Source organism: Bos indicus x Bos taurus, chromosome 6 (assembly GCF_003369695.1).
Source record: "Bos indicus x Bos taurus breed Angus x Brahman F1 hybrid chromosome 6, Bos_hybrid_MaternalHap_v2.0, whole genome shotgun sequence".
NCBI lineage: Eukaryota > Metazoa > Chordata > Mammalia > Artiodactyla > Bovidae > Bos > Bos indicus x Bos taurus.
Genome location: NC_040081.1, coordinates 59342540 through 59486718, shown reverse-complemented (window position 1 = coordinate 59486718; position 144179 = coordinate 59342540). Strand labels below are relative to the sequence as shown.

At 41.7% G+C, this 144179-nt stretch overlaps 1 protein-coding gene and 1 non-coding gene across 3 annotated transcripts; one reads left to right on the top strand and one right to left on the bottom strand.

The window, feature by feature from the left end:
- Positions 1-45615: 45615 nt before the first annotated feature.
- Positions 45616-45686, top strand: TRNAG-GCC. The gene has a single exon. It is a non-coding gene; the product is annotated as a tRNA-Gly (tRNA).
- A 21102-nt stretch (positions 45687-66788) lies between these two features.
- RHOH (ras homolog family member H) lies at positions 66789-108926 on the bottom strand. Of its 2 annotated transcripts, none has more exons than XM_027544316.1 (3): positions 108475-108926; positions 69238-69364; positions 66789-68938 (listed from the first exon to the last, which is right to left on the bottom strand). In XM_027544316.1, exon 3 carries the CDS (start codon positions 68717-68719, stop codon positions 68144-68146), a length of 576 nt encoding a protein of 191 aa, XP_027400117.1. In that variant the 5' UTR covers positions 68720-68938; positions 69238-69364; positions 108475-108926; the 3' UTR covers positions 66789-68143. The 2 variants fall into 2 exon arrangements, with proteins under 2 accessions (XP_027400117.1, XP_027400119.1); XM_027544318.1 differs by lacking the exon at positions 108475-108926 and adding an exon at positions 90869-90995.
- Between the last annotated feature and the right edge of the window lie 35253 nt (positions 108927-144179).

Genomic DNA, 144179 nt, shown 5'->3' with positions numbered 1-144179 from the left:
TCTTTGGCTGCAAAGAATATAATCAATCTGATTTCGGTGTTTACCATCTGGTGATGTCCATGTATAGAGTCTTCTCTTGTGTTCTTGGAAGAGGGTGTTTGTTATGACCAGTGCATTTTCTTGGCAAAACTCTATTAGTCTTTGCCCTGCTTCATTCCGTATTCCAAGGCCAAATTTGCCTGTTACTCCAGGTGTTTCTTGACTTCCTACTTACTGGAGAAGGGAATGGCAAACCACTTTAGTATTCTTGCCTTGAGAACCCCATGAACAGTATGAAAAGGCAAAATGATAGGATACTGAAAGAGAAACTCCCCAGGTCAGTAGGTGCCCAATATGCTATTGGAGATCAGTGGAGAAATAACTCCAGAAAGAATGAAGGGATGGAGCCAAAGCAAAAAGAATACCCAGCTGTGGATGTGACTGGTGATAGAAGTAGGGTCCGATGCTATAAAGAGCAATATTGCATAGGAACCTGGAATGTCAGGTCCATGAATCAAGGGAAATTGGAAGTGGTCAACAAGAGATGGCAAGAATGAATGTCGACATTCTAGGAATCAGCAAACTGAAATGGACTGGAATGGGTGAATTTAACTCAGATGACCATTACATCTACTACTGCGGGCAGGAATCCCTCAGAAGAAATGGAGTAACCATCATGGTCAACAAAAGAGTCCGAAATGCAGTACTTGGATGCAATCTCAAAAACGACAGAATGATCTCTGTTCGTTTCCAAGGCAAACCATTCAATATCACAGTAATCCAAGTCTATGCCCCAACCAGTAACGCTGAAGAAGCTGAAGTTGAACGGTTCTATGAAGACCTACAAGACCTTTTAGAGCTAACACCCAAAAAAGATGTCCTTTTCATTTCAGAGTTACTATGAGCCAAATCCTCTTCTATGGACAAATTTCAGGGGACTTGTCTGTTCCCAAAATATAATGTTAGGATATTAGCCCTAAATAAAAATCAAGGGTCTCCAGTTCTTCCTCAAGGGCTAAAGATAATATCCTGAGCCGTATCCTTGAGTTGTTTTGTAGGTACTAAGACCACCACCAGGTAGAAGACATTAACTGCATGCTGACCACCATCACAGAGATCCCAGATGTGAGACAGAAGGCTGATATTGTTGACTTCTGAACTACTGTTCTATTAGCTCACCATCAGCCAATCATAAGAATGTGCTCAAGCACCCCAGAACTCTCACCTCTAATGATGTTTTTAAAAGTCCTTCCCTGAAAGCCACTGGGGAATTTAGGTCTTTGTGCATTATCCACCCATTCTCCTTGTTTGACACTTTGAAATGAATGCTGCCCTTTTCTTCAGCACAACCTGGTGTCAGAAGATTGGCTCTGCTTTGAGTCGGGTGAGAGGACCCAAATTTGACTTGGTAACACCCTGATAACAGTGCTTAACTATAAAAAGTACTAAACAAGTGACGATGAAAGGGGAAAAATGCAACCCCAGCATTTTTTAAAAACTGAACATATAAACTATAGCCACAATTTACCTATCATCTACTCATTTCTCTCCCCTCTCCCTGCCCCCTGCCCTTCTTCCTCTTTCTCTCTCTTCCAGGTTCTTGACAGCCCTGATTAGAGAATTATTATTTTATCTGCACTATGAATGGGAGAATGTGAGTGCTCCCATTGTCTTCTTTCCTCCTTTTTCATTGCAGTATTAGTACTATTGTCAATCCACTGTGGATTTCATTATTTACATATTTTTGTAACAGTCTTTTTAACTCTTTTTAAGGATTTATTTATTCATTCATTGTTATTTATTTTATTTTTGGTTGCACGGGGTCTTTGCTGCTGTGCACGAGCTCTCTCTAGTCTCGGTAAGCAGGGGCTGCTCTTCATTGAGGTTCTTGGGCTTCTCCTTGCAGGGGTTTCCTCTTGTTGTCGCTCCCAGGCTCTAGAGCGCTGGCTCAGTAGTTGTGGCACATCGGGTTCATTGTCCCAAGGCGTGCGGTATCTTCCTGGACCAGGAATAGAATCTATGTCCCCTGCATTAGCAGGCAGATTCTTTACCACTGAGCCACCAGGGAAGCCCTTACTCTTCTTTTCTGCTCTGTGAGAGTTAGCAGATCTAAATCTATCACTGAGGTTGGCAGTCTCTTTAGATAAAGGGCCAGATAGTAAATATTTTCAGCTTTGCAGGCCATATGGTCTCTCTAGCAACGACTCCTCTCTGCTATTATGTTGTAAAAGCAGCCAAAGGCAATATGTGAATGAATGGGCATGGCTTTGTTCCAATAAAACTTTATTTACAAAAATAGGTGGCTGGTCAGAGTTTGCTGGCTCTTAATATATCTCATCAAACCCTTAAATCCACTTAACCAGGCTCAAACAAACTGCAGTAGGGATCAGCATTCCAGATGAAGATGGATCATAGCCTGAAGGGAAAAGAGAGTCACAAGGCACAAGCATGATTGTAGGCCGATGCCTGGTGAGTCTGGAGCTGACACTGAGTTCAGCTCAGCCAGTTCCATTAGATCCCACCTGTCTTCCAGTGCAGGCTCCCAGGCGTCCTGTACCAGATTCCGAGAGAGAGGGAGCTCTCCACGTAAAAGGAGACTTTCCACTGAACAGAAACACATGGAAACAGGAGAGCCCACATCCGTCCTGTTTGATGTCTGGAGGCTTGACAGTTGTCCTCACTCCCACATAGTGACCACAGAAGTACTCTGGCAGGGAATCAGAGTCCCCAGATATGGGTGACATACACAGTGGTGACAGAACCTGTGGCAACAGCCAGGCTAGGAGCTGAGAGCAGTGAGCATCAGAGGAAAGTTTCAGAAGTACACGTGAGACCCTCTCGGGTCCCCAGGAAGGAGACAGAGAGACCCTGGAGGCAGGACTCCAGCAGCATCACTGAGTAGCAACCCAGATCCCTACTCTATTTCTAGGATGGTGACCCCACCGCCCCTCAATTGTGCCCACATCCATTTGGCTTGGGGAAATGCAGGTGAAATCAGAACAAAAGGGATTCCAGAGGGAAGAAAAGAGGACCTCCAAGAACACAGGCAGAGGGGGCTGCTTATGTCCACATGGTGCTGACACCCTACGCCAGTGAGCATTGTAAAGTGTCCATCTGACCATGCCACCCCTCCACTCAGCTCTCCCCAGTAGATTCTTGTTTTGCTCAGAGTAAAAGCCCAAATCCTTACTAGCAACTACAAGGCCCTGACTTTCTACTTCTAACACTCTCCCTTCACTGACTGCACTCCAGCCAGGCTGGTCTTGGCCGTCCCACAAACAGGCTTTTTCCTCCTGTTCCTTCTGCCTGCAAGACCCTTGGTGATATCTTCTTGGCTCCCTCTCTCTCTTCCCTCTTGGTTCAGTTAGAATGCCACCTTATTAGAAGGCCCTTCCCAGATGACCTTACCTAAAGCGACACTCCACTCACGTCTGCCCATCTTCCCTGCTTCAGTTTCATCCCGCTTATGCCTAGCTGAAGTATGTGCCTGTCTCTGTGTGCTTGCTTGCTTATTGTCTGTCTTCCTACAGGAAATTAAGTTCCCTGAGAGTAGGGACTTGGCCTTGTTCTGTGCTGTACTCTTAGACCCAGAGAAGATATCTATTGATTGAATAAATGAGTAATATCTAGGCTGAGAAAAGAAATCCAAGGAATTAGAAAGCAGGGAAAAGGCCAGCTTTCAGACAAAGGACACTGGATATATTTCCTATGATTCATAAGCTTGCCAGAATCTCGTTAGCACTCAAGGTTGGAGTATTATTTATGGCCTTATATTGCTAGTCTACAGCTGCATTATATTTTAACCTGTGTCAAAGCAAACTCCTTGATAACATGGATCATAATTTCCACTTCTTTACATGTAGACTGTGCCTTGTATACAGTCCTAGATCGAAGGGAACAACCACAAACATCATTAGCAGTGTCTGCCATGGATGCAGGAGGAGGGTGGGGAGCCGTCTCCCTATGTTTCTGCTGACCTAATGCAACAGAAAGAACATAAAGACAGAGTAGGAGTCCTGTGGCCCAGGTTCAAATCCTGGAACCATCATTTACTACTTACGTGAGCATGAGCATGTCATATAATTTCTTTGTGTCTCAGAGATCTGAGTTCGATCCCTGGGTTGGGAAGATCCCCTGGAGAAGGGAAAGGCTACCCACTCCAGTATTCTGGCCTAGAGAATTCCATGGATTGTATAGTCCATGGGGTCGCAAAGAGTCAGACACGACTGAGCGACTTTCACTTCACTCACTCTGTCATTTTGTAAAAATGATAATTATAAGATTTACTTAAAAGGCTTATTGTGATGATTAAAGAGAAAACAGATAAAGCGCCAAACATAGACTTGTGTATAGCAGGCTGTGGATAAATGTCAGTATGTCCCCTGCTGACCACATGGGTTCCAGCAGTCAGCAAAACCTCTACTGGTAAAAAGAGACCCATTATATTGCCGAGAGAGGAGCCAGGTTCATGAAGAGCCACAAGCAGGTGATAAGGGATGTGCAGTTTTCTGGGTCAGGAGAACAGCTGATACGTGATCTAGGGTATCCGATGTGTCCCGGTGAGTGATCTGGGGACTGGGGCCGGCTCTGATGTCTGTGCTTTGTCAGAGGGCTCATGAGCTTCTTCCTGAAATCCCCAGGGGTATTATACTGGAAAGCCATAACGCCTTACACAGTTGTATAGCGTGAGTACCTCTTGGCTTCCTCTTATTTGTGGCGTTTGTCTTTACTATGTGTTGAGCAGCCCCATCCATGAGACTCTTTGGGCCTCCTTGTCAAGGTCACTTGCTTCTCAGGGCTTTTTTGAAATTCTTCTTTGTTCTTGAGTTTCTGATCCTTTTTCACCCCAGTAAGTTCTCAACCCACCGGCTTTACTTCCTCTTTTCACAGCGGCTTCTGTGGTTCCAATTGCACAATCTTTTCCTGCTATTTGCAGTCACCATCAGTCTGATTACCAGGCAGAGTTAGGTGAAAGGCAGATGAGGAGAATGCAGGAGGGGAACCCTCTCCTCTTGTGAACCCAGCAGGCTACTTCCGTATTGCCAGTTCTCGCGAAGAGGAATGAGGAAACGTGGGAACTGAACTCCCACCCTTCCAGGCCACTTGAGATAGACTAGCTTCCACGTCTCCCACAGACACACACCCCAGAGAACCAGCACGGCCTGAGGTCCCAGACTCTCACCTCTCCCTCCCCCACGCCCTGCCCTGGTCCTGGCCACAGGAGAACAAAGCGAGCGTGTTAAAGCAGAAAAGAAGCAAGAAGGGACTTTCTCACTGGAACAATGCCCTCCTCTACCTCAGGTCCACTCAGCAGACAGCAGCTAGGTGTGAATGAGTGACTCAGGCCCTGTTCCTGAGAAGCAGGTTTGGGAAGAACATGGAGGAAGGAGGGTGCTGTAAAGGAAAACAGGAGAAATGGAAGATTCCATTCCCTATTTTTCCCCCAGGGCCACCTTTAAGTTTTCTGTTCTCTATTTTTTCTTCTTCTCGTTCACTGCCCTTGACCTAGGCTCCTTACCCTTGACCAGAATGAGAGGACATGGGAAGAGACACAGGAGGGACAAGGAAACCATGGGTGGAGGTGGGGTGGTTGCCACGCATTCCCTGAACATGCGTGGACCCGGTGAGGGGCTAGGCCATCGAGTTTGTTGGGTTTTCAGTGCCTTTGGAGCCATATTGGAACCTGAGATAAAAAAGGGAAAATCAGTAATAATGATTCCTGTATTTAAAATTGTACTATTTTTATTTATAATGAATTTTTTGCATTAATTTTGACTTTTTAAATTAATTGCATTAGAATGTGATCTATATTCATTACTGATGTTTTTTGCACCTCCTTAAATTTGCATTTGCCTCGGCCTAGTCTTGGTTTTCCTAGCCTAGCTATGGTGCTAGCCAATCCACCTGATTGATGGTTTCTTTAGGAAAGAAAGGCTGAAGGATATAAAAATAATCTAAAAGAATAAAAGCCTATTTTTTAAACATGTAACTGCAATTCTTCAAAAAAGAACTGGAATGAAGAATTCTCTATCAAAAACCAAATTTTAGACACAATTCAAATCCTTTCTTTTCTAACAAAGCCGGGGTACTTTACCTTATCAGCCACCAGGTGTCGCTGTCAACTCCCTGCACGTCCCCACACAGAGTATTAAAGATAACGTCACAAGTGAAATCTGGTTTTCAGCCAACTTTAAAGAGATGGCGGGCGCGCACGCGCACACACACACACACACACACACACACACACACACACACACAGCTTGAAATGCAACAGCATCAGATACAAAAGCTACAGAGATCCATCGGTTTATCTAGGATTTCTGGCTAATAGCTAAATGCTTATGATAATACAATCTACCAACAGATTTAAGCTATGAAATAGATTATTACTAGAGTTAGTGTGTCCTAATCAACATACTTTCTAGAATGTTCCTGGGTTATTCTGTCCTCATTCCTTACCCAGATTAATTTCTAACAGAGCACTCTCAGGTCTCAGGGAAACTGACTCTTCATCAGATTTGTAGGACTAGATCTCTCATTTCTTTGGGGCAGGAAATTTTGAAAACAGTATTCAAGGTCAGGGTCCAGATTACAAAGTGGTGGGAAAGTTGTGCCATTCTGCACAAGTCAGTGTACTTAGATGTGTTATCATCTTCTTCCTTTACACCACTTATCCTGCCCTCAAAAAGAAATGTAAACACATCAGTGAACAGACTATTTCCTCTGACCTTAAATTTTTTCCTGAGTTTATTCTACAAATCAGCTCTTCTTCACTCAATACCCTGGAGGGATCATAAATCCTTTCTCAAAGGATCCAGGAATATTACTCTTATGAGAAATCTCTGTACTGATGCTTCTTGGGTTTCCCTAGCTTGTTCAACACAGCATCTGTTCTTCATTTTTTAATTACTACTATTAATAATTACAGGAACAACGGCTGATGTTTCTGGAGGACTTACTATGTGCTCATCAATGTGACAGGAGAACCTGACTAGAGAGCCTTGAAGGGTCTCTGCTTTGGGTTTCCATGACTGTCACACTCTCCTGTTTTTTTCCTAGATTTCTGGACAACTCGACCTCATCTACTCCTTCCAGTACTGGATTCCTCGGATTCAGTCCCAGGCCTGCTTCTCTTGGCCAATGTAGCAGAAAATCTTAGCAGTTAAAATGAAAGCTCAAACTAAGAAAAGAGGGGGAGCGATAGTGGCTGCCAAGAGGATAAATGAATTGCATGACCAGAAGAGGAGTGCCAGCTGCAGATGACCTGTCATCTCCAAGCAGATGAGTTCTTTATATTCGTGCTTCTCAGTGTTAAAGTGCAATCAAATCATAGGGTAGATTGGTATCTTATTATAATGCAGGTTGTGAGTCTGCTGGTCTGAAGTGAGATTCTTTGTCCACATGATGCTGATGCTGCTGGTCCGTGGACCACACTTTGAGTAGTGAGGTTCTAGATGACACTACCATTATAATGAGGTATTAATAAAGCACATGCAAGTTGCCAATTAGTAACAGATCAGATCAATATATTATGATGGTTGAATTGTGGGACATTTTTTAAAATTTATTTTTAATTGGAGGATAATTGCTTTATGTTGGCTTCTGCCTTACAGGAATGTGAGTCAGCCATAAGTATACATATGCCCATCCCATCACCCACCCCATCCCACCCCTCTGAGTTGTCATAGCACACCAGGTTGCACTCCCTGTTATACAGGAACTTCCCATTAGCTATTTTACATATGGCAACATATATGTTTCAACACTACTCTTTCAGTTCATCCCATCCTCTCCTTCCCCCACTGTGTACCAGACTGTGAACATTTTAAAGAACCCATGCTTCTTTTGGTTTTCAAAACTCAAAATCTATTAGAACTTAAAAGGGACGTTAAAGTTCTGTGGCATCAAAAATGAGACTTGATTGTTTTTAAATGTTTCAACCTAAAGACTAATTGTGCAGGTTTGAATTGCTAGGTATGGTTTCCTCACTAAGAACCAACTATTTGATAATTCAAAATCTGCAACTTTGGCTGGACTTTAATTTTTTGGCATGGTGGGGGTGATGTGTATGATTATTGTTGCTATAAACTAATAAAGAAATAGAAATTCCAGGAAGGTATAAAATTAAAATTAAAATATGGCTAACAAGGGATAGGATGAACAACCAACTTAAATCCATGAGAGTAGCAATTTAAAAATACATTTTGCATGATAATTTCTGTAACCACTACAATTTTAGTGTGCATCTTGTCAGTTTTTTAAGATTTCTGATGCATTTATGAAAATCCAGTGTGCTCACATTGTGGTTTTAATTAAATGGATGAAAGAACTTATTAATTTAGGCTCACAATCAGCATTCAAATGTTTGAGGGAAATTATTTTCTTAAAATCATGAGTTTTGCTTTATTAGTCATATACATCCTATAGAGAGAGAAATGCTGACTGTTGAAGACTTAATAGAATGCTAATTGCTAAATAAATTTACAAGACGGTCTCCTGTTGATTCTTTTAGTGTTTCAGCCACTCTGAGTTCCCTCCCAAAGCAAGACTTCTGCAGTTCCTCTTTCCTAGAATGAGTTTTCCCCGTTTAACACATCTGTTTGTGTCTTAGTGCCCTTAATGACTCTTACCCTGGATCATGAAGTCTGTACCACTTTCTGTAACCCTCATGACTCTATGCAGTTAATTAATACCATCCCATGAACACATGAGGAAGCAGGCTTGAAGAGTTTTAAGTAATACCGCCAGGCAGAGTCAGGATGGAACCAAAGTCTCCCTGACTCAGGAGCCCATGATCATTATAATTGTTGTTGTTATTTAGTCATTCAGTCATGCTGGACTCTTTGCAACCCCATGGACTATAGCCTGCCAGGCTCCTCTGTCCATGGGGTTTCCCAGGCAAAGAATACTGGAGTGGGTTGGCATTCCCTTCTCCAGGGGATCTTCCCGACCCAGGGATCGAACTCAGGTCTCCTGTATCTCCTGCATCAGCAGGCAGATTCTTTACCACGGAGTCATCTGGAAAGCCCTCAGTAAGATTACACTGAATTTAACAGATCTCTTACTGAATGGTAATGCTGCTCAGGGAGCCTGCTATGGTCTGCAAATACAAAGTCACACAATTATAGGAACTCCCATAGCTTTTCGTGGAAAGAAGATCTGGAACAAATTGTTGAACACTGCTTCCTTGAAGGATCAATTATGGGAGAACACAGTGAAAATGTCCACCTGTGATTTAGGCCTTAATGTAAATTAGGTGATTTTCTCTTTACCAAATCCATGCAGTGATAAACTGAAAGCTCAAAGTGATGTTTCCTTTATTTTTACTTTTTTACATGGAAAGGCAGCATAACACAGTAGTTAAGCGCCTCTTTTTAAAAGGATTCTGGGGCTTCCCAGGTGACACTACTTGGGCCAGACTGTCTGGATTCAAATATTGGAAATGCCACTTTTTAGCTGAGTGGCCTTGGATAAATCACTTAAACTCTCTGTGTTCAGTTTACTAGTTTCCAAAGGAAGCTTAATAAAGGACATACTGTGAGGTTTTTCTGAAGTTTGAAGGAGCTTAAAACTGTGACTGTATCTCTACAAGTAGTTATCAAACCTCTATTGCACATCTGATAATCTATTACAGACACCTAACCAATTAGTTGAGGAATCAATACTTGAACCCAGAATATTAGACTCTAAACTCTGGCACCAAGTCAGACCCCTACCTTTCCACTGTGGCTGGACTTTGCTACCATTTGTACCCTGTAAACAAGATGTCTCTGCCCCGCTTCCTCGCTTCCACTGCTGCATTTCTTTTCACTGTGCAATTGAAAACCCCAACTGCAGAAGAAGGTCTATTTATAGCTGGAAAAAATTAGTGTTATTTAGCCTGAGCGTTTCTGCAACCATCAGTCCATTACTGTAAGAGCATCCACATTTACATTGCAACATCATTCTATTTTCCCAGTGCCCTGTAATCATTAATTAGCTTCTCAAAACAATGTTTATTGAATGTCTGCAGAAACAGAAGTCCAATCCAGCCTCTACCATCAGAAACCAGCCTCTTCCAGGAGCTTGGATTCCCAAACACCAACCACTTACTAGGCAGCTCTGCTTGGAGGTCCCACATGCAATTTAGATGTGGTCAAAATGTAACTCACCCACTGCCCTGACCTTCTTCCCTGACCTCCACCATGTGTTCCTGATTTTGGTGAAAGGGGCCACCATTCCCATCTCCCCATGCCAAGACTGGGCATGTCCTAGACTCCCCCCACAAACCACCACAGCCCATCTGTCACTAGCCAGGCTTCCTCAGTCCCATCAGCTAAGGCCACAGTGCCCCTCTTATCTCTCCTGACACAGACAGCGTGGTGTGGCCTGGCCGCCTGTGATCACTGGTCCCTCTACTTCAGGCTCTGCCTCCTCTAGCCCCACCGTCACGTGGCCATTGAAAGTGAACGTGTTAGAGGCCAAGTCCTGTCCCACTCTTCACAACCCTGAGGACCGTAGCCCACCTTGCTCCTCTGTCCATGGAATTCTCCAGGCAAGAATACTGGAGTGGGTTGCCGTTCCCTTCTCCAGAGGGCTCTTCCCAACCCAGGGGTTGAACCCAGGTCTTCCGCATGGCAGGCAGATTCCTTACTGTCTGAGCCACCAGGGAAACCCTCATTGTCATTACATAGATATTTTGAAATCTATGTTACAGCTCCTCCCCATTTGAAATCCTTCCACATTCTCCCATCATCCAGAGCATGGAGACCCAACTTAAGTCGAAGAGGACCTTCATATTCTCATCTTGGGTCATCCCACCCAGTGTTAGTAACGAGGCACCTTCCCTACATCCCTTCTCGCCTCTATGCTGCTGTGCGTGCTGTTCCTCAGCCTGGAGCCCTCAGCCTGCCTCAACCAAACAAAACAACTTCTCCTTCAAGACATTTTGAGAATCACCTAATTAGTGAAGGTTTTCCCAGCCTCCTGGGGCAGAATTCTGTACTATTCCCTCTGTGTTCTTGAGGTTTCTCACGCTTCTTTCTCTCTCTTTTTTTCTTTTCTTTTTTTTTTTTTTACAGTTCCAGTATATATTACAATCATTTTTTAAGTAGATAAATTAAGATTCTTAGTTGGAGTTTCAAAATCAAACTCTCAAAAAGTAATGAATATACAGAAAAGTAGAAGGATATGATAGACCTGAAGAGCATCATGAACCAATTCAACATAACTAAGATTTATACAACTTTCACACAACAGTAGGATACAAATTCTAATCAAGTTTCCATAGACTATAAGCTAGGAGACACCAGAACATATCCAGGGACATAAAACAGGGTGCAAAAATTATGATCTAAAGGTTATGATCTAAAGGTATTGAAATTTCACAGTCTGCTCTCTTATCACTGTCTCACACACACTTCTAACGTGTATCCAATTGTATGTTTACAATGGATACGTGTTAGACTAGCACCTCTCAAATGCCCTTTTGTCACTGTATCCCCACTGTCTGGCAAACAAGAAGTGTCCAATAAATGTTCATGAAATATACGATTGGAGAGGCCAGAGCCTGTCAGGATGCCAGCTGACACCCTCCCACACCACACTTGCCCCTGGTGGTCTTGGCCTGCTTCCCCTGAGGACTGGTGCTGTCTGATGTCCACTGTGGGAGGATGTTGGGGGCTGAGCGCTTTGGATCTTAACCTGACTATGTGTGTACCTGTGCCAGGCTTGGCTCCCTGGAGGGCAGCCGTAAGAAGAAGGCAAAACAAATCTGGATATAAATGCATCTAGCCGGGAAGCCAGCTACTTGTTCCCGGGTCCACCCGCGTCGCAGCTTGTTGGAGCAGAATCCTATATCTGGCCTGGGAACCAACAGATTCCAGTTAGAATGGAAGAGGTGAATTTGAATTTAGATTTCACCTTTGACCCAAATCCAGTGTTGGAACAGCCCAGCTACACGTGTGCTCAAGATGCTAAGTTCCTAGAAAAAGAGATCTGGATTTCACTTATCTTAAGTAGTTAACCCCTCAGTGTGTGTGTGTGGGGGGGGGGGGCAGTAAAAAAGTCATTTAATTAGATGTTTTTGATGAGAATGTTTTCAGATAAAAATTAAAATTGTTTGCTGGTTTCCTAGTACCAATGAGCCCTGGGAAGTTATGTTTTGACCAGAATTCTGCTGCTAAAATCATTCTTCCTGCAGATATTTACTGAATGCTGGGCACAGTTTAGTGAAAAATGAATAAATTACTCTTTCCTTCAAGATGCTTATGGATTTCTTGGAGAAAAAGACAAACCTCTAGGGAAAGCTGAATAATAGTAACAGAGTTGAACAAGTGATATAAGAAGAATATGCCTTGAAGGGGTGACTCACGTTAGATGAGAAGTTCAGACAAGGAGGAAGATGTGGGCCTCCAGGCTGGACTGACTCAGAGGACAGAGACAGTGGGGTTTCCACCTGACAGCTTGGACCAGCCAGAGGGCATGAGGTGGCAGGAGGGGGCATCATGGTAGAAAGGAAAGAACAGATCCTTTGGAACCTGTAGTTTGAGTTCCTATTCTGCCATTTATGAGCTACATAGCTTGGGCATTTTTGAACTTCTCTGCACTTGGAGAAGGCAATGGCACCCCACTCCAGTACTCTTGCCTGGAGAATCCCATGGATGGAGGAGCCTGGTAGGCTGCAATCCATGGGGTCACTAAGAGTCGGACACGACTGAGCAACTTCACTTTCATTTTCACTTTCATGCATTGGAGAAGGAAATGACAACCCACTCCAGTGTTCTTGCCTGGAGAATCCCAGGGACGGGGGAGCCTGGTGGGCTGCTGTCTATGGGGTCGCACAGAGTCGGACACGACTGATGCAACTTAGCAGCAGCAGCACTTCAGTTTCTGGAAAAACAGGGGTAATGTTATCTACCTCATGGGTTCCATACATCACTCAAGACTACAAACATTTTGCACAAACACAGGTGCTAAGTCCTGGAGTACAAAGATGGAAAGAGAAGGGTCTTGCCCTTAAAGCCTATCACACGAGGTGTGTGGTCATATGCTCAGCTGTGTCCGATTCTTTGCGACTGACTCCTCTGTCCATGGGACTCTCCTGGCAAGAGCTGCAGCAGGTTGCCATGCCCTCCTCCAGCAGGTCTTCCAGACCCAGGGATGGAACCCACATCTCTAGCGGCTCCTGCATTGGCAGGCAGATTCTCTATCACTGAGCATCTCTTGTGTCTCCTGCATTGCAGGTGGATTCTTTACCACTAGCACCACCTGGGAAGCCCACGTGAGGAAGGGTAGAAAAATATTAGTCCCCCTTTTCCTTTACCCTCTAGGCATCTGCCACTTTAAAGGACAGGTGGCCAGATCCAGTGGCCCATGACTAGGGGGAATTCAGGACATGAGTTCACAAGTTTGGAGACAGAATAGGCTCTTTACTTCACATCCTCTGTGGAGGATTCCTGCCCTCCGGTTCCACCTTCTATTAGGAATTGGATCTGTAGCTCCTGAGGCCAGATCTCCTGATCTGAAGCTTCCCCCTTGAGCTCTGATGAGGTCTAGAGGGAGCCAAGGTCAGAGGCAGTAATCCTTAGTCAACTGCTATCATTGCTCCAAATGCTTTTTGTGCTGTGTGCTCAGTCGTGTCTGATTCCTTGAGACCCCATGGACTGTAGCCCTCCAGGCTCCTCTAGGGAAATCCTAGGATTTCCCAGAAAAGAATACTAGAGTGGGTTGCCATTTCCTTTTCCAAGGGATCTTTCCCACCCAGGGATGGAACCTGTGTCTCCTGTGTATCCTGCATGGTCAGGGAGATTCTGTATCATTGAACCACCTGGGAAGCCCTGCCTGCTGTTTACTTCCTTACTTAATTTTTGTAATTACAACAGACTACCACCAGGGGGTGTAGGAGCAAGTAGCTGAGGTCTGACCCCATTTACCAAGCAGAATGCTTTTTGTTTTCTTGCTGAAAAAATGTAGTTGAGATCCACAAGCATACCTTGTGGGTTGAGAACACCACCTTCTGCACCTTGTACAAACCCTTTGTAAAGAACACGGCTCCCCTGAGGCTCAAAATCATTTTTGACTCAGCCCATCCTCCACAGCCCATCAGGCTGGGCCAAGGGTTTCTAGGCTCCGATTCCAGTTTTCAGTGTTTCTTCCTGATTAAAAGCCCTTTGGCTCAGCAGGATTGTCTATAATGATAGTAAATGGCTCACATGATGATGAGGCAGGCTTGTCACATCTTGAGCTGCAATCTGTCTTGTAAAGACTCACCACTATCTGAATCCACAGCCCTGGATTCTCAGGAAAGCCATCTACCTGGGTTATTGGTTTTGGCCCCTGTTCCCTTCCCCCACCCCAATTTCCCACCACTTGCAAAGACTTGAATAGCTGTCCTACTCTACCTCCCTATGGCGATCCTCATTAAAATCAAGCACTCATTGGCCAGGAAAAAAAAAAAAAATACCACAGGGTCCCTGTGTGTCTCTGGGGTCACAGAAACTCAAGCCTCCGTGACAAAGCTTGTTTTTTCCTCACAGGAGTCTGCTTTCGCAAGGGTTCATCTTTGAGGTCCATTTTCTTAGAGACACTCACGCACACTCCAGCAACAATGGAAAGGAACATGATTTCCCAAACAGGTTGCCTAGAAACCACTCCTGTTTTTCTGAAACTAATTTAAACATAAAAATTCAGCTCCTGACTCATGCCAAGAATGCATGTAATGGTTTTCTCAGTATTTTACTTTCCTTTTCTCTCACATTACAAAATAATGCCTACTCATTGCACAAAAAATTGAAAAGAATGTGAAAATACAAAGGTCCAGAAAGAAAAAAATCCCCCATAATCTTACTATCAGAGGCAACCACTACTGTCATTTGGGAATGTTTTCTTCTAGGCTATTTTTCTCCCGATGCATTTTTTACCTCATTGATATTAATATTGATTTCACATGGAGCTTGCTTTTTCCATTGGTAGAGTGTCAGCATTTCCCCATCTGGCTAAAATTTTCAGAAAATTGATTCTGTAGATGACTGCATTATCAGTTGAGTTCAGTCACTTAGTCGTGTCCGACTCTTTGCGACCCCATGAACTGCAGCATTCCAGGCCTCCCTGTCCATCACTAACTCCCAGAGTTTACTCAAACTCATATCCATTAAGTCGGTGATGCCATCCAACCATCTCATCTTCTATCATCCCCTTCTCCTCCTGCCTTCAATCTTTCCCAGCATCAGGGTCTTTACCAATGAGTCAGTTCTTCGCATCAGGTGGCCAAAGTATTGGAGTTTCAGCTTCAGCATCAGTCCTTTCAATGAATATTCAGGACTGATTTCCTTTAGGATGGACTGGTTGGATCTCCTTGCAGTCCAAGGGACTCTCAAGAGTCTTAGTCCTTTTTCCATTATTTACTTAACCATTCTCTTCATGCTAGACATTTAGGTTATTTCCAGTTTTATAGCATAATAATAAATGCTGTCATGATCATGTTGGTACAAACATTTACTATATATTTTCTCAGGATAAAAATTCATAAAAAGGATTTCAAAGTCCTGATCATTTAAAAATCTTTTTTTTTTTTAAATATTGAACTATTTATGATTTGGGGGAGGCGGGGTGTGTTGTACAGCTTGTGGGGCCTCAGCCCCCTGGACCAGAGATTGAACCCAGGCCCTCAGCCATGAAAGCACCAAGTCCCAGCCACTTGACTGCCAGGCAATTCCCTGTTCATGTAATATTTAAACGGGACATTAAAAAGTAAATTTCCCTCTCTTGTCTATCTAGTACCACTTCCTAGAGTAACCACTGCTATCAGAAATTTTCTATGAATATAGAAGTATATGTATATATTAGTTTATTTGACATTATACATTGTACTATGACTTGTTTTACTTACTGTATCTTAGACATCTTTCTACATCAACCTAAATTGATCTATTCTTTGTAGAAGTTGCATAATATTCCATTTGGTGACATACCATCACTTATTTGCATGGACAGAACTTCTTAGTGCACTCGCAGCATATTGAGTGAGCTGGGCTCCCAGCAGTGGGTCTGAGTCTACACTGCTCCACTCATACCGCACTTTCACTGGGAGAGGGAACAGTTGGTGACAGAAAGCACCAGCTTTACCCCTGGAATTAGTATTGTGGTCTATGGAAGTCTCCGGGCTTCTCCTCTCCTGTTTTCTTTTTGTTTTAAACCTAAGGTCGATACTTCTACTAGTCCCTCCCCTATTCCCCTACTCCACAGCGCCTGGCCACCGCAATTCGAGCCTCTGTTTCTGAACTCAACTTTATTTATTTGATCCATATATAAATGATACCACGTGGTATGTGTCTTTGTCTGGCTTATTTCACTTAGCATAATACCTTCCAGATTCATCCACATGAATCTGAAATAGCAAGATTTTCTTCTTTTCAAAGGTTGAATAATATAATAATCCATACATACACATGCATACATACATACACACAGGACTTCCTAGGTTGTTCAGTGGTAAAGAATCCACCTGCCTGCCAATGCAGGAGACACAGGAGATGCAGGTTCAATCCCTGGGTCAGGAAGATGCCCTGGAGGAGGAAATGGCGATCCACTCCAGTGTTCTTGCCTGGAAAATTCCATGGACAGAAGAGCCTGGGGGCTGCAGTCCATGGGGTTGCAAAGGGTCAGATATGACTGTGCACACACCTGATATATATACATATATATCACATTTTCTTTATCCACTCATCCATCAATGGACACTTGGTTGTCTCCATAATTTGGCTATTGCTAATTAAAAGACAGTTACTTCTTGGTAGGAAAGTTATGACCAACCTAGATAGCATATTCAAAAGCAGAGACATTATTTTGCCAACAAAGGTCCATCTAGTCAAGGCTATGGTTTTTCCGATGGTCAGGTATGGATGTGAAAGTTGGACTGTGAAGAAAGCTGAACGCCGAAGAATTGATTCTTTTGAACTGTGGTGTTGGAGAAGACTCTGGAGAGTTCCTTGGACTGCAAAGAGATCCAACCAGTCCATTCTGAAGGAAATCAGCCCTGGGATTTCTTTGGAAGGAATGATGCTAAAGCTGAAACTCCAATACTTTGGCCACCTCATGTGAAGAGTTGACTCATTGGAAAAGACTCTGATGCTGGGAGGGATTGGGGGCACGAAGAGAAGGGGACGACAGAGGATGAGATGGCTGGATGGCATCACCGACTCGATGGACATGAGTTTGGGTGAACTCCGGGAGTTGGTGATGGACAGGGAGGCCTGGCGTGCTGCGATTCATGGGGTCGAAAAGAGTCAGACATGACTGAGCGACTGAACTGAACTGAACTGAATAATACTGCAATGAACATGGGAGTTCAGCTATCTCTTTGGGGTTATGATGTCATTTCCTTTGGATATATACCCAGAAGTAGGATTGCTAAATCATACATAGTCGTATTTTGAATTTTTTGAGGAACCTCCATGCTGTTTTCCATAGTGACTGTACCAGTTTATATTCCCACCAACAAGGCAAAAGGGTTCCCTTTTCTCCATATCCACTCCAGTATTTATCTATTGTCTTTTTGAAATAACATTCTGACAGGTGTGTAATGATATCGCGCTGTGGGCTTTGATTTGCATTTCCCTGATATGTGATGCTGAGCACATTTTCATGTAGCTGCTGGCCATTTGTAAGTCTTCTTTAGAAAAATGTCTATTCAGGTCTTTTGTCCATTTTTAAATTGGATTGTTTCTTTGCTGTTGAGTTGTATGAGTTTTTGGTATATTTTGTATGTTAACCCATATCAGATATGTGGTTCCTATTCTATAATTTTAATTTTGTTAATGATTTCCTTCACTGTACAGAAGTTTCTAAGTTTTATGCAGCCTCATCTCCAAACTTTTCTGATTTATACTCCTGTTGATTAAAATTTTGAACATATACCCCTGTCATTTATGAATTTTTATTTATTTATAGCTATGCTTTTGAACTGTGGTGTTGGAGAAGACTCTTGGGAGTCCCTTGGACTGCAAGGAGATCCAACCAGTCCATTCTGAAGGAGATCAGCCCTGGGATTTCTTTGGAAGAAATGATGCTAAAGTTGAAACTCCAGTACTTTGGCCACCTCATGTGAAGAGTTGACTCATTGGAAAAGACTCTGATGCTGGGAGGGATTGGGGGCAGGAGGAGAAGGGGATGACAGAGGGTGAGATGGCTGGATGGCATCACCGTCTCGATGGACGTGAGTCTGAGTGAACTCCGGGAGTTGGTGATGGACAGGGAGGCCTGGCGTGCTGCGATTCATGGGGTTGCAAAGAGTCGGACACAACTGAGCGACTGAACTGAACTGATATACATACATACTTTATTAATACATTATTATTTACATGATAGAACATACAGTCACATGGACTTCTAATGCGGGTAAGTTAAACTTATTTATTTCTATAATGTTAAAATTATATATTGTTTTTCAGTTATTAAGTCATGTCCAACTCTTTGCAACCACAGGCTCCTCTGGACTATAGCACCCAAGGCTCCTCTGTCCTCCACTATCTCCCAGAGTTTGCTCAAATTCATGCCCATTGAATTGGTGATGCTATCCAATCATTTCATCCTCTGCCATACCCTTCTCCTTTTGCCTTCAATCCTTCCCAGCATTAGTCTTTTTCCAATGAGTCAACTCTTCGAATCAGGTGGCCAAAGTATCAGAGCTCCAGCTTCAGCAACAGTCCTTCCAATGAATATTCAGGGTTGATTTCCTTTAGGATTGACTGGTTGGATCTCCTTGCTGTCCAAGGGACTCTCAAGAGTCTTCTCCAGCACCACAGTTCAAAACCATCAATTCTTTGGTGCTCAGCTTTTTTCATGGTCCAACTCTCACATCTGTACCAGACTACTGGAAAAGCCATAGCTTTGACTGGGCAGACCTTTGTTGGCAAAGTGATCGTTTTCACTCTTCCGATAAGAGCAGTCTGATTGACTATGCTTCATTATATTAAAAAAATATTAGTTTAACATCTTCTATTACAATTTTTCTGGGGTTCAGCTTATTTCAGTGGTTGCTTTAAAGGGCTGTCATTGCAAGAAGAGACCCCCCCCACCACCACCGCCACCAAGCTATGTAGATCCAAATGGAAGAAGCGTGTTTCCGGCCCCACTTAGAGTCCTTCCAACCCAAAATGCAAGGTTGCCTCCCTGACTCTGAGGAGTTATTGTAGTCAAAAGGAAAATACTATTCCAGATGCCACACATGGGAGTTCCCATCCTCCTCGTGAGGCCTGCCAGTCTCTGGGGAGTGTCTCTCCAGTCAGGAGCAAGACTTGCTGCGACTGAGAGCCTGACAGGCCTGTGGACCGGAGACTCATTTTCTGGTTGGATGTCCAGTTTTGTTCTCTTTCTGTTACCATCCTTGGCTCATCCGCTATGTCACCCAGAGCTAGAAAAGTAGTTATCTCATAGCCCTGATGACTAACGAATGAACAGGTCCACTCTCTGTCCCCAAGAAGCAGACAAGGTGGTGTTTTTGTTTGCAGATTAGCCACGTATTAAGGCACAGATGCTGGTGTTGGTTGATTATTTGTAAGGGAGTTAAGCAATGACAGCTTTCGTTTTTCTCCCTCTAGGTGGGGGAGGAGGTGTTTTTTCAAACATAGTGTGTCTTAGCAACTGAAAGGAACCCTAAAAGGGCCCCTTTCTGGTCTGTGGCTAATCCAGGTGCCTTGGGATCCCCATTTCCTCGAGATTAGCATGCTCACAGCACAGCACTGTACCCTCTTTATCAATTGGCTGCAAATACTTCCTGTCCCAGCGGTTTGAGATGGGCGATTGCAGCCGCTACTACCGGATATAAACAGAAACTTTACAACCGTGAGGTTCCTTCTTGGTCACTTTAGCCCTCTTGCTTCCAAATCTCAATGGGAAAATAAAGTGGGCCTCCTGGCCACCAACCCCATTTCTAGCCAGTTCCAGCAGGAAGGAGTCCTGTGGTAGGCTGGCAAGGTTAAAAGGATACCTGGGGGCCAGGGACTGGTAATCTATGTTTAATTACCCGCAGCATTTAATGGCCACAGAGAGAAGGAAAAAGCATATTTATTTTCTATTTAACTGCTTGATCTTACAGACGCCAAGACAGTTACATAAAGTCATAATGTTAGAGCAGGAAGGGACCCTGGAGATCAAATTATGTAACCTTATTTTAGAAACACTGAGGTCCTGGAATGTTACACTTCTCTCTCAAGGCAGTGACACTGGCTAGCGGCAAAGCTGGAACTAGACCCTGAGCATCCTGGCTGTGATCTAAAGCCTTATCCCAGCACAAGCAGCGTTTTCACAATGGCAGAAAAAAGTATGAGAGCCTGATTTTAGTCCTGGATTCCTACTTGCATCTGAACATTTCTCACAATCCCAGGAATAGGCTTGTGGAAGAGAAGTAATTGCCTCCAAAACCCATTCTCCCATTCTTCAGTAATAAAATATCAAATGTTAGCAGGGCACAGGCTACTCAGGGGGGAAAAATGTCACATTTCCTAGTATGCTTTACAATGAATTCACTTCCAAGTCCTGGCCAGAAGATTTAAAGGAAGGTGGTGAGTGCTTTAAAGGACTAGAGAGTACCCTTCTTGGGACCTGACTTCCTGACCAGTAACTGGAATGCTGACCCAAGGTCTGGAGCTGGAGCAGCCGTCTTGAGCCACAAGGTGGAAGCCAAACATTGAAGAAAGTGAAAAAACAAGATAGAAGGAAACTATACCAGTCCTGTCATGAGAGAGAAATATTTTTAAATCTTTTGTTGTTGTTGTTGTTGTTCAATTGCTCAGTCAAGTCCAACTCTTTGTGACCCCATGGACTGCAGCATGCTAGGCTTCCCTGTCTCCTTCACTGTCTCCCAGACCTTGCCTAAACTCATGTCCATTGAGTCAGTGATGCCATCAAAAATCTTTTCTAAGCCATTGCTATTTTGGGTTTTTAATCTCAAGCAAAATATTGTAATTCTAACACCAGCAGTAAAACTATTTTGAAAGTTTGTGGCACAATTTCCTTGAAAGAAATAAAAAGATTTTACTTCTTGGATCTAGATGCCTACTTAAAGAGAAGGTATGTTTCATAAAGAAAGGTGAGAGCCAAAGAAAGATCCCCATCATGGTGATACAGCCACTGTACTTCCTGCCAATTTGACTTTATTTGGGAAGGCAATGGCACCCCACTCCAGTACTCTTGCTGTGAAAATCCCATGGACGGAGGAGCTGGAAGGCTGCAGTCCATGGGGTCGCTGAGGGTCGGACACGAGTGAGCGACTTCACTTTCACTTTTCACTTTCCTGCACTGGAGAAGGAAATGGCAACCCACTCCAGTGTTCTTGCCTGGAGAATCCCAGGGACTGGAGAGCCTGGTGGGCTGCCGTCTACGGGGTCACACAGAGTGGGACACGACTAAAGTGACTTAGCAGCAGCAGTTCCTCTTTTAAAACGAATGTCCCCTAGGAAAGGTAAGCCACCCTTGGTGGTGCACCCCTGAGAATCAGATGTCCTCCGATGATTTATAAGGAATCTTGGGAAGGGCAGTTGCTGTGAGTAGGTTGGAGGAGTAAGTGACGCCTCGGGAAGGGTGGGCCTGGGCCGGGTGGGACTGATGGGGGTTGGGGAGTTCCAGAGGCAGGGTGAGGAGAGGTGAGAAATGGGGCAGAAAGGGAGGTGTGGGGTGCTGGGTGTCGACTTTGACTTGTATTCAGGACTCTGGGGCCAGCCCTTACCATGGGAGGGCAGCAGCAGGAGGCGACATTCCAGGGACTCCACAGCTCAGGTCCTCCACAACTCCAGGACCCCAGTGTAACTCAGCTTTCCTGTCCAGCCTGAGTCTTCCAGCTTTTCTTTGTCCAAAGATGCCTTCCTTAACCAAGACTAGTGGGAGAGGAGTCGCTTCCTGAAGGGAGGAGGCTGGACCAGCAGCTTGCATACTGGCTCAGAGTTCCCTCCCTACATACTTTTTTCGATGTCTATATCACACATTCAACCTTGTATCAAAAGAGATTTTAAATTGGATTGTTAAAACAAAAAATTAAAATAAAAAAAATTAATTGGATTGTTTTATTTTTAATAGAAATAGACTTTAAATTGGATTTTTTTTTTTAGCCTTGCCCTAAGTAATATAACCTATGAAATGACAGGTTAGCATGCTAGTTATCTATATGTGGCTTAATTATTACATTAAAAAAATGTATCATCAGAAAACCATATAAATATTTTCCTTGGAGAAACATTGCATTATTTCATTCAGTTCCCCCAATGATCCAACAAAAAAGATACTAATATTAGTCCATTTTATAGACGAGAAAACTGAGGTTAAATAGCTTTCACACGAGTTTTCACCAGAGGTGAGATTTGATCTGTTAAGAAACAAAATTCAACTGAGTAAATTTGAATTTCAAAATGTCTTTACCCAGCCACTCCAGTACTCTTGCCTGGAAAATCCCATGGACGGAGGAGCCTGGTAGGCTGCAATCCACGGGGTCGCTAAGAGCCGGACACGACTGAGCGACTTTACTTTCACTTTTCACTTTCATGCATTGGAGAAGGAAATGGCAACCCACTCCAGTGTTCTTGCTTGGAGAATCCCAGGGACGGCGGGGCCTGGTGGGCTGCCGTCTATGGGGTCGCACAGAGTCAGACACGACTGAAGTGACTTAGCAGCAGCAGCAGCAGCAATTCATGAATCAGACAGCACCACATCTAGCATATAAAAGGACCTCCAAGGAGCTGTACAGAATGGAAGACTTTTGCAGGCAAGATGGGGAAGGGATAAGAGAAGAGCAATTGCCTTATCTTCCTCTGGGGGATGAAAAAGGATCTACGTGGTAGATTCCTTCATTGGTGCTCACCAGAAATTTTCAAACAGGAATTAAGATGACATTCCTGGTGGATATAAAAACTACAATTAGGTTAGTTTTAAGTTTTGATTTGGTGACATGGGCTTGGCACAAGTGACTCCATTTGAGGCCCATTGTCTCTTTTTTCACAGAACGATCTATTTGACTTAAAAGTTGGTGGTGCTTCCTCTCTCCCAGGTGAAGGAAGGCAGAGAACCCTAAAGTTAAAGAGGAGGAGCAAGAAGAAGAGCCAGTACTCCTGATCCTACATGAACATTCTCCCTTTGACTCTCCCCTACTTCCTCCCTTTTCTTCGTCTTCCATTTCTAAGAATGTCTCCTCCTCACCAAACCAGAACATTCCACAATGCATTCCTTATGAAAAAAGGCTACCAACTCCATGTCAGTAATAAAATTCTCTTTGGGAATTTTATCACTTCTAAAGTTATCATTATGGAATTCACTTGCCCTTTGTTCTGGATGCATGGGGAGAGGAAGAACTGAATTTCTGGGGAGCCTCACAACACACCCGTGGGAAGCAGAATAACAGCTGCTTATCACATGGAGCCCAGAGGGCTGCTGGGAATAGAAACCTTCACGTGTATCTGAAGCGACTGTTACTACGTGAGAGTCACGGTGATCAGTGTGGTAGAAAGAGAAAACCCCAGACTCTGCCACTTACCGGCTGAGTGACTGAGGGCAAGCCACATAACCCTCTCTAAGCTGCAATTTCCCCATCCACAGGAGAGGAGAACAATCCCTGTCTCAGAGGGTTATCATAGCATTAAACAAGGCACCTATAACTCAGGGCTCTTCCATTATTATTATTTTAAATTACTGCCAGAGTAAAGAGGGCCTTAATGTTCAGAACCCAATCGGTGTAAATTGTAGCACTTGGCAAAAATTGCCTTTTCTACTTGAAACTTCACTTTAAAAATAAAAGAAAGAAAAGGTAAGGTGAAAAAGCAAAAGGAAATGGTTATATTTTGAATGATCCCTGACCCCAAAGTCCTGCTTTAGACACTGTTTCCTCTTTCCTAATATTCTAGCTCAACATGCAAAACCCTTTGCTTTTACGCCAGGGCCCCCACAGGAAGAATGGACAGGACAGACAGAACATGTCTTTGCCCAAATTAATTTCATTTCCTCCCCACTAGGCCAGGGTCACAGCGATGGAGAACTATTGTCCATGGCGCTGAAAGCCGCATTTCCGTTTTTATCAGTTCGAGGCCGGCAAGAGAATTAAGTCAAAGAGCTTGGTGAGTCAATGTACTTTCCAGTTCCTAACTACAGACAGTCCTGGACTCACAATGGTTCAAGTTATGATTTTTCAACTTAATAATGTTGCAAAGTGATATACATCCAGCAGAAACTGTAATTTTTGATATTTTCCAGGCTAGCAATATGCAGCATCACCGACACGATGGTCATGAGTTTGAGTAGGCTCCAGGAGTTGGTGATGGATAGGGAAGCCTGGCGTGCTGCAATCCATGGGGTCACAAGGAATCGGACAGGACTGAGCGACTGAACTGAACTGATCATGCGATTCAACCCTCCCTCAGGATGCTGGGCTTGGGCAGTGAGCCTCAGCTCCCATCAGCCCCTCAATTTCTAGGATAAACAACTGACGCACTTACAACCATTCTGTAACCAGGCAACCATCCCATTTTTCACCTTCAGTACAGTATTCAGTCAATTACATGAGATATTCAATACTTTATTATAAAATAGGCTTTGTGTTACACGAGTTTTCCCCAACTGCAGGCTTATCTAAGTGTTCTGAACACGTTTAGGGCAGGCTAGGCTAAGATAAGATGTTTGGTAGTTTTGTGTGTGCACGTGTGTGCTCAGTCACGTCCAGCTCTTTTTTAACCCTTTGGACGGTAGCTTGCCAGACTCCTCTGTCACGAGATTTTTCAGGCAAGAATACTGGATCGGGTTGTCAAATTTCATCCTCCAGGGATCCAGGGATTGAACCTGTGTCTCCCGAGTCTCCCTGCATTGCAGGCGGATTCTTTCCCTGCTGAGCCATGGGGGAAGCTGGTTTGTTAGGTTAGGAGTATTAAATGCATTTTTCATCTTAATGTTTCAATTTTATATCCTTCCCTGCTCCTGTCTGGAGAATGGTATTCAGTCACCTGAGACTCATTCTGTAAAAAGAGCTTGATTGACCCAGGTTAGAGGACATCATCAGAGAAGGCAATGGCATCCCACTCCAGTACTCTTGCCTGGAAAATCCCATGGACAGAGGAGCCTAGTAGGCTGCAGTTCATGGGGTCATGAAGAGTCAGACATGACTGAGCGACTTCACTTTTACTTTCCACATGCATTGGAGAAGGAAATGGCAACCCACTCCAGTGTTCTTGCCTGGAGAATCCCAGGGACAGGGGAGCCTGTTGGGCTTCCGTCTGTGGGGTCGCACAGAGTCGGACACGACTGACACGACTTAGCAGCAGCAGCAGCAGAGGACATCATTCTCCTTATAGCCTGAATGTAGACATCGGTGACCCCAGCTTGTCTCCCCACCATCCCTGAAATGTAAATAGCTACATCTTAAAGGCAGTGTCTCCACTTCTGAGAATTTTATCCATCTAATTGACTTAATGTTTAGGGAGCTTGGAACCATCAGATACCCATCAGTGGCTGAGAGATAAAGAAATATATTAGATCTGTTAGAGTTACTTTGTGCCAGACAGAACTGGCATGTGTTTTATGTCTAAAAAACTGGTTGTTGACTTTGAATGGAGTTTTGCTGATGTGGTTAGAAAATCCTTTATCACGAAATGAAAATAAAGATGAACTGTTTCTCTGAAGAGGCAGAAGGTAAGAGATGATTAAAGAAGGAAAAAAATGATGCAATTTTGTTTGATGTTTGATAGCTTTACTTGTCCCAGAACATTGCTTTGGGAATTATTTTCCCTTTTGGTCTTGAGGAAGAGTGTGAATGGACATAGAAGCATCTATATAAAAGAAGAAGGGGGATACATATGTCAATCAAAAGAATTTGCCAGGAATGGGAAAAGCACATAATTAAATAAGCAGAAACTGACTGGCTAACTATTACGTTGTAATTCCTTCCCTACATACCAACCAATTATTCAGCAAGATCCTTCAATATAAGGAGCATAGAAAATATTCTTTTTCAGGTTTTTCTCCTCTTGCTTCCAGGTAATCCATCACCACATGTTTCTTCCCGCTTCCTCTTCAGAACCCCTTCTCCTTTGGGGAGCAGACAGTTGCACTCATCTTGGTCTTGTGTACTGTGGGGACCTTAGGATGGTCTGATGCAGGTATACAGTCTCTCCAACTTGTCTCTCTCTTGCTTTCTTGTTTGCATGCCTCCATTCCAGGCTACACTCCTCACCCAGATACTTACATCCCCATCAGTTTTGTCTGTGATCACGCTTGACTCTTCCTCCTGATCAGGCCAGCCTCAGAGCATCCATGAGGCTATATGATATGGAATGAACATAGGTCAAAAAATGTCAAAATTCTGGTTGTTTTATGTCCTGACTATATGATCTTTGACAAGTTACCTTTTCTTAGCATTTCTGCTTTGAAGAAACAAAATAGTTATACTACCCCATAGGATTTATGAGAATTAAATGAGAAAATGTATGTAATATTCATGGCACATTAAGTTTTTTCTTCCCGTCTTTGTTGCCCAAAATAATCCCAGTCTGGACACTTATGGGCAATCTAAGTAGCTCAGACAGTAAATAATCTGCTTGCAATGCAGGACACCCAGGTTCAAGCCCTGGGTCATGAAGATCCCCAGGAGAAGGGAATGACTAACCACTCCAGTATTCTTGCTTGGAGAATTCCATGGATAGAGGAGCCTGGTGGGCTACAGTCCTTGGAGGTCACAAAGAGTCAGACACAACTGATTGATTAACAACAAACTAAGTTGTTCAGCATTATTATTATCCAAAGTTCACTCAATACTTTCATTCATTATTCGAAAGAACACATGTCATTTTTGGCTCCTACTTCTGGGGAGGCAGTAAGTTCTTTTTTTTTTTTTTGGTCATAGATCATTTTTATCACTAGTCCTTTACCCTCACGTAATACAGCAGGGTCTGCTCAAATCGAAACTGTGAGAATCCTCAATGGTTTTGTGTTTAGCACTAGGAAGCCTCTCTTGGACCCCTGAGAGCCAGAATAGTACCAACCAAGAAATTTCTACTCTCTTCCACTCAAGAGCTGTGCCGAGAAAAGGTGGGAGGGCTGCTTGCTCAAGTGTGGCCTTCAAAGACACGGTAGAGATGAAGAAGAGATGAGAATGTAGCCTGTGGACCTGAGATGTGTAGCTGTGGATATAAAAGCCCCTGAGGAGCCATGTGGACAAATCATTCACAGCCAGAAAGTGGCACCACCTGCAAACAGAGCCTGTGAGACGTGGCCAGGGTTTTCCAATATTGATTTAACCATAAAGCAATGTTATGCCTCATCTCAGCCTTCAGTGCAACCTGATGCTGGCCACATAGGTCCCATTTATAAGGAAAAACAATCTGCCAACTCATACATTTTCTTTTCTTTTAGACCTCAATTCCAATTATGCCACAGACTCAATTGCAAACACAGTTGTGTTAATTAAGATACAGATGATGCTGCTGTGAAAAAGGGGATACAAAACAGAAGTTAATTTTTCTGATATAACAGTCTGAGCATAAGTTTTCCAGAGCCGATATGTAACTCCTTGATGTTGGAGACCCAGTTTCTTCCTATTTCCTGTTAATCCTCAATACACGTAGCTTCCATCTTGTGATATGAGATGGTTGCTCCAGCTCCCACCATCACATTCACTTTGCAGCTTGTAAGAAAAAGAAGAGACTTTTCTGTAAAAAGCAGTCTGGAAGTTTCAAATGTCAATTCCATTTTCATACTACTGGCCAGAACTTAGTCACATGACCACACCTAGCTGCAAGGGATACTGGGAAGTGTAGTCCTAGATGGGCAGTCATGCCTGCAGCTATAACTTCACTATAGAAGAAGGGGAGACTGTAATTTTGAGGCAAAGTTAGCACTCTCTGCACAAAAGGATCAGATATGACTATAAATCAGTGAAGCCTGCTGGGTATAAGGGCATATGCATATTTTATGTGAGTAGTAGGTCTTGAAGCAAACAAGTTCAGTTCAGTTACTCAGTTGTGTCCAACTCTTTGTGACCCCATGGACTGCACCATTCCAGGCTTCCCTGTCCATCACCAACTTCCAGAGTTTACTCAAACTCATGTCCATTGAGTTGGTGATGCCATCCAACCATCTCATCCTCTGTCATCCCCTTCTCCTCCCTGCTTCAATCTTTCCCAGCATCAGGGTCTTTTCCAATGAGTCAGTTCTTCACATCAGGTGGCCAAAATATTGGAGCTTCAGCTTCAGCATCAGTCCTTCCAATGAATATTCAGGACTAATTTCCTTTAGGATTGACTGGTTGGATCTCCTTGCAGTCCAAGGGACTCTCAAGAGTCTTTTCCAACACCAAACTTCAAAAGCATCAATTCTCAGCTCAGCTCTCTTTATAGTCCAACTCTCACATCCATACATGACTACTGGGAAAACCGTAGCCTTGACTAGACAGACCTTTGTTGGCAAAGTAACATCTCTGCTTTTTAATAGCAAACAAGAGAGCCCCACTTTAGCAGCAGCTACTTTCATCCTAGATACTACTGTCATGCACAAATGTAGGCTCAGTGTTCCAGATCTGTGGTTTTCAAGAGAAGCCTGCTAACAACATTAAAAAAAAATGTTATCTCCCGCTTTTAAAATGTTGACCCCAAAATTTTTTTTAAACACTGTATGAGCCAAATACAGTGTTTAAATACTGACATTTGAGACCCTTTATTAGATGCAATTTGCGTGAAGGTGTCAACTGTGTTTCACTCTCTGCCTGAAATGCAAAACTTTTGAAATCCAAAATTAGAGCTATAAGACAAAAGGTTAATAAAGAGCTGTGATCATGATAAATGCTTTAAAGTAAATAATGTGTTTGGTTTGTTAGCTGAGTGCTGAGACAAGAAAATCATTAGTCGAATATTATATTTCAATTTTTGGACTTCCCTTGTGGCTCAGAGGGTAAAGTGTCTGCCTACAATGCAGGATTGACCTGGGTTCAATCCCTGGGTTGGGAAGATTCCCTGGAGAAGGAAATGGCAACTCACTCCAGTACTCTTGCCTGGAAAATCCCATGGATGGAGGAGTCTGGTAGGCTACAGTCCATGGGGTGGTAAAGAGACATGAATGAGTGACTTCACTTCACTTCATATTTTAATTTTAGGTGTAAAATAATCTTAATCTCTCTGTTGGTTGCAATGACCTGGTGTTAGTTAACCAGATAAACGAATTAGAGAAAATGCTCAGGCCCCCTTTTTATGAGTAAGATGAAGATGATCTGCATGACAGTCACAAAAAGTGCTGCTCAGGTCTCCTGCTGGGGTCGGGGGAGGGAGCAGCAGGGAACATAACTGACCCAGATGCTGCTATGGTCACATGAAGACCATACTTCCATGAGTTGTTGTTACTGTTGTTCAGTCACTAAATCATGTCTGACTCTTTGTGGCCCCATGGACTGTAGCACACCAAGTTCTTCTATCTTCCACTAATCTCCCAGAGTTTGCTCAAATTCATGTCTATTGAGTTGGTAGTGTTATCTAACCATCTCATCCTCTGCCACCCCCTTCTCCTTTTACCTTCAATCCTTCCCAGCATCAGAGTCTTTTCCAATGAGTCAGCTCTTTGCATCAGGTGGCCAAAATATCAGAGTTTCAGCTTGAGCAGCAGTCCTTCCAATGAATATTCAGGGTTGATTTCGTTTAGGGTTGACTGGTTTGATCTCCTTGCTGTCCAAGGGAGTCTCCAGCACCACAATTTGAAACCATTAATTCTTCGGTGCTCAGCCTTCTTTATGGTCCAACTCTCACATCTGTACTCAATTACTGGAAAAGCCCATAGCTTTGACTATATGGCCCTTTGTTGGCAAAATGATATCTCTACTTTTTAATATGCTGTCTAAGTTTGTCATAGTTTTCCCTCCAAGGCACAAGCATCTTTTAACTTCATGGCTGCAGTCACTGACCGTAGTGATTTTTGCAGCCCAAAAGAATAATATCTGTCACTGCTTCCACCTTTCCCCCTTGTATTTGCCATGAAGTCATGGGACTAGAAGCCATGATCTTAGTATTTTTAATATTGTGTTTCAAGCTTTTTAACTCTCCTCTTTCACCCTCTTCAAGAGGCTCTTTAGTTCCTCTTCACTTCTTGCCATTACAATGATATTATCTGCATATCTGAGGTTGTTGATAGTTCTCCCAGCAATCTTGATTCCAGCTTATAATTAATCCAGCCTGGCATTTCACATGATGTACTCTGCATATAAGTCCTGTGAGATGCTCCCAACCAATGACTGAGCACAGAAGGGAGACTTCTCCAGGAGTCAACTTTGACTCCAGAACTCATCATCCACCTGGCCAAACCTTTCTCGTAACTGCGCTGAAGTCTGAGACTCCTTCAGCCCATGCCACGTACTTTTCACAAAACTTCTGTCTTCACTTCCTCCTGCTCCTTTCTCCCTCATCCTGCACAGGCCTTCCCCCCTATAAATCCCTTACACACCTAATCCCATATGGACCCCTGCTTCGAAGCAGACACAAACTAACACATGATGCTAATGATAAAAACAGCAATGATGGGAACAGTTACACTTTTCTGTGTGCTATGTGCCAGGCACTGCTTACACAAGCATAGTTTCCTGGCAATAATAATAATAACGGCTGACTTTCTTGAGTATGTTCCAGGACCATGCATTTCATACACTGTCTTCACAAAACCTAAAGTGAGTAATAAACTGCCATTCTCATGATTTTGCAAATTAATTGGTCATACGTCAGATACTTGTGTACTCCCCAATTTCTAGCACATCCAAACACCACCACAAACTATCCTCATGACTTACACTATTTATGAATAGCACATGTACAATTATTTACTTACCATTTTTCTTTAACTGATTTTTAAAACTTGAATATACTTATTTTTAAAAGAAACATAATATCCCTAAAATAAATGGTAAATTGCTATCCATTGCCATAAATTAAAGACAATCTTAAAAAATTAAAAATATAATACTAGAAATAATCACAGCAAAATTATTATCAAATTTTATCTAGACAATATTATAGTAGATATTATAATACATCTAATTAAAGACTCTAAATCTGAGGTCTGTACTCATTTTGTGTATATGTGTTTTTAAAGGGAGATGAACAAGTGTTAGATGTTAAAGAAATTCAAGCTTCAAGTGAAAAATTTTTTCCTGACAAAATCAGGAAGATTGAAAAAAAATAAATAGAAAGGGACTAAGTTTCTCAGTCTGTGACTCAATGCTCTTTTATGCTGCATCCATGTATCCCAAATCCCTAAATTCCTCTTGGTGTGCCTTGGGAAATACCAACCAACAGGAAAGTGGAGAATGTTCATTTAGATGGAAAAACAGTTTTGTACAATTGTCCCTTGGCCCCCGAAGAAAAGAAAAGCAATTTCATTGCTTTTCAGCCTCCAAAGGTTCTCAGTGCACACAATGGTTTATCTGGAGGGTGCAATCTTTCAAAAGTAAAACAAACCAGAGCCTGAAGCATGAGGGAACGCTGCTTTTGGGGCAGGTGTATCCGGTAGAGAAACAAAACACCTCTCTCTGTGGTTAGGCCGCCTAGTGTTCTAGAGTTCAGCACATTCACAAATCAGCCTGCCAAGGAGGGGGCTGTGCCACACTCATCGACAGCCTGGGGCCGGTGTAAGAACCTCCTAGCCTCTCTGGGTTGGGTAGGCCACAATAATAGGGAGCTGAGCAACACTGATGGGAGAGGGAGGCCCACACCACACTCCAGGCTCTGCATTGGGCCCTTTCCAGCCAGAGCCTCCAAGTTACTCATATAGACAGCAGAAGAAATCCTACTGCAACAGATTACAGCTTTCCTGCAGTTTAAACACATTTTAGAAAATCATACCCCTACTCTTCAGACTTTAACCCAAAGAGAAGAGACCAGAATCTGACCACTTGGGAATGGAAAGTGCTTGAAACCCAGAAAGGAGGTGGAGAGGGTTTGTCCCCAGCCCTCCTTTCTGATCCTGAGCTCCTGAATCAATTTCCATTATGCATAATTTGCATTTGGTTTAGTACCTGGTTTGCAAACTTAATTCGATCTGGAAATAGAGATGGCTTGGAATGCCATAGTGGAGAAACCTGGGAGGCCTCCATTTATCATCACAAAGTCTCAGTATTCTGCCCACTTTGCAGATGGAACATGGAGTCACAACTGAAATTTCAGAACTGAAATGAGGTCTGATAGTGGGTCAAAGGCTGATTCCTTATTCTGTACTTCCGGAGACCTCTGGATCTTTAGCATACTATGCTTTTGAATAAGTTACCATCCAAGTAGAGGTAAATAATAGAGGAGGAGGAGGAATAATTAACATTTTTGAGTGCTAAACACCTTATATACCTCATCCCATTTAATGCTAAAACCTCTGTGAGATGAATACATATATATATTTATATTTTTTATATATATTTATATTTTTCATCCCCTATCTGCCAACAAGAAAATTGAAACACAAAGAGATTAATGGTCAAGATCACCCAAAATGAGGTTTCAAGCCCAAGCATTAGGGCTCTGAGCCCGGTGGTCACACTCACAACCACTATACTGCCTTTTGAGTCAGACATAACTGAGTTCAAATTCAGGCTCTATCTGATAGTAGCTGTGCAGATTTGGGGAAGTCACTCAACCGTTCTGACCAATGTTTTCTTTTCTGTAAAGTGAGGATTAAAATAGTGCCTATCACTTAAAGCTGATGAGAAGAGTAGTTAAATGAGGTAATGCAGGCACCATGCATGGTGCCCAGAACACAGGAAGAGCTCAATAAATGCTCAGTATTATTAGCAACGAAATTGTGGTCCAAAAAAGGGTTGATCCACTTCCTATTTACTTCTCTGATGGCTGCCCTCCTTACAGTTGCTACCTGCTGCTGACTTAAGCATAGCCTTCCATTTTACCTCAGTCACCCCATGCAGCTTTCTGGGGAGGGAAAGTCCACCAGAGAGAGGAACACTCGTCCAGCCTCCGCAGACAGCCTTTCCCCTTTGACGCCGTGTGCAGAGAATCATGGTGGACCCCAGAACGCACTTTCAGAACCATCAAGGGTTTTTAAAGGCAGTGACAAAAACCAGGAGATAGATGGCACCATAGAGCTGTTTGTCCTAAAAGGTAATACACCTAGTATGGGGGCCTCTGAGAATAGGTGGATGTGTGCTAAAGCTCTGTGTGTGCCCCAGGATGTTCAGAGAATGAGCCCACTGTAAGAGTCAACAGAGGAATGATCGTTCTCTGATGAAAACCATAAAGTTTGCAGAGTTACTACATATGATGGTTTTAGAAGATACAGATGTAGAAAATGGACTTGTGAACACAGTCGGGGAAGGAGAGGACAAGAGAATGAAGAAAGTAGCATCAACATATATACATCATGAGGTGTAAGGTGGATGGCCGGTGAGAAGTTCCTGTATAGCACAGGGAGCCCAGTCTGGTGCTCTGTGATGACCTGGAGGGATGGGATGGGGGAGGGGAGGGAGGCAAGGGAGGGAGGGAGGGAATGTGTGTATAATTATGGCTGATTCGCATTGTTGTATGGCAGAAACCAACGCAACATTGTGAAAGTTAAAAAAAAATTCTTTAAAATGAAAAAAAAAAAATGTCTGTGTATTCTTTGGCACTCCTCACATAAAGAGTTAGAATCTAATTACCGTACCCTCGAATATGGGCTGTACTTAAGGACACTGTGTGATTTCTGAGGCTAGTTTATAAGAGGTGTTTTAGCTTGGTTCTCTCTCTTGAGGTGCTTCTCTTCAAGCTCAGTGCCATGTTTTGAGGCAGCCCAGGTGGCAATGGAGAGGCCAAGAATAGACCTTCCCTTCCTCAGCTTCAGTTGAAGCCCTAGACAACAGACAGCCTTTGAGATGCCTCCAACCCCAGTCACCATCCAACTTCAAGTTCACGAGAGGCCTCAGGTGAAAACCAGCTCCTAAGCCCAGTATACTGAATTAAATAATGGAAACGCTACAGTATAGTTCAGAAAACTTTAACTGAGGGTCATGGTTAGCTACCACGAGCTTTACTTCTTCTTTCTTAGAAACTATTAGTTTAGCACTTACTCTCATAACGCATAATAATTAATTTTTGTTGGATATTTATCGAGTATTTTTATGACCCACAGTAATTATTTTTATCAATTTTTTAAAATCTAATAAGAACTGGATACATTAGTCACATCATGTAAGTTCTCCTGAGAGAAGTGCAGCTAGGTAGGCATTCCTCAGAATAAACCTGAGGACTATTCTTTAGCTCCCTATGCCATCAAAAATGGGGAAGCTTTAGGGTTAACTGACCCTTGAAGTCCTCTTTGAAGCAGAACTGAAGCCAGCTGATGAGCAGAAACTTGATCCTTTGACAGCCCCAGCATGTCAGGGTGTGAAATAACGATGCAGAAGCTGTCTGCAAACCATCAGCCAACTGTCAAGTGTTTTCTAGGAGCTAACTTGGTCTTAACTCTTGTGCATGTAAAACTTCCAGCTCTCAGAATCTACCAAAAAAAAAAAAAAAAAAAGATATCTCTATAAATGTTAATACACACAATGCTTTTTTTTTTTACACACAGTGTTTTAAACCCCACCTACACAAGGTACTGAGGGAATAAGAAACAATACCTGTTTTCAAGAATATATTGCCTAATAGGGAAAGTATTAGCTGTTCTAATACTAGAATAGATACTCATGCAGGCTTCAGTGGGAACACAGGCAAAGCACATTAGCCCACCCTGCGATTTAGATCAGCTTCTTGGAAGTGGAGTTTCTTGAGCTAAAGCTTGAGGAAAGTCTTAGTTAACTCAGGATACTATAACAAAATACCAGATTTGGGGTGACTTCAACAGCAGACTTGTATGTCTTATAGTTCTGTAAACTGCAAAGTCCGAGACGAAGGTGCCTGCAGATTCAACGTCTGGTGAAAGCCCCACTTCCTGGCTCGCACAAGGCTGCCTTCTCAGGGTGTCTTCACACGGTGCAGGGTGGGAGGCGCTCTCCTCTGTCCCTTCTTATAAGAGCGCTATTCCCAGCACAGGGCTCCATCTTCTGGAGTTCCTAAAGCCTAATTGCTTCCCAAAGGCCCCACTTCACTGAATACCATCACACTGGAGAGTATGGCTTCAACGTATGATTTTAGGGGGAACACAAACATTCTGTCCATAGCAAGGGAAGTGTGCATCCAGGCAGAGCAAGATGGGCATTCCGAGGGGCAGGAGCAGCATAAACAAAGAAGCAGAAGTGTGAAATGACATGCAGGATGCAGTCAACTCTGAGCAGTCTGGTGTTATCAAACGCGCCAAACCCTCCCTCCCCCACCACACACAGAATCCTTTCTTCAAACAAAAAAATTGCATGTGGGAACCCAGCAGATAAAACAGATACAATCAGGGGCTGTAGGGGATACCTCCCCAGAGGGGGCTGATAGGGCACGTCTCACAGGGCCTAAGACTCCACAGGCAGGCGAAGGGGGGTGGGCGGTGGTGGTGGAGGCAGGCGCTAGAGTAGATCTAGAGATCTGTAGCACAGCGGCCAGGGCTTGGATGGCCTAACATACTCAGCCTTGTGGGAATGCGGTGGGGCACCACTGAGGAGGTTTTTCTAAGGAGTGTGTGCTCAGATTTGTGCTTGGGAAAAGGGAGTGGCAGCATAAGGAAGAAGTGCCTTAATCTAGAGAAAACGTCATTAAGGCTTGAACTAGGGCAGAGGCCGTGCCAAGAGGGTAGGTCACTGGAGTACTTCACTGATCCTACTTCTCAGAAGACAATTTTCCACTAGTAGGATTTTTTTTTTAAATATTCATTTATTTGGCTGTGTTGGTCATAGTTGTGGCATGCGGGATCTTCGTTGCACATGCAGGGTCTTTCACTGTGGTGTACGGACTCTCTAGTTGTGGCACACAGACTCCAGAGTGTGTGGGCTCAGTAGTTGTAGTATGCGGGCTTAGCTGCTCCACAGCATGTGGGATCTTAGTTTTCTGACTAGGGATCAAATCTTTGTCCCCAGTATTGTGAGGCAGATTCTCAATCACTGGACTACCAGGGAAGTCCCTTCAGTAGTAGGTTTTATAGAGGGAGGCCTGGCTGCCTAAGGAGGATGTCAGCCTCTAGAGCCATGCCATAGCCCTTCATTCCTACCAACTTCTCTCCAGCTGCCACTTACCCATGCAATCCCCATAGTCCAACTGAATTGATGCCTATTTTACAGGTAAAGGTTGTGGCTGGTGTGGTGAATTTTATGTGTCAAGGTGGCCAGGCTATCTAGTGGTACCTAGAAATTTGGTCAAGCACTAGTTTGGATGTTGCTATGAAGATATTTTTAGGGTAGATTAACATTTAAATCAGTCTTGGTAGGAGTTCCCTGGTGGCTCAGACAGTAAAGCGTCTGTCTACAATGCAGGAGACCTGGGTTCGATCCTTGGGTTGGGAAGATCCCCTGGAGAAGGAAATGGCAGTCCACTCCAGGACTATTGCCTGGAAAATCCCATGAACAGAGGAGCATTTACATCAATGCACTTGAGTAAAGCAGATTGCTCTTCATAAGGTGATGGGCCTCATGCAATCAATTGAAGACCTTAGCAAAAAAGAAAAAGAATCAATCCCCAGACGAAGCAGGAATCCTCCTTGCAGTCTGCCCCTCTTCCTTTGGTCTCCAGCCTGCCAACCTGTGCTCCATTTCCATTTTCCATTATATGTATACTGCTGCTGTGTCTGACTCTGTGCGACCCCATAGACAGCAGCCCATCAGGCTCCCCCATCCCTGGGATTCTCCAGGCAAGAACACTGGAGTGGATTGCCATTTCCTTCTCCAATGCATGAAAGTGAAAAGTGAAAGTGAAGTCACTCAGTCGTATCTGACTCTTAGCGACTCCATGGACTGCAGGCTACCAGGCTCTTCCGTCCATGGGATTTTCCAGGCAAGAGTACTGGAGTGGGGTGCCATTGCCTTCTCCGTATGTATACTACTATTACTATTATTGGTATATATACTATTGGTTTCTCAGAAGAACCCTGACAATTACAATGGCTTATCCCATCGTCCAATTATCCCATTGTCCAGATAGAGGCTGGAATAAAATGCTGATTTGTAACAACTCATTAATTCAAGGTCATCACAGTTTCTCCCATGAAAGTAAGTTCAAAAGGTGGAGAGGTCCTGCCCTTAACTGGCATTCCTGATAACATCAGCAACCTGCTCAAAATCTTCAGCTATTCTCTGTAGTCTTCCAATAAAGCCCCAATTACATGGTCTAACGTTAGGAGTCTCCATGTCCAGAATTCAGTCTCCATTCCCAATCCTACCTCTCATGACCTGATAAATTGATTATTATGCATTATATCCACCCCCACAAAAATAACACTGTCCATCCACACCCTTTGCCTTATAATTTGTAGTCCCCCCTGTGGGGAGAGTGAGAGATTCCTGATCCACTGATCTGGCGCTTGTCCACATGACTTGCTTTGCCCAGTGAAATGTAATCAGACATGACATACCCATCCTAGCAAAAACTTGAAATGCTTGTGTGGTTTGGCAGAATGGAGGGCAGATGGTCTCTAGGAAGGTGGGGATGGAGAGTATAAAATTCTCTCACAAAGATCATTTTACTTTTCAAGTAACAAAAGTAACAGCTGCCTTTCATGCAACTTTTTCTTGGAAGTCCAGATTTTCTGCTCTGTTGCAGTGTGAAATTGTATCATTTTAAGCAGTAAGCAGCCTCTTTTTCCTGAGGGTTTATTCAGTCACTTAGTATTTGGGATGTTTACCTAACAGGCGAATGGATTTTTTTGGATCTTAACTCAGTTTTTTGGGGAGGATGGGGGAGGGGGATGTCTTTAAATGATGCCTTGTTTTATTTTTACCATGTACCAGGGTAGGAAAAAAATATCTTAACAGCTGGCACCAACTCCCAATTTGCTTTGCATATAAAATACCTTTGCTTAGGACAATAGCTTTATAGGTCCTTTGGGATGGAAAATGAATTTCCCTCAGTCGTGGGAGAACAGGTGAGTGGAAATAAGAGATGGCTAAAATATTCTGCTTTAAAAACAAATAAGAATGAGGGCAGAGCAGGGAGGCAGAGGCAGACAGCTGAAATTAAAGGAAAATGGAAAGAAAGAAAGAAGGGAAAGTTTAAGCAAAGGGCAAGAGGCTTGGTCGAAGCAGAGACCTCCAGTTATCTTCAAAACCCAGTTCCTCCTTTCTGGTATAGTAACAGAATCCCAGCTGGGCTCATGACCACCCTGAGACTACATCTCCCAGGTTCCATTGCAGCCAGTGTGATCACGTGACTACATTCTAACCAATGAAATGAGAATGGAAGTGATGTGAGCATCTACTTGCTCTGGAGGAAATCCTTGGCTTCCGTTCCCTCCTCTTCTGTCTCCCATGGGCTGTTTGTAGCTGTGGTCTGACCTGGCTTTGTCTATACAGAAGAGGATAGAGTCACTCCCAGGGGATGCCAAAGCAACAAGACAGAAGGGACTGTGGTTAGAAGTTCCTTCTTCCAACCACAGTGGGAAGCAAAGCAGACACAGCCTAGACTTGGAGGGAGAGAGAAAGCGGAGTGTTTTTTGGCGGGAGAGTCAGCAGGGCTTGTGGGGGAAGGATCTCGTTTCAGCAGCTTAGCCTAAGTCTTAACTAATACGATGGCAAAATCATTAGGGGACTTTCGAAAAATGGAGCTAGCTATTATTCAGTTTCTTTAAATCTGCATTTTTATGTGCTACAAAACCTCCATCTTTTGACCTTTGGCAAAATATGTTACAATGTGTAAGAGGCTTGGAAGAAATTAGGGAAAGTATCTGGGTCCCGTAGTTGGGCTGACAGAATGCGGACAAGGAAGAGAACACATGCACGATGGCCCAGGGACCAGAAGAATTCCACAGAAGCAGGAGCTCCAAGCCAGATCGCCATGACAGTGCAAGCCCACCTGAATTCCCAGCATCTCGGGGAGGGCCTGGACATCACACAGGGTATGGAATGGAGAGATGATTCAATTCAATCTGGGACCTAGGGGTCAGGATAACTCCTACAATCACCTGGACTGAAACAATAATTAATCCCTAAAGCAGGAATGTGTAGTGATTAACAGTATAGATTCTAGAATCAGACTGAATGAGCTTCAATTTCTCTTCTACCAACTACAACTATGTGACTTTGGGGAAGTAACTTAAAATACTAGCGTCAGTTTCCTTATCTGTAATTTGAGTATAATAAAAACAATCTTTTCATAGGGTTATTATAGAGAATTAAAAGGAATAATGTACATAAAACACTCAACAGAGTGTGCAAGATATGATGAAGGAAATATTGACTGGCCTTTATTAATGTTAATTTCATCACGATATTCATATAAGATCCTAGCTATTAATCAAGGCTTAGAAAACAATCGCTAACTTTGAGACTTCTCTGGCAAAGTCATAAGCTCAAATGTTTCTGACATAACCCAAGGACAGTGGGTGGAGCAGGGCATCACTCTAGCCTGTAAGGTGTCTCAGGACCAAGTGTTTCCCATTGTTCCGCTGAGAAAACAAACAAGTTGAGGAGTGCCTGAGGTAGCAAGTCACTGGCAGAACTAAGACTGAAACTGGGGTCTCACACTATCATTTGCGGTCTAAGGCATTTCAGCAAAGCCAGGCTGAACAAAGGAAGAACACTGTTACCTGCAGCGCTCTGGGACCTGTCCCCACACCTTGCTCCTCCTTACCACGGTGTCCCCACCTCAGTGAGCCACCACCAGCACTCAGGAACTCAGGCAGGAAAGCCACAGTGGTTCTATACTTCCTGTTTTCCCTCACCCCCTACTTCTAATCAGCCCTCGGGTGGTATCTACTTCTGCTCTGAAGTCACTCTCAAATCCATTCACTTTCTCTACCTTCACTTCCAGTGTACCTCAAACCACCTACAGTAGCCTCTTAATTGGCATCTGCCCTTGCTTTCTTCATTTTCCTCTCCTCTTGGAAGTCATAGGGATTTTTTTTTTAACCCAAATATCATTATTCTTGTCCTGCCTAATTCCTTCTGTCAGCCTCCCATTGCCCCGGGGTGAGGTTCAGCCAGCCTACCTTGTTAGTGTCAGTTTAAAACACCCCACCCCCCGCCCTGCTCTCAAAGCCCAAACCACACCAGACAGTTTTTCTGTTTCTAGAACAGAGTACAGAGCCCCCAGCCCTTGAATGCTATTTCCTCTGCTTAGGACACCGTTTCCTTCTCTACTTCCTTTCATCTACTAACTCATTCACTCAAAAACATTTTTTATCACGCTCCTACTATAGGTCAAAGCACTGTTCTCGGCCACAGAGATAAATATTTTTGTGTGTGCCGTGATCTCTATTAGAACTCTGATGACACCTATGGACCATTTTCTCAGGCTAATGCTTTTTTCTTTTTTTAGGATGATGAATTCTGTGTAAATATCACTTTATATCACTGTTTACTTAGTTCACTTGAACCTCACCACTTTGATTAGATAAGGTAGATATTATTGTACTTCCTCTTTTTCCCAACATATTACAAACAGTTGAAAAGATTACAATGAAGGTTGATAGGGGAGGCAGGATAATAACTCCCCTAAAATGTCCATGGAATCTGTGTATATGCTATGTTATATAACAACTAACAACAAAAAACCTTCCAAATGAAATTAAGGACTTTAGGGAGATTATCCCTATAGGGAGGTTATCCCTATAGGGAGAGTGCGTTAGATTATCCAGGTAAGTCCAGTGTAATCAAATGTGCCCTTAAAAGTGGAAAAGGAAGGAAAGTGGAAGAGTTAGAGAAGATGGAAGGAGAAGTAGGAGAGATTTGAGACTTGAGAGGGACTTGACCTGCCATTGAGGGTTTTAAAGATGGAAGAAGAAATCTGTTATGTACGTTGAATTATGTCCCAGGCTGTGCTGTGCTTAGTGGCTCAGTCGTGTCCAATTCTTTGTGACCCCATGGACTGTAGCCCACCAGGTTCCTCTGTCCATGGGGATTTTCCAAGCAAGAATACTGGATTAGGTTGCCATGCCCTCTTCCAGGGGATCTTCCCAACCTAGGGATCAAACCCAGATTACTCGCATTGCAGGCAGATTGTTTGGCATACGAGCCACCAGGAAGGACCAGGCTAATGCTTTTTAAATTCATAGAACAAACAGAAGGGATTATAAAAGAAGCCAAATGTATTAAAATGGTGATTAAACGTTTGAAAATTTTGATACAGTAACGTATAGGTTTCTTTACTATTGCGTTAAATAATAAGATCCAGCAGTGGGTCTAGAAAATGCTTTAACTTGTTAGTGGTCAGCGTAAGTGACATTTCAAGATATCTGTAAAAGGGCAGTGGTTGACAAAGTCTCAAGCACAGTTCAAGGACTGTGGTTTGTTGCATACATTCACAACGAAAGGAAATGCTACATTTCAGTTAGGGGTTAGTGAAAATAAAGGTATAATTTTTGTTTTATTTAAATTCATAGCCTCCAAATGCTAGGCACAGCTTCCAGAGGGTCTCCAAGTTTAGGTTCAACCCAAGGAATATAGTAAGAAAAATAGGAGCTTGCATTCTAATCAGGGGAAATTGATAATAAACACAAAAGTTCAGTTGATGATGAGCTATTTAAAGACGATAAAACCATTCAGACTATAATTAATTTAAAGAAAATAAACAAAGTGACAGAGATTGAGTAAGTAGGGTAGCTGATGTGTGTGTGTGTATGTGTGTGTGCTCAGTCTTGTCTGACTCTCTGCGACTCCCATTAAGGTGATTGGGAAAGGCCTCCCTTGGGCTTCCCTGGTGGCTCAGTGGTAAAGATTCCACCTATCAATGCAGGAGACAAGAGTTCAATCCCTGATCTGGGAAGACCCCACATGCTATTGAGCCTGTGCTCTAGAGCCGGGGAACTACAGCTACTGAGCCCACATGCTGCAACTCCTGAAGTCCATGCACCCTAGAGCTGGTGCTCCTCCGCAAGAGAAGCCACCACAGTAAGAAGCCCCACGCACTCCAGCTAGACAGTAGCCCCTTTACTCCACCGCTAGAGAAAAGTCCATGCAGGAACAAAGACCCAGCACAGCCAAAAATAAATAAATAAATTATATTTTTAAAAAAGAGGAAAGTCCTCTTGAGGAAGTCCTCATGAAAAGCCAGGGTTGAGGATCAAAAAGAGGGGGACAGTAAGAGGCAGGCCAGGCGTGGCAGTGGAGGGAGATGATGTCAAAACAGGCACACATAAGTCTCAAAGGCCAGAGAGGGAGGTCCTTGAGCACCTGCTTCAGTCCTCCTGAAAATTGGGAAGCCATTGACACAGCATCTGGGGTTATTTTAGGAGCTCTTGCGATAACAGGAGTGAAAGACCCTAATGAACAACACTCACTGGAATCTTCTCATGACTCATATATCATTTCGTTTAACTCTTCAAGTGCACACTGTTCAGATGCTTAAAGTCATCAGCTTAAGGTCTCATCGACGGTATACGACAAAGCTGGGATTCTGACAAAGCCCTTTCCCTTGATCACCACCTTTTTCTATCTCTTTTCTACGGAGAAAGCATAAATTCTTTCAAATCAAAGTCACCTCCTTCCCCCATGGCTCCCAGGACATGCCTGTCTGCAATCTTTTCCCGTTTGCAGAACAGTGTCTCCCAGGAGAAGAAGTTAAAAATCTAAATGCAGCAGCTAAAAGCTGCAGGGCCTGGGGGAAGCCACTTAGCCCTAAATTCCTAGATGTTAAAACCAGCATAACCATGGCAACCCACTCCCAGGGCCTTCATTAAAGAATCTGACAGTGAAAATCAGACTAAATCAATGTAAGGAGGAGAATATTCCGTTCTCTCTAAGTGCAGCTGGTTCACACCCTGAGGAACTAAAAGCATTCTCCCCCACCCCGTGCAGCAGGGCAGCCCACCACCCACTAGGGACTCCCCATCTGTAAGACAGAAATTTCAGTGAACAGTCCTGTGCACTCCTGGGCCTGTCCCTTTCCCCAGAGAAGGTTCTCTTGCAGAAGACATGTCCACCTTTCTAAAGAAGCCCCAGTGCAGCCAGGTAGCATCTCCTGCACATTTTCAAGGAAGAGAGAAAAAGAGAGAGAATTGGGCAGAGAGTGAGAGTTCAGTCAAACCTTCTCTATTTTCACTCTCACTCCTGTTTTTCTCAACATTTTTCCACTTCTCCAACTTGACCTCAGAGCCTTCCCTTGATGCCTCTCAGAATCACACTCTGGTTGGTGCTTTGGCCTAAAGTATTTGTAATACAGGTTCTCCCTGCTCCATCCAGTTGTGTTGGGGCAACTGGAGCCCTGCCTCCTCCACCTGTTGTCTCCAGGATGAGAAAAGACATCGGCAGCTCTGTGCCTGGTCAACTCACTAAGACCTGACTGGATTGGGAAATATTCCAACTTCAAGTGGTACTGAAGCATTGGAAGTACATTCTGTGCACTGTGGACAACCTTTGTCAGACCAAGTAGTACATTTTATTACCTCTTTAATTTCTCTGTCACCAGCAAGACTGGGGATACCCCAGGAATGACAGAGGTGAACTTTTTACTGAGTCTCCATATGCCCCACTCACACGCTGAGTACATTACCTCATTTCAATTTAATTACATTATGAGATGGGTATTATCATTATCTTATTCAATAAAAAATTATTATTTTATAGAACCACAATCTGAAATTTTAAAAGTTTGATAACGTCTTTAAAGTCATTTAGGGAGACTTCCCTGGGGGTCCAGAGGTTAAGACTTTGCCCTCTAATGTAGGAGGTGTGGGTTCGATCCCTGGTCAGGGAACTAAGATCCCACATATCTCATGGCCAAAAAACTAAAAGCATGAAACAGGAGCAATACTGTAACAAATTCAATACAGGCTTTGAAAATGGTTCACATATAAAAAGTCTAAAAAAAAAAGGTTTAAAAATAAAGTCGTTTAGGGTTTTAATTAACTCAGGTTGTCTGACTCCATGGTTTTTTTACTTCCCGGGATATTGTCTCCTGGTCAGAGAATGGATCTAGAACATTACAGTACTGATTAAACCAAGTCTACTCTGGGCCCAGAATTGACTTGTCAACATGAGGTGACATGGGAGGTGTTGTGTCATGGGGAGTCTTACGCATATACTGTAAATGGTCACAGATACCTCTGTGAATGGAAAGTATTAACTGCCCCTAAGGTAGCTGCAGGCACCTCATGGAAATGAGGGCTCTGACTGACTCATTCGCACTGCAGATACCTAATGGTGGCAGCAGCCTCCTTTTTTGATGTGGCTTCCTTCTCATGCTTATCTTGCCAAACTGCTAGAGAGACATGAAATTCCTTCTATGGGACTGAGTCCTTCTCATCTTGGCTACAGCACGCTGGGAGGAGGAAGAACAGAGAATGAAGGAGAGTGAGCGGGTGAGCTTCTGGCTGCAGCTGGTAAGGAAGACGGGCTTCCCCAGCCGGCACAACCTGACAGTCTGCAGTCTCTTTTGATAGATGGAAAATATGCAAAGGGTTGGATCAGTTCAGTTCAGTCACTCAGTCGTGTCTGACTCTTTGCAAGCCTATGAACCACAGCACCCCAGGCCTCCCTGTCCATCACCAACTCCCGGAGTTCACTCAAACTCATGTCCATCGAGACAGTGATGCCATCCAGCCATCTCATCCTCTGTCGTCCCCTTCTCCTCCTGCCCCCAATCCCTCCCAGCATCAGAGTCTTTTCCAAAGAGTCAACTCTTCGCATGAGGTGGCCAAACTACTGGAGTTTCAGCTTTAGCATCAGTCCTCAGGGTGTGGCATATATGAAAAGGCAGAGAGAGAGCCAGTTATATTAATCAATCTGTAGCATTTAATCTGTCAGTAAAGAATCTGCCTGCAATGTGGGAGACCTGGGTTCGATACCTGGGTTGGGAAGGTTCCCTGGAGGAGGGCAAGGCAACCCACTCCAGTACTCTTGCCTGGAAATCCCCATGGACAGAGAAGCCTGATGGGCTACAGTCCATGGGCACAAACATTTGAACACGACTGAGTGATAAAGCACAGCCCAGCACAGCATTTAATCACACGAATTAAATGTTTGTTTACATATTGTCTCCCACTTTTGACTGGAAGACCCTTTAGGGAAGGGACTGTGTTTTCTTTATCTTTGTTTTTCAAAGCCTTTACTTGGAAGACATGAAAATTTTGCTGAATGAATATGGGCCTGGAGTCCAGACAGCCCTGGTTCAAATCTCCTTCTCAGCCAAGTACTGTGGAAACAGCAAATTATTTACCTAGAGGTTGCAAACGGCCGACAAACCACATCCAACTCAGACATGATGTGTTTGGCCCACAGAGTGTTGACCCACCACTGTCTTGAAAGTTGTAAATTAGTTGGTAGTACGTAAAACTCAGGAGATTTCATGTATAAAGATCTGGATTTCTAACTTCTGCTGAAAACTTGGAAGACAGCACATGGTCGATTGGTTGCAAAGCTGGCCCCAATTCCTCACCCCTCCCTTTGATCACACAGTTTGCAGTGTCACTTTACAGCACTTCCCATAAACAGTTGACACCTATGTCCCCACATTTTGCCTCTGGATCAAGCCTTGTGACTTGCCTTGGCCAACAGAATATGACAGAAATGAGTTATGGAGACATCTAATCCAAACACTCTGATCTCATGTGGACCCCTGAAATGCAAGATCCTCCCAGTTATTTAATTGAAATATGCCAGTAAGAATTTTGAGGCTTGCATTGGTGGTTCAGTGGTAGAATTCTTGCCTGCCACGTGGGAGGCCTGGGTTCGATTCCCAGCTGATGCATTGCACTGTGTTTTGGGGCTTCTCTGGTGGCTCAGTTGGTAAAGAAACTGCCTGCAGTGCAAGAGACCTCAGTTCAATCCCTGGGTTGGGAAGATCCCCTGGAGAAGGAAATAGCTGCCTACTCCAGTATTCTTGCCTGGAGAATCCCATGGACAGAGGGGCCTGGTGGGCTACAGTCCATGGGGGTGCAAAGAGTCAGACACCACTGAGTAACTACACACACACGAATTTTGAAACAAATATGACCATTTTGCTGGAAATTTGCAGGCATCATTCTCCATAGCTGTGAATGCACATCCTATTTTTAGTAAGGGAAAATGGATCTAAGTATGCCATACCTGAGAATAACAGTCATCACTTATTAATCTTCTCTAGTCCCATGAGAAGGAAACTTCCATTGCAGTGCCAGAGGTCTTGGGCAGTCTAAAGTGTTATTTCCCAGGAATCTCCTGAGGTTCTTTGGCAACAGCTATCTTAAGCTAGCTATGCTTATTCCTTTTTGTAAATCCTAATGGCTCTTGGTTAATAATAAACTATCTTAAAATTGTCTAAAATAATAATATGACAGAAATGAGCATGCCAGTCCTAAGCCTGGACCTAAGACGCCTTGGGCATAGCACTCCCTTTCTTGGAAACATGCCAAGCCCCCTGTGAACAAGCTTAGGCTCACCCACAGGAAAGTAAGAGATCATATCAAACAGACACAAATTATCTCAGTTGTCCCAGCCAAGGCCCAAGACACACAAGAGACCCTATTCAAGATCAGCAAACTGCTCACAGCTGACCCAAAAGATGACCTCACACGCATGAGTGAATCCAGCCAAGACTGAAGAACTACCTACCTGATCCATAGGTTATAGGTAAATAATAAATACTTATTGTTTAAGTCACTGAGTCTGGAGGTAGTTTGTCAGGTAGCAATAGCTAACTGCCATACCTGGCCATGCTGGGCCTGCTGTCCCCCGTGACCATACTTAACTGGGGGGAGCAGAGCCCCCTTGAGAGGAGGCTGGAATGCTGCGACTCCTCACTGCTCCTGCCACTGTACCCTCTTGTCTTTCTGACATAGAAGCTGAGTGAAAGTTGACACTAATTGTCATTCTTTTTTTTGGTTTTTAATGAGTCATATGCTCTTTTATAGATCTATTTTCTCAAAGTACGGAACAACAATGAGAGTCGTGGCATAATAACGGTAGGATTACTAAGTTTTATTGTTGGTAACTGTATATTGTCACCCTGTTTATTTAATTTATATGCAGAGTACTTCATGCGAAATGCTGGGCCGGATGAAGCACAAACTGGAATCAAGATTGCCGGGAGAAACATCAATAACTTCAGTTATGCAGATGATACCATCCTTATGGCAGAAAGTAAAGAGGAACTAAAGAACCTCTTGATGAAGATGAAAGAGGAGAGTGAAAAAGCTTAAAACTCAACATTCAAAAACTAAGATCATGGCATCTTTTCCCACCACTTCATGGGATATAGATGGGGAAACAATGGGAACAGTGAAAAACTATTTTCTTGGGTTCCAAAATCACTGCAGATGGTGACTGCAGCCATGAAATTAAAAGATGTTTGCTCCTTGGAAGAAAAGCTATGACAAACCCAGACAGTGTGTCAAAAAGCAGAGACAACTTTGCTGACAAAGGTCCATATAGTCAAAGCTTTGGTTTTTCCAGTAATCATGTATGGATGTGAGAGTTGGACCATAAAGAAGGCTGAGAATGAAAGAATTGATGCTTTGGAATTGTGGTGTTGGAGAAGGCTCTTGAAAGCCCTGTGGACAGCAAGGAGTTCAAACCAGTCCATCCTAAAGGCAATCAGTCCTGAATGTTCATTGGATGGACTGATGCTGACGCTGAAGCTCCAGTACTTTGGCCACCTGATTTGAAGAGCCAACTCACTGAAAAAGACCCTGATGCTGGGAAAGATAAAAAGCAGAAGGAGAAGGGGATGACAGAGGATGAGATGGTTGGATGGCATTACCGACTCAATGGACATGAGTTTGAGCAAGCTCCAGGAGATGGTGGAAGACAGGGAAGCATAGCATGCTGCAGTCCATAGGTCACAAAGAGTTGGACCCAACCGAGTGACTGAACAACAACAGCATTGTTGGTAACACTGATTGAACAGTTACATGTGCTGTAGTGCATGATATCATTTAATTTCTATACCACACTATGAAGTAGATGTTCTGCTAAGTCGCTTCAGTCGTGTCCGACTCTGTGCAGTCCCATAGACGGCAACCCACCAGGTTCCGCCGTCCCTGGGATTCTCCAGGCAAGAACGCTGGAGTGGGTTGCCATTTCCTTCTCCAATGCATGAAAGTGAAAAGTGAAAGGGAAGTTGTTCAGTCGTGTCCGACTCTTAGCGACCCCATGGACTTCAGCCTACCAGGCTCCTCCGTCCATGGGATTTTCCAGGCAAGAGTACTGGAGTGGGGTGCCATTGCCTTCTCTGGAAGTAGATGTTACTGTTCACATTTTAAAGATGAAGAAACAGAGGTTGAGAGCTTAAGTGACTTAACTATTTGAGTCACAAGCAGGCTTGACAAAGTCATGTCTTAAACATTCCCCTGGCCACATTGTCTTTACCTATGATCTTTAACAAGGATGGTCATCTTAAACTTTAAGTTGTTTGTGTTGACTAATTGAGAGGTCTTAACTCTCACTAGTAACATCTCATTATCATTCTTAAGTGGTTGTTTTCCTCATCATTCGGTTAACAGCAAACCAAGAGTTCTTATAATCTTGACTATCAATACAGATTGAGAGAGCTTTATATTCTAAGCAAAACTAGTGGAGGGAAAAGCATCATCTTACACCCACTCCCTACGAGCACCTTAGTTTGAGCTCTTGATTGAAACCCTGTAGGCTTCAGTTTTCTCTGTAAAATGAGATTAAAAACACAGGCTTTGGGCTTCCCAGGTGACACTAGTGATAAAGAACCCGCTCACCAAAGCAAGAGACATGAGAGAGATGGGTTCGGTTCGATCCCTGGGTCAGGAAGCCCTCCTGTAGAAGGGCATGGCAACCCACTCCAGCGTTCTTGCCTGGAGAATCCCATGGATGGCGGAGCCTGGTAGGTTACAGTCCACGAGGTCGCAAAGGGTCAGACACGACTGAAGTGACTTAGCACGCACACATGCCTTGGTGGATTCTTTAAGAATTAAGTTTAGCAGAACAGACAATGATTTGGTGCATAAATTCTGGAGCTAGGTTGACAAAGTTTAAATCCCAGATTTCCCACTTATTAACTAAATCCATGAATAGTGCCTAGACAGATACAAACTATCTCTAATAGATGTTCAGTGAAATTACTTTAGTCCCTTTCCTCTGAAAGAATTATTTCTAAACTTTACTTGGTTCTGGTAAATTATTATCAATTAAAGCTAATTTTAAAGCAGATTATTTATTTGGAAATATCCTAAGAACTGATAGGGACCAAAATAATGTGAATTTGTTGAGTACTAAATAACTTTGATAAGAATTATAAAATATTTATACCTTCTGATCAAGGTAAAAACACCTTCTGAAGATACTTCAGAAAAATAGCATAGGCGAAAACACTTTAGATATTTACAGCATCTACTCATGCAATGGAATATTTAACCTTAAATATCACTGTGGGAAAACATGAAAATGTGTTCAGAAAATAGTGTTAAATGAAAAATATGCATGCACAAAATAATAAATACACATTAATTGCAATTCTACAAAAATACAGTACACATTGAAAACACTTGGAAGAGGATATTGAATAATATAAATAGTCCTTTCAGTTAAAATTTTAAGAAAATTGTCAAGTATACTCTAATTCTAAAGTATGGAAAATACAGATCATTATGCTACCCCATCATAAAAAGTGTAAGTATTTTAGGCTATTACTCAAAGTGAATAATCACAATATGTTATTTTATTGGTATTTAGCATAAATGTAATTGAATATTGATATGTTTCATTGGGAGACATAAGAAAAAGCTATTATATAAGCAAAATTTTTATTCTCTTAAAACCAGCAATCTGAATGTTTACACTAGGACTCATTCTTTCATTCCTACTCCCAAACCACATTCATTCCTTCTTGTTGTTAAAAACCAAACAGAACAAAGCACAATTTCAACACTTCTAGCTCTCGATCAGACTGTAACAGGGAAATAAAAGGTTCATCCTCACCAGTGACAATATGCTATGTTCAGCCCAGGCGTGTTGCCCGGTGGACTGAACACAGCATAATCCTTGTTCTCTGGGTTCCAAGTTGTCTGATGAAACATTCACACCCAGGGTGTCACAGTCACAGTCAGCTTTCAGCAGGTCCTCCTCTGGTTGCACGTGGAAAGGAAGATCTCCCTCCCCCTGGATGCCACTGAGGAGTAGAAGCCACTCCATCCATCAGACATTCCTCTAAAGGAGGGTTTAGGTGCATGTGCAATGCGGGAGACCTGGATTCGATCCCTGGGTTGGGAAGATCCCCTGGAGAAGGGAAAGGCTCTCCACTCCAGTATTCTGGCCTGGAGAATTTCGTGGACTGCATAGTCCATGGGGTCGCAAAGAGTCGGACACTACTGAGCGACCTTCACTTTCACTTTCACAATGGAGGAAGGGAGCTACTGACTAAAGACAGCTTAATTGATGAGCTGGTGGAACTCAGTTTTCTTCCTGAATCTTGTAGTTTGAGTATGGACTCTGGTTTTCCATGGTGTAAAATGGATGATTCTTTCTGCCCTTTCTTATTTCATAGGTGATAATGATGGTGATGATGCTGGTAAGAGCGGCCAATGAGAGCCTGCTATGTGCCAGACCCTATGCTAAGCTTTTAATCTTCATTTATCTCACTTCATCCCTGCAAAAACCCATGAGAATGGTATTGGTATTATCCCCAATTTTATATTTGAGAAAACAGGAATTTGGAGAAGCTACATAATTTGCCTTTGTTCACACAGCTAACAAATGGCCATGAAAGAACTTAAACTCAGATCCATCTGATAATGCTAAAACCTGGCCTTTGACCTTCCTACCATACGCTCTTGATGTAAATTTATGAAGCATCCTAGGGAAGCATGTTAAATATCCAAAAAGGCTAGAAGAGACATATTAGAAGACTAGTGAAAGGACACTTTATGTTATTATTTTGGGGAGGTAGTATAGGTTCCAAAACAAACTTCATTTCTGAAACACTCTTTCCTACTTGTTGGGAAGAAAAACCAAAAAAAGTTTTGCTTTTTTAAAACATTACTCTTAACTCATAAAACTTACAGTCATGCTATATCAGCTCAGAGCACCAGAAGGGACTTTCAAGGTTACAGGAACCAGTCACCTCCCTTCATAATAGAAGACACTGCAGCTGGCACAACAGACGGTCATGACCACACAACGCTTTAGTCCAAGCTTAATTTTGCGAAGCTTTGGTTAATTCTCTCCTGGCCCCTTCCACAGAGCTTTAGTCTCTGTTCAGATGATTCTTGGAAGCACTGAAAAAGTCACCTGCCCTCTCCCCGTCTCTGTCTCCCTCCCCTCCCCCCCTCCATCCCCCCTCCATCCCCCACCAACCACATCCTCAGTCCCTCGGTCAGGTCATCTGCCAAGCTGTTTGTACTTGCTGGGCGGCCTGCTTTTAGTGCTCCACACACAGGTGCAGGAAGGGCTGCAGGTGAGAGCTTTGATTCGGTGGCGAGAGGCTCCCCCAGACCTCAGCTATTCTCAGCTCACCACATTCCAGGTAGTCTCATCACTCTGCCGCAGACAGCGGGTCTCCGCCACCCTCTGGCCACCAACAATTACAGCTGAGATGTCTGCAGACCTGCATCTCCAAACTTTGCAAGGATTCATGCAGCAGCAAAGGAATGAAATATAACCATACAAAATACAGAGATCTGTAGAAATACAGCTGATGAAGGCCCATTCTTTGACATTTCAGTGAGATCCAATCAAAAAATTCAGTTTGACCCAATTGAACACATTCTAATCAAGCTTTTGCCAATGCTTTTCAGATGAAAGGGCTGTTGATAAGGTTACTATTATGTTAATAAATCCAACAGCCAGTTCTCAGTTCTCTTCCAGTTGAAACCCAGTAGCATCTGACACAGTTGAAGAATGGGTAAGTGACCAGGTAATATTGTCACTTGGCTGAGAGGTTATCAATGCCCCAGTGACAAAGTTTTAGTTAACATCAAAATGGGCCAGTATTCTTTGTAGTTGTTGAACATTTGTTTGTGATGAAGTGGTGTGGACATGCCCCTCTGTGAAATAAGTTCAGTTCTTTTTATTAGTCTTTAGGAAGTACCACATCTTTCAAGTCACATAAATCTCTCAACAGAAATCTGTTAAAGTCTAAGAGGAGGTAATATTAAAACTACCACTCACACACCTGCCATTTGGTGAGAGTCCGCTATGCATCAGGGATTACATAGTCCGGTAGTTAAGATCACAGACTTCCTGGAACCTTCTGAACCCTCACCACCTAGGTTCAAATTCTGGCTCTGAGGCTAACCGGCTTAGGCAACAAGAGAAATATACAACATGTAAGACTACCTCGAGCAGTTGCCTAAGTTGTTCACTGCACAAAAGTACTCAGCCAACAAGTGAGTGGTAGCTACAGTTATACCCACAGTCCTTTCGCCAAGCCCTGTGTCCAGTGTGAGGTTATGTCCACCTGAAGGAGGGGGCTCTGCTTGCAGAAGTGGGGGCCTTTGTATACACAAAGGTGTCAGATGGCCCAGCAGCAACCCTGAAATTGGGTTCTCAAGGCGGCAATTCTGAAACTGGGGCCTCTGTGGTCAATTAATTTCACCGTGGGATAGGTTACATTTAGAGCCTCAGTGCTGAGAATACCACCTGCCGCACAGCACTCAACAACGTTTGCTGAGTGAATTAAACAATTCAGTTAAACAATGAGAATCATCTTCATGAAAAAGCTGGAAAAGTAATGAACAATAATCACTGTAGAAACCTCAAAAAAAAGTCAAAATTATTTTATAATAACACTAAGGACTGACAGACCTATTTCTCTCATTCTCTGCAAGTGTTCAGAGTTCATCCATGTGGTTCAGATTTTACCTTGCAACTCACCTTTAAGAAATCATAACATCAATTTTTGGAGCACTTTCAAAGAAGAAACATCCACAATGATCTAAAAAGCCTATTAAAGTGCATCTCTTTGTTCATGTGAAGCTGAAGCTCTGAAGTTTCTTCATATATCGCATCCAAAACGACACATTGCAAATTGTGCCAGACTGAATGCAGAAGCAGACTGAGACCCAGTGTCATTTATGAAGCTAGACATTAAAGCAAACTGCAAAAATGCAAAACAATGGTATGCTTCTCATTAAAATTGGCGTTTAGGGAAATATTTTTGAATCAAGAACATGTCATTTATGTTAATGATGAATGGATTTATCATTACTTTCAGTTCAGTTCAGTCGCTCAGTCATGTCCGACTCTTTGCGACCCCATGAATCGCAGCACGCCAGGCCTCCCTGTCCATCACCAACACCCAGAGTTCACTCAGACTCACATCCATCAAGTCAGTGATGCCATCCAGCCATCTCACCCTCTGTCGTCCCCTTCTCCTCCTGCCCCCAATCCCTCCCAGCATCAGAGTCTTTTCCAATGAGTCAACTCTTCGCATGAGGTGGCCAAAGTACTGGAGTTTCAGCTTTAGCATCATTCCTTCCAAAGAAATCCCAAAGAAATTTGAAGAAATTTCCAGAGAAATCTGAAGAAATTTCCAAAGAAATCTGAAGGGCTGATCTCCTTCAGAATGGACTGGTTGGATCTCCTTGCAGTCCAAGGGACTCTCAAGAGTCTTCTCCAACACCGCAGTTCAAAAGCATCAATTCTTCAGCACTCAGCTTTCTTCACAGTCCAACTCTCACATCCATACATGATTACTTTAAGTGAATATATAAATATTTTGTCATTTATCCATTGTAATTTTAGTTTGGTTAACAGTAATAACTACAATTTACATCAACAAAAACTCTTTAGATTTTTCAGTGATTTTTAAGAGTGTAAAGTGGTCCCGAGACTAAAAAAGAAAGTTTGAGAATTGCAGATTTAAAACAAACTAGGTTATCAGAATCATCTAGGGAACTTGGTAAAAATATAGAATCTGGGCCCCACCCATCTAGATTCTAATTCAGTAGGGCTAGAACAGAGCTCTGAGAATTTGTATTTTATAAGAACTCTCCTAGTAATTCTGATTATCAGTCACTGGTAAAAACAACAAACATATTGAAGGTTTGAGAAAATACAGCCCCAGTGGAGGCGTGCACTACAATTGTCAGAGAAGGCTTCAGTTATCCAACAAACGTTTACCAAGCACATCCTAACTTCCAGGCAATATTGAGATCGCTGGCCAGACACAAACCACGTCCTGAAGAAACTCACTGACCAATGGGAGAGGTGAAGAGGGAAGGCAAGAGTTCCTGTACACAGTCATGGAGTCTGTGATGGAGGAAATGGGGTGCTGTGGGAACGCAGAAGCAGGGCACGCCACATCAGAGGGCTGGCCTTAAATGATGGGAAGGTTCTGACAAGCTGAGGGGAAAGTGGTAACAAGGACTTAAGATAAAAACCCAGAGGCTGATGGTCATGATATTCATGCGGCAGGCAGTACATTGGCCAATCCAGCTGAATTGGAGGACTAGTTAGAGAACAGAGCAAGATAAGGTCAGGGAGGTTGGGTGGGCCAGACAACGGAGGAGTTTGACACCAATGAGCTGCTTGGAGTTATAATGAAATATACAGAGATATAATGAAAGATACAGTTTAGGATTGTAACTCTGGTGACACATGGAGGATGAGGGGATGAAGAACGGGATTGCCTACTAGTTGGCAATTAGAATAATGTGGTTCTGGGGGCCATCCAAGCCAGGTAAGACATTCAGCAGCAGTGTTCACGCTCAAGGTCTAAAAGAAATTAGATAATCTCCTGAAAATCAGACAGTGTGATAAAATAAATTTAATAAACCCTCCCTGAACTTTCTACATCCTTTTCATTTGGATTCTGTGAATCATTTGATAGCAGCAGCTCTTGAAATTTTAGGATCATAGACTCCTTTGAGAATCTGATGAAAGCTTTAGACACTCTCTCCACGGTGGGGGAGGTGGGGAATGAATTTAAGCAAAAAGTTATGTGTGACTAGACAGGATTTTCTCCAATCTCATGTTCCTTTACCCTCTTATCTTTTTCTTCTTCTCCTTTCTGAAAGAGGTGCTGTTTGGTAAGAAGGGAAAAAAAGATTCTTTCAGCAGAATAAGGCACCAGAGTTTTCCCGTCAGAGGTAGTATTAGTAGCAGAAATGTTGGGGGTAGAAAGTTCACTTTGAAGTCCAGGAAGCCTCTTCCTGGGGAGCCAAAAGAAGCAATATAAAGGGAAAACAGAGACGGAGCCCAGGTTTGGTGAAAGAGGAAGGGGAGAACTCAATTATACAGGGTTTGACTGATGCCTCATGGAGGAAGTAAAGACTGTACAGGATGAGTAGAGGGACTGCCTAGCAGTAAGGCTTTCTTTCGGGAAATGCGCTGTATCTTTACACCCAGCAAACATGGTAGCCGTAACCCAGGGCAGGTTTTACACCTTAAGTCAGTTTCTTGTAAGCCTCATCTTTCACAGCATTTGGGAACCGTTGTCCCCCAGTCAGAGCTGCTGGTCACAGTCGAGTAGGCTGTTCACCAAACAAAACTCTAGGCAGAGGGGACAATGGAGACTGAAGGCCCACACGTGCTGAGTTTGCCAAGCTCGGTGGGGCCGTGAGCACCCAGAGCAGGCGCCATTTTCTAATTCTCACACAGGTGCTCTGCAGGCTGGTTTCGCTGTACCGCCTGCATAACATTCTTTCTCTTCTGCTGCTTCCTCCTCTTCTATGGGGAGAGCGGACTATGGCAGAGAACGGTCTGGGAACACTGGCCAGACTCCTATCTCCCCTCCTCCCATTCCCTGACTCCACCCTTCCATCTCACCCTCATGCCTTTTCCAGAGCCTCTTACACACAGACTCTACTCTCTCAGAAAAAAATAAATCGAGGTTGAAGGAGAAAAATTATTCACTACATGACAAGTGTGCTTCTTCTACCAAGAGCACGAAGAACAAAACAGACCTCCCTCCTCCCCTCAACCCAAACCTCGAGGAGCGAAGAGAAAAGCTGTGAAAAAGGACAGCCCATAAACGGTGCCTGAGTAACAGCCACAGAATTGAAACCACAGGAGACCGCTGCCTTCTCCCACAGCTGTGGGGTGAGTCGGCTTGGCTGGCTTCCAGCTCACACACCTGCTGTAAGTCTTTCAGCCAGAACTGGCCCCAAGCGGATTCGAGCTTAATGCCCTCCCCTTGACCTTAGGGGGAGATTTCAAGGTGTGGGAAATAGAGTGTTACCCCGTCAGTCAGCAAGCCTGGCTGACTTTCCCCACTTTGGGCTGTCCCCTCCTCCCCTGAGGGACTGGGCTTTTGCTGCCCTGGGTAGTTCCTTTGCTGAGGCCCCTGGTGGAGTTTGTGCCTCCAGTCTCGTTCCCACCAGAGCAAGCTAAAACCCAGAGCTTGACTTGGAGCAGAGGAGCAACTTGGCAGCCCAGGCCTTTTGACTTCAAGGAGACCCGGAGTCCACAGTCATCACCTTAACTCATCACTGACCAGGGGGATTTTTGCAGAAACTTATGCCTGTGGCCGGCAATTTGTTATGTAAGTGAATATTGAAACGTCTCCAGTTATCCAGTTAATAATGTTTGGGTAACAAAAGACATATTGATACGTATTAATACGTCTCTGGTCAATAATGTGATAACAATGGTGAACACTTACGGTGTACATGTTACTTACCAAACACTTTCCATCCAATGCCTCACCTAATTCCCACAACCTGAGGTATTATGCTCTCCATTTCATAGATGAAATGAAACTCAGAAATATTACAAAGCTTGCTCAAGGTCACAGGTTCCGGCCAACTCCACCAACCCATCAAAACTGTCTCCTCCTTCCTTAGATACGATCATGTGGCAGACTGCTGTGGGCTTTCTTCAAGGGAAGAAGTCTCTAGAAGTCCATTTCGAAGATTCACGCTTGATAGGAATGGCCAGATAATCAGACTAGAAAAGGGAAGAAAAGAATGTATGGCTAAATGTCAACTACACAGTTGTCTAACGGTCAACAGGGGATGGGAGAAGGAAGTGTGAGGGTGACTGGTTTCCCAGAACAAGTCTCAATCCCATTACAGTCTATCAGAAAGTTGTGTAGGTGTTTTATCAGGGGCATTGATTTTCTCCCCAGTAAGAGGTTTTGAATGACATCACACACAGAAAGAATCTGTCCCAGACCAGGTCTAAGACAATTTTTATTTCCAATGATATTATGATGAACATCACGTTATCTTTATGTATTCCAGGACTATCGAAATTTAATTATGTAAAAATAACATATAATCATGGTGTTACAGTAAACCTGAGAAAGTCAGGATCAACCTGTATGCCCGGCCTGTAACAGGTGCTTAGTAAATGTTTATTGAGAGAATGAATGGGCAAATGAATGAACTTTTCCAAACAGAGAAGGGACAAGTGAACTAGATCAAAGTTACTCAAACTGTGATCCAAAGACCAAGCAGGGCAGGTCTGCAAACTGTTACTGGACCACAGCAAGATGAGCAGAGAAATCAAGAGTATGTATTTAGAAAGTTTTTTAGCAATTTGATAATGTCTATTGAATCTACAAATAAAAACAGGACTTGCATTTTGTCTTTTTTTACTTCATTTTTTCCTATTAAATCTTTGTCTTTTCTTCTTATTCCACAAATTCATTGCACTTTTAAGCAGTATTGGTCTGCAACGACGGGAAATAAAGAAAAAGAAAAGGCCTTTTACCATCGTGATTTAATCAGAAGATCACAGACCCACTGGAAAGGCCAGATGATTTTCTTACATGACAAGTTCCATTCTGAAAACCTGAAAGAGATGAGACTCTGAGTCTGTCCTACACAAACCTCCAGCCAGTCAGCTCTAACAGCAGACTTACCAAAGACTGTCATTCTTTGGAGGGGAGGGAAATAGAGGTGTCCACTCAAGGGTCCTCATCAAACAGCTTCTCAAAGCTCAGAGGTTCAGCGGCTCTCGTGCTCTCCTCCCTACCTCACCCCCAAGCTTCAGAATGAACCAGGGAGAATCAGAGACGTTAGCATCAAAGCGGAGCAAAATCCGAAGCTCTGTGTTGTGGCAGGATGGGGGTTTTCTTCCCCTCTCACTCTCTTTCCTTCCTCCTCAAGATCCCCTCCCAGCCCTTCCTGGGAGGAAGTCTGGTAAAATGGAAGAAAGTGACTGTGAGAGGCTAACATCAAATACTTCTGACAGGTGTCAATAGTAACCAAGGAAAGTTGTGTTTGTTTCATAACTTTCACTCGGAAGGGCTTAAGCCTCCCCTGGAGACCTTCTACATGGAGCCCAAGCCTGCAGGAAGGGCAGAGAAAGTAGAAAAAGATGGGATGACAGGGAAGGGAAAGATGGTCGAGAAGACCAGAGAAAAAAGAGCTGGATGGATGGTCATTAAACTCTGTGATGAACTTACAGGTAGCTTGATAGGAAAGCAAGAACTCTCTGGACTTCATATCTGTCATACTAAGACTTTTCTTTCTAGGATTGGAGTTCCTACAGCACCCCCTCCCCAGTTATGTAACAGGAGCTAGAGTGTGAAACCGAACATGTGGAACCATTCTTGGAAGTGTAGTGTCAGGAGCATAAGCTTGCCCCAGATAGCCTGGAGTGAATCTTGACTCTTATGCAGGCTAGGTGTCTGACCTTGGGTAAGTTTCCTCATCTGTAAAATGGGGATAATAATATTAACTTCATCTTGGGTGCTTACAAGAAAATTAATTAACATACATAAAGCACATAGTGCCAGATAAATCTGTGGTTTTTACTACAGCTTTAAGCAAGGCCACACACACACACACACACATACACACGCTTCCCAAAGTTCAATAGACGCCCAGAGATGCAATTAACAAATATGTGGTTTCAGGTTCCTGGGAAAAATCTGAAGTAGTTACCATGCTGCTTTACATACAACAGCATAGGAGTATGTATATTCATTAATATGCTGGCATTGAAAGCTGTTCCCAATATAGTAATATTTAAAAGGTAGATTGGAAATCAGATTGTACCTTATGATCCCATTTTTGCAAAGATACACACATATATAAGAAAAATTCTGGAGGGGTAAATACAAAAAAAATCATTTAACAGTGATTATCAGTGTTATCAATAATAATTAAAACAGTAATTTTAATTATTGTCTTTTGTTTTGCTTTTTTCTAATTTTTTTAAACAACAGGCATGCAATACTTGTATAATCTGGGAAGATAGGCATAGAAATACATATCTTGGCTTCCCTGGTGGCTCAGTGGTAAAGAATCTGCCTGCCAATACAGGAGACACAGATTACATCCCCAATCCAGGAAGATGCCACATGCCGCGGAAGAGCAAAGTCCATGTGCCACAACTATTGAGCCTGTGCTCTAGAATCCAGGAGCTGAAACTACTGAGCCCACGTGCCACAAATACTGAAGCCCACTCGCCCGAGAGTCCGTGCTCCACAACGAGAGAAGCCACCGCAGTGAGAAGTTGGTGCACCGCACTAGAGAGGAACCCCCACTCGCCACAACTAGAGAAAAGCCCGTGCAGCAACGAAGACCCAGTGCAGTCAAAAATAAATAAAACTTGTATTAAAAAAAAAAAGAAATACATATCTATGTCAAGAATCTCTTTCCTTTATGACTCTTTTAACCTGTCCTGACCAGGCTGGTTTGCTGATTTCCCTTCTGAGCATTTGGGTGGAGGAAGGGAGAGTGTGTCTCTGGTTTCCCCTGAACCCATGAAAGCCCAGCTCTGAGTTGTTCAGGGCTCATAGCTCTGATTGTTGAGCTTGTTAATAGCATGCAAGGCAGCGCTGCTGACTGGCTGCTGTGTCTTACACCTTCCTGCTCCTCTACTGTTTCTGGTTTCACGTGTTGGCCTTTCCCTCTGACATTTTCTTTTTTTTTTTTAATCACCTGCCAATGTCCCTGACATTTTAAGCAAAGAGTAAACCTTTAAAATTCCATCATTGAAACCTGAAACAAATAGACACAGAGCCCAAATCTCAAAGGCAGAGCTTGGGAGGTCTGAGGCCTGAGGGAAGATGGAAGAGCTCCTCAGGGCCAAGACCTGGCCTCTAAGTCTCAGCTTTGCCTGCAGTTCTGTGTCTTGGGCAACTACGAGAGTCAGTTTCTTCATCTGCAAAGTGATAAGCTTGGGCCAAATCCTCCCTGAGATTTCTTCCAACTCCAAAAATGTGAGTCTAGTAATAGCACATTAATAATAATATAATAATTATAATATAATATATAAACAGTGATACTATACAGTAAAATAATTAAAATAGTAAGACAAAAATAATAGAGAACACAAGAAAATGTTCCAACCATGTTGCTTTAGATATTAGACCCTCAACAGAAGCATATACACTAACAGAAGGAGAGAATAAAAAAAGTTAGTGTGAGTTTGCATGCAGTGTACAGAGAATTAGTGCAAATATGGTGTGGACCTGGACAGATAATTTCCTTCTTTCAGACTTTTCAATTTGTTGCTCAGAGGCAAACACATAGAAGTGGGTTCAATTTTTTTAATGTGTTCTGATAATAAAGATGATACTATTAGCGAGCTGGGCTTAGAAGGGACCTCACTTCTGGACAGAAACTGTGCACGGCCTAGACACATCACATCACCTTCCTGGCTCTCATTTCTCTCTCACTTCTTCACAGGGTCATCTTGAGCCTCAGATGAAATCCTGATAGAGTGGAAAAAACAGGAGTTCAGAACCAAGAGATCTAAGCACAATCCTGATTTTGCCAAACATTAGCTAGATGCACATAGATGGGGTCATTTAACCTTCCCCTATAGTCAGAAACCACCACCACCACCATAGTCAAAGCTATGGTTTTTCTAGTATCATGTATGGATGACCGAGTTGGACCATAAAGACGGCTGAGTCCTGAAGAACTGATGCTTTTGAACTGTGATGCTGGAGAAGACTCCTGAAAGTCCCTTGGATTGCGAGGAGATCAAATCAGTCAGTCCTAAAGAAAATCAACCCTGAATATTTACTGGAAGGACTGACACTGAAGCTGAAGTTCCAATACTTTGGCCACGTGATGCGAAGAGTTGACTCATTGGAAAAGACTCTGATGCTGGGAAAGATTGAGGGCAAGAGAAGGGGGCAGCAGAGGATGAGATGGTTAGCTGGCATTACCAACTCAATGGGCATGAATTTGAGCAAACTCCAGGAGATAGTGGATGACAGAGGAGCCTGGTGTGCTGCAATCCATGAGGTTGCAGAGTCAGACACGACTTAGCAACTGAACAACAGTAGCAACCTTCCTGAGTCTTAGCTTCCTGGCCTGTAAAATGGGCCAAATAATAACACACAGCATTATTGTGAGGTTCTGGGAGAAAATGTACACAAAGTTAGAGATTGCTAAGCAAACACTGGCGATTAGTACCATAAGACATGGAAAGGCACTTTGGACACATTTAAAGTGCTCCATGAATGAATGTGTGGGATGGTGATCATGGAGACTGATTCACTCAGGAAATAGAGGTCAGGGTCTACTATTAGCATGGCCCCATTTCAGATGCTGGAGCAACCAGAGATGGGTGACAGGGGTACCTGGCTGCAGAGAGAAATGATGACGAGGAAGAGAAAATGGGGAGAGAGAGATATATTTGAGAAGTACATACGTGCAGTGATTTATTGAAGACTTTCTGAAAACTTAAAAAAAAATAGCTTCAATCAAAATCCTCAGTAAGTCTTTAGTTCCCTGAAATGACGGCTTTACCATCCAACAACTGCCCTTCGGTTAATTCCAGTGACTCACTCGTAAATTACACCCCTGCCTGTTTCCCTCTGCATGAAAGTTCCACAGACAGAAGACAGATTGGGCATCTTGTTATGCTTTATTTAAACAACACGGCCATAAAGGGCAAAGTACTTCAACTGGATCGGTAGATGGGCTCTAGTGTGCTGTAACCTTGCTCTTTCTCAAGCCTGTGCCACCATACACTCACCAACTCTTGAAATAGGTCCACAGAGTACAGCAGGCAAGCTCTTGGCACTCCTTTGTGGCCTATCTCTTCTATGAGTTCTAAGTCATTTCCTTCCTTGTTTTCAGAATCCGTTGGAAACCACTTGCCTGTGTAAGCTCCCAGCATCAACCTGCTTCTGTAAACCATGTCACTTTTCTGAGCCAGTCTGCTAATTCATCTCTTGGAACTGATTCCAACGGGGTTGGAAGTGCCAGATGGGCTGGAATCCCCAGTTAAGTCTGTCACTTCTGGAGGGAACGGTGTTGAACACTGATTACTGTGAAAAGCATGAGTGTCCTTTTTTTGAGGCCAGCAAAGTTAAGTTTGCTCTCTTTTTCAGAGGGGTGGTTCATTTTTAAACAATGCAGTCTGTCTACGTCAGCCAGACTTCTCCTCACTTCAGAGAATAAACTACCAAATGTCCTCTCTCTCTTTTCCTAATTTGTTTCTTTATAGCATTGGTCATACATCCACATTTATCAGATTTGTTTACGTAGTTATTATCTGCACATACGTAGCTATCCCTGCCTAACTAGATCCTAAACTCCACAGAAGCAGTAGCTTTGGCTATTTTCAGTCTTGGTGCTAAGGTCATGGTCCAATGGGGCATGGAAACATAAACACATAATTATAAAATAACATTATAAATCCAGTGATGGAGAAATGCTCAGATCTATATCTCTTTTAGTGATGGAGTTCTCTACTTTCTTTGACTCACCCCTTTTAAAGAACATCAAGGTTTAGTTGCTCGGTCATGTCCAATTATTTGTGACCCCACGGACTGTAGCCTGCCAGGCTCTTCTATCCATGGACTTCTCCAAGCAAGAATACTGGAGTGGGTAGCCATTCTCTTCTCCAGGGGATCTTCCCGACCCAGGAATCAAACTCAGGTCTCCTGCATTGCAGGCAGATTCTTAACTGTCTGAGCCATCAGGGAAGCATAAGGAGCCTAGTAAATGATGAATAAATGAATAAGGGATTGAAGGCTCTGTTGATACCTTCAGTAAGGCACTGAAAGTCATCTGTTTTGTGCTAAGAAAGAGTACTATAAATTACAAAGTACAGGAAACCTGGATTGAAAAGTGAGCTTAGGAAAGTGAACAAGTGAAACAAAACCCCTGTACTCATGAAGCTGAGAGGAAGAGAATCCAAAGGGTGGTAGCGAGAATGAGGTGGACCTTGTCTGCCACAAGCTCATAGAGCTTTGGTACGGTCATTTAACAGTCCAGGATTATAATGTCTTTGTCCACTGAAGAGCAGGATCCTCCCAGCTCTGAGATACACAATACGCCAACTGAATGATACAGCTGCCATTTGTTGGAAACTTACTATGTGCCAGTCATACTGCAGCCTTTACCTATATTCATTCTTTTCTTTAATCCTTGCCACCTTCTGATACTCTTTTTTCCATTTTACAGATGAGGAAATTGATGCACAGAGAGGGGAGTTAACTTGCACAAGGCTGCAAGGCTAGTGAGTGGCAGAGCTGGAACTCAAATTCTGGTAATTTGACTGTACAACCTGAACTTTAAAAAAAAAAAAAAAAAAACTAATCTGTTTAAATTACGAAATACATCAGGCACACAAGAGTGCATAAAACACATAAGAAGAGTTTTGAGTGCTCACTGACTGCCAGCACATACAGATGACCTTGAATATTTGGTGAGTATACCAGCCAAAATCCCATAGGAAACCAAATTTATTCCAGATGGTTCAGATGAAGAGATGTGAATGAAAGCACTACTGGGAGAGGTCTGGATTAAGGCAACATCCCAAGACTAGCACCAGCAGGACCTCCTATAGGACTGAGACAGAGAGAGGAAATACAGTCCAGAGGCCCTGTGGAGACATGGAGAAGCTGCTCAGCATGGGGGGGGGACTCTATGGACAAGCATCACCCAGGCAGGAAAAAAAAGGAAAAAACACCCAACTATTCTCTTATTCTACCCTCTGACTTCCAGACAGAGTCTCCCAGCAGCTGCATCCAAGTGAAAGCCAGCCAGGAAGAGACCCTGGGTGATGCAGTCCAAGGGTTAGCCTCTCAGCCACAGGGGAGGGCAGTCAAGGGTGAAAAATGGAGACGGGGGAGTAGGGACAACCAGCAGAGACCACCACGAGCATGTGATAGGAACAATCTGAGACTTTCTCACAGGAAAAGTGACAAAAGGAAGCTCACGAAGGAAGACTGCCAAACCCTAATCATCCGCATGTAACAAGAGTCATTTTCACCATCTTAGCTAAGGTAGCAAGTGTAATGAGCATTAAATATAATTCACTGTATAATTTTTAACTGGTGGAGTTTAATTACACCAAAATTACACTTTGAAAAGTAAAGATGCAAGGAAAATATCTCTATGTATTAGTCTGAGCCTCGGTTTCTCATCAAAAGAAAGAGAATAATATCTACCTTATGAGTAGTTCTGAGGATTTAATTAGATGGTGTATGTAAAGTTTGGCCTAGCACAAACTTGGAACCAGTAGGAATCAAATATAGTTTGTTGCTATTATCATTATGTGCCATTTTACTCATCTTATTCTATTTAGCCCTGCTACAAACAGCACCTGCTTCTGTGTAATTTCCCATTATGTGGCCCAGTATCAACAAGTCCTAGAATATTCTGATCAGACCTAGATTCTTCAGCCCATGTATCTGCACAGAGATCCACCCAAACCATGAAAACAGCCATGAACCATAGTTCACAGACAGAAAACATTTCCACAGTCACTACTGTATGAATTCTTAGAGAAATCCAGGAATTAGTATCTGTTTTAATTTAGAGAAACTGAGGCTGAAAGACACATGACCCAGACTTTGTGACTCCAAAATCTGTCACAACCATCTGCCTCTTAACTCCCATGTTATGGTGGTCTATCTACCACTAAGGATTAAGTTCTATGTCAGGACATGGACACCTTTGTAAATGATGGTGCTCCATGCCTTAGATGGGTCCCTTTCTTATTGCCAGGAAGAAAAATAAAAAGGCAAGACAAAGATCAGACTTGGAATATTTTATTAAAAATCAGCTTTAAAATACACTTGACTGGTAGAGCTGGGGCCTACAAGGTTATATGAGATCACATGTGGCAAAGACATTCAGTCAGGCTGCTCTCGACACGGCGGTTTTGAGCACAGCTTTGAAGTTCAGCAAACACACTTGAGACTCCTGGTGCTGCTACTCACCTGCTGTGGGGCCTTGGACTCATCAGTCAGTGTGCTGGGCCTCGGTTTCCCCACATAAGATGGTACTCACACCACGTGGTGAGACAACAAACACTCGAGTGTTTAGCACAGGACCTAGCATTTCCAAAGCCCTCAACAAATTATAACTGTTGGAATGCTTTCTCTCTTGTCACTCAGCCTAATTTCATTGCACTAGCTTCTACCAGCCCATTTTGTCAGTATAAAGGAAGAGAAAATAGGATGAGTTATTCAACCACTCAAACCAACTCTTCAATGTAAACAAGAACATATTTAATGTTGCTACGTGGGATGGTTAAGAATCAACAATTTTAAGAATTAATTTAAGAAAAAAATAAAAGTCCTGTAAGTTTTAAAGTGTAAGAAACACATACTGGAGTCCAGGCAGGAGAAACAGATATACAGTCACACAGAACATTCACGCAGAATACACTGCATGAATTCTAACAAAATGACCTATTTCCACTCCTTTCCCTCCCCAACCTTCACCCCCACAGGGTGGGGTTCCTTCCCATAACCACTTTCAACACAAGAGTCCAATTCTTGTCCTTCTCTCCAGTTCAACACGACTGTGTTCAGCTGCAATTCTTTCCCTGAGCTGGGCGCTGGGAACCCTAAGGAGGTGGCTCTGACTTCAAGCACTATCATCTAGCAGGGGAGACAGACACCAGTTGGCCTCAGTTTCTGCCAGGTCCCATCACTGGTGAGGGTTTCCACATATATTCCTATTCTCAGATAAGAGGGTTCCCAGAGGAAGTCCTTGAGTTTGGCCCCAGCCAACAGGCAGGGGACTCATCCATGTGCCCAGGCGAAGGCAAAGTCATTGGACTGTGTCTTTCTGGACTTCCCTTCCTCCACTGCTTCCACTGTGGAATCATTTCCTCTTCCCTCACTTAGAGTCAGTTGCCCTTCCCGTTTTCAGATCCCTACCTCCACCACCCGTCATCCCACAAATCTCCCTTCCAAAAGAAAGAAAGAAAAGCTTGAAAACAGCCAATTTTGTCATTAGAAATTTATTCCTGCTATCACAATAAATGGGGCTTCCCTGGTGGCTCAGAAGACAAAGAATCTGCTTGCAGTGTGGGAAACACAGCTTGGATCCCTGGGTTGGAAGATCCATGGAGAAGGGAACGGTACCCCACTCTAGTATTCTTGCTTGGAGAATTCCATGGACAGAGGAGCCTGGCAGACTACAGTCCATGGGGTTGGAGAGAGTCGGACATGACTGAGCAATACCTCCCACCCTAAAGTCTGGCCCTGAAGGAAAACCTGCATGAGTTAAGACCATTTGCGATTGTTGGAGAAGAGGAGGGATGTCAACAAGCATATCAGGAGGAGATGTGCTCCCATCACTGCCCCTGCCTGGCCAGCTTTGAAGGCCTCCACTCCCTGGATGCCCAACATAGAAAGTTGGATAGAGTAGCTCTCATGTCACGGGAAACAGGTAACACAGAGGTGACGACAAGCCATGGGACTGGAGAGCGAGAGCTGGCGCTGCCGGGTACAGGCAGATGTGTCTGCCCCAGGGAACTGAGGGAACCTCGGACTCAAAGACTCAGACCCCGGGTCTGAGTCTCCTTTCTGGAGGTGGATGAGAGAAGAGGAACGAGAGAAGGCAGTGTAAAGATGAGCACACTTTTGATTTTGACACTGACTAGTGCCATAAAGAACTGACCACATAAGGAAACTAGAAAATTGGTTTGGTCAGGTCAGTGTAAGTCTAATCACAGCCATTTATGCCAGCTGCCTTACCACTGGTGTGTGCTGCACCATAACAATGATGGACTTTAATAAACATGGTTCAGAGGAGTTCTAGGTTTTATTTGAATAAGTAAGTAAATGCAATATGAGGGTTCCAGGCTTTACAATTTCTTAAGTTACATAGTCCTCTGTTTTCACTTAATAGATGGTTAATACTGTTGCTTTTAAGCTATGAGATAGAATGGTGGGGGGATGTTCCTATTGATTCAGTATTTCCCCTGATAACTTTGTATTACAATTGCTATACAGTTTTCCTGTTACCTGTCCTTGGAATTTGTGCTTTTTTTTTTTTTCCACTCAGATGTTTCATACTCAAGAAATAGTAAAAGCTATAAACTCCCTTTTCCCCTTTAAACACATATCATTCATGTAGACACTGCCCCAATTATTCTGATTAGACCCTAAAATTAATGAATTATGTTGCCATGCTAGCTCGGTTTAGAGCTCAAACAACAAATTTATTATGGATAACTTTGAGCCTGCTCTTTCATAAGACCTACAATAAGTTAGGAAGCAGGCAAAGTGCAGCAGATTCTGAAATGAAAGTAAGACTTCCTCGCATCTGTTCCAAGTTCTGCTGCTATCACTTACGGCAGTCTGATTCTCTACCTGATAAGTTTTCCTTCAATCTGTTTCAGTGAATGACAGAATACTTAGTGCATAATTGAAATTCTTTGGGTGAAAGGCAATACCATAAGAAATAGTTTTTTTCAATAATTACAGACATAAAATGATAGTCATTTAAAAATCATTAGGCAGTATTATAGTAACCTTATGTCATTTAACTTTATTTTATATATATAACCTTGAATAACAAATGAGTGGAAAATTAATTGCAAGGATCAGTTTACAGTGATTTTAAAATTGGTTACCTAATAAAATCTAACAGGCAAGTGTGATTTCTACAAAATTAGTACTTCAGGTGAAAATGCTAACATTGTGAACATATGTCAGAGCCCTGTAAGGTCATTTCACTCACACATCAGTTTGTGAGTACGGAGGAAAAGACTTTCCAAGTGTGAAAACTAATTATATACAAATGCTGTTCATTTGTTATTATTTAAATAAACTGTGTCTTTAAATATGGTATTCTTTGGAAAACTCACTTCATTGTCCAAAATTGTGGAGACCACTTTGGTTTTTGAATCAAAGATGAAATAGTCATTACAGTGTCCCAAATAATCTTCTAATTGTACTGGACAAAGAGTTCATTCGTAGAGTACATATTATAAAAAATATCCAGTGGCCAAGTCCCATCACCAACTGTATCCTGTCGTAAAAGCCAGTCAGGCCATGCCCAGAAAGAGCAACAGTCCTTTGCTGGCTTGCCTGCTCTCTCTGTCCCAGCTGGTCTTTGTGGTGAGTAAGTCAATGTGGGATGAAGTCTCTGGAGTTTAGAGGATCTTGCACTCGTTGATAGAGAAGAACCTCCTTCTGTTGCGTCTCCTGGCTTGGTTGACAGCAGTTCGGACGGCACATTCAAATACCTGCTGGACGCCCCGGTTGCTGAGGGCCGAGCACTCCAGGTAGCCTTTGGCTCTCACATCCTGGGCCAGTCTCTTTCCTTCGATGGCATTGACGCAGGAGGCCCGATGGGGCCCCACCTCCCGCTGGTCCGTCTGGGTGGCCACCACCAGCACCGGGGTGCAGGGCAGGTTGCTCCTGACTTCACCGATCCACTTGTTCTTCAGGTTCAGGAAGGAGTTGTGGTTGGCCACGGAGTAGCACATCAGCACCACGTCTGCCTGCTGGTAGGACAGAGGGCGGATGCTCCTGAAGGCATCGTTGCCGGCCGTGTCCCAGAGGCCCAGGCTGATTTGGATCCCGTCCATGAAGACGTCTACACCTGTATTTTCATATACTGTAGGCTTATAAGCCTCAGGAAAGGTTTCCGAGGTGAAACGTACCAGCAGAGACGTTTTCCCCACAGCAGAGTCTCCCACCAACACACACTTGATGGAACTCAGCATCTTCGCGGCCCAGACTCCTAGTTACAAGTTCAGAATCCTGAGGAAGACAGCCCTCAGTGGGCTACTGAGACAGACGCCATTCGACACGAGGGGGAAGGACAACCAGACAGCTTTGTGTTCTCAGGACCTCTGACAGCCGCTTGCAGGATGTTACTTTTTCTGGGCCATCCAAGGGAGACACACAGTCTACTTTGAAAGTATCCAAAGGCTGGTGTTCAACTGGAACAAGGAAGAGAGGTGGAGAAATTGAGTCTTTTCCCCCTTTTTTGATGACAGGGATCTTCCTCATTGGCAAACAGATTAATGAGGGGTCCCATCTCTGTGGAGCCGCCCGACCCCGCTTGTCTAAGCCACTCTTACCCCAGCAGCGAAAGCCTGAATCTGTTATACCCCAGCATTGGAACCCACAACTCCACCCAGTCAAAAAGCAGAAGCTGATTTGATCTCTAAAATCAGCCCAGCGATAAAAATACAAGCAGCCGCTCTGGCAGCAACATGAAAAAGACCTCAGTAGCAACCTGGTGTGAATGAGACGTGTTCAAACAGCTCTCTCTCTCTCTGGCCTTCTGCTCCAAGAAGTGGGGACCACAGCTGACAGAGGTCTCCGCCGCTTCAGTTTCTAATGTATCCCAGCCACTCTGGAAACTGCAAAAGAGAGCAATGTGATGAGCCTCAGATACCATGAGCACTTCCTTTCATTTATTGATTTATCAGCCAGTGTTTGATTTATGAGGGAATTTGTACCGAGGTCAGAGGGAAGAAATCACCAAAACTTTTAAAATTTGCTGTGGTTTTTCCCTTGAGGTGTTTCCAAAAACTGGCTACAAATGTAATGGAAAGGGCACAGTCCTTGGCATTTTCTGCATCTCAAGTCAGACTCCATTACCTGTGCAACGATACGGCTTTGCTTAATCGGTAGACCCAGTTTAGTCATCTGCAAGATTGTGATAAATTTAGGAACAACTTCTCAGAGATCTTGTGGGGATAAAATTGTTTCTCTCTTTTCTGGACAGCTACCTATATATCAGGAACTCTGCTAGGCTTCTGGTTAAACAAAATAACTTGCTTAAAAGCAGCTGTATTCAGTGCCTGTCACTTAAACAAGGCCGCATAAATATGGCGGCATCTAAATTTCATGAAAGGGTCAAATAAATTCTCATTCACTGCAGGTGAAAGGGCTCCAGACGATGAGATCAGCCTGGAGACGGTATCCTGTCTGCTGAAGGACATCATCACAAGGCAGCCCGGCTTCAGATGAGGGAAAGGTCTTTTGGGCCAAACTTCAAAGTAAAGGTTATTAATACAATCTGGGCTTATAACCTCCTCCACTGGCAATCTTCCTGACAGGTCACATGTAGAGTAATGTAAAACAGATCTATAGGATATGTCCACTTCAAAACATAATTTTTAAAAATCACTCCTCTAAATTCAGACATTCCCCTCCAAGACATTTTTATCCTTGTCCACCTACAGTCTCTGTTTAATAAGACATAATAACCTTTACAGTTTTCCCTGGTAGCTTAACTGATAAAGAATCTGCCAACAATGAAGGAGACCCCGGTTTGATTCCTGGGTTGGGAAGATCCCCTGAAGAAGGTATAGCTACCCACTCCAGTATTCTTGGGCTTCCCTGGTGGCTCAGACAGTAAAGAATCCACCTGCAGTGTGAGAGATCTGGGTTCAATCCCTGAGTTGGGAAGATGCCCTGGAGGAGGGCATGGCAACCCACTCCAGTATTCTTGCCTGGAGAATCCCCATAGACAGAGGAGCCGGGCGGGCTGCAGTCCATGGGGTTGCAAAGACTCAGACATGACTGAGTGACTAAGCACAGCACAGCAGCCTTTACAAACGAGTTGATCACATAAATAATTCACATGATTTTCACATATTCACTTTTACCACACATAAGCTGGGTAACCTTGGGCAAGTTACTTAACCTCTCTGAGCCTTGCTTTCTTCATAAAGATGAAAATAATAAAGGCAATTTCTTGATGGAATTATTGTAACAATTCAGTATATGGAGAGTCTGGCTTAGCACAGAACACGGCACATGGAAACTATGGGCAGGCACCATATTTTTCAACTTCTACTACTGTTTATTTAAAATGCCAAATATTGACTGTCCAAGTGTAGGGGATGGGATGTCAGATATTCAGCCAGACTTTAAAGACTCCACATCGAATCATTCTCATACACCATGGTCCTGGACACCTCTTTGTCACCAGACCTTTGAGTAAGGTCCCCTTAGGAGCTCCCTGGGTCTCAGACTTTAGCTCCTTAAACCTATGGATGATTTAAATGAAGCAACTGTGACCTCCTCATTACTGAGTCCATTGTCAAGACTTAAGACATGTTTCAAGTTTGATGTCGACCCCAATGTAGTAGGACCAGGACCAAGAAAAATATGCATGTGTCAGGTATTTTGGTTATTAAATAATTTCTAAGAGATTGAATAAAGTCAAATTTCCTGAGTATATATCTACAAAAGGAAGTTGCTGAGGCAAAACTGTTAAGAATGCAGGCTCTAAAATCAGGTACATATGGAATTGAATCTGAACTGACCAACTGATTACCTGTGCTGTGAACTTAGAAGAGTTTTTTAACCTCCCTAAGCCTCAATTTCCCTCTTTGTAAAATGTGATGTGATAATACCTATTAACACTGAGCTGTTGAGAGTATTAAATGTGATTAAATATATAAAATCCTTAGCATAGTATATCACGTAGTACATCAATATGTACATAGTACATACTGCAAGTACATAGTCACCACATAGAAAACACAATAAACAGTCCTTATTACTAAAATTATTGTTGAACAGGAATTACTAAATATAATAATCAGTTCAGTTCAGCCGCTCAGTCATGTCCAATTCTGCGACCCCATGGACTGCAGCACGTCAGGCTTCCCTGTTCATCGCCAGCTCCTGGAGCTTGCTCAAACTCATATCTATCGAGTCAGTGATGCCATCCAATCATCTCATCAAATATAATAATAAGCAATTTTATATCGTCAGTGGGGAATTCAAAGTAGCACTAAAAGGTTTCTGTGGCAAAGGGTGCTCTAAGAGTCTTATACACAGCTGTGACTACAATACATATATATTCTACAAAATATATATTCTTCTTGTAGCGTATTGGAAAAGACCCTGATGCTGGGAAAGATTGAAGGCAGGAGGAGAAGGGGACAACAGAGGATTAAATGGTTGGATGGCATCACTGCCTCAATGGACACGAGTTTGAACAAGGTCCAGGAGTTGCTGATGAACAGGGAAGCCTCGCACGCTGCGGTACACGGAATTGCAAAGAGTCGCACAGAGTCGGACACAACTGAAGCGACTTAGCAGCAGCAGCAGCAGCAGCAGCAGCAAACATGACTGACTGAACTGAACTGAGCATAAAAATAAAATATGATATGAACAAAGAAATTTGTGCCTCAGCTTTGCCACTCAGAGTCCGAAGACTCAGACTGGAGAAAAAAGCTCTGTTCAGTCAAGTGACCTTTATTCCCAGGCAGTTCTGGCACTAAGAGGCACATCAAACAAGCTCTCAGGGCCTCAGTTTCCCAAATCATAAAGTGATTGGACAAGATTAGCTCTCTGCAGGTCTATGGAAACTGAGGTCAAAGGAGAAAGCTTTATAGCCTGCAGCACAAATACAATTGCATAACTCCATATTATTCCAGAGCACCAGTGTAGCAGCAAAGACAGATGACAAAACTTGATGACATGTGTAGCCTTTGGCAGATGGCTAAATATGGATCTAGGAAAGGAGTAGTGGGAGGAGTTATAGTCTAAACTAGAGCAACATCCTATACAGATATGATAGATCACCTTCAGGTGATGCCCACAACAGAGCCACTACAGGTCACTACATAATGTGTGGAAGTTTGACTGGCTTTATTTCAGTGGAAAATTTCACCTGAAGAGAAAGATTCTCCTCAAAGGAGCTCTGGGTGAAAAATAGAAGCAGGTTTTCAACGATATTTCGCTAGTGGCTAACTGGCAGGGGTGCTCCAATTTTATGTCAGTCAGTACGGAGGAGTTACCAAAAGTGACTTCAGATAGCATCGTGAGTGACCCTTTTGGACTTAAGTCAGATTGGAATTAATGAACCTTCAAGTCCAGAGCCTCTCGGGTCTCAGTAACCTCCCTCTCTCCTCTTTCCAAAGTTTCACAGAAAAGATGCTCTCCCCAGAGCCCCATGGTTCACACACAGAGATAGGAAAAAGGCAGGGAGGCTTCATCTTGCAAAGGCAATAGCATCTATCATAGCAAAGGCACAGAGACAGAAAAAACGGAGGGCTTAGAGATGACGCATCCTGGTCCATTCTATCTTCTGGAGGGCTGTCTAGTAGGAAAGCCTCATTTCACTTTAGCCTCAGTTCTCATCCCAACTACCGTATACTTTCCACTATCATTCTTTCTTCAGACACATTCTCCAGTACTCTGTTTTCCAGGGAAGACTCACTCCTCCAACTTCTACCTCTTCTTGAAAAATCTTTGATCACTTGACCAGCTGCTAGATCAGATATCCCCTCTGTGTTGCCATAATACCCCCCTGTGCCTCCATCATCACACTGCTCACATGGTTGGTCCTCCTGCACCTCTCCCTCACCTGAAAAACTGGAATGAGAGCTTTCTCACAGGGAGTTCATAAGGACCAGATGGAAATGATAACAACACAGCAATAATCGATGCTTGTACTTTTATAAGACTTTGTACATCCAAGAATACCTCTTGATTGTCTTATGAGAAAGTTCCTTCATAATGATAGAGCATAAAAAATAATAATCTAAAAAAGAAAAACAATAATAGACAATATAAACTATTGCTTAGAAAAACAAAATAAAACTAAGATGAAATCATGACTCGTTGACTAATAATTGTTACTGCACATTTTAGGTTATCTGGGCTTTGATTGAGGTGGCTTACTTCAAAATGCTGATGTACTCAGTCGCTCTGCTGCTGCTAAGTCACTTCAGTCGTGTCCAACTCTGTGCAACCCCATAGACGGAAGCCGACCAGGCTCCCCTGTCCCTGGGATTCTCCAGGCAAGAGCACTGGAGTGGGTTGCCATTTCCTTCTCCAATGCATGAAAGTGAAAAGTGTAAGTGAAGTCGCTCAGTCGTGTCCGACTCTTCTCGACCCCATGGACTGCAGCCTACCAGGCTCCTCCATCCACAGGACTTTCCAGGCAAGAGTACTGGCTGGAGTGGGGTGCCATTGCCTTCTCCCTCAGTCGCTCAGTCGTGTCCAAATCTTTGCGACCTAGTAGCCTGCCAGACTCCTCTATCCATGGGAATTCTCCAGGCAGAAATACTGGAGTGGGTTGCCATGCCCTCCTCCAGGGGATCTTCCCAACCCAGGGATCAAACCCAGGTCTCCCACACTGCAGATGGATTCTTTACCATCTGAGCCACCAGGGAAGCCAAAATACTGATAAAAACTCTTTTATTTTTTTTAAAGATGAATCCATGGCAGCCATCAGCTGAGGATGGCCTGTCAATTACAGAGAATACATCTGAATGTCATCCTTCTTAAAAGAGTTTTGGGCAAAGGACCTACTCCGGCAGCAGCCAATTCATTCATTAAGGAAATTGCTTCTGCCGTGAATCTAGCACATAGATGATTAGGAAATCATCATGCTTCTCAGTAACTCATCTCCTGCCAGTGCCTTCGCTCCATGTCCCCCCAACAGCCTGGCAGGGACAACACAGCAAGAGCAGGCCCTGCTGGGGATGGATGAACGAATCCAAGTATGGGGAGTTGGGCGTGGGGGCTGGTGCTTCATTTCATTTTGTTTTCTTCTGGGAAAAGAGAAGGCATTCAAAAATTTAAAGTAACTTCATAGAGGAAAAGTAGAGTCACTTCTAAACTTTCTCAATCCAAATTCTCACTCAGTTTCATTCACTAGTAAATATACACTTTATATATCTTCTAAACATTGTTTTCAACATAAAATTTTTTCTATGTTCAACAGTCTACATACTTGCCAGGTTTTAACTAAATAGTTTTCCATTGTTTCAACAATTCATAAGTGCATAGCCATTTCCCACTATTAGCAGTCTTTGAATTAGTTTCAGTATTTCACAGTCATTAACAAGTGTTATTTTATATATTAAATATATATGCATTTATGGAAGTAGTTATTATGTGGAACAATTTTCTTAGAGAATATATTTATAAATGCGGCATTAATGATCAATGAGTTCATTTTGTGACTTTTATTTACATCATTAAACATCTTCTAGGGGCTGTATAGAAGAAGGCAGTGGCAACCCACTCCAGTACTCTTGCCTGGAAAATCCCATGGACGGAGGAGCCTAGTAGCCTGCAGTCCATGGGGTCACTAGGAGTCAGACACGACTGAGCGACTTCACTTTCACTTTTCACTTTCATGCATTGGAGAAGGAAATGGCAACCCACTCCAGTGTTCTTGCCTGGAGAATCCCAGGGATGGGGGAGCCTGGTGGGCTGCTGTCTATGGGGTCGCACAGAGTCCGACACGACTGAAGCGACTTAGCAGCAGCAGCAGGGGCTGTATATAGTATTCATCAGCTGTTTTATTCTTTTTTTTTTTAAAGGCAGTTTTCTGGGGCTTCTTGTGGCAGGCACTGTATCGATCCTAATAGCATGGTAGTGAGCAGGCTGGCTGCTGTCTTCGTGGAGATCTACATTTCAGAACTGCAGAGACTTCAGGGGGTTGAGAATCCTGCCTACAGTCACTCTTCAAAACAATGGCAGAGACAAAGTTAGACCTAAATGGAGGATGACCCCAAAGCTGCAGCTGCTCCATGTGTCACCTACACCCCACAATTCCCATTGCCCAATCCAAGGCATCTCAAGTAAAACCAAGGTTCCTGAGCAATCCCAGTTTCGAGACAGTTTTTCTGGCCATCCTTCAGTCAGGTCCCTACTCCAGTTCTACTCCTACAGATGAGTAGCTCTTGATATTTACAAAAAGTGTGTTGTGTCTTGATCTGGAAGCTAGTTCCACAAGTGTGTTCAGCTTGTGAAAATTTCTCAAGCTGCAGACCTACGATATGTTTACTTTTCCATACAAAGATTAAACTTCAGTAAAAAAGTATTTTTAAAAAAATAAGGTTACTGCTGAATTCTCTGGTGGTCCAGTGGTTAAGAATCCGCCTTGCAGTGATAGGTTCAACCCCTGACCCGGAAGGATCCTACATGCCTCGAGACAACTAAGCCAGTGTGCCACGATTACCGAGACTGTATGCTGTAACTACTGAAGCCTGGGCTCTTAGAGCCTGTGCTCTGCAACCAGAGAAGCCACCACAATGAGAAGGCCAGGCACCGCCACTGGAGAGGAGCCCCTGCTCACCACAACTCAAGAAAGCCCCCACACAACAACAAAAACCCGGCACAGCCAAAAATAAATAAATAAATATTTTAAAAAATAAATAAATAAAAATAAGGTTACACCTTTACATAAGATTATCTTCTGAAGGAGTATTTTATCATAAATTTTTCGTCTTGCAAGATGTTCATTTCACTAAATCTCAACTGTCTTAGTAGTAGTAGTAGTTAGCTGCTCAGTTGTGTCCATGGGATTCTCCAGGCAAGAATACTGGAGTGGGCTGCCATTCCCTTCTCCAGAGGATCTTCCCAACCCAGAGATCCAACCCAGGTCTCCAGCATTGCAGGTAGATTCTTTACCATTTGAGCCACAGGGAAGTCATAATTCTCAACTGTACTTCAGTAATTGCCCTTAGTGCATTTCTAATTGCCACAAATAATGATTAAATTCCTCCTCCAAATCACAAAAGGAAATCACTTTCAAATCAGTTTATTTTTATACACGATAATCTGTATTCCAAATGGATTTTGTTCTGAAACTTTGCTTGCAAGATGGTTTGTGGCTTTTATTATGTGTTCTCCAGAATGTATTTAAGCAATATTTACATTCGCAAACTTAAAGCCTATGTAATCTCATTACAGTTTAATTAAAATGGATTGTCACCAATCCCTGAGCCCTCTTCAAACCCTGTCCCTCTGACCCCATACCAAGCAGGGACCATGGCACCCTTCCCCTCTTCTGTCCCAACCACCCTGCCCTGATTGGTCCATGCCACTCATAGGAACACAATAATTGGATTCTCACCACAGGTCTAGAGTTTTCAATTTGGTCCAAGTTTAGAGTCAAAAACAAGGCAAGCCAGCCAGGCAACTGTCCAGAGCACCCTTAAAAACACTAGAATCTCATCTCAAAATTTACATGATGGGAAAGTGTAGTTACTGCAACCTCTCTTAAAGCAGTTGGAAGGAATTTTCTGAAAAACTGCTTGGAGTTGAGGGTGGAACCCCTACAAGACATGCTCAAGGAAAGGTCACCTGGTCTCTGACTTGCTTTCTACTTGCTTTCCCATGGACAGAGGAGCCTGGTGAGCTACAGTCCATGGGGTCACAAAGAATCAGACACAACTGAGCAGCTGCTGCTAAGTCGCTTCAGTCGTGTCCAACTCTGTGCGACCCCATAGACGGCAGCCCACCAGGCTCCCCCATCCCTGGGATTCTCCAGGCAAGAATACTGGAGTGGGTTGCCATTTCCTTCTCCAATGCATGAAAGTGAAAAGTGAAAGTGAAGTCGCTCAGTCGTGTCCGACTCTTAGCAGCCTCATGGACTGCAGCCTACCAGGCTCCTCCGTCCATGGGATTTTCCAGGCAAGAGTACTGGAGTGGGGTGCCATTGCCTTCTCCGAACTGAGCAGCTAACTACTACTATTACTAAGACAGTTGAGATTTAGTGAAATGAACATCTTGCAAGATGAAAAATTCATGATAAAATACTCCTTCAGAAGATAATCTCTTGTAAAGGCATAACCTTATTTTTATTTATTTATTTTTTAAAATATTTATTTATTTATTTTTGGCTGTGCCGGGTTTTTGTTGTTGTGTGGGGGCTTTCTTGAGTTGTGGTGAGCAGGGGCTCCTCTCCAGTGGCGGTGCCTGGCCTTCTCATTGTGGTGGCTTCTCTGGTTGCAGAGCACAGGCTCTAAGAGCCCAGGCTTCAGTAGTTAAAATAGCAGAGTATAAGCGCATTAACTGACACAGGGAAAGGGTCCCTAAGCTGAATGACATAAAGTTAGTGTTAGTCACTCAGTCTGACTCTATGTGACCCCATAGACTGTAGCCCACCAGGCTGCTCTGTCCATGGAATTCTCTAGGCAAGAATACTGGAGTGGGTAGCCATTCCTTTCTCCAGGGGATCTTCCCGATTCAGAGATCGAAACTTTGTCTCCTGTGTCTCCTGTATTGACAGGTGGTTCTTTACCACTAGCACCACCTGGGAAGCCCCCACCCCCATAGAAGCAGCTTTCAAAATATGAACAGTATGATTCCAGAATATGCACAGTTATGAAAAACTGTTATGAAAAGCAGTATATACCAACATGTTAAGATGAAATGTCTATATTCCTGGAATTATAGCTGATTCTCATTTTATTCTCCTTGCTTCTGTGCATTTTAAAATAAAATTAAAATTAAACATGAGTTATGTGTACAGTTTTGAAGTGCTTTGTATGTGTTCCTTTGTTTTTTAGGTTTTAGGCTTGAAAGGGCAGAAAAGAATGATCTGAGGTCCCGTGAGGCAAGAGAATGTTTATGACTCCCATTAATGTCTGAAGACAAAAATTCTCTATATCTGAACAGCCGAATTTGTTTAAAATTCTGAGAAGCAGTATCTCTGGCTTCTGGTTCTTTTTTCCAAGGCCTATCCTGGAAAGAAGACAAGCTAAGCTGTGTGTATTATGCCTATTCTCAAAAATGCCCTAAGCCACCCATCTCTCCTTTTTCTCCTTATGAGAGAATTTTTAAAATTATATGTGTGCGTGTGTGCTCAGTCACTCAGTCATGTCTGTCTCTTTGTGACTCCATGGAAGGTAACCCATGGAAGTCCATGGGATTCTCCAGGCAAGAATACTGGAGTGGGTTGCCATGCCCTCCTCCAGGGGATCTTCCTGACCCAAGGATCGAACCCAAGTCTCTTACATCTTTCACTTTGGCAGGCAGGTTCTTTACCACTAAACGTGAACTGGGAAGCCCTTATATATGTATAAAATATATGTGTGTTAGTTGCTCAGTCATGTTATATGTGTGTGTGTGTGCCTGTGTTAGTTGCTCAGTCGTGTCTGACTCTTTGCGACCCCAGGGACTATAGCCTACCAGGTTACTCTATCCATGGAATTCTCCAGGCAAGAATACTGGAGTAGGGTACCATTCCCTTCTCCAGGGAACTTCTCGATCTAGGGATCAAACTCGGGTCTCCTGCACTGCAGGCAGATTCTTTACTGTCTGAATCACCAGGGAACCCCATGTATGTGTATTTTTGGTAGCACCATGTGGCTTGTGGGATGTTAGGATTTTAGGTCCCCAACCAGGAATTGAACATGGGCCCTCAGCAAGTTCTGAGAGCTCAAAGTCCTAACCACTGGACCACCAGGGAAATTTCATCCTTCCTGTATTTTCTAAATATTTAAAGAAGTTTGAATATGGCCAGGGTGTTTGATGACATTAAGGAACTCTTGCTAATTTTGTTAGGTGATAATCACATTGTGATCGTATACATTTTTAAAGTCCTTATCTGACAGGTGAAATGAATATGATGTCTGGGATTTATTTTAGATTATCCCAGAAAAGGGGGAAAAAGTAAGGATGATGCATGAAATAAGACTGGGACAATATTGAGAACTGTTAAAGTTGAATGATGGTATATGGTTTTAGTCTATTCTCACTATCTTTATATATGTTCAAAATTTTTCATGATAAAAGTTTTAAAGCATAGGATCTTTTGTTTTCTATAGCATTTTGTCAAAGCTGTGGTTTCATTCTCATATTTAGCTTTAGAGAGAATACAGAAAAGCATCACTAAAAAATAAAAAGTATACTTTGTGCCACAATGACTTATTCAAGTATTTGAAGGAAAATTGATACATCAAATAACAGACAACATAAACATAGACAGTGCGGAGGCTTAGAACCTGCCTGCTGGTGGAAGGGAGACAGAGGAGGAAAAGCCATGCCCAGGTGAGGATTCCCAGCCAAGTCATAAAAAGAGAGCCTTCAACTTCAAGTACAAGCTCTACCTGCATCTCAGTACGTCATCACCACCTGTCTCTGGGAAGCAAAGGCCACGTCTAGAAAATACTCCAGCCAAAGGATACTCTTGAAGTTCCTTTGAGGTTACCTGAACTTCCTAACTGGTATAACTATGTTCACTAACTTCCCTTGGCCCTCCTTGCTCTAGTTCTGCAGAATTAGCTCTCTGCAAAAGTGCAAACAGTAATAATGAAAATTACTTTTAAAAAGCAAGAAACTCAAGAGTGAAAATGGACTACCCACATAAAACCAGATGACAAATCAAAGTAACTCTGAATGTGAGGCAGACCCTCCCCGCTGGGGTCTTTTTTGTCTGAAAAGGTGAAGGGGCAGTGAGGAGTTTCTACTTTTAGATTTTATGTTTCCTCCTTAGACTTAAAGTAGTTCTGATCTTTACTTACTTGGAAAATAGGAAATCTACCTGATATCTAAGTAGACTCCACCAAGCCCAAAATACCTCCCAGCTCTAAAACATCATCTCTAACAAAGAAAACCCATCACATCCCTGGGTTCCCCCATCCCCCACACCGGAACTACCACCACCACCACCATCACCACCACCACCATCATTCAACACACATATTCAAACCATTAGTGGTAACAACATTTCCTCCCTTATTTGCTGATTCAATCAGACTGAAGATGTCCTCCTCACTCTGACTTACTTTTCCCCTCATTTTCTCTGGATCATCTCTGCATTCTTTTTTTCCCCTGATTATAAAAGTAGTTCATCCACATTATGGAACATTTGAAAAGTACTAAACCATCTAAATGACCTAAAGGAGAAAAGCAACTACCACCTAAAACCAAAAGCTGCAAGAAATTAGTGTACCTTTTCCTGTTTCGTTTTTTCAGTGTGCCTTTTTTTTTTTTCAAGTCTAATATCATACTTTATATTCAGCTGGGCATTTTGCTTTTTATTTAACATTTACATTGTTAATATTTCTTATGTTATTAAGATTCTTCAAACATAATTTTAATGACTGTCATACTTCATTATACAAATGTAGCATTATTTATTTAAGCAATTGACTATTATTTAAATTGTTTCTAATTTTTACTGTAGTAACAGAGTGAACATTTAAAAAATAAATTTGTACAAATATACAATTATTTCTTTTAGTATAAATAGATATGAGCACAATTACTAGACTAAGAAAGATGAAAAACTTGGATCAATTTGTACCCCATAGCCATATATGAATATATTTATTTCATCACACAACCATCATTGGGGGTAATAGTTGCCAGTTAGATCTGTTTTCATTTGCATTTCATTTATGACTAGTGAAAATTAAAATTCATCTTTTATTGACCACATATTTCTCCTTTCATAAGTCACTTACTTTGCCTACTTTTCTAGTAAGGTGGCCATCATTTCTTAAATGATGATTTTTAAAAATCTTTTTGAGATTAAGGATATTAATCCTTTCTTGTTTAAATACATATGTAGAAATTTTTCCTTATATATTTTTGTGTCCATGAATTCTGAGAACTTCCCAAACTCCTGGTCCTCCCCCATCATTGAGCAACCACTAAATAGCATGTGAAATAGTATGTCCCCTGATTGTGGAAAGAAACTTCGCACGATTAAATACCTGAAAGGTCATCTAGTTCAACCCACTCATTTTCCCATGAGGAAACCAAGGCCCTGAGACAAGTGGTTTAGTTACTGGAGGCTGACTTGAAGCCCAGAAACTGAATCACTGAGTCAGCACTCTTTCCATCTACACTGTATTTTTTCAAATATGTATATCTACATTTTATATCCCATACTTAATTTCCTTAATTTTAAAATGTAAACCCATATAGATAGATCTATAATTCAAATAGGTGGCTTTTTACTCAAAAGATAACTGCCAGTTTTAACATTCAACTTGTTTTCAAACAGATGTTCTCTTACTCATTAACTTTCTTTGAGAGACTGATCATCTCTCTTCCGGGGCAATAATTAAGGCTTCCAACACCTTCTAGAATTAGGGTAAACCCTTAATTTACAGATTGTTCAAACTATAAAAGAAGGTATTTTGTCTTGGAAATTTAACCCAGAGCACGGCAGGGAATGAGGTGACTTAGTTTCAGTTTCAAAGTATAAAATGGGTAATGTTACATCATTTGCACAGAGCCTGGGTTGTGGAGTCCAGGCCTCGGTTAGATTCTCATCTTCATTGCCGACTAATAGTATAACCTCCAGCAGGTCACATAACCAGAACTGCAAGATGTGGATAATAGTGCAGAGTTTGAAGGATTTTTTAAGGCAATTAAAAAATTCTATCTCCCATGCCTAGCCGCACACCTATTAGGTAAATAAATGTGAAGTGAAAGTTACTCAGTTGTGTCTGACTCTTTGTGACCCCATGGATTATACAGTCCATGGAATTCTCCAGGCCAGAAAACTGGAGTGGGTGGCCATTCCCTTCTCCAGGGGATCTTCCCAACCCAGGGATCAAACTCAGGTCTCCCGAATTGCAAGTGGATTCTTTACCAGCTGAGCCACTAAGGAAGCCCAAGAACATTGGAGTGGGTAGCTTATCCCTTCTCCAGCAGACCTGGATCCAGGAATCGAACCAGGGTCTCCTGCATTGCCGGTGGATTCTTTACCAACTGAGCTACCAGGGAAGCCATTAGGTGAATAAGGATAACAATAATCACATGGTATTTAGCATTGGTCAGATACTGTTTGAAGTACTTTATGAAAATTAACTCTTTCATCATTACAATAATATTATGTGTTCAGTACCACTGTGGTTATTCTACAGCTGGGGAACGCACAGAGAAGTAAGGTAACTTGCCCAAGAGAACAAGCTCGCGAGGAGGCCTTGCCTCCAAGTCCATTCACAGAGCTGTCTCCCCTCCCCTCCTCTCTCTCTCATTTGGGGCAAGTCTGTCTGTCTTTGCCATCTTGATGAAACTAAGCAATCTGCTATGATCTGATGTTGGTGTGCCCCTAAAATTCAGAGTGAATTAAGTTGACACCTAACCCCCATGATGACAGTTATAGGAGGTGGGGACTTTGGGAGGTGACTAGGCCATGAGAGTGGAACCTCATCAATGTAATTACTGTCATTATTAAAGAGCCCCAGAGAGCTCATTTGTCCCTTCCACCATATGAGGACACACTGAGAAGGCACTGTCTAAAAAATCAGGAAGCAAGCCCTCATTAGACATCATATCCACGGGAGACATCATTTTGGACTGTTCAACCTGTGAAAAATAAATTTCTCTTGTTTACAAACCGCATAGTCTGTGGCATTTTGTTATAGCAGTTCAAATAGACTAAGAGACAATCCTAAAATTAAAGCAGGAGGTGAGGTGGTAGACTCAGAAAGACATTTTTCAGCTGGTGGGTGATTTCTTTCTTACTACAGGCCTGGTTTCTAAAACATATGAAAGATTTCTCCCTCAAGCAGTCACTCTCACACACCATTGGAAGATGTACAGAAAAACACCATCTTTGTAGAAGGCGATTTGACAGAATCCAGCAGCACACTTATTGTTTTTGGCACTTGGAGCTGATCATTTTTTAAACTCTTTCATCTACATGGCAAAATTAGTTTCAAAATAATGTATAAGAGTCAGGAACAATCATTTTTTCCCTGATTCATTCTTTAGCTTTAAAATAAACAAGTAATAGTTATACCAAAGATAAATTTCAATTTTTAAAGTATTATTCAAGTGCAGTAAAATATTTTGTGTATGAACTAAAACTTGTAATTATCAATCAAAAATATTATACTCTGCTATTTGTGTTCTACTCACTGTTTTAAATCTAAACACAAAACTCTAAATAGTCACAGAGAATAGCAGAATTAAAGTTAATCAAGTTCTGTTTCATAGTCTCTATAATCATTGTGTTATCATTCTTTAGTTCTCATCTACTGTTTAGGAGTCAGGAATATGCAGTGCTCCAGGCAATCACAATATATCCCTGAAGTCAGCTCTAATGGAATCCACACACTCCCCTAAGCACTAACTCTATCACTGCCAGTGCGTGGTGATAACAAAAAGCAGACCCACATTGATTTTATTATTGTCTTTAAATTCTTGACAGATGATTCACTCCCTTATTGCCTATACCTGGGGTGGACCCCTTCCACCCCTATGTCCTTGGTATGTCCCTGCCAGTAGCTATCAAAATTTTAAATGCATATACCTTTTAACCCAACAATTCCAACTCTTTAAATGCATTGTTTTGTTGTACCTATACAAGTAGTGAAGATATATGTGCAAGAATTTTATTGCAGCGTTATTCACAATAGCAAAAGAAAAAAAAAAAAACGAGAATAACTAAAAGTTCCAGCATAAGTCAGTGGCTAAATTAATCCTGCCATATCCATTTGATGAAATCCAATACAGCATTAAAAAGAATTAGGATAGGAGTGGGGGTGAAACAGGTGAAGGGGATTAAGAGGTGAAAACCTCTAATTCTAAAATAAATCACAGGAATGTGATACTAAGTAGAACGATGGTCAACAATATGGTAATAACTTTATATGGGGACAGATGGTTACCAGACTTGACTCATGGTGGGGATCACTTCACAGTGTATGCAAATATCAAATCACTATGTAGTACACTTGAAATTAACATAATATTGTACTTCAACTATATTTTGATTTTAAAAAAGAATTAGGTTTTCCTTGTATGTATTGCACAAGAAGGGTACCCATGACATATTGGTAACTTTAAAAGAAGCAGTTGAACAATTCATTAAAGAATCTCATTTATATAGAAAAAAAATCTACAAGTCTGGTCTGAAGCCCCTGAGTGCCCAGAATGGCCAGAATGGCATTAGGATAGGAGTAGGGGTGAAACAGGTGAAGGCGGTTAGGAGGTACAACCTCTTACAAGGTACCATGGGTACAGTGGGTCTATGCAGAGTGAAAGTATCTGTGCAGTAGTGGACACAACGAGGCTTATTATGAATTCCAGTCATCCAATACATGTCCCTCTACAGATAAACTGTACTAAGGGCACGGCAGTTACTCTCTGCTGGTACTTTAGTCGCTAAGTCGTGTTCGACTCTTGCGACCCCACGGACAGAGGAGCCTGGCAGGCTACAGTCCTTGGGATTCTCCAGGCAAGAATACTGGAGTGGGTTTCCATTTCCTTCTCCAAGGGACCTTCCCAACCCAGTAATCGAACCCAGGTCTCCTGCATTGTAGGCAGATTCTTTACCAACTGAGCTACAAGGGAAGCCCAGTTACTCCCTAAGTTGTCTAAAGGAGAAGAGGAACAAAGAGGAATAACCTAAGAATACAGGTTTGTACAGCGTGTCTTAGGTTTTTTTAAATCCCCTTTTGGAATATCGATGTTTATACTTCCTATACTGATTATGTTGCAGCTATAATACACAACAGTGCGATTAGCTATCTCCTTGGATGCTCAACTTCTGATGGAGGTCTTACAGAAACTGAGAGAAACAACTTCCTAATGAACCTGAAACTATCAAGATACTCCAGAGCAAAATTATTCTTTTAACTGTTTAATTTATTGCTTATGCATACATAATGTTCTATTAAGTTCCAAATCCATAGAAGTCTGAAAATAGATGACAGGATATCTGACTTTAATTGCCTTTAAATTAGGAATTCTTTTAAAGAGCTTAATGGGGACAGAAGATAATGAAGAAAATGTTAATATAGTTTAGCTTAGGCCTAGAGGTTTTTTGGGAGAAGGCAATGGCACCCCACTCCAGTACTCTTGCCTGGAAAATCCCATGGACGGAGGAAGCTGGTGGGCTGCAGTCCATGGGGTCGCACAGAGTCAGACACGACTGAGGGATTTCATTTTCACTTTTCACTTTCATGCACTGGAGAAGGAAATGGCAACCCACTCCAGTGTTCTTGCCTGGAGAATCCCAGGGACGGGGGAGCCTGGTGAGCTGCCATCTATGGGGTCGCACAGAGTTGGACACGACTAAAACGACTTAGCGGTAGCAGCAGCAGAGGTTTTTTGTTTTTGAAAAAAGTTTTTTCCTATTTTGTTAATGACTCTGACCCTCACTTCTTTGTTGAGGTTGCTCTCTATAGAAGAAGTGAATTCTTAAGAAGAGGTAATGAGATGGCCATGGAAAGGTAGCTGGTATGGCTGTTCTTCATCATAATAAGGCCCCATATAGCTGAGATCTTAGAGAAAAAAATTCTAAATTAGAGAGAAAAGAAGCAACCTTCTACATACAAATGATCTCATGCACAGCTTCCTCCCAGGAAAAAAAATTAAAATTTAAATGGACAAATGCCATAATAAAGGTAAATGCAAAATGCCAAGAGAATGCTGAGGACAGAGTGCTTAAAACTTCCAGGATGGTGGGGGTGGAAGAAGCAGAAAGGAGTGACATTTGAGATAGGTCTTGCAGAGCGGGGGAGAAAATGGGATTGGTGGATAGCATCCAGAGAGAAGTGGCCAGTGTCCAGGTGTGCGTAGGAGAAGGGTTTGTATAACGGGAGGGCAGAAAGTCAGCTTTTGAGACTGAAGCACAGGAGGGAGATCATTTTTAAAGGGACACTGAAGCCAATTTGTAAATGGCTCATTTCTGCATGGCAAGTATAAAATAACCTCCTTCCACCATCTCTCTCATTACCTTTCTCTTCTTCCCCAGCCCCACTTCACCAAGCCATCGCTGCCTCCAGATTGTGTAACATCCCCCAACTCTCCCTGCCTTTCCTGACTCAGTAATCTTAAGTGTAGGCTTCCCTTGTGGCTCAGCTGGCAAAGAATCCACCTGAAATGTGGGAGACCTGGGTTTAAATCCTAGGTTGGGAAGATCCCCTGGTGAAAGGAAAGGCTACCTACTCCAGTATTCTGGCCTAGAAAATTCCATGGACTGTAAAGTCCAAGGGGTTGCAAAGAGTCAGACACAACTGAGCAACTTTTACTTTCACTTTCAATCTTAAGTGTGCTGCTCTCGTCTCCTGAAATACCTTCTTCTCTGCTCTGACTCTTCCTGGTAAAATTTCGCCTGGCCCAGAGCCCAGCTCAGATGCCACCTCCTCCAGGAAGTCTTCCTGAAACTCCTCATAGGCATTATTTTTCTCCCTTATTTGAGCTCACATGTAATCTTTGAGTGTTTTTATGTTTACCTTTTGAATACTTAATACATGTCTATTGTAAAATTCAAAGAGGACAAAAATGAAAAATACATCTCTCTCATCTGCCTGCCCTTCAGGGCCTCAGGCCATTTTCCCAGAGATAACTATTATATGAAGTTTTTTATGCATTTTCCCAAAACTATTACATCATGACATGTATTCACAAACATATATGTATGAACAAATATGTGTAATTATGACACACATTTGCTCTTTTTTTAATATACAAACTATAGCATACTATTCTTTACTCCCTGGTGCTTTTCTCAATTTATTTTTTCTTTATCAGCAGATTTTCAGGCAATATCTCAAAGATATTGTGGATTTGGATTCCAGACCACCACAATAAGCAAATATTGCAATAAAGTGAGTCACATGAATTTTTTGGTTTCCCATTGCATAGTAAAGCTACACTTCAGTTCAGTTCAGTTCAGTTCAGTTCAGCCAGTCAGTATGTCCGACTCTTTGCGACCCCATGAATCGCAGCATGCCAGGCCTCCCTGTCCATCACCAACTCCCGGAGTTCACTCAAACTCATACTGTAAGTCTATTAAGTGTGCAATAGCATTATGTCTAAAAGTAATGCACATGTCTTAATCAAAAAGTAATTTATTGCTAAAAGATGCTAACCATCATCTGAGCCCTCATCAAGTCATAAACTTTCTATTGATGGAGAGTCTTCCCTCAGCGTTGATGGCTGCTGAGTGATTGGGGTGGTAGTTGCTGAAGGCCAGGGCAGCTGTGGCAGTTTCTTAAAATAAGACAAAACTGAAGTCTGCCACATGGATGGGCTTTTCCTTTCATGAACAATCTCTTGGTAGCATGCAATGCTGTTTTACCTACAGTAGAACTTCTCTCAAAGTTGGAGTCAATGCTTTTAAACCCTGCTATTGCTTTGAGAGCAAATGTTGGTAGAGAAGAGCATGGAGGGGCAGATGGTTCAACCTTCCTGCCTCTGATACCCTTTTCCGACTTTTCTTTTCACCTGTCTTTGACTGTCTTTCCTTTTCTACCTCCTACCTTGACACAGAGGCTTGCATGATCAATTATATCCAACTCTTTTGTGACACCATGGACTATACATAGCCCACCAGGTTCCTCTGTCCAAGGAATTTTCCAGGCAAGAATACTGGAGTGGGTTGCTGTTTCCGTCTTCATGGGATCTTCCTGACTCAGTGATCGACCTTGTGTCTCCTGAGTCTCCTGCATTGGCAGGCAGATTCTTTGGGAAACCACCCGTGATGCAGAGGCACGGGCACTAAAAAGCCTTCAGCTCTGGCACGTTTGCCAAACAAAGCATGAGGGGCCCTGACAGGCGTCTGGTTTCAAGACAGTGTTCAGTTGCGCCCATCTTAGCAGTACACAAGATAGAAAGAGAATTTGCACCTCTTTTCCTGGGAACATGTACCAGTCCAATTTAGCATCCACTGGCCTAACTTGTGACAGAAAGAACCTGTTAACATTTTGCACTCTAGAGAGTTTTCAGAGACTGGAGAAAATCCCCAGCCCATTTACAGACCACGGCAGCAGAACAACTAGGTAGGCAAGGTGTCAGAAAGGCCCAAAGGGGAATGTCACTTAGACCCCACAAAATCCCTCAGTTCTCTAAGGCATCCTCACGGCTTTTCTTGGCACAAAAAGCAGCCATTGGCCACGTCACTCATTTGCCTCCCAAATCTCCACACAGAAGTTCCCAGGCCTGTAAAAGTGGTCCCCACGACAGTAAAATGACCAGGTCCTAGCAGGGAATGGGACTGGGTAACCATCTTCTCTTGGCGTGGTAACTCGTGGCTCTCTCTAGATTATCCAGAGATCCTACCTGGAGTTTGGTGTTCATCCTTTAGGCCAACTCTCCCACCTCCACACAGGTATTCTCAACATGCATGAGAGGAGGCCTCATCCTAAATCTGTTTCTAATAGCAAGGACTTCCAGAAAACACTCCTTGTAGAATGGACTTGCCATTTCTACTCATTTTCGCCCTCATTTGTCTTAACTTCTTAAAGACAAGACAACTTGCCACAAAGGATAACTTTTCAAAGGAATACACACATGTTTTTATTATTGAATTCCTTATAATTTTAGAAAAATATTTAATAATATGGAGAAAAGTATATGACAACACTGTTACATGAAAAAAAAAAAGTGAGTTCAAAACAGTGTATACAACATGATCCTGATTTTTCAGTAAAATTAGAGAAAGGAATAAGAAGCTAAATCCAGATGTTAGTGATGTGCTGATTGGTGCAATCACAGATTTTTGTGTGCTTATCTATGTTTTACAAATTTCCTTTTAAAACATATACTGCTTCCAAGGACTTTCCAGATAGTCTAGTGGTTAAAACTCTGAACTTCCATTGCAGGGGATGCGGGACTGATCCTTGGTCAGGGAACTAAGATCCCACATGCCACACGGCATAGTAAAAAAAAGAAAATATATATATATATATATATATATATATATATATATACACACACTTCTTCTATAACAAGTGAAAGTGAAAGTGAAGTTGCACAGTCGTGTCTGACTCTTTGCAACCTCATGGACTGTAGCCCCCCAGGCTCCTCCGTCCATGGGATTCTCCAGGCAAGAATACTGGAGTGGGTTGCCATTTCCTTCTCCAGGGGATCTTCCCGACCCAGGGATTGAACCCAGGTCTTGGGAGTTGTAAAAGTAACTCATGACTCTGTAAAAGAAAATATAAATGCATCTTGCAAACATAAACGCATCTTCCTGGATAGAAATAGCATTTGCTAGTATCACCAGATACTGTAGTCACTTTCAAGAAAGTATCACACAGGAGACCCAGATCCTGGGTCAGACTCAGACTAATGAAATGATCCGGAACCAGTCCAGGACCTCCCCTCCCCCACCACAGTCACCTCATCTGTCAGATAAGCAGGTCTCACTGAGTCTGTAAGTTCCTTTCTTACTCAGTCTGGAACTCCTCATTCCTCTTTCAGATACCACTCACGTAAAAACAAAGCAAGCAAACAAACACACACTTTGGAATATTCCAGTGAAGTGTGGATTGTGCAGACTGCCCTGCTCAACATCGAAGAAAAATCTCTCAGGGGGGAACTCAGATTCTAGGGAAAGAGGCTTTTTGTGTAATAGAGATGACTACCACTGTTAGGATTTATGGGAATGTATTTCCTTTTGTTACTGAGTATCAGAAAGGTCAAGGGCATGCTTTAGCCTAAGGCTCACTTCATCTCTATGGTCTTGTGAAAGTGTAAGTGAAGTCTCTCAGTAGTGTCTGACTCTTTGTGACCCTATGGACTGTAGCCTACCAGGCTCTTCCATCCGTGGGATTTTCTAGGCAAGATTACTGGAGTGGGTTGCCATTTCCTTCTCCAGGGTATCTTCCCGATCCAGGGATCAAACCCCGGTCTTCTGGATTGCAGGCAGATGCTTTACTGTCTGAGCCACCAGGGAAGAACATAGTCGTGTGAATGGATCCTAATACAGGAAGTCTGTTAGCTGCGATTCTCTGTTCTTTGGCAATGCATGGAAGGTCACTGCCAGAGTACAATTCTCAGACTTGCTTGTTTTGTACGTTTCCATGGGTCACCACTCTCTTTTTTCTGGTCGATATCTCTTCGTATGAATGCATCTTCTCAGGAGATGACTGTCTAGTCATCTTCTTGTACTGGGCTACCCAAGTCTTGCCTTAATGATACAAGCCTACTTGAAATTACTTACAAGAGACAATAGTAAGTTTCCAAAAGAAACCCCAGGATATCAGCATTAGCCAATGTCTCAAATTCATAATTCCAAAGTGAACTGAAATGCAACAGAAGGTAATCCCCTAAATTCATTCCATCTTCCTCTAACCACCTCTTCACTTGTACATTATGTCTGTATCTTACAACACTCACGTATCTCATGCAGACATCCATCAGAACACTTCTTTGGGGTTTATCATGCCCAAAGTGCTTACCTTGTAAGATTAAATTCACAAACCTCCTCATGAACTCTTCAGTATTCCATTTCCTATGAAGCTGGACTAGCCCAGTGCACATGTGCGTGTATGTGTACAATCAGGAACTAGAAGAGTGAAGTTCATGCTTGCTAATTTTTTTTAACTTTTTGTTGCACCAATCAGCTTGTGGGATTTTAGTTCCCCAACCAGGGACTGAACCCCAGCCCTTGGCAGTGAGAGCACGAGTCCTAATCACTGGTCTGCAAGGGAATTCCCCACACTTGTTATTTTTCTAAAGTCCCAGGAAACTTGACTACCACAGAGTTAACTATCAGTAGGTAATTTCTTTTTTCTTTTTGCATCATGGGGCACAGAAAGAGACAGAGGACTTCCTTTCTGTGCCACATGCAAGATCTGTTATCCCATCTTCTCCTTTTAATGATATTCTCCAGGCTGTATTCCAGTGTCTTTTCAACTAGGAGTCATCACTGCTTCTCGTGCGTAGAACTGACAGTTCTGGGCTCCTCCTTTTTAAGGAGGACAGTAATTCAGAAGCATGTTGTAAGATCTCCCCAGCACAATTCTCCATCTGGGATCATCCAGAGGCCCAGCTCAGTGAGCCACAAGGAGATGGCAAAGGAAGCAGCTTCCCAGTCTATCAGTAGTAGCTGCCATCCTGATGATAAGGATCCCCCGAAAGAAAGTCTGACACGTGGGCTTCCCAATCAGCTCGTATAGCAGGCCCAGTCCGTGCCCTTCAGAGGACAGCCTTACCAGAAGGTACCGCCTCCACAGGGGACATCTGGGTGATGGGAATTCCCCTCCCTGCTGCGCATCCTTCCACCACTGAAACAGCCCTTTCTCCAGAGGTTCAGTGCTTTGTTGGAACGCAAATATCCTTGGAAGGTAAAGCCCTTTTTACAGTTTTCATATTTATAAGAATGTGTTCAAGTCTTATTCTATCGTCAAAGCCACTTTTGGTTGGAGGAGGAGAAATTTTCACAAAAAAGCAAAAACTGTATACAAAGAGAGTTAAGACACTGGACGATATCTTTTATTGGTCATTAATCCCATTCTGTGGGTCATTCCCTTCTATATACAGGCGCTTCCTAAACTGGAATAGCACTGGTGGCCTACCAGTCTCCTGTACTGTCTGCAGACTGATAATCTGAAGTGTCATTGATCTCAATTCTCAATAACACCATTCATGTGCTCATTCCTCCAATATGTACTGCACTCTAACTACGTGCTGGGCATTGTACTAAACGCTGCAAGTATTTAGTATTATCAGTTCAGTCGCTCAGTCGTGTCCGACTCTTTGCGACCCCATGAATCGCAGCACGCCAGGCCTCCCTGTCCATCACCAACTCCCAGAGTTTACTTAAACTCATGTCCATTGAGTCAGTGATGCCATCCAGCCATCTCATCCTCTGTCGTCCCCTTCTCCTCCTGCCCCCAATCCTCCCCAGCATCAGGGTCTTTTCCAATGAGTCAACTCTTCGCATGAGGTGGCCAAAGTATTGGAGTCTCAGTATAATATAATACTGACTACAGTATTAAAGAAACACTTGGTATTTATTCACTGCACTTGCCCCACAGTGATGTGATATACCATTAGCCCTGGGAAGTATCATTATTCTCAATTTACAGATTAAAAAATTTTTTTCCTTTGGTCATGCCACGTAGGATCTTAACTCCCCAACCAGGGATTGAAGCCAGAGCCACAGCAGTGAAGCACCTAGTCCTAACCACTGTACCACCAGAGAATTCCCTCAGTTTACAGATAAACTGATCAATGTCCAGGACATGAAGTCAGAGATCCCCAAATGCGAGCATCCTCAAAATCAGAATTTGTTTAAAATGTTTTCCTGGGCACCTCACGGGGACATTCACATTCAATAGGTCTGGGAAGAACCAGGGAGGCAATTTTCAAAGTACGAGTCATCAGAAGCAGTCAAATTGGAAAAACAGTGTTACACAGCTAAGTACAGCATTCCCATACAGCTTTTCATTTTACCTTCACAATCTGGAAAATATAATTATTATATTAATATCCCCAGTTTACATGTGAAGCAGCTTTGGCTCACACACATAACACACACACACACACACACAAAATTGTCCCCCCAAAACAAAATCCTAGTCTAGAGGCGAAAGCCCTAATCAGGAGTCAGGATATTTGGGTTCAATTTCATCTCTGTCATTGGCCTTGTAACCAGAAGTAACCACTCACCTCTAGGTGCTTCTTTCATTGAGTATAAGATAGGAGGGTTTCATTCCAGCTTGAAATGTTATGAAATGTAGATACCACTTATATTCCAACTCCTTAAGTAGAAATACCTTTTAAATAAGTATACCTAAGTGACTATTTCTCTTCAGGGGAATGCTAAGAGGGAAACTCAGTAAAACAAAGATATATTGCCCCTGAAGCATCAGGTGGATAAACCAAGCCATCCACAGCTCCATTTATTGAGTGCCATGGTGCCTGAGGCAAGCACCTTCATATCTGACCTCGTTTTATCCTCACGACAGTCCCACAAGGAAAACAGTACTATCCCCATTTTACAAATGTGATGACTGAGAGCCAGAGAAATTAAATAACTTGACCCTGCTTAACTCTAAAACCCTGAGCTTTACACCCTGCCTCCACACCTCCAATTCTCTCATGCAGAGAAGATCAGGAAATGGAAGGCAGAATCAAGCTAGTGAACCGTTTCCAGCTCCTAAATCTGGCCTTTAGGCTTGTCTCTTATAAGTGAATCCCCACGATGTTGGTTATTTATGTTAAAACACAAATAGTGTACAGTGGGTTTTAGCACTGCAAAGAAAACCACGTCCAGCTACTTACTGGCTCTCATCTATTGATGTTTGTCACTTTTAGCTATTATAACCAGCTTTTACCAATTGCTTTCTAGAAGCACAGCACTACAGTGGACATTGTGAGAGATTCCCTGCTCTCCTGGAATTTAGCCCATTGTGAAGACAAGATATAGATGCCCGAGTCAGGTAACTAACATTAAAGACATTACGTGCGTGTGTGCTAGGCTACTTCAGTTGTGTCTGACTCTCTGTGACCTCATGGACTGTAGCCCACCAGGCGCCTCTCTCCATGGGATTCTCTAGGAAAGTGTTGCCATTTCCTTCTCCAGGGGATCTTCCCGATCCAGGGTCAGAACCTGAGTCTCTTACGTCTCCTGCATTGGCAGGTGAGTTCTTCACCACTACACTTAATTACTTAATTGAGGTTTCCCAAGTGGCACAGTGGTAAAGAATTCTCCTGCCAGTGTAGGAGATGTAAGACACAGTTTCGATCCCTAGGTCAGGAAGATCTATTGCATTAGGAAATGGCAACCTGCTCCAGTATTCTTGCCTGGAAAATTCCATGGACAGCGGAACCTAGCAGGGTACAGTCCATGGGGCCGCAAGAATTGGACAGGACTGAGCACACATGTGCACGCATGCACGCACGCGTGTGCACACACACACACACACAATTAATTAAGTACACCAAAGAGTGAAACAGATCATAAACACTATAGGATTTTAAAAGAATTGGAATTATTTTTTAAAAAAGAAAAAGAAGGAAGGACGGGGGAAAAAAGAAAAAAGGATGGAAATGTGCCTGGGCTGGGGGCACTGTAAACAACTTGCAAAGGGAAGGGATATATATATATATGGTGGTGGTAGTTGGTGGTTTAGTCGCTAAGTCATGTTGGACTCTTGTGATTCCGAGGACTGTAGCCTGCCAGGCTCCCCTGTCCATGGGGTTCTCCAGGCAAGAATACTTGAGTGGGTTGCCATTTCCTTCTCCAGGAGATCTTCTCAACCCAGGAATTGAACCTGGGCCTCCTGCATTGCAGGCAGATGACTTACCAACTGAGCCATGAGGGAAGCCCATATATATATATGAGGCTTGCGACCTCATGGACTGTAGCCCACCAGGCTCCTCTCTCCATGGGATTCTCTAGGCAAGTGTTGCCATTTCCTTCTCATTATGGCTGATTCACGTTGTTGTATGGCAAAAACCAACACGACATTGTAAAGCAATTACCCTCCAATTTTTTAATTTTTTTAATTAAAAAAAAAGAACTTGCAAGAAAGCAGGGCTTAAACTAGGTTTTGAGGAGAAGGATTAAAAAGGTTGGAGATGAAGGAAAAGGTCTTCTGGGCAAGTGGAACTGCCTAAGGATTCCCAGGGGAAGTGACCTAGACTAGAGTCCCAAGGGGAGAGGATTTGGAAGGGTAACAAGAAAGGGATTGGCCTGTGCAAAAGCACAGAGGACTGAGAGCAAATATGTGCTTAAGAACAAAGTGGATCAGCATGCCTGGACCCTAGACCAGAACTGAGGAAATGATAGGAAAAGAGAATGAGAAGGTAGACCTTGCGCCCGTAAGAAACTGAAAGCTACTGAAGGCTTTTGGGTGGGGAAATAAGTTCAAATTACTGCCTAGGGTGATTGGTCCAGCTTTAAAACAAGTAAAATGGTTTTTCCACTCAACATACAAAATATATATATTGGGGGGTCTATATACTAATATACAAAGATGAATAGAACACAGTTCCCATTCTTAGGAAATTGCCAATCCAGTGAGAAAAGATCACCAATTACAAGATAATGTAAGTTGTTCCTTAATTTAATTTATGACATTATCTGTGGCAGGCATTGTTAGTTTTCTACTTAATATCCGAGCCTCTCTTTGTCATTAATAATAGAATCCAGGGCTTCCCTGGTAGCCCAATGGCTAAGACTCCACACTCCCAATGCAAGGGGCCTGGGTTCAATCTCTAGTTAGGAAATTAAACTCCATATGCTACAACTAAAGACTCCATATGCCGCAAGGAAGATCAAAGAACCTGCATGTCGGAACTAAGACATGGTGTAGCCAAATATATCAATAATATTTTCCTAAAAATAGAATTCAATTTTGTTGCAAGACAATGTGCAAGACCTTAGGCAATGGACCAGGCTTGGCCTAAGCCACCATTTCTCAACCTTTTTTTCATTATCATTTGCCTCAAAGCATTTTTAGACACTTTTTTCCTAATCATGCCACTCATTAAAATTTAATATCATAAACGTACTCTGTGTATGGCAAGCATACCTGTGCTTTATACATAAAAAGAGTAATATCTTTTTTCTGCCCCTCCTCCTCACCAATAAACAATTCTCCCCCATAGGAGTTATCATCATCATCATCCCATCTACCCTCACCCCACCCCTACCCATACCTCATCCTACTACACTCCCCACTTGCCTCCCTGTTGGGAATGCATAGCCTAAGACAATTATGTAACAATTCTACTTCCTGTTTCCTCACCCTCCTCACAACTGGGCTGGGCATGTAACCCAATCCTAGCAATGACAAGATAGTTGATATCTGTTGAGGAGATCTCTGGGAAAACTATTGTTTTCCTAGAAAATGCAGCAGCCACTGCCAGATCAGCCTCCTTTTTCCCGTCACCCAACTCTACGGCTTAATGGAGGCACAAGATCTCTCATCTTGCAGCTATGATGACACACAGGAAAACTGCAGAGGCACTATCATTGAGCCCTGAACCAGGGGCAGGAACATAGACCTCCAGACTTCTGGCTATGAGGGAGAAATGAATCCATTTTTTTTGTAAGCTATTGTTAGGTATCGTGCAACTTGCAGCTGAAAGCTCTGCTAACTGATATGTTGTGTGTCTCATGAACCATAACTTGTCTAACATAACCATGAATTACTGTTAAACCAAAGCCAGAGAGAAGCACAAACAAAAGCAAACAAAAATGTGATCAGAAATATTATGCAGTCAAACAGGAGATTTTGTTCATGTTTTAAAGGAAAATGCTTTCCTTCACTTATCAACTTTTCAAATAAATGTTAAAGCATTTGAAATAATATTTAGCATTTGAAACTAATAAACTTTAAGATATCTGTTACTGTGCAGAAAAATGGTCATGAAAGGCTACAAGTTAATTTTGCTACTTTATAACAAATGATTTGCCTAGTAGGTATCTTTCAAAATATTTGAAAAGTCAATTATTTCTAAATTAAATATTTAAGAAACATAAGGAATATGTGCTTCTTAAAGGATCCCTCTGGGAATCTTTTCCCGTGTTAAAAAACTTTTAGATAAACATCTATATTCATCATTTGAATATCATATATTTTACTTAAATTCTGATACTAGTTAAAGCTAATTCTCTTATTTTAAAAACATAAATCAAACCTATTTAATAACTCCAAAATCTCTCATAAAAGTGATTTTCAAGGTTCAAGATAAAAGAAACTTGAAATCCCTTTAAAGCTAAAGATCATTTAAATCTTAAAAGATAAAATTTAATTATAGGCTTAGGACTATCAAGCACTAGGTTTTCTTCAAGATGTCAAAATAATTCTCACATCAAAATCATTTTACTAGTTTCACTATTAACCTCACCCCATAAATTGACTTTCTTTTAAAAAGATTTTTTCCTTTTTATTATAAAAATAATATATGCAAATCACAGAAAATATAGGAAACATAAAAACCATATATAATTTTACCATACACTAGATGATAACTTTTAACATACTGGTTTATCTACTTCATATTCTGAATTCATGTAAGAATATATAAGCCTTTTTAAATAAAAATATATGATTTTAAACTCTGATTTTTTTCTCACCTATTAAACATTCTTCAAAAAATTACTGTGTTGAAAAGCTTTGCTTTTATAGTAAAACACTTGCTGTTTTCTTAGGATCAATTCTTAGAAGCAGTCACAGGATAGGACATTTTAAGGCTATTCCTTCAGACTGCCCAGTTACTTGCAATTTTTCTTAAAAGAATGGCCTTTCCATAGCCGCCTAAAGTAATTTAAAATAATAATTTAGAACAGAGCATATTACATGGTGAATAGAAGGATTCACCATGTGAATCCTTTTTCCCTGACTGGAGATATTATTTATAAATTGTACTTTGGCCTTTATTTTATAGGAAAAGGAAAAACTTGATAATAATTTAAAAGTTCATCAAACTCTTAAACAAACTCTGATGAACTCAAAGAGTTCATCAAACTCTTTGAAGGCAAGTGAATTTGCTTTGTTATTTACCCTACATTTTTGTAATTACTTTGTTAAAGATCTAGTATATAAGAATCATTAAGCACTTGCAAAATTGGCAAAAGAAACAAGCAATTATAATCGGTAGGTAAAATAATGAAATACATACCTGTTGAGAAATAAAACCAGTCATGACCAAATATATAAAGGAGCACTAATACTGAAAACTCCAAACAGGGTAAATGTAGGAAAAATTTTAAATATGATCACTTCAGCCCTCTAAAGAAAAGAACAATAAATCCGAGGGAGCTTCAAGATAATATAACTTCATAAGATTGACTGGTCACAGGTCGGAAGAAAAAGTTGAATATGAGCTTAAGCTGAAAAGGCTGGTGACTTTTCTTCTTGAGTGCAGTTGCACAATTTAGTTTCTAAACTGAAAACCACAAGAGTCTAGCCCCTGTTGGAAGACAAAACTTTTGTTTTTCCTTCCATATTTGTGTGTGTTGGGTCTTTCCTGGATGACATATCAAATGGGTAGCCCTTGGGGAAATCCAAAACTATTGGTTTGGGTTTTCAACGTTTGGTCCAAGTTTTACGTAGAACTTCCCTGTCACGATGCCAAAACTGCCTGTGTGTTTTCATGGCTCTAGAATTTAATAGAAACATTGCCATAATCTACATCTTGAAATCTCTTTTCCTGAGATGTAGAGAACAAAAAGGAAGAAAAGATACCTATGGGAGTCAGCAAAGTTGCTTGCCCATCATTAATTCAAGTGATCCATTTAATCATCAGCTATATTTCTCTTATGTTAAGAAGCAACGTTCAAGCGCCTTTCTACAGTTTCTGCACATCTTGGAGGGAAAGCACTAGCATGACGGTGTTTTTAATACGTGAAAACCTAAGTACTCATAAATAAAATATATACATGTATATTTAGATTAAAAGCATATGCTACATTTTTTACAAATATGTGTTAGTATTTTCCTTCTCCAAGGGACCTTCCCAACCCAGGGATGGAACCCATGTCTCCTGAAATGGCAGGTAGATTCTTTACCTCTGAGCCATCAGGGAAGCCCATTATAAAGTCAACATCATTACAGATATTTCTAATATTACCAGATAGTTTGTGCCTAGGAATAGAGTGACAGTATCATTTGTCATATCAACAAATGTAGGAAATTGTGGTACTGTCAACATGTAAGGTTTTTCTGACTTTCCCCTCCTATTTCCTGTATATATGTCCAACACCCTCTTCTACTTCCTTATTATAGCCAGAGGAAGAGAGAGAGTGAGTGAATGACTATCGATATAAATTACAGCAAGTTATAGTCCAAAGTTATTGGAGCTCAAGGAAAGTCAGGTTTTATCCCCCCATAAAAATATACCAAAGGGATTTCTGAACTCTTTAAGGGTATTTGCAGCAGATGACAATGGTCTTACATTATTTAAATTTGAATCCCAATACATGGCCCTCCTTTGTTAGAAGGATTAATCACAGGCATTCTTATACTTCTTAATCATGGTTGAGATCATTTTCAGCTCAAGATTGGAACAAAGACAGCTAGAATTTTTTGTGGCAACTGAGAAAAAGCTTCATGATAAGATATGTGTATTTATTATTATTTTTTTTAGTGCTTAAGAAGGAGGCACCTGGAATAGCACTAGGGAAAACAAAGGAAAAGTGGGGATTCTACTTTTCAAAGGAGCCTCTGAAAAGAAAGGAAAAGTATGGAGAAAAAGACAAATGTCAGTCAGTTTCCCACATCAGCAATTAGGTTGCTAGGCAGAATGCTGAAGCAGGGGAAGCAATCTGCAGGAGAAAAGGGGAAGAAGAGTTTGCCAGTGGCCTTTGGAGCACGTGGGATATTTTTGTTTTCTGAGCTCTAACTGAGAATTCTATATGCAATATTATTATTTAAATGCATTAAATGTATTAGGGCCTTCCCAGGTAGCTCAGTAGGTAAAAAAATCCACCTGCAATGCAGAAGATGCAGGAGACTTGTGTTCAATCCCTGGGTCAGGAAGATTCCCTGGAGGAGGGCATGGAAACCCATTCCAGTATTCTTGCCTAGAGAATCCTTTGGACAGGGGAGCCTGGCAGGCTACAGTCCACTGAGTCACAAAGAGTCACACACAACTGAAGTGACTGACCAGGCACACATGCAAAAGTATTAAATTAAAATACATTTAATAAGGACTTCCCTGGCAGTACAGTGGCTAACATTCTATGCTCCCAATGCAGAGGGCACAGTTTCAATCCCTAGTCAGGGAACTTGTATCCTGCACACTGTGGTCATGGCCAAAAATAATAATAATAAAATACACAGAATACATCAAAAAACACATTGAATACACTGAGTTGACATTGGCAGGAGCTGTAGTCATACGTTTGTAATAATTAAAATGGTTGTAGAAGGTGAAGTACACGACTTACTTAAATATATATTGGTATTTGTTACAGATTTTCCTATTCTACCTCAAAGAAAGACGTATAATCCTTACATTATGCCAAACCAAGAGAAGCCTGATTCAATATCACAATTTCACTAATTTCACAATTTGTTAAGCCAATTGTATATACTTTATCTCTGGAGGGTTGAAGATGGTGCAATTCCCCTCCCCATACTGTATCTCCCCCACTCTCAAGTCTCCTGCATCTCATTATCACTTTCAACAGAGTTGACCAGTTTAAACAGATGAATTTGGGGTAAATCTCCATACCCTGCCTAAGTCCCTATCACTGTCCAAGTGGACAGTACATTAACAAAGGCATGAACTTTCAACCAAAAACACCTACTTCCCCAAATTACAAGTCAGATACCCATTAATGGAAGATGGCCAACTGGGCTTCTGTGGTCTAGAGGCTACACAGGAAAAGTACTATCTCCAAAATCAGGGCCCTAACAGATGTTCAGCTTCAGATAGGAAAATCAACATTTATCACTCCGAAGTGATCACATTACACACAAGCTAATAATGCCTTTTGCCTCTAAAAGTAGCCTGGCTGGGTATCCAGTACTCACTGAGCACCACTCGCTACACTCTGGAGTTGGCTAGATCGGTATTCAAAACCTGCCTGCATTTCTTGTGCCAAGTAGGTACCACACGACAGTCAGTAAGACATTAAAGTAGAATCTTAGAGACTATTTTCCAGAATGGCTACTGATCTTGGCCTCACATAAGAGAATTTAGAATTATGGACTTAGAACATTGGTCATATATACTCTGACAAGAACCAGCTCTAGCCCCACATGTTTACCCAGCTTAAGGATCCAGTGCTATAAAACTACATGTGTACCTGCCCTCTTGTCCTCTTTTTACTATCAATTTTTCTCTCTAGCAGCTAAGTCCAACATCAGCAATGACCAGGATTTTTGCAACTTCTGCAAGGCCTCCTCTGTTGCATTGACAGTCTCTGAGCAGGATTTCTTAATATGAGGCATCTGGACTACTGATCTTCCATGGATGCACTCTGAATGTTAGTTGCTCAGTCATGTCCGACTCTTTGCAACCCCATGGACTGTAGCCCACCAGGCTCCTCTGTCCGATGGAATTCTCCAGACAAAAATACTAGGGTGGGTTGCCATTCCCTTCTACAGGAGATCTTCCTGACCCAGGGATCAAACCCGGCTCTCCTGCATTGCAGGCAGATTCTTTACCATCTGAGCCACCAGGGATGCACTCTAAAGGATATCCCTAAATCTCCTAAAAGTGTATGACAAATATGCAGTTTCTATACATGGGCTTTTTCTCAGGGATATGGTCTTTGGTTCTCATCAGATTCTCAGAGGAATTTATGAACATCCTGAGAGACTAGTGCCCCGACGATAGGGAATGTGAAATATTTTTTTTAATTGAAGAATTTTCAGCATAAAGTAGAAAAAAAACAAAATATTAAAGATGATTTGAGAGCTTATTACTGTCACTAAAGTTTTAAAGCCAGGTGAAATCAATAATCTCAGTACCAATGGCTTCTGCTACTGCAATGCATTTACTTCAATATGTTTATTTTGTGATACATACGTTGTTATTATGGCGCATGTCTGATGTTATTACTTTGAGGGCTATAGTTCTCTATATAAAATACTACATTTCATCAAACATCAGGCTTTCTTTACCTCTTAAATGTGATATTATTATACACTACAGCTCAAACATTTTCTAAACACGGCAATGTGTATTCTCCTCCAGGTTTATGCTTGATGATCACTTCCCAATGATTTGAAATAGAATATTCATGGGTCTTCAATTCTCCATTTGACCATTTTTCTCTGTGCTTCCTTCTTGTAGATCCCCTGCTCATAGCTGCTTTCAGTTGGTCCAAATGCCTGTAGAAGGGAATTTTACGGCATAATCTACATTCCCCTTTAAGGGGTATCACGAGTGTGGCCTTCTGGTTTTAGTTTGTTTCTATAGATTCAACACAATAGTTTGTCCCTTTGGGGCTTTCTCTGTTGTCACTCCTCTTTTTGATCCTAAGCCTCAAGGTATTAGTAGGCTTGCTCGCAAACACACACACACACACACACACACACACACACACGCGCGCGCGCGCACATTCTCTAAGCCAACCCAAACTATCACCTTTAATCCATTAGCATTTCTCAAAGTATGATCTGCAGACCATTTGTTTCAGAATCTTTATGAGGCCAGAGGACTAGTTAAAAATATTCCTGCCAACCTCCAGACCAATTGGATCAGAATCCATGGTGGTAAAAGCTGCTTTTGTTAATACATCCCCCATCCATCCAGCTGAGATTAGAGAACCCATGATTTACAAGAATCATTTTCTTCCTGATTTGAGCCCTATTGTTTTGAGATCTAAATGGAACTACTTTCATACTCATCTGACTTGCCTCTGAGATCAGCATCTCTTTGTCTTTTCCTAAGAAATCTTCTTCCCTCTCTCTTGCCTTTGACAGTAGCTTTTCTCTGGGCTCTTCCTCAATCTCCATAGGCAGCCAGTGGCTTCTTTCTTCCAGAGCTGCCCTAAGGAAACCTCCTTAGCATCCACCACTTCAGACTGCCTGGATCCTAACACCATTTACTCTACCTGGGGTTCACAGCACATATTTGCATGTCAAAAGCAAGCCCCATCTGGCCCACAAAACTCCTCTTAGCCTTGCCCTTAAATATTAAGACTACTTAAAACCGCTTATTTACAGTCTTTCTCCGCATTTTTAAGGCACACACCACTCCTACAATACATGAACTAAAAACAAAATTCTAGTATCTCACCATTCTAACATAAATGCTTTATTTTTTGGTGTTCACATTTCATCCTTATTCATAACAAAACCAGAATGTGACATGAAAACTGTAATCCTGATTTTCTAATTTAACACCATATCAAATATATTTTCATAGCTACTGTTAATGATGACCTTTAAGACTATAAATATTGCACAGGTATTAGTGCTGCCAGATCACTTTTGGTTATTATTTAGGCTATTTTTGGATCATTCTGTCCTAATAACAATACAGTTTCATAATAACAATACATAATGAACAATACAGTTCATGCATGTTACTTTTTTCCTTCTTTGAATTATTTATTTAGAATAAATTCCCAGAGGTAGAATTAATGGATCAAAGTGTATGAGCATTTGGATAGCTCTTGACACATATTGCCAAGTTGCCATGGTTGTATTTTATACATTTCCTAAGCAATATGCTGGTAAATGTTTATTTAATAGATTTTTCTCAAAGGAAAAGAAAAAAGGGTGGAGTTTGATTTATAGCATTTGCCAATTTTGTGGTATAAATACCCCTATCGGGTCCGATTTCAAGTGATGAACATGATATCACTGAATACAGATGTTTCATAGCATCATTATATGATATATTGATATAATATATATATCACATCATTATAATATTTCTATCACACAGATAAATTGGAGATGATAACTTCAAAAGCACAGATGACAGAAAAATATTGTAAATAATCAGGAGTAATAAGATTTTTGAATATTACATTTATTTTTAATATAAATTATTGAACTGGGATTTATAGAATTTAATTTTTAATAGTGACTGTTTAACAACTGGTTTGGAAATTTTCTGGAATAACACAATCAGTTCTTGCAAGCAAGTACAGGCTCCCACATATATCTCACTAGATATTGCCTATATCTCACTAGATATTTTGCAAAAGCACACCTTTTTTTTTCATGGAAGCCATTGAAAATTCACCTGATTCCATCTGTGCCACAAGCAACAGCCATGCTTTTAAGTTAGCAAATTATGATAATGCATAGTGAATAAAACATAATCCAAAAAAAAAAAAGAGAGAGAGAGAAAAGAACAGGAGGTCTATGTGAGTAAATTCATTCTGCCCACTCTCCCCTAATTTGGGTAATACACTCTTCATCCATTCATTTTACTGGTGTTTTTTCCATGGGTCACCTATTAAAAAGCACTCAATCATTTATTTACTTGAACGATGACTGGATAACTATATGTAGTTCTCATGGCACATATTATGAGAACCATATTGATGTTACCTAACCACTGTCTTCATTGGTTTTCTTTTCTACGAAATGGGGAAGAGGTCACTGCTGACTTCAGTTTTACAGGAAACTAATGTAGTGATTAGAAGACTTCAATTTATGCTCAAAGAAGCAATCGAGTATTCCGTAATGCTTTGAAATTTTCTTCCAAAAGTAATTCATTAGTATTGTGTTTTACTGGAAGAGAGACGTGGGAGAGTGATTTGGCACTATCTCATGTGAAAGCCGTACTGGAGAAAGAAATGGCAACCCACTCCAGTGTTCTTGCCTGGAGAATCCCAGGGACGGGGGAGCCTGGTGGGCTGCTGTCTATGGGGTCACACAGAGTCGGACATGACTAAAGTAACTTAGCAGCAGCAGCAGCAGCATGTGAAAGCAAATTCCTGTCTTTGCGCTTTCCGTGACACTGAATAGCCTCTACATGTCTATAACACTTCAGGATTTTTCAAGTAGCACCCTACATTTGCAAGTTAACATGTAAATATGGTTAACAAAAACTCTAAACATACATACTTGACCAAATCATCCCACTTCCAGAAATTCTCCTAAGAAATAAATTCAAAACAAAGGAAAATGCTTTTGTGTGATATTAACAAGGGCTTCCCTGGTGGCTTGGATGGTAAAGAATCTGCCTGCAATGCAGGAGACCTGGTTTCAATCCCTGGGTCAGGAAGATCCTCTGGAGCAGAGAATGGTTACCCACTCTAGTATTTTTGCCTGGAGAATTCCATGGGCAGAAGAGCATGGCAGGCTATATAGTCCATGGGGTCACAAAGAGTTGGACGTGACTAACCAACTAATACACACGCACGTTAGTAGCAATAGAGGGAAGATGGTTTTACCTCTTTTCAGCACTTACTCAACTTACCATCTTGGTGCTGGGGCCCTGGTAGGAGAGTTTGGATCAATGGCTCCCAAATGCTCACCTACAGAACAATTGTCTCTAAATCACTTGAGTGGGAAAAAATTGTGTATTTTTATCACACAGATTCCTGGACCCCACTCCAGGACTGGGGTGTGATACAAGAGAATTGCTAATTTTGAAAATCTTCTCAAAGGGTTTTGATGTCCAGCCAACTTGAGGAACTATGATTCCAGGCCAGAACCAGACAAATCAAACCAAATGATCCAAACTGAACAATGATCCAAATCTGGGAACAGTATGATGACTTTCTACATGAGGCATCAAGAAGTTGCTTAGGGCATTCAAGCAGCAGTTGGAGTCAAATGACTGAAAAGCCTCAGAGGAGAAGCCTTAATTCTGGCACCTTCCACGTCCCTCTGTTCATCCTTTCCATCTCTGATCCCCACCCCTCACTGCCCAGCCCAGCATTCGATACTGTGAGGCTGCTTTGTAGCATGTTCCACTTTGGTATCCATCCGAACTTGTGTCCTCCCTTTACATACACAAAGCCCCCAAATTTCCACCCTGAGAATATAGTGGAGCTCTATTAAAAAAAAATACTATGATAAAACCAAAGTAATCTACATGTGCAGTTGAGAATCTCCTGCATAATGAGTATACTGGCCGTATACCCATTTTTAAAGGGCATTTTCTAAAGCCAAAAGAATCTCTGATCTGAAGAGCAGAATGGGAAAGCAAGATGCTTTTTAATCTTGGCTTTTGTCCAGATCCAAGCATCCAGAATTTAAATAAGCACTATGGGCATTCATTGTCAAAATGGTCCAGATTTCTAAATAGAAATGGATTTTTAGCAGTGCCTTCTCAGCACTAAAATTAAAATATATCATAAAATACATAATTTCACTTAAACAGCCCAAACAAGTTACTCATTTATCTCTAATTCCAAGTCCTCTATAATTCCACCCAAAGCATTCAGTGAGCATCAACCATAGATGTCCACAAATAGTATAGCAGTCACTCAGAGAGTTGTCTTATACGTCTGAGAATTTGCTAAGGAAAGGCTTAAAAAATCTATTTCTAATCTTGTTTCCCTTTTCTCATGTACATTACCACTATAATACATCTAACCCTGTGCCTTGTCTATTCTTGGTGCTAAAAAAAAATGTTAAATCTCAGCCTCTACCTATCACTCCCACTTTCCTTTGAAAGGAATACTGGCATTAAAAAAGTAACTTTACAGATATGTTGTTCCTAAGCCAGGGACCATGCCGTCTTCATTCTAGTGTTCCCATTCTTGATAAGAATTGTAATAGCTACACTTACTGAGAGTTTATTTTATCCCAGGCACTAGGCTAAATACTTTACATGTTTTTATCTCTTTTATCCCTACAACCAACCTCTGAAGTAGATATTTTAATTTATTGTTAGAGCTACTTTACATATTTTTTTTAATGAGGATTAAAGAAGTTAAGTAATGAGTCTGAGGTTCTCATAGGTGAGAAGTAACAGCACCAGGATTCGACACAAGGCAATCTAGCTCCAAAGTCTGGGTTTGTATTCTGGGAGGCACTTTTGTTATGTGGATGCAGATATTTCATAGTCCAGGGGGAAAAAGTATTCGGAATCATTAGGGAAAGAACAGCAGCATATCCACAACTTATCATTCAGACACACCAAGGAAGTAACAGATGAGATTTGGGGTCTGACTGTTGAAGAATGGAGATTTGCTTATAATTAGTCAATCAGCTTGTCCTCTCAAGAGGAAGTCTACTTCAATTACCAAATGATTGAAGGGCCTCCTTAGCAGGTAGTAACCAAAAATGGAGCTCTTATAGGTACCGTAAGCCACACAAATCTTTCTCTGCATTAACAATGTACAAGGGGAAGACAGTAGAAGGAGGGCAAGTGGAGAATCACAGATGTGGGAGATACATGAGGAAGCCCGGAGCACGAAGAAGCAAGGATCCTGAGGCAACCTCGCACATGGAATTGTTAGAGCTGTAAGTGTTGAGAAAGAAGTGCCCAAAGGCCTAAGAATACTAGACAGCCACTGAATGCAGTAGACTCTTCTCCTCAGCAGCCTTGCCTTTCTAGGTCTTCCATAACCCATCTACACCTTAATTTTTCAACCTTATTTCCTACCAAAGTGTAAAACAAGCTTTCATCTTTTCTCAGGTCAATTTCCTTAAGTGGGATGGTCATCTTCTAGTCAGTCTCACCTTTGTGCCTTTGCCCACACAATTTTTCCAGTGTGAATTAACCCCCTTTCCATCTACTCAAATCTCTCATCTTTCCAAGTCCTGTGTCTTTCAGACTACTCAAGCTTTCCCTCAAATCTCATTCTCAGAACTCCTATAACTCTTACAGCCTATGGTCATTCCATCTATTCCTTAATTCCCATCTTGCACTGCTTCCTGGATTTTAGTTCTTATCACATCTACTAGATCCTTCAAAATAGAGAATCTTTACATTTATCTTACATCCTGCATAACACCAGTTTAGAATCAACAAGTGATAATCAACTACTTGCGGCTTTCTTGAATATTTCAATATTAGCTTTAATTTAGTAAAGAAACCCAAACCAGTGATTTCTCTAACTTTATTTAGTTACAACCCAGGCTACCAAGTGATACCTCACAGCCTATCTCCAAATCAGACCACTTCAAAAAACTAAATTTGATTTCATTTAAAAATATGTACTTATACATCAAATATCACTTTTAGAAAAAGGGACTTTAGCATTGAGAATAGGTGAAACTACAAGCTAGGAATTTCAGATATGAATCTACATCATTTGGATTTTGGTTCTGTTTCTTTTCTGAATTAGAAAATTTTTAAACTCATATTTGCACAGTTTAGAGGATCTTTGGATTTACTTCATCAAACAGGATGATATTTAAACTACCAAAATATTTGAGCTCAATCATAGCCAATTATAAGCATATGAATTCTCTAGGAGACTATCTGGAAAACCAAAAAGCCAACTATATAATGTTTAATGTTTCAGAAACTAAATGCATCCTGTTAGACTTGGGCAGGCATGGGGAGTAGCTGGATATCAAACTAACTCCCTTTGCCTGAGTAACACTGTTCTATACTTCATAACAAGTTGAACAGAGTAATCACTATGTTGAATCTATAGTAAAAGCTAAATAAAATCAGAAAGATTTCTTTTGACAGTGAATAAATATTTTTAAAGAAGTCAAAGTCTTACCTGTTGTAGAATGCTGAAGAAATTTCTTGACACCAAAATGACTGACTCCGGAAGTCAAATTTGTTCAGTGCAGGTAAGTAAAAACAAAAGCAGCCCAAGTCATTTCACTGCTATGATTTCCTTCTAGGATCTATCTTTTCTCGCATTGGAAGACCTAAAATTTTGAGAGCTGGGCTGGTAGAGAATCAAACCCAAGATGCTTGGGTTTGGTGTGAGTGGTGACTGAGGCAGCAGGAACAATCCGAATGTGACAAAAGAGATTAGCAAGTTCCTGTGCATAAGTCAATTTCCTGTAGCTGGCTTCTCCGAAGAGAGGGTTTCATTTGTGTGGGTTTAGTGATGTGTGTATGTGTGTGTGCACGTGTGTTTTCCTCCATGACAATATGAAAACTTCCCCAGAATGAGAGACAGAATAAGACCTTTGCTGCATGGCAGATTTGTGTTGAATTTATCACTTCTCCGGGGACCATTTCCCTCTCCCCTTCCCCCAATTTCCCACCAGCAAACCACCTACTTAAAATTGTGGAAAGGAAAAGTAAAAAACCAAGATGATTCCTTAAGGAAGTGAAACAAACCAAGAAAAAAAAAAAAGGCCACAGGGCCACTCCACAGACTGGTCTTGGTTCATTGAAGCTTAGGAAAAAGCACCTTAGATCTTCATGTCAACTTGGTGAACATACTGACTATGGAGGGAAAGCGGTATGTGGGTGATTCACTCTGTTTTATTAATAACTACCAAACAGCAATCTGGAAAGGACAGACTCAGCCTTAGTGAGAGCTCAGACAGCCCCGCCACACATTTACCCTTGGATGGACCCACACCTGTGTTATGAGATACGTGACTAAGAGTTGTTTTCAGACTCCTCGGAGTTTCATTACTTGCCTCCAAACCCAAATTTACACGTCTGTCCTCCAGTGCAATCCAGGTGTAGAGACCATCTGCACACACTTAGATTATGACTGTGTTGCCTGTACCAATACATTTAACTTTTATGATGTGGTCACAGTCTCCCCCCTACACCCGCCTCAAATCCCTAACTAATCAACGCTACCTCCCAGGGTGAAGTCTTTGTCAAAATGCCTACACACCAAAAGGATAAAATCAACTCCACTTAACTTAACAAGCATTTATAGAACCCCTACTGTGTGCAAAGTCCAGTGCTAGGGTAGTGGAGGGTGTTGCTGCTGCTGCTGTGCTGCTAAGTCGCTTCAGTCGTGTCCGAATCTGTGCGATCCCATAGATGGCAGCCCACCAGGCTCCCCCATCCCTGGGATTCTCTAGGCAAGAATACTGGAGTGGGTTGCCATTTCCTTCTCCAATGCATGAAAGTGAAAAGTCAAAGTGAAGTCGCTCAGTTGTGTCCGACTCTTAGCAACCCCATGGACTGCAGCCTACCAGGCTCCTCCGTCCATGGGATTTTCCAAGATGGAATCTCTCACTCATAATGGTCAAAGTCAAGTGAAGGGGAAAGATGGGGACATAAAGGAAATGCTGTGAGTCAGGATCTATTTATAAATCTCACTCCAGGGACTTCCTGGGCAGTCCAGTGGTTAGGACTCTGCATTTCCACTGCAGGGACACAGGTTCAATCACTGGTTAGGGAACTAAGATTCCACATGCCTCAAGGCATAGCCAAAAGAAAAAAAAAAAAAAATCTCACGCGAAAAATCCTGGGACACCGGAGTCAGTTGAAAGGAAAGTGTGTACAACCTTTTAGCCAGTTAGGATAGCTACTGAATGTTAACATGGATTCTTTTGTAATATCCCAGGGAGACTCGACTGACTTTCAGAGAGCCACTCAGATGTGTATGCATCATCTGATGGCCACCCTCATGCCCTCAGTGTTGCAGATGCGGAATTGTTATGTGCCTGATACCGTGAACTGAAGAGAAACACAAAGGCTGAGACAGATGTATTCCCTGTGCTCTCAGCACCTACATCCTAGTCAGAGGAGACAGAAACATTCATACAAATGCATCATTACAGATTGTAATAACTATTGCAAAGGAATCAGAAAAGAAGTTGAACTACAGAGCAAGACAAGATGTACATCCCAGGGGTGGTGGTCAAGGAGGGCCTCTTTGTGTATCTGACAATCAAAGTGAGACTTGAAGTTGTGAATCTCAACCCTGACTGAGAAGCTTTTGAAAAATACCAGTACCTAGGGAATTCCCTGGCAGCTCAGTGGTTAGGCCTTGGCACTCCCACTACAAGGGGGCATGGTTTCAATCCCTGGTCAGGGAACTAAGAACTCTAATGCAATACCAACAGGCAAAAAATTACATAGGTATATCAGTACCTAGGCCCCATCCCCAGAGACTCCAGTTTGATTTGTCTGCCTTGGGGCTTGGGCATCAGTATAAATTCCCCCCATTATTATAATGTAAAGTTACCTCTCTATTGCTGAAAAAGAGGAGTAGAAGGAAAGTAGGGAGTAGTACTACTTTCTAGTACTTAGTACTCTACTAAAGGGAGTAGAAGGAAAGACATTTCAATCAGAGGCAATAATAATGTGTAAAGGCCCTGAGGTGGGAAAATGCTTGGCATGTTCAAGGAAGTAAAAGAGGATTGATGTGTCTGGTGTGTAATGATGACAGGTGTAAGTGGTGAAAAATGAGCATTCTCAGAGATGCTCATACAACTACTAAGTCCATAGGAGACTCATTAACCCCTGAACCCAGGCATCAATTTTTAAGGTGCAATAAGAACTCAGTCTGGGAGGTGAGATATTTGAGCCCTCTGATAAGCACATATTTCCTTTTAGAAAAATTTCCCAGAAAAGTCAGATCACCATCATAATGTCACTAGGTAAGCAGAACATATGGCTGGTGGATACTTTATTTACCTCTAGTTGGGTCATCAAAAGATTTAGGGCGGCATATAAAAATACATATACCTTAGCAAAATAAAGCAAATTAAAACAAGAAAGATGAAGCCAAAAGAAATGAAGATGAAAATTAAGCTAAAGCCAGGGGTAAGGTTGAATGAGAAAATGAAAATACCATGTAGTTCTAAGCATTTAAGCAACTGGTGTGAAGCAGTAAACACTACCACGCAGAAAACTGAGCACATTGCTCAGGATGAGGAGGGCTTCCTGGCTCTTTGGTGCTGAGAGGGTGCTAAGAGAAATTTGGCACCTGCATTCTCATAGAAGGACATCACAACCGAAGTGAAACACCACCCTTAGACTAAACCCAGCCCGCCACAAGCTCGAGAGATGGCTCCTCACATTTTTCCTCAGTGTAAAATAGGGTGATTTCATCTCATGAAAAACTTCACTAAAAGCAATCCCAGGGGCACATCAGAGAGGGTCCTGATTCGATATGCCAATTTAATGCAGAGATGAAAATAGATTTCAGAAATGCTTCTGCAAATTCAGGATAAAATTGTTTTCTCATCTGAGCTTCTAATAAATTGAAGGCAGCAAAGAGCTGAAAATTGGTAGTGCTTTCAGGAAGAGATCCAGTGGTTTTCTCAGTGACCCAGCGCCCCTTGAAAAAGCAGAGGAGTGTCCTTGAGCAAGGACAGCTGCCTCCAGGGGTAGCCCCGCTTCACCTCCATAAGAAGGCAAGACTTTGCCCTTTGGGAAACAGAGCAAAAGGCACCACAGTCTGGTTTGTAATTTCAGGGTGTTGGGCCTTGTGCATTTTCTTCACAGAGGAACATATATACTCCAGGGCAGGGTAATCAGGGTGTGTCTGAAGGCCCAAGAGCTCCCACCTGCTCTGGCTGGTGCTGGGAAGAGTACTGCCAGTTGGCTGTAAGATGTTCCTTTCCTGCTTGGCTCCCCGGCTCCCCACCCCACCACCCCCACCCCCACTGCCTCTTCTGATGGCCTGGCTCTCTCTGTGTAGGTAACTGTAGTTTTAGATGTTCTCATAGAGTCAGGCTTTGTGCAGCCTCTCGCTCCTGACAGCGAGAAACGGTTTTTCCTCTTGCCTCTTATATATCTTTAGTCTTCACTAAACATATTTTTAATATTTAAGACTCTTCACATATATTTTAATGTCAGAGGAGGTTTTCTGAAGGGGAGTAGGAGAAGGTTGGGAGACAGCTATCTAACTTTTCCCTTTTCTGGAAATCTTTCTCTCTCTCACTCTAGCTCACTCTCTCTCTCGTTCTTTTAACAGACAGGGGTAGTGGTGAGGGGAGGAAGCAAATAACCTAAAATACATGTACATGCTACATGCTTACACACACACACACCCCTGTGGGTATGTAAGTCCTGAGGCTGTATAGGGCCTCGGAACAGAGATGAGGCCCAGCCTTGGGACTGAGATGAGGGGAAACCCTGGGGAATTCAAAGTGGTGGGAAGGAAGGAAATCCTGGGTGTGGAGTTCCCAGTAGGATCTGGCCTCTCATAAGCCATATTCGGGAAGCTTCCATGACAAGCACTCACCACACTGTGAGTTGGACTAGTGTTCTCCCATAAGCTCCCACAGCACCTTCTGTTAACTGCCAAGCACTCACCAAACAGCCCTGTCTCATCCAGCACAGAGCCCTTGAGGCCCAGGGCCTGGCCTTGCTCATTGGTGCATCTCAGGCACCTCATAGTCAGCCACTGACGAACCATTTGCTGATCCATGGACTGATTCTCTCATCTAATCCTCACCACAGTCTTACATGGTAATCATTTTTTAATATATTTTTACAGCTAAGAAGACCTCAGCGGGCTAAGTAATTTGCATGAAAGTACATGACCACAAAAGCAGAACAAAGACCCCCGCCCAACCCATCCATCCGTTGTGGCTCTTCACCCTGCTGGCTCCCAAGGGGGAGAGTGGGGCTGTGGGGACAGGGAAGCAGCCTAAACCCTAAGCCACAGGTCCATTTTCTGTTTTCTGAGCACCCTTCCTCTGAGATTCTCTGCCAAACACAGTTGGCTAAAGGTCAAGACTTGCTTTCTCAAAAAGATCTTCATTTGAAACATCCTAGACTTTCTTGGCGGAGAAGGCAATGGCACCCCACTCCAGTACTCTTGCCTGGAAAATCCCATGGATGGAGGGGCCTGGTGGGCCGCAATCCATGGGGTCGCTAGGAGTCGGACACGACTGAGCGGCTTCACTTTATTTTTTCACTTTCATGCATTGGAGAAGGAAATGGCAACCCACTCCAGTGTTCTTGCCTGGAGAATCCCAGGGACGGGGGAGCCTTGTGGGCTGCCGTCTATGGGGTCGCACAGAGTCGGACACGACTGAGGTGACTTCGCAGCAGCAGCAGCGGACTTTCTTGGTGGTCCAGTGGTTAAGAGTCCGCCTGCCAATGCAGGGGATATGGGTTCAATTCCTTGTTCAAGAAGACTCCACATGCCGTGAGGCAACAAAGCCACTGAGCCACAACTAATGAGCCTGTGCTCTAGAGCCCGGGAACTGCAAACTACTGAAGCCTGAGCACTCTACAGAGCCTGTATTCAGCAACAAAAGAAACCACTGCAATGAGGAGCCCGTGCACCACAACTGGAGTGTAGCCCTACTCTCTGCAACTAGAGAAAGCCTGCACACAGCAATGAAGACCAAGTGCAGCCAAAAATTAATTATTTTAAAAAAGAGATGTCTTCTTATATGGCAGACCAATAGCTTGTTTTCTCTTTAATAGTCTCCTAGAATGAGCATGTCTTTTATTGAGGGTTTTAAAATAATGTAACAACTGAGTACTCTGAACTCACACATAAGTAATATTTTTGTCCATTGCAAAGGTCTCTGCCTTTTATACCAGAGAGAACTCTTAATGACAGTGTTAATTGTAATGAATAGTAAACCTTGGAAACTGTGATATCAATCATTTACCAAATTATTTTTCACCCTGAGTCAGTAAGATGCCTCCCCCTTCTTCTGTTAATGAAATGATTTAGATTTAGTGAGTAGCTTTTAATGTTTACACAGACGTTCATTCACAATATGCCACCCAACAAAATAAAATATTTCAGTGGATTCTGAAGATGTACGAAAACTTTGACTGTTGTGAGTTTCAAACCTAGGGCATTAGACAGACTATTTATTTTTACCCAGTTCCCCACTATGTGATAAGCAACTGTATTAAACCAAAACATGCATTCCTTCTGACTGAGAAATTTTATGATGGGGATTATAAAATGTTAGCTCTATAGAAGAGAAAAAGGTTAACTAGTATGTGTCACTTTCAGTGTAAAGATACATTCATATAAAATACCCATTAAATTCTAAATATTAAAATATGCTAGAAATGCTTCAGGCTAGAAATCACATGAATGATTACCTCCTTATGCACTTTGAATCATTATAAACATCAGCCTTCCTAACCAGACAAGAATATCATTTCAAACATCTTTTAGCTTCCCTCTTTTAGCCATAGCTATAAAAAAAACCATTTCCCTTGCTGTGATTCTCATCATCTATTTTCTCTTTAACTGTTTTACTGTAACATAATGTATTGCTTTTTGTTTCAGTGAATGTCAGGTTCTCAGGATCCTCAACTGCCATTTTAATCCTGGTTTGTTTGCTGTGTATAACTGTGTTTATTGAGCAAACATTTACATCCTGGTTCTTTTTATTGCAGAGCCATAATTCATAACAATGCAGGGTCTTGTTGCAAAAGATGATAGCATTCAACATAATCATTCGAGCTGTGGTGTAACTTCTTTTTTTAAGTGTCAGAATAGAGTTATTATCGTCTAATGCCCGTTACCCTTCAAAGCCATCCCTGGTTAGTTAATGCACTTTTGCAACCCTGCTGACATCAGGCAAAGCATTTTTAGGACCTTTTTAGAACTTTTAGAGACAGCTTACTAAACTATAAGAGAAAAACCAGTAGTGTTACATTCTATTCACAACTTGCCTTTGACTCAAAGTATAATCTGGTTTGTTCACCTACCTTACTCACTGGATACAGGTCCAAAGCAAAATCAAATCCACCCAAAAAGGACAAAGATGGGCTACCATTGAAGAAATTTGAAAGAATGTGCCTCGGGCTTTGAGAGCAAATCCTGGAGAGGAGTTTGCAAAGTAATATGAGTAAAAGGAGTGTCTTTGGGTCAAGTGCATGAACTCCCAGGGGAGTTCCTCTCTAATGTAGAATATCTGATTCATTTAAAAAAAGAAAAAGGCCATCACTGCTTCTTCTCGCATTCATATTTTACTCGTTGTCTTGATAGGGATCTTCAGTTTGGGCACACACATCACAGGGTAACTGCATCTTTGCACACCTGCTCAGAGTGGGGGTTGCAGACGTTTCAGTTAAAAGGCAGGGCCATGACTACTAACTTGCCATCTTTTCAAAATAACAGATCTCCTGCACAGTTCTAGAGGGATTAGGTTAAAACTTGTACCCAAAACAATCTGAAATTCTGGAGAGCTATAAATTTGGATTCAGATAACGTAAGATTCAAATCTCAGTCCCACTTATGAGCAAGGAGGAGGCCCTGATCTTCCCAGCTGAGAAATAGGTATAATTACACCTCCCTGGGAAAGATTTTGGAAAATGGCTATAGAGTCTTTGGAATGTAGTAGACACTCAGTACATGGTGTCTATTCATAATCTATCCTGTTTTGGACTTTCACCTTCTGAAGTTTTTTCCCTCAATTCCTACTCCCTCTTTAAATGATAACTGTTGACTTTCAGAATTTGAGAAGCTTTGCCAATGCCAGATTCTGGTTGAATACAGTTGTACAAGCTTATACACCATGCACAGGATTCTAAGTCCTATGTTGATTGTCTCAACAGTTTTACATGGTCTAGAAAATTTTTAAACAAATTGTTACTGGTAATTTATTCTTTTTGCACAATTTGAACAATCACGGAATCTCCAGAAACGTCTTCTGAACTCATCTGCTCACCACCCTACAAACATCTTAAGATAAATGAGAATTTATTCTTTCCTTTCTCATTCAACAAATATTTATTGAACCCTTGCTGTAATATTTATTGAGCTCTGTGTTAGGCACCAGGGAGACAGCCGTGAACAATAACAACCACAAAGTAAAACAGCCTGCTCTTGTATATCCACTGGAGAGAAAAGTGATGAGCGAGATAATTCAGTAATATAAAATGTTACAGAGTGCTAATTACTAAAAAGGAAAATAAGGCAGGGAAAGACAGGAAGCTTGGGTGGGATGCATATTTAAACAGGATGGCTCAGGAAAATCCTGGGTGTGAAGATGAGAGAAATAAAGTCTTTCAAGGTCCAATAACCACTTTAATGAGCAGTGGTCCTTAACATCAGCATACATCCCTAGATTTGATGATCAGTTGGGCTTCTCAGTGATGCAAGGTCTGCTTCCTCTTCTACTCAAACTTGGGAGAGAGGAGCCAAGAACCCAGCTCAGTGGGGCAGCTCCCCTTCCTCCCCTGATTGAAAGGGAAACATGCTCACCTGTCAGCCCCAGGCCTTCACTTAACTGCTCACTTCTCCTCCTTTCCTGGTCCTTTCTGACTCTCTCTTCTCTGAATCTTCGTAAGTCATTTTCATGAGGGACTGCTGATAACTCCAAAGATACATGACCAAAACTAAGTACCTAGTGGAAGATTCCAGAGTAGTAAGTTTTTTCAGATACAGTGGCTCAATGCTGCCTTGTCCTTCAACTTGCTATTATTCTGTCTTCCCTTGATCTTTTTAACCAAGTCATAACAAGTCACACTGGCTTGCCATTTATTGCACATTTAACATATGCCAATCAAGTACTTTATATGCATTTTCCTAATCATCCCAATAATTATGAGGTAGGTAGCATTATTATCTTCATTTGCAGAGGGGGAAACTGAGGCAGAAAGAGGTCATGAATCTTGTTCAAGATCTCAAAGCAGTAAATAGCACACGTGGATTCCATATTCCATCTGCATTTCTTTATGATGGTTGCCTGTTGAATTTTGCCAATATCTTTGGTAACCTAACTACCGGATACAGTTATATCATTTAAATGTTATTTATTGGGTCTCTCACACCAGATGGGTACATCAACATCCCAAACCTGTTTGCCTGATCCTGAATTACCACATGGCTTGTTAATGAAGATCGATTTTAAATTTCAAAAGCTGTCATTATGCTCATTCAAAAAATATATTGTTTTTGTCTACTTTTAAAGAATAGTTCTTTGCCTCTTTTTTGTCTTTGTCTTTTTTTCCTAAGATAACTCAATGAATAGGCGTGAATGTTAGACATTTTTGTTTTTAGGTTCTATTTTTGTTAGTTATTGCACTATACCAATAAGTAAGAGGAATTTCACCCACTACTGAAAGTTGTGCTGACAACATGAAGGACATGTGTAAAAATGGCTCTCACATGACCTCCTGAATAAAGTTCTGGAAGCTGTTACAGATAAATGCTGATTTATAGAAGAGGCAATTCACTAGTCTTAAAAGCACATAAAACTACAGTTTATGTGGATTGTCAGGGTATATTGAGTCAAAAAAAAGATGACCATTGATGCTTTAATTACATATAGCAGTCTAAACTTTTTTTTGCACAAATACCAGGAATGTATGTAGATTTTTGGCCTTGGATGAATGTTGTTTTTTGTTTGTTTTTTAAGATGCTGTTTACAATACCACAAATGGTTAAGAAAACCAGCTCATGATCTCTTTAAGCTCACCAGAAAGTAGCAATACTTCTTAAACCAATGTTTATTTCAACAGAAAATTTATATTTGACTGGTTTGGTAAATCTGGAATAATATGGCCTGAGCTTTGGGAAGCCAGATTCAAATGAGCTTAGCTCTTCTTCCTTAACAGTTAACTTCCTGTGTTGGAAACACCCACTTGCTTAAATGATAAATGTTGACTCAATGAAGTAAAATTAAGAATTCCATTCACTTTATTACTGACACAGCCTTCATGGAGAGAACTAGCTTGAAACATATGTGCAAAAGTTTTTATTTAAAATATTTATCAGGCCGATAAGATCAAACAAAGCATCATGTCATTCAGCTGAGACTTGACAACAGTTGGCATTGCTTATTAGAAACACTGGTTATGGGTGCAATGAAAGAGAGGCTGGTGTAGGCAGTAGAGGCAACTACTTGCTTCTGCAAGACACTGATTTCATCTCTTGACTGATGGTGACTCAGTCCTAAGAAGCAAGCAATTTCAGCTCACTATGAATCAAAAAGTGCTTAATAACATGGAAATGTACATGTAATATATTGTTAATGCAAAGAAAAACTGGACAAAACTTGAATTTGAATTCAATAAGTCACTTCAGTTGTGTCTGACTCTGTGCAACCCCATAGACGGCAGCCTACCAGGCTCCCCCGTCCCTGGGATTCTCCAGGCAATAACACTGGAGTGGGTTGCCATTTCCTTCTCCAATGCATGAAACTGAAAAGTGAAAGTGAAGTAGCTCAGTCATGTCCGACTCTGTGTGACCCCATAGACAGCAGCCCACCAGGCTCCTCCGTCCGTGGGATTTTCCAGGCAAGAGTACTGGAGTGGGGTGCCATTGTCTGCTCCAAACACATATATACACATATGCAAATATTAGTAGAGTAACCCTCTAGGTGACAGGACATCACTAATTTTTATGTTTTCCTTTTCTGTATTTCTCAAATTTTCTATATTATGAAAAACAACTATATGACCCATATAGAAAAGTATTGGTTTTTTTAATTGCATTGAGAAAGTCCACCTAACTTTTCCCCATAAACCCTGTTACTGCTTCCGTCACAGTATGTTTTGCATAATAACCAGTGATTTTATAGCAGTTGATTTTCAGAGGAGAATCACTGAACCAAAGCTGAACCTTGCAAAGTCATCTTCCTCATTGCTCAGCCTATACAGGGTCACATTTAAATGATTCCAACCAAATGCAAATTCTACTTCCACATAGACTCAAAAATAAGGGATTCTAAAGGCTTTCACATTAAACCTCTTAGAAATCCTATCTTAAATTTCCCTTAAAATAGGAATCAAAGCTGGGAAAGAGCCTAGGCTATTTAGTAACTTTATCTTCTGATGGGAAAGATAAAGGAGTAATCAGAAATAAAAGTGAGGTTTCCGGGAAATTTATTCAGTGTCTGAGCTCAAAAAGAAAGAGGTAGTGGGAAATGCTTGGTGCTTATGAAAGGTAAACATGTTTGTGACAAGGGCAGTCAACGATTACAAGATTTGGTTTCAAACTAAACCTGCTGTTTTCTTATGACTATTATTACCTAAATTATTATAGCTGCATTTTTAAACCATTTTGGAGAAAAGAGAGTATTTTTGTAAATTCTCCTTAATGAGTGCTTTCTGTTTAAATGACACCTAAAATTATACATAAAATTTCAAGATTAGTCCTAAACAAATGTCTATTTCCTTTACTTTTTTTTTTTTTTTTACCACATAAACCTTTAAAAAGGCAAAATTTCTATTAAAATATTTTTTCCAAATAAAAATTTTAAGTTCTCAAAGATTTATCGGAAACAGAATGGTTTTTATAATTCCCAACAAAGCTATTTCTAGGGTATGCTTATTGTTCAAAACATAAAATAAGATTGTTTTGCTCTCTATAATTCTTATCCTTTAAAATAATCTTCAAAATGAAAATAATGAGTTTTTTTAATGCTTTGGAAGAAAAATGCTAAGTTTTCTTATAACTTTGAATCTTTGTCTTTCAGATTCAATTTACAAACTATTTTTATGTACATTACTGTATTTGGTCCTCACAGGATCACTGTAAAATAGCAAAACCAGTATTAATATTATTCTCAGGAATCTCATTTTATAAATGAAAAGACTAAAACTTAAAAAAGATTAAACAATTTGTATAAGACCACGCAGCAAGTCAGTAAGAGAACTCTCTAGATCAATTTACTTCTATATTATTTTCCCTGCCAAAAAGCAAATTACTCTTACTGATTTATTAAAATATAATACAAAATAAACACTGAAGTTATTGTTCAGTCATATCTAACTCTTTGCAACCCCATGGGCTGCAGCATGTCAGGCTTCCCTGTCCTTCACATTGAATAGAGACATGTAAAAAAAATCCAGAAAATCTGTTATAGATTTACTAGTATAAAGAAGAAGATACAAAAATAAAGTATCTATGCAATGAAATTCTAATTTTATATGAAAAAATTATTCATGTCTAAAAGACTGAAGATAATTATATCAAAAATTAATAGTGATTATCTCTGGTGAAATTGGAGAGAATTTTTTCACTTATTTTTCTCTAATTTTTTGTATTCTTCAAATTTTTAGCTATAAGTAAGGATTAACTCTATAATCTGTCAAACAAACATTACCAGCTTTCTTTAATAAAGTGATCTAAACATACTGTTTATTCTCGTCAGTGATTCTCTATGTGGTTTCACTTCAGTTTTTTGATTTGCTAGGAATTTTTAATTAAAAAAAAAAAGGCATATGTGGTTTTTTTTTTTTTAAAGTAATGTGAAATCACAGTGCCATATTCTGAAGAGTTGGTTCTCTCTTCTAGCCCATGTAGCAATATAGGGCAAGTTTTTGAGATCGTAACCTGAAAAAACAATTCTGCAATTTTCTTCATGTCTGCAATAAGTCCCAAAGTTTACTGTTAACTTGGATGAGTAGCTTCCCAATAGCCATTTCTTCTTCCTTGGTAGAAGAATCTCCATTTGGTGATAGGCAAAGTGTCCCAAATCAGGGGATGAATCATGATGCCCCGTCTAAGGTAGTGTGAGAGATTCCTCTGGTTTCTGGCTTCCCAACCTCCCTTGCAGCTACGGGTAGCCATGTGACCCAGTTCTGCTCAATGAAATACTCAGGAAAGTTTTTTTGGCTGTTCCAGTAAAAAGTATTCTTTACTGGTTAGAACAGTGAGAAACATCCAAAAAATACCTGTGCTCCTTTCATGCTTTGACTGTTGTCGTATGAGAATTCGATGTTCTGAAGGCTACAGCAGTCATCTCAGGACAAGAGGGAAAGCCCAAAACACTGAAGAGACACAGAGCCAGAACATTGTTGACCCACTTGCTACCTTTTAATTTTTATTATGTGAGATAATTAAATGCATGTATTATCTAAGCCACAGTTTGTTATTCTAATACTTGCAACTGAATGGCTTCTAATGATGTAGTAACATACAAAAATTTTCCAACTGAAGCTATCAACATCTTACAAAGTGTAAAAAAATTAGCCAATACCCAAACTAAATGGCCAACAGTGCAGAATGTCATAGAGAAATGGTTATTCATCATATATGTCTCAATAAATCTGGAAAAGAAAAACAGTGGTGAGGTAGATTATTTTACTGGGCTATTACAAAGTTAGTTAAAAATAACATGTGGGAAAATCATGTGGTTACATGATGTAAGATTATGTGGGGGGAAAAAGAAAAACAGGACTTGGAATTGTATATACGCTATGATTACAATAATGTTTTTAAAGATTGTGAAGAAACAACCCCAAATAACTATCAGGAATTGTCTTGGGGGATAAAATTACCAATAGATTATTTTTATCCATTCCTCTACTTTTTAAATACTGGGCCTCACAGGTTACAATCTTTACATTAAAAAATATAAAATAAACTCACATAGACAGGCATACCTTGGAGATATTATGAGTTTGGTTCCAGACCATCACAATAAAGCAAATATCACAATACAGTCACACACTATGGATTTTCCAGTGGTCATGTATAGGTGTGAGGGTTGGACTATAAAGAAAGCTGAGCACCAAAGAATTCATGCTTTTGAACTGTGGTGTTGGAGAAGACTCTTGAGAGTCCCTTAGACTGCAAGGAGATCCAACAAGTCCATCCTTAAGTAGATCAGTCCTGGGTGTTCATTGGAAGGACTGATGTTGAAGCTGAAACTCCAATACTTTGGCCACCTGATGTGAAGAGCTGACTCATTTGAAAAGACCCTGATGCTAGGAAAGATTGAGGGCAGGAGAAGAAGGGGACAACAGAGGATGAGATGGTTGGATGGTATCACCGAATCAATGGACATGAGTTTGGGTAAACTCCGGGAGTTGGTGATGGACAGGGAGGCCTGGCGTGCTGCGGTCCATGGGGTCGCAAAGAGTCAGACACAACTGAGCGATTGAACTGAACGTGCATATAAATGTTATGTTTATACTATAGTCTATTAAGTGTGCAATAACATTGTCTCTAGAAAACAATGAACATAGCTTAATTTAAAAATACTTTCTGGGACTTCCTTGGCGTTTTAGTGGTTGAAACTCCATGCTTCTACTACAAGGGGCATGGGTTCTATCCTTTGTCAGGGGAACTAGGATCCCACATGCCGTGCAGAGCAGCCAAGAAACAAATTAATAAAATAAAATAAAAATACTTTTTTGCTAAAAAATGCTAACCATCATCTAAACCTTCAGCAAGTCATAGTGGTAACATTACAGATCACTATAATGAATATAATAATGAAAAGTTTGAAATATTGTAAGAATTACCAAAATGTGACTTGGACACATGAAGTAAGCAAATGCTGTTGAAAAATGGCACCAACAGACTAGCTTAATGCAGGGTTTTCACAAACCTTCAATTTATTTTTTAAAAAATACAGTATCTTTGAAGCACAGTAAAATGAAGTGTAATAAAATGAGGTATGGCAGTATATACCCCTGGAAAAATTTATATCAATGTAAGAATATGTTTGACTCCCTATTGTCAAACTTGAACTTTCCAGCTTGACTTTCAAAGCCCTTCCAAACATGGCCCCCGCCTATTCCTCTACCCCCATCCCCCACTACACGTCCAGTTCCAGTCACAGTTAACACTAATTCATGGCTGAAAAGTCTTGCCTTTTGTGCAAGGTAAACATTGCCAGATGTGGCAGAGACTGCTAATTATTCCCTCAAATCCCTTTCTTCAACAGAGAATGATTTTCAACTGAGCACACCACAGCCGAAGATAAAGGCAGTATGTCCTAGCCTTCCTTTCAGCTGGTCATAGTTATATGACTTTGTTCTGGCTACTGAGGTGTGGGCAATCTCCAGGAAATGTCCTTAATAGGAAAGGTGCTCTCTCCTTTGTCCTTTCCCTCTTAGATGCTTAAGTTTGGGCCGCCAACTTGGACCATGGAAGGAAAGCCCTGAGCTGAGCTTGTAGGAACCAGAAGGCTAGGTCCCTGATGAGCCTGTTACTGCCACTCCAGCCCTGGAGTGCCTGCCTCTCGGTTTCATTTCTACAGGAGAGACAAATAGAGAATTTGCATATTCCACCATTGTTTTTGAGTTTTCTGTCACATACAACCTATCCTAACTGATATATTAATTTATGATATAAGCTCCTGACAAAAATGGTTCTAGAAGAGGAATGACAACAATATCATTGAATTACTATCCAGAAGACATGAACTGCAAGTTGGAGGTTTGGGGCTGGCATGCAAAGGAAAACAAAAGGCTGAAGAAGCGGGTAGCTGGTGGTAGGATTAGAAATATGGTGAAAAGCCAGGGCCACCAATGACTATTTGGGGGAAAAGATAAGGGTAAAGAGTTGACTAAAGTAATTTTAAGAATAAGATGACTAATAGTAAACATTAAGCCACCTAGTGTCCTCTGCTACAATGTAATTCCTTAATGCCATCGCCAAATTCTCAGTAAAAATCTAGTGTACGAAGTAGCCTGGTGTGAGCAGGGTTTTTTGGAAATCAAGGCAAAGGGTTCAAGGCAGAAAAAAACAACAGCAGAAATGAAAAAAACCAAAAGGCTGTTCATTCAGTGGAAGCTGGAAATTAGAGCTTATAATAAAGCATAAGCTTTCCAAATCCCCAGAAAAACAGGTATAAATGCTATATTTCCCATTCAATATGGAATGATTTTTAGGGTCAATATTTTGCATACACTAGCAAATTTTACGGAGAAGGCAATGGCACCCCACTCCAGTACTTTTGCCTGGAAAATCCCATGGACAGAGGAGCCTGGTAGGCTGCAGTCCATGGGGTCGCTAGAGTCGGACACGACTGAGCGACTTCACTTTCACGCATTGGAGAAGGAAATGGCAACCCACTCCAGTGTTCTTGCCTGGAGAATCCCAGGGACGGGGAAGCCGGGTGGGCTGCCGTCTCTGGGGTCACACAGAGTCAGACACGACTGAAGTGATTTAGCAGTAGCAGCAAATTTTAATGGCATGTTTACATATACTTTGCATATCATTTTTCACTGTACCAGAAACAGTTATGCTAGACATATTGTTTTGCAACGTATTTTCTTTTGGTTTGGCTGGGTTTTAACCAATCAATATGCCACAGACATCTTTTCAAATAGATTCACCTCATCCTTTAATAAAAGCATAGTATTCCTTCATATGGAAGTACCATAATTAATTTAACTAGTCCGTGATTTTTGTTGTTGTTGCAAACAGTGCTGTATTTGTGCAAAACATGTAACACTTGAATGCAATTGTACATGAGCAATTAAGTATTCCTGTGGAATAAATGACAGGAAGAGACTTTGCAGGGGTGCTGGACAGATATATTTTTATTGTAGCAGATACTATCAAATTACATTCCAGAGAAGCCCACCAATGATGAATGAGAGCACCTATTTCCTTGTACTCTCACCACATTAGGTATTATAAATCTTTTTAGTTTTCATCAGCTGAAAAGTGGTATCATGCTAATTAGTGAGATTCAACATCTTCTCACGTATTTACCGGTCATTTCTATTTCTTCTCTGAAATGCATGTCTATATCCTCTGCTCATTTTTCTAAAGGAATTATTTATTGTTTTCATACTAATTTAGAAAAACTATTTATATGCTAAAAATGTCAATAACTTGTCCCTGTATATTTTACAAAAGTATCCCTTAGGTCTGTTATTCATCTTTTAGTTTTATTTATGGTGACTTTGGCAGGGCCCAAGTTTTTAATTTCCAAGATTGATTAGACTATTTACCACTCCAAAATGTAAACAGTATCTTCCTATAGTTATGATTTATCATTCTTTCAAAATTACATGACAATAATGTAATAGTTAAGAGTACAATCCTTTGTACCAACCTTCCTGAGTTCAAGGCCTGATTATGCTGTGTAAACTCAGGAAAGTTATTTAATTTCTATGTGCCTTGGTTACCTCCACTGTTACATGGAGATAATACTAGTATCTATGTCACAGGACTTGATGAACAATGATTTAGTACATACCAGATGCTTGGGACATTCCTTGCAACATATAAAGTTTCAATCAACATTAGCTACTATTATTTTGCTGTGTCTTGATAACAAGAGTTTTCCAAAATGTTTTAATATCTGATATGCCCCATAATATAAATGCTCCAGAACGCATCCAATCCTTATAAATGGTCTTAACCTTTCTGCCACCTGCCTAGATCAGTAAAATGAAACTCTGCAACTGAAGATAGAAAACTGAAGACTGCAAATGAGAAAATCAGTGTCACACACAAATCAAATAGAAGTAGCAGCTGCAAAAGCTCAACAAGTCAGAAGCAAATAGAAGAGCCTAAGGTAGGAATTATACATTTTAACTATGAGTCTTGCCCTGACAGGCAGGACTCTTAAACAGCAGCTGCACAAACCAGTCTTACCCCATCTGAGACAAATGTGCCCTTAACCTGCAATGGAACCTTATTTCCTATACATTTAGCTAATATACTGAGCAAGTCTCAGGGGTGATCCTGTCTGTAAACCTTTCAAAACCTTTCTTTAGCTTGAGCAACTTTATGTTATTTAGCGAGTTTGATCACTGTCCTTGTTACAATTTGTAGCTAAAGATCAAGCTTGTTCCTTGATTTTACAGTGATAAAGTATGCCCATGTTTGTTAATAATCACGAAAATCTACTAAAAAGGCACATGTTCCCAAGTACCAGGTCCCATTAGTTTTTCTTGTAATGCCTTTATCTCTCCCATATCTGTGATTATCTTTTTTATGCCTAAAGTTGAATTATTTTTTCTTTTTCTTGGTGAGTCTTGCCAGAATTTTCTCTATAACATTTATGTATCTTGAGGAACAGCTTTTGGTTTAACTTACCAACTCTGGCTATATTTTTATTTTCTATTTCATTCATTTCTGATTTTATCTATTTCATTTGTATTGACACTAGCAGGCAACAGAAAAATAAGACTGTTTTTCAATTGTACTCATTTCTGAGTAAACAATTCACTCTTCTGTTACTTTGATTTATTTTGTTCTTTGTTTTCTTTTTTTTTTTTTTTCTTCCTGGGCTAAATGTGAATCCATGTATTGTGGTTCTCCTGATCCTACTAGTCCACCTGATAAATATTTTCTGTAAGGAATCTAAAGTTGCTTAAAGTTAAATGTTTAAACTCTTTTTCAGTTACTCTCACTTCACAATAAAAACATTCAGCTGTGGCAATTTTATTTGAATTTCAAAGGACAGGGTGACCCCAACAGACATCTAGGCTACATGTGATTTATAAAAGTAAAACCTGCTCTCACACACACAAAAAAGACCTGTGTGCGGACTGGAAAAAAACAGAACCATAAGTAGCCTTGAGGCGAGCCAAGATCCTACACAATACAAATGAGGACTCATATGACAGATAATGAGATAGTATGTCTGACATTAAAAAGTCAGCTATCTTCACACTAAGTCTGTGCTCTAGTTGAGCAAGAAGTCTTAAGAAGCAACGCAAGGAACAACTATGGGCTTCCCCTCCCTTCCTTCTCTCTGCATGATACCAGATCACCTAAAAGTCCACAGTGGACCTAGTAAACCATTTCCTTTCATAAACACCCTAAGTCCATACTGTGCAAATTCTGTTTTCAAAGTTGAGCTTCAGTTGGGCACTGCCCCAGGCCTCCTCCTCCCCTCCTGGAGAAAAATCCTGGAAGACAGAACACTGCCCGCTGGTGACATCTACTCTGACTTCAAAGTTTAGATGCAAACACAAGGAGCTTGAATAATTAAATTCGGTGAAAAAAGGCATGTCACAGTTAAGGGGGCCATTATTATAGTGCCTCTTGTCATATTTTCTCTCCAGTCACCACAGAGTGATCTCATTGCCTTAATCCTGAAGTTAAGGAGCCCAGGGAGAGGTAGGCTATGCCTATCAGAACCCTCACCTTGAGAGGGTTTTATTGTTGAAATTATACACTCTCCACTCCTGGGAGGATAAACAAGATCTAATTGTCCAAAAACAGGACAACATATTATGCTAGGTAATCCATATTACAGAATATGTTTATAACCATTATCATGACTTTTAATAACATTAAAAAAAGATGCATGGTTTCTCATTGTAAAATGCAGGATACAAAAATATATGCAAGGTGTGATTTCAACTATTTAAATATTTAATTCATATACACAACAGAAAGTTGGAAGAAAATCACCAAAATGCTAGCAGCTCTTTGTTTTGAATAGGATTAATGGAGAGTTTCTTTTTTTTTTATTATAATTTAAAGTGAGAAACTTGATAAGAACTCTACAAACATAAGTTCATTTGTTTTTGGCTGTGCTAGGGCTTTCTCTCGTTGTGGCGATCAGGGGCCGCTCTTCGTTGTGGTGTGAGGGCTGCTCCTTGCCGCGGCTTCCCTTCTCGGGGAGCGCAGGCTCTAGGGCACGCAGGCTTTAGTAGTTGTGGTTCCCAGGTTTTGTTGCTCCTCAGCATGTGGAATCTTCTCAGACCAGGAACTGAACTCTTGTCCCCTGCATTGGCAGGTGAATTCTTAACCACTGGACCAAAAGGGAAGTCCTTTTTATTTTTTTAGTTTCTTTCTCACAAGTTTCATTGCTTTTATAATCATAAATAAATCAAGAACAGTTTATGTGTAAAACTTCAAATCTTTACCTTCCATTTCTTGAAATTAGTTTTGGGAAAAAGAAAAGGACGATGAGGTGAAGGGAGGCGAGGAGAAGTTACAACACAGAGAAAAGGAAATAATGTTGGTTTGCTAATAGGAATGATTTTCAAAGTATTTAACTGGAGTCCAGCCCAGGCACCACGCAGTAAGAACCCAATTTGACAGTAACTAACTGATCCATTCATACTGATGTATTCTCACTGAACATCAGCCTGATTTCAGGCTACTTTACAAAGCAAGGTGTTATTGGGAATATTCTGACCATCACGTTGAGTCTTTGTATACATTTTCTCTTTGAACAGAGCACATTTAGCTCCAGCTCCATCTGCAAAACCCCGCTTAGGTGTTCCATCTTCCATGAACCCTTTCCAGGTTGTCCCAAAGTAAATTTATGTTTCTCTATAGCCTTTCCCGTTAGTATTTATCATAATAGTGGTGGCCTGTAGTATAGCAATTATGTGTCCTACTCTCTTTTCTCCTATTCCATATCCCCACAGTGCCTAACATGGTAGAGATCATCACACTGAGTCCTCATCCAGCTATTTTCTAAGCAAGGACCCTTTGTTGTCATAGGGTACCTTCCAAAGAGGTCCCAGAGTTACGGCAGCCAACTTCATCTTGCAATTTGGGGTTGTGGAGTTGTTCACATCCAGGATCTGAGCAATCTACTGAGGTGAGATAACAGACAGGTTTGCTAAACTGCCCTCTCCTCTGAAATGAAAGGCTCATGGGAAAGTTGGCCTGATTGCAAGGGATGCCCTCTACTGATGGTGAGAGCAGAATTAGATATATGTAGCAACTGGGGTGGGGAGTGGGGAAGAAAACAGACAACATCAGGGAAGTGTCAACTGTACCTACTCCCAGAGATACGTATAGGGAGAACTTGGTGGTGCTTCTGCAAAAAGACAAAAAAGTTCTTAGCTTTGAAATACCATAGATTCAACATAATCATTTTTCATTTTGTCATCAAACATCAATACACACCATGTGCTGGATTTGGGAGATTATAATATATATTGTTGAGAAGGTTGTGTTGAAATAGTCACTCTCACAGACTTAAACAAACATAGCTGAACTGAATTGATCTAAACTCAATAGTTTGCTAGGGCTGCCGTAACAAAGGACCATAGACTGAGTGACTTAAACAACAGAAGTTTATCCTCTCAAGGTCTAGAGGCCAGAAGTCCAAAATCTAGGTGTCAGCAGCGTTGATTTCTTCTGAGGCTACAAGGGAAGGGTCTGCTCCAGGCCCCTCTCCTCTTGGTTACAGAGAGCCCTCTCCTCCCTCTGTTTCTTTACATTATATTCCCTCTCTGCAAATCTCTGTGTCCAACCTCCTCTCCAAAGGATCCCATTTTAACTCAGTTACCTCTGTAAAAACACCACCTCCAAACACAATCACGCTGTGAGATACTGGGGCTTAGAACTTAAACGTATGAATCTTGGGAGAATACTATTCAACCTGTAATACCCAGCCACATCTTAGGCGACAATCCAGAGGTAAACCGAAATGCCATCCGATAGCCTTGAACTGCTTCTCTGGCCGTGTTGCATGGGGACTAGCACCCAGACTAGAGGCAAAGGTGGCAGAGACCCCAATCACAGCAGCAGTAGGTAAAGTACAAGATGCACTCTCATCTTGCCAAAGGGCTAGCAGCCTTCTCATGCAGCTTAAATTCTATTTTCCTGGCTCTTTTCCCTGGCAGCAGGGAAAGGCCCACAGCAATCAAGGACAGTGATAGCATGCTCTGGCACTTCATTTTGGAGGGTTTTGCCAGGGTCAGAAGACAGACTGAGAAAAGTGGAAGCCCTGTCCTTTATGTATGCAACTCAGCAAGACAGGCCAACACATCCAGATGCCTCTGCCAAACCCCAGCGTAAATGAGAAAATCATTAAACTGTACATCACTAAGTAAAATACGCCAATCTGAGTTCACTGAAATAGGAAAGCTGAATTCTCAAGCAAGTTCCAAAAAACAATTAAATCTCTCAATTGTCAACATGGAAAATATGTATTTCATATTATTTGTGGGGAGTCCTATCCCAAGGCCACAGGTGCTAGGGCCTCGAACCAAGGCCACAGACCAGAACCAAGGTCACCTCCAAAGCTGACTAAGCCCCGTTTGTAACCTTGCCAAAAGTCCCCTTGATCCTTACCAGCCAGCTTTCTGACCCCATATTAGGCAAAACGCCCACCCCGTACTCACATTACAGTGCCCTAACCAACCTTCCAGGAGGAGTTTTCTTTGTCTTGAGGCTATAAAAATTGGCCAGGAAAAGTGTCTGCTCCGCCTGGTCTGTCAGTAGGTCAGACCCCTGCATTTGCAGCGCCTTCATTATCTCTGCTCCTTGCTCTTAATATAAACTTACTCCCTTCTGAAATGCTCTGTGTCTGGAATTCTTTTCCAACCCAGGCCCGGACTGCCATGACAACCTGTTTCTTAGTTTCAATGCCTTTCTAAATACCAAAAAGGAACCAAAGTAGGAAAGACATCATTGAACAAAAGGAGGATATCTGAAATACAGTTGAACTGTGTTAAATGACCCATGACATATTAACTCAATCATTTAAGTTAATGCATAACTCAATATAGCTATTGAACAGGAAATGGTCTCATTGGTAGCATCTGGCCAAAAAGATACAGCTGAAAATATATAGGGAGTCAACAATTTCCAATCAGAGCATAAAAAATAAATGAGGTCTGCTAAGCTCCTTATTAGAAGTCTCAGTTCAGTTCAGTTCAGTTGCTTAGTAGTGTCCAACTCTGCAACCCCGTGGACTGCAGTACACCAGGCTTCCCTGTCCATCACCAACTCCCGGAGCCGACTCAAACTCATGTCCATTGCATTGGTGATGCCATCCAACCATCTTATCCTCTATCATCCCCTTCTCCTCCTGCCTTCAATCTTTCCCAGCATCAGGGTCTTTTCCAATGAGTCGGTTCTTTGCATCAGGTGGCCAAAGTATTGGAGTTTTAGCTTCAGCATCAGTCCTTCCAATGAATATTCAGGACTACATAGTTTATGTATGTTGGGATGGTATATTTAAGTGTGTTCAATGAGTAAGATTAGAGTGAAGACTCCAAGTAATCTAGTTGCTAAAATGTGGTGTAAAAAAGTTACAGGGGTTCCCTTTAAACCTCAAACCCATCTGATTAGTGTTCTGAACCTCCTCAAAAGTAGGAAACAAAGGAAAAATACATAAAGCATTATTTACCAGCATGCTCTTGATGAAACCAGGTAGGATTCATGGGCTAAATTCTGACCCCTAGTGGTAAAGTTTTAATAAGGTCTTCAAATATATCATACTCGATTCTGAATTACTGCTACCATTGTGGAGAGAAACCATCTTCAAAGGATTAAGAGGAAGATTGTCACCCACCATCTCGGGCACTGGCCTCTTTGACTCTAGGTCGTTCGGTATGTTAGCAAACTCCTTGGCTGACTTATATTTCAACACTGATTTCAGCCTCATGCAAACAAGCATTACCCAAGAACTCCAGACAAAGCAACAGTCCTTCGGTTTATTTTCAGACTCTTTTCCTCTCCCCAACCACTTCAGAATGCTAGTGATTAGTAGAAAACCCAAAAACAAGCACACAGAGGAAGGAAAGAAAGATGTGGATATTCAATAACCATGTAAGTGCTGATAAGTGCAGACATAACACTAAATGAGGTGTTTCCAAGAATAGAAAGCAATAATGATACTCCAAGGGGATGATAACATTTAGACATCAGAAAGTAATTCTTCGACTATCATTTATAACCAATTAAACCTAAACTTTTTGAAACCATAAAGTGGATGTAACTATTAAAATATTGGCCCCATAGGTCAAAAATTATATTGACACAATATTCTTAATAATAGAGCAAATATAAAATTTGAAAAGAAACTTCTTTTTCAAGAAAACCCAAACTATATTCCCTTCATAGGCAATAAAATGGCAAATCCCTCAATCTTAATTATGAGTTCCATAGAACCAGTGCTGCTTGAGAAGCTCATGGCATCTTGTCTATATCACAGTTCCTTCCACTGTTCTAAATTTTCTCTTCAGAACCTACATATTCATCCAACATTGCCACATCCACTCTACAAACTTTCACCTCTATTACCTGAACTTTCTTATATTTGTACATATGTAGGTAGATATGAGTATATTTGGCCACATAGCACAGCACGTAGGACCTCAGTTTCCTGACCAGGGATATAACCTTTGCCCCCTTGCATTGGAAGCATGGACCACTGGACAACCAGGGAAACTGCATCAGTGTACTTTTTCTCTTTGTTTACTGCTCCCCTCCACCTCACCCAGCAACCAAAGTTAACTACCTACTGTTTATCTTTACATAGCCTTCTTCCTGTTCATATAATCATAAGTACACACACATATCCAAGTTGCCATTAACTGTTTTACAAAAATAGAATTATATACCCTTTTCTGATTTTACTATTTGTTCGCTTAACAATACATCATGGGATGCCCTAACTGGTAAGGATCTGTGGAATATTTTATTTTCCAAAAATAGTCACAATGGTATGTCCTGTTCCTCATGCTCTTCCATGACCTTACAGCTGTCCCATAAAAATGTGGAGTCTATTTCCCCGTCTCTTGAACCAGCTGTGCCTGTGAGCATCTTGACAAATGTGGCAGAAGTTGATACAGTGTGACTTTTAAGACTAAGTTAGAAAAAATGACACATCTTCCACCTATTTTCTCTCTTCTTTTTCTTCCTTTCCCTGTCTCCCTGTCTCTCTCTCTCAACCAGTACCATTTTGTGAGGGGCCCAGGCTACCCTGGGAGGCCATGTGTAGAAGTTCTCACAGACAGTTCTAGCTGAAGTCTCAGCCAACAGCCAGATATGTGAGTGAATGAGCCTTCAGAAAACTCCAGATCTCTTCCATCAAGTCATCCTCAGCTATCGCATCTTCTGAATGAGACCTCGGACACCACAAAAAACAAACCACCTCCATTGTGTTTATAGGCTCTGCTGTACCTTGTCCGAATTCCACCGAATTCACGAGCATGATAAAATTGTTGTTTTGCGTCAGTAAGTTTCAGGGAATCGTGTTACACAGCAGTGGACAACCAGGAAAGGATTCCCTCATCCTTGTATGGCTCTGTAATGTTTCTATAGGGTGGCTGCAACAGTTCGTTGAAGCAGTGCCTTCTCAAGGACACTTTGTTTCCAGTTTTGGTCACTACCTCTGTGTTAGTTGCTCAGTCCTGGCAGACTCTGACCCCATGAATTTCAGCTCACCAGGCTCCTCTGTCCATGGAATTCTCCAGGCAAGAATACTGGAGTGGGTCGTCATTCCCTTCTCCAGGAGATCTTCCCAACCCAGAGATCAAACTCAGGTCTCCTGCATTTCAGGGGGATTCTTTACCATGTGAGCCATCAGGAAGCTAAACTTTGGTCACTATGAACATTACTAAGTAAATATCTTTGAATATATAATATTTCTTGAGATTTAAGTTTTATTCCCGTAAGAATTATAGAGTAGAATTGCTAGGTTAAATGTGTATTTTAGTTTTTACTAGTTTTTTTTTTTTTTTTTTTTTACCCTCTGGTTCATTAGGGGTTAATTTTGGGAGGGGTGCTTTTGATTTATCTTTTCTACTATTTTCTACATTTCACGAAATTAAGTCTTTATTTTTATTAATTCCTCTTTTACTGTTTTTAGTTCTAATTTTTAAGGATAAATATTGAGTTCTTATATTTCTAATCTTTGCATACAGATTTCATTGGGTCTTGTCGGTTTGGTTTTGTTGGGGTTTCCTTTCTCACTCTAGAGTTCACAGTTTCAATTTTAGTTTCTAGTTCTATGCAAAGATTATTTAGAAGGGTGGGTGCAAGCATGCTAAATCACTTCAGTATTGTTTGACTCTGTGACCCCCAGGACTGTAGCCTGCCAGGTGCTGGAGTCCAGCTCCAGCAGCCAGGAATTCAACCTGAAGGGATGGGTGGTGTCAGCGAGAAACTGAGGCAGCCTCTCATTTTTCTTGGACTGCCTGTTTATCTCAAGCTTTTGATTCTCTTTTATACTTTTACAAAAGCATTAGGTCAGAGGTTTGATATTTTTAGTTCCCATTGACCCAGATTTATTTTTCTCAAAAAATCATTGTTGCCCCTCAAAAGGAGTTCCTTCCTCAGCGATTCTCTTTATCTACTTTTTCTCATGTGTCCTTATGAATACACTGTAACTCATGCTAATGTCTGGGCTGCATACCACATTCCTCAGTTTATTTCTTATCTTTCTAAGTCCTGTTTGCCCCTAGTATCCTAAGCTCACTATTTCTTAGAAAGGGCTTCTACCTAATATCTCTAAAGTCCCTAATTTCTATAAGCTATAGTAGAATAGACGAAAACAACAGAATGGGAAAGACTAGGGATCTCTTCAAGAAAATCAGAGATACCAAAGGAACATTTCATGCAAAGATGGGCTCGATAAAGGACAGAAATGGTATGGACCTAACAGAAGCAGAAGATATTAAGAAGAGATGGCAAGAATACACAGAAGAACTGTACAAAAAAGATCTTCACGACCCAGATAATCACGATGGTGTGATCACTGACCTAGAGCCAGATATCCTGGAATGTGAAGTCAAGTGGGCCTTAGAAAGCATCACTAACGAACAAAGCTAGTGGAGGTGATGGAATTCCAGTTGAGCTATTCCAAATCCTGAAAGATGATGCTGTGAAAGTGCTGCATTCAATATGCCAGCAAATTTGGAAAACTCAGCAGTGGCCACAGGACTGGAAAAGGTCAGTTTTCATTCCAATCCCCAAAAAAGGCAAGGCCAAAGAATGCTCAAACTACCACACAATTGCACTCATCTCACACGCTAGTAAAGTAATGCTCAAAATTCTCCAAGCCAGGCTTCAGCAATATGTGAACCGTGAACTTCCAGGTGTTCAAGCTTGTTTTAGAAAAGGCAGAGGAACCAGAGATCAAATTGCCAACATCCGCTGGATCATGGAAAAAGCAAGAGAGTTCCAGAAAAGCATCTATTTCTGCTTTATTGACTATGCCAAAGCCTTTAACTGTGTGGATCACAATACACTGTGGAAAATTCTTCATGAGATGGGAATACCAGACCACCTGATCTGCCTCTTGAGAAATTTGTATACAGGTCAGGAAGCAACAGTTAGAACTGGACATGGAACAACAGACTGGTTCCAAATAGGAAAAGGAGTACGTCAAGGCTGTATATTGTCACCCTATTTATTTAACTTATATGCAGAGTACATCATGAGAGACGCTGGACTGGAAGAAACACAAGCTGGAATCAAGATTGCCGGAAGAAACAGCAATAACCTCAGATATGCAGATGACACCACCCTTATGGCAGAAAGTGAAGAGGAACTCAAAAGCCTCTTGATGAAAGTGAAAGTGGAGAATGAAAAAGTTGGCTTAAAGCTCAACATTCAGAAAACGAAGATCATGGCATCCGGTCCCACCACTTCATGGGAAATAGATGGGGAAACAGTGGAAACAGTGTCAGACTTTATTTTTCTGGGCTCCAAAATCACTGCAGATGGTGACTGCAGCCATGAAATTAAAAGACGCTTACTCCTTGGAAGGAAAGCTATGACCAACCTAGATAGCATATTGAAAAGCAGAGACATTACTTTGCCAACAAAGGTCCGTCTAGTCAAGGCTATGGTTTTTCCTGTGGTCATGTATGGATGTGAGAGTTGGACTGTGAAGAAGGCTGAGCGCCAAAGAATTGATGCTTTTGAACTGTGGTGTTGGAGAAGACTCTTGAGAATCCCTTGGACTGCAAGGAGATCCAACCAGTCCATTCTGAAGGAGATCAGCCCTGGGATTTCTTTGGAAGGAAGGCCAGTACTTTGGCCACCTCATGCGAAGAGTTGACTTATTGGAAAAGACTCTGATGCTGGGAGGGATTGGGGGCAAGAGGAGAAGGGGACGACAGAGGATGAGATGGCAGGATGGCATCACTGACTCGATGGACGTGAGTCTCAGTGAACTCCTGGAATTGGTGATGGACAGGGAGGCCTGGCGTGCTGCGATTCATGGGGTCGCAGAGTCGGACACGACTGAGCGACTGATCTGATAGTAGAATATGCTAACATTACAGCAATCCTTAAATCTTTAGCTTCTATTTTAATTATTCCTAAGCCCTAAATTCAGCAAACTCCTTTGCCATAAACTTTTCTCACAAATGGGCTTCAGATAGCAATCCCTCCCATGGCCTCAAGCTGCAAGCCTGTGTGCTCACCCTGGAACACTTTTTTTGTAAAAGTCCTTGAACTAATGTCAGTGATTAACTTTATGAATTATTCTTTGAGTACAGCTGCAGAAGGCTTTATGCCTTCTCATGCTCCTCTCAAAAACAATAAGCACCTTAATATTCTCTTCAGTCAACTCAGCCGAGGAAAGGGAAAAACAAGTCAGAATCACAAAGCCTAACTCCTTCATTCTGGGTCCATGCCTACGGAACAAAGGGAGGGGATTTAGGGCCATGCCTCTATTTTGTCAGTAATGCCTAATGCGGCTCCCGACAGCCAGGTTCCTCTGTCCATGAGATTTTCCAGGCAAGAATACTGGAGTGGGTTGCCATGCCCTCCTCCAGGGGATCTTACTAAACCAGGGATCAAATCCACATCTCTTATGTCTCCTGTGTTGGCAGGCAGGTTTTTTACCAGTAGCATCACCTGGGAAACCCATTTAGGAGGGTAGTCTTTTTTTGGGTGGACTGTTTTCCATTTTAATATTTTTTATTGAGGTATAGTTGACATTCACTATTACATTAGTTTCAAGGATACATCACAATGATTTGACCTGTATCTTGTGAAATGATTACAGGATGGTAATCTTACCATCCTGTAATGGTAATTTGTAATGTAATTTCAAATAATTACGTTATCTTTTAAATTTTTAATTAATTGACTTCTAGGACTTTCCTGGTGATCCAGTGGTTAAGAATTCACTTGCCAGTGCAGGAGACATGAGTTCAACCCCTGGTCTGGAAAGATTCCACATACCTGGAAGCAGCTAAGCCTGCATGGCACAACTGCTGAGCCTGCTTGTCCTGGTGCTGGTGCACTGCAACAAGAGAAACCACCACAAGAGAAGCCAGGGCAGTGCAACTAGAGAGTAGGCCGGCTTGCTGAAACCAGAGAAAGCCTGCAGGCAGCAATGAAGACCCAGTGCAGCCAAAACTAAATAAACAAATAATTTACTTCTAATTTCATCAGATAATGTGACCTGTAAAAATCTCTACTTTTAAATTTTCTTATTGGTTTTGTGTGTGTGTGTGGCAGTTTATGGTCAGGTTTTGTATATGGTCAATGGCCATTTAGAAATTACATGTGTTCTCTGAAGAATGCAAGATTTATACATATTTAATAATGCACATATGTTGACTATATTAGTTTTTGTATGGTCTTATTTTTTGTCTACTAGATTTGTCTAGTTCTGAAAAATGTATAATAAAAATCTACCCTAATTTTATTTTTATGAAGTTGTCCTATTCTCTATGTGGAGGGAAAGAAAGGAAAAGCAAAGAAAGAAGGAGGGTAACAGATGAGGCCTAGCACTGGCAAAGATATCAAGGAGAGTTTTGGTGAAAGAGGGAGAATAAGAAATATAGGGCAGAGGCTTTGGGGTATCTATGGGATATGAGAGAAGGGGAGACAGAAAGAAATTCTGTAGTAATGTATAGGGAACAGGTGACCAAAACCGCCCGCCCTGGCCAGACACAATGGTAAGCACTTACATAAGTTATCTTACAACAGGGGGTCCTGGTAAGGAATGCAGAACAAGCTACCACCAACCAGAAGAATTTGGGAAAGGTCAAGAAGAGTGAGGAGACGCCAGTCCATCTATCCTACCAACCTCCCAGAACCCTTCTCGCTGGAATCCATCTTGGCAGAGCAATGCATGAGCTACCAGGAAGGACCCTGAGTCATAAATGATTGGCCAGAGACAACCTGGAAAGTAATCCCATCACCATAAAACCCGAGACCATGAGCCATGTGGCAGAGTAGTTCTCCTGGGTCCCTTTAGCTTCCTATTCTCTGTCCAGGCACCCTTTCCCAATAAAGTCTCTTGCTTTGTCAGCACATGTGTCTCCTTGGACAGTTCATTTCCAAGTGTTAGACAAGAGTCCACTTTTAGGCCCTGGAAGGGGTGCCCCTTCTGTAACAGGAATGCAGACTTAAAGAGGTGCTCATACAAGTTACATAACACATTATATAAAATACTAGTGATGCTCTTGTAAGTTCTTTAAATAATACAAATAAAAATTAGAATTACTTTTACTATCTTCTCAACATGATACCCTCTTGAAACGGAGAACCCTATGGTGCTTGCCCCTCCATGTCTTCTGCCTGCCTTTGTCTGTGTTAAACTTTAGTCAAAGAATAAGATCAGAGAAATGAGAAAGGGGAAACAAAAACAGTCCAAGGAGACTAAATAATAATAATGTAGCCATTAAGCACAGTCAAGGACCTTTAGTTCTTTCTCAAGGGCTATAGATAATATTCTGAGCCATATCCTGTGAACTGTCTTGTAGATACTAACACACCAAGTGGAGAACTTAATTAACTACATGAGGATCAGACTACACCCAGGACATGAGCTGCCACAATTCCGAGAAATGGCCACAAGGAAATGGGAACAAATGGACCCTGGAACCGATGATTAACTGTACCTAAAACAACCAAGATGATGCTGGTCAGACCACTGATGACCAATTTGAAAATGACCACTAGAGCTGACTGCTGTTTCTACACATAGCCCCACATGCCACCCCAACTCTGTCAGGGGAGGGGGAGTCGGCCTTTGGACAGATGTCTGCTACCCTCCCCTCTCCAATTGCTGGCATCTGAAACAAAGCAAACTTTCCTTTCCACAAACTTGACCTGTTTATTGGTTTTTGAACGGCAAGTAGCCGGACCCTACATAACACATTCCTTCAGTAACACTCTGAGGCTGAGTCATTAAAGTCCCAGGTTCTATTCTGTTCACTCTATGTGTGAGTTTCCATTTGTGTGTGTGTGTGTATGTGTGTGTGTGTGCGCACGCGAGCGCGCATGTTTGTGTGTGTATATTGAAAAAGAAGTATAGTATATAAGTGGATTTATCTTGTTTTTCAGTTGCTAAGTTGTGTCTAACTCTGCGACCCTGTGGACTGCAGCACACAATATAAGTGAATCTATATATATCCTTTTCAAAAAACAAAATTCTGTAAAGCAATTATCTTTCAATTAAAAATTTAAAAATTTTTAAAAAACACAAATGGGATCATACTGTAAATACCCTTTTGCACCCTGCTTCTTTTCCCCTTAAACATACAGATGTATTTATTTATATCCTGCCTGTTTTCTGAAAATATCTGAGTTAGTTCACAGTGAAATCACAGGCACATGACGGAAAACTGTTAACACTACTCCAAGGACGAGAACAAGAAATACAGGGCTAAGGGAGACAGTATATTCAGAAAGTCTAGAATGAACTCATTTCATGAGTGTAATAAAAAATTCAGTTCAGTTCAGTTGTTCAGTCGTGTCCGACTCTGCGACCCCATGAATCGCAGCACGCCAGGCCTCCCTGTCCATCACTAATTCCCAGAGTTCACTCAAACTCACGTCCATCGAGTCAGTGATGCCATCCAGCCATCTCATCCTCTGTCGTCCCCATCTCCTTCTGCCCCCAATCCCTCCCAGCATCAGAGTCTTTTCCAATGAGGTAACTCTTCGCATGAGGTGGCCAAAGTACTGGAGTTTCAGCTTTAGCATCATTCCTTCCAAAGAAATCCCAGGGCTGATCTCCTTCAGAATGGACTGGTTGGATCTCCTTGCAGTCCAAGGGATTCTCAAGAGTCTTCTCCAACACCACAGTTCAAAAGCATCAATTCTTCTGTGCTCAGCCTTCTTCACAGTCCAACTCTCACACCCATACATGACCACTGGAAAAACCATAGCCTTGACTAGATGAACCTTTGTTGGCAAAGTAATGTCTCTGCTTTTGAATATGCTATCTAGGTTGGTCATAACTTTTCTTCCAAGGAAATAATGTGCTTTAACAACAGATTCTTAAGTAACCAAATGCCAGACATTATTTTTAAAGGGGAGAAATTAATTTTACTTAAGAGAGAACAATGAAAAGAAAAAGTTAGCCCAGACCTTCAAAAGACAGTACTTCTTACCATACATCTCCACCTGCTCCAGAGTCTGAGCAGAGATTCGAGAGACTACTATTAATTCTCAATTGTTTATACAAACAGGGAAGCTGAGAGAATCCAAAATAGCGAGTGATTTTTAAAGTATATTTCATTGGTTTTCATATATTTGGTGGATAAATGAACAAGAAAGAGTGGCTTCGAACACAACCATGAAATCCTACCTGCAAAGAATTATTTCAGAAAGACCCTCCCCACAAAAAAAAAGAAAGAAAAGAAAGACCCAAGAAACCATCCATTTCCCACAATCCTCTCAGCTCCTCCCAATGACCTCATCCATCTCATCTCTCTACTTGGTATAAAACAGCAGATTATTCAAAGTTGAATAATCCTTACAAATTTTTCTGCAAAGGGTGGCTGTGTTGAGTCAGATCCTATCAGTGTGAAGGATGGGGACCATGCAAATAAAGAAATATTTTCTAATCCATCCATATTTTCAGCAGACTGGCTTTCAATCTTCCTTTACCCTCTGCTGCCTGTCATCTTCCTGGGAAACATGTACATTAAATGGATGATCCAGGAATTTGATACCAGTTCTATGACCTTCTCCATTCTGATAACCATCATCTCCATTCTCAGCCACAAATCAAACTCTGTTGGCAACAAATATTTGCATCCCTCATATCTTGTTCTCTGAAATTTCTCTCCCTTCCTGCATGTCCTTCCACTTTCCCTCACATGCTCTGAGTCTGTTCTTTTATCTTCACTACTCACCTCCATTTCCCTAGTCTACCTACCAGTCCCCTCTGGGTGCCACTCGACTCCTCACCCAGTCTGTATCAGTTGGCCATTTCGACTTCACGTATACAGCATCCTAAATTCTTTCTCTTTTCCTTCCCATACTGATCCCCTACCATACCTACTTACCAACCACTGACTCTACTTAACCCAAAGTATGTCTCTGTTTCTCCTCAACTCCTAAGAATTTCTAGGAAAAAATCACTTAATCAGTACAATATACAATACCAGGTTTGGGGGCTATTCAGATCTCAATCTCAAACCTGGTTCTGCTATTTATTACCTGGGAAAGTTTGGGCAAGTGACATAACCTCTCTGAACTTGTTTTCTAATCTGTAAAATGGGGTGCATCCATTACAATGCTTTCAGCTTAAAAGAAAACCAACCAACTTATGTTGCTTCCCATAACAAGGTCGTTAAGATCTGTTCTACTATAAATCAACTATACTCCAATAAAAATTATTTTTTAAAATTCTACCATTATTTCCTCATCATTTAGATTCCGAAGTGTACAAAAACATATTAAAAGTTTTGTTTTGCTGGAAAAAAATAAACAGACTGGGGACTTCCCTGGCGGTCCAGTGGGTAGGAATCCACCTGCCAATGCCTCTGCCTCAGGGCAACTAAGACGGTGTGCACAACTACTGAAACCCACATACCTAGAGCCTGTGCTCTACAACAAGAGAGGCCTCCAAAATCAGAAGCCTTCACACCACAACTAGAGAGTAACCCCAACTTGCTGCAACTAGAAAAAGCCCACAGGGAGCAACAAAGACCCAGCAATGCCAAAAATTAACTTAAAAAAAAAAGAAGATTTATTCTGGGGTTAATTCAGTGGTTCGGTGATATCATCAAAAACAAAGGTTCTTGTAAATGGCATTTGCAGCAACATGGATGGCCCTAGAAAGTGTCATCCTGAGTGAAGTAAGTCAGAGAAGTATCATATGACATCCCTTATATGTGGAATCTAAAAGAAAACCAAAAATACATGATACAAATGAACTTACTTACAAAACAGAGACTAACAGACTTAGAAAACAAACTTATGGTTGCCGGGGGGAACGGATAGTTAGGGAGTTTGGGAAGATCATGTATACACTGCTATATTCAAAATGGATAACCAACAAGGACCTATTGTACAGCATATGGAACTCTACTCAATGTTATGCGCCAGTGTGTATGGGAGGGGGTTTAGGGGAGAGTGGATACATGTATATCCCTTTGCTGTTCACCTGAAACTACCACAACATTGTTCATTGGCTATACCCCAATATAAAATAAAAAGTTTAAAGTTTGAAAAAAAAAAGAACGACGTCTTTCCTCTTTAAGCTCTACCATGCTTAACTCACGGAGTTTAGCATTGGGTATATCCACCCTCTAACCAGTCACCAACAAAGGGAAATGGGACTGCTGTGATTGCCTTTTCCTCCAATCATGATTCACCCTCTCGGGCTACAGAGGGGTCAGTCTTTCCTGAGCACATTGCCACCAGATACCTGAATAAAGAGTCAGGATAACGAGAACAAAGAATAGCTGTTAGGCTAACAACATCTGCCATGTGGGTAATGATACCTATCTTGAGCATGGTTATAAAGATTATGTTGGCTACATCTGCAAAGTACCTAACGGTGCCTAGCACAAGGTAGACACGATGTTCTTTAAAGAAATCTACCAATTCTTTGGCAAACTTTCCTTCAAAAAGTAGAGCTAATTCCCCTACCTTTGAATGGAGTCTATTTTAATGACTTGCTTCTAACAAATAGAATTTGGCAAAGATAATGGTGTTGAGACTCACAGACATAGAGAACAGACTTGTGTTTGTCAAGGGGCAGGGCTGGGGGAGAGATGGATTGGGGGGTTAGCAGATGCAAACTATTACATGTAAAATGGATAAACAAGGTCCTGCTGTATGGCACAGGGAACTATATTCAATATCCTGTAGTAGACCTAACGGAAAAGAAAAATAGAATGACGCGAGACTTCCAACAGTATAGTTGTATTAGTCACTCAGCCGTGTCCAACTCTTTGTGACCCCATGAATGGTAGACTGCTAGGCTCCTCTGTCCAAGGAATTCTCCAGGCAAGAATATTGGAGTGGGTTGCCATTCCTTCTCCAGGGGATCTTCCCCACCAGGGATTGAACCTCAGTCTCCTGCATTTCCTGCATTGCAGGCAGAGTCTTTACCATCTGAGCCACTAGGGAAGCGCAAGACTTTCAATACCAAGTCATAGAAGTCATTGTAGCTTCTGTTTGTTCACATGGATTGTCCACTCTGGGGACAGCGGCCATGTTATAAGGGCATTTAAGCAGTCAGTGGAGAGGCTTGCATGGAGAGAAATTTGAGGATTTTCGCCAAGAAACCAGCACCAACTCACCATATGAATGAGCCACTACCTTGGAAGTGGATTTGCAAGCCCCAAACAAGCCTTCAAATGATTGATGCCCCAATCAACATGCTGGCTTCAACCTCATGACAGACTCCAACCTAGAATCCCCAAGATAGACCATTCCCATAATCCTAGGAAACTCTAAGGATAATAAGTGTTTTTGCTGTTCTAAGCCACTATGTCTTAGAATAATTTCTTAGGCAGGAATAGACAACAAATACTAATTTTGGTACCAAAAAGGGGGTTCTGCTATAACAAAAATCTAAAATGTAAGAGTAGTTTTGGAACTTAGCATCTGGAAGAAGTTGGAAGAACCTTGAGGAGAAAATTAGTGAAAAGTTAAAGGGTCCTGAAGAGACTGTTAGTGAAGCCTGTTGAGCTCTGAGGAGACTGCCAGAGAGGGCAGGGAGGTTCACAACTTATTATGCCAGTCCAGGTAACGTGTATCTTGCTGTTCTCCTTGATAAATTTGAAGTCTGAGCTTCTTGGACCATTGCTAGGAGGTAATATGCATCACAGTTAAACACACAGGCCTTGAAACCAGATTGCCTTAGTGTGAATCCCGGGCCAATCACCTCTTGTCTGTGTAATCTTAGGCAAGTCACTTAACCTCTTTGTTCCTCAGTTTCCCTCACTGGATTGTTATAAGTAAGCTACTCTATATAAATTTAAAAGAGTATAGGGGAGAGG

Coding starts and splice junctions, on each gene's coding strand:
- RHOH (XM_027544316.1), bottom strand. CDS start 68,719: ATGCTGAGTTCCATCAAGTGTGTGTTGGTGGGAGACTCTGCTGTGGGG.